This window comes from Gouania willdenowi, chromosome 11 (assembly GCF_900634775.1).
Source record: "Gouania willdenowi chromosome 11, fGouWil2.1, whole genome shotgun sequence".
Classification (NCBI taxonomy): Eukaryota; Metazoa; Chordata; class Actinopteri; order Blenniiformes; family Gobiesocidae; genus Gouania; species Gouania willdenowi.
Window position 1 is genome coordinate 10,546,390 of NC_041054.1, and position 144,179 is coordinate 10,690,568.

At 38.2% G+C, this 144,179-nt stretch overlaps 5 protein-coding genes and 4 non-coding genes across 15 annotated transcripts; 4 read left to right on the forward strand and 5 right to left on the reverse strand.

The window, feature by feature from the left end:
- Window positions 1-2,553: 2,553 nt before the first annotated feature.
- Window positions 2,554-13,935, reverse strand: mtdha (metadherin a). Of its 6 annotated transcripts, none has more exons than XM_028461609.1 (12): window positions 13,479-13,935; window positions 11,270-11,374; window positions 10,952-11,063; window positions 9,363-9,527; window positions 8,565-8,606; window positions 8,280-8,444; window positions 8,087-8,161; window positions 6,940-7,008; window positions 6,730-6,857; window positions 6,530-6,643; window positions 6,368-6,452; window positions 2,554-5,565 (listed from the first exon to the last, which is right to left on the reverse strand). In XM_028461609.1, exons 1-12 carry the CDS (start codon window positions 13,842-13,844, stop codon window positions 5,498-5,500), a joined length of 1,494 nt encoding a protein of 497 aa, XP_028317410.1. In that variant the 5' UTR covers window positions 13,845-13,935; the 3' UTR covers window positions 2,554-5,497. The 6 variants fall into 6 exon arrangements, with proteins under 6 accessions (XP_028317410.1, XP_028317408.1, XP_028317411.1 ...); XM_028461607.1 differs by having other exon boundaries at window positions 6,530-6,646; window positions 9,363-9,524; window positions 13,479-13,934; XM_028461610.1 differs by having other exon boundaries at window positions 6,530-6,646; window positions 8,574-8,606; window positions 13,479-13,934.
- A 2,352-nt stretch (window positions 13,936-16,287) lies between these two features.
- rrm2b (ribonucleotide reductase M2 b) lies at window positions 16,288-21,896 on the reverse strand. The gene is made up of 9 exons (XM_028461813.1): window positions 21,644-21,896; window positions 20,021-20,185; window positions 19,709-19,825; window positions 19,460-19,593; window positions 19,013-19,107; window positions 18,275-18,408; window positions 17,659-17,763; window positions 16,859-16,972; window positions 16,288-16,767 (listed from the first exon to the last, which is right to left on the reverse strand). The coding sequence occupies exons 1-9, from the start codon at window positions 21,713-21,715 to the stop codon at window positions 16,615-16,617; spliced, it is 1,089 nt and encodes a 362-aa protein (XP_028317614.1). The 5' UTR covers window positions 21,716-21,896; the 3' UTR covers window positions 16,288-16,614.
- An 885-nt stretch (window positions 21,897-22,781) lies between these two features.
- On the reverse strand, window positions 22,782-26,527 carry LOC114472124 (nuclear transport factor 2-like). Its single transcript, XM_028461235.1, has 5 exons — window positions 26,438-26,527; window positions 25,497-25,609; window positions 25,314-25,385; window positions 23,389-23,487; window positions 22,782-23,232 (listed from the first exon to the last, which is right to left on the reverse strand). Exons 2-5 carry the CDS (start codon window positions 25,599-25,601, stop codon window positions 23,116-23,118), a joined length of 393 nt encoding a protein of 130 aa, XP_028317036.1. The 5' UTR covers window positions 25,602-25,609; window positions 26,438-26,527; the 3' UTR covers window positions 22,782-23,115.
- pard6gb (par-6 family cell polarity regulator gamma b) lies at window positions 26,297-79,483 on the reverse strand. 2 transcript variants are annotated; one of them, XM_028461233.1, is made up of 4 exons: window positions 79,135-79,483; window positions 69,219-69,441; window positions 42,906-44,028; window positions 26,297-26,309 (listed from the first exon to the last, which is right to left on the reverse strand). In XM_028461233.1, exons 1-3 carry the CDS (start codon window positions 79,204-79,206, stop codon window positions 42,941-42,943), a joined length of 1,383 nt encoding a protein of 460 aa, XP_028317034.1. In that variant the 5' UTR covers window positions 79,207-79,483; the 3' UTR covers window positions 26,297-26,309; window positions 42,906-42,940. The 2 variants fall into 2 exon arrangements, with proteins under 2 accessions (XP_028317034.1, XP_028317033.1); XM_028461232.1 differs by lacking the exon at window positions 26,297-26,309 and having other exon boundaries at window positions 42,428-44,028.
- bloc1s4 (biogenesis of lysosomal organelles complex-1, subunit 4, cappuccino) lies at window positions 27,678-33,323 on the reverse strand. Its single transcript, XM_028461234.1, has 5 exons — window positions 32,921-33,323; window positions 31,033-31,104; window positions 30,841-30,942; window positions 28,733-28,849; window positions 27,678-28,633 (listed from the first exon to the last, which is right to left on the reverse strand). Exons 1-5 carry the CDS (start codon window positions 33,236-33,238, stop codon window positions 28,535-28,537), a joined length of 708 nt encoding a protein of 235 aa, XP_028317035.1. The 5' UTR covers window positions 33,239-33,323; the 3' UTR covers window positions 27,678-28,534.
- Window positions 34,439-34,521, forward strand: trnal-uaa (transfer RNA leucine (anticodon UAA)). Its single transcript has one exon. It is a non-coding gene; the product is annotated as a tRNA-Leu (tRNA).
- trnal-uaa (transfer RNA leucine (anticodon UAA)) lies at window positions 36,956-37,038 on the forward strand. The gene has a single exon. It is a non-coding gene; the product is annotated as a tRNA-Leu (tRNA).
- On the forward strand, window positions 37,793-37,875 carry trnal-uaa (transfer RNA leucine (anticodon UAA)). Its single transcript has one exon. It is a non-coding gene; the product is annotated as a tRNA-Leu (tRNA).
- trnal-uaa (transfer RNA leucine (anticodon UAA)) lies at window positions 38,389-38,471 on the forward strand. The gene has a single exon. It is a non-coding gene; the product is annotated as a tRNA-Leu (tRNA).
- Window positions 79,484-144,179: the final 64,696 nt, after the last annotated feature.

Consider the following 144,179-nt stretch of genomic DNA (forward strand, 5'->3'; position numbering starts at 1 on the left):
AGACATGGGTTTTAGCTGTCGCGTTCCTTGTGTCGAGCCACCCTTGAACAAGAGACAGCGTCAGAAGCGTCTCACCTGGGCTAAAGACTGAACTGCTGAGTGGTCCAAAGTTATGTTCTCTGATTAAAGTACATTTTGCTTGTCCTTTGGAAATCAAGGTCCCAGAGTCTGGAGGAAGAATTCCTGCATTTTTTTTTTCACATTCTGTCTCTCACAACTGAAGTGGACCTTTGATTAAAATTACAGACATTTGCCTGAAACTTTTTTGGCCAACTGCATGTTAAAAAAACAAGCAGGATATCTTCTTGATTGTGTATGTTCACTGTGCCACAGATTAAAAAGGAGGCAAATCCTAAGTAAATGGAGAGATCAAGGATGCAGAGAGAGAGAGAGAGAGAGAGAGAGAGAGATGAGGTGAAAGAGGCCTAGAAACGCGTCACGCTACTGCCTAAATACATTGACTGTGGCCTCAGGTGGGTCACAGGATGCTGCTGACACAGATAAGGAGCACAGCTTCCTCAGCCTGGCAACAAAACAACAAACTGGAAACAGCAAACCAGGGAACACTTAAAATCACTTGTGGGGAATTATGTTGCAAGAAATGCCTCTAAATTCAATAAACTGTGAATATAAAAGGATTGGGGATAGCAAACCAATAAGTAATGTTACTTTCTGCATGTTTCTTATCCTCCTGTTACAATTTGTGTTTCCTCAGTCTTAAAAAAAGGTACTGGGATTGATTCAAGAATACTGTATATTTAGTTTTTATGCGTAGCAATGTACGAGTGTGCATTGCCATGAATCTCACAATACTATTCGCGATTTGCATGTCATGATACGATTTATCCTAATACTAAACAATTCGATATACATCACAATATCAATAATTACAAATTTCACCTTTACAAGTTCAAAATGGTATGAAATACAATTTATGTAATTATTTAAGTGGTATGTTTCTCAAACTGTCAAATTAAATTTAAAAAAAAATTGTAACTTTCGCTTCCACAACTGATTCTGATTTTGTTCAGTTCTTAAATTCTTTAAATAATAATAATAATAATAGGTAACCACACACATCTATAAAAGTGCCCAGTATGTTTTTTGAAAATAAAATGCAATAAACTTCCAAGCTAAAATGCATTGAGGAGTGAGGTAGTTTACCAAGGTCTTGTGTGGTTCACTGACACCTAGTGACTGGGCGTTTACGTGCTATGCATATGTTAGCGCAATTAAAAAATCAATTATTTAAAAAAAATTTTTTTTATCAATACTACTAATATTACGATAGATCGCTGAATCAATATTTTCTTACACCCAGTGGAGTTTTTGGGTCCAGATGCTAAAAGATTGGTTAAAAGTGCTACCACTGAATAAAACTATACAGTTAGATCATATTATTTTAAGAGGGTAAAGATAAGTATATGAAAATTCAGATCTGAAATTTTCTGAATTTTAATTGGAAATACAGCTTTTGAGACTAACATTATGTGTGAGTTGTAATTTCAGACTATCTCTAATCTGGAGGCCATGACATTAAGGTAAACTGAGGGAAACAGAAAGAAGACGGTAAGCGAGTAAAAATACACTGGAGGAAATAATTGGAACAAATAACAAGCACTTCATTTGTTTTTCTTCTGTTCCTGTGTTCTGAGCTCATAGAGGCCACAGTTCTGATCCTAAACGCCACCCTCGCCACGTGTGGAAAATCACTTCAGAAGGAAAGAGGGAAGTTCAAATCAATTATTTTCAGGAAAAGGGACCTGAAACATCCCTGGGATCAAGAAAGGTCAAAGTCTGATTGATGTGCGGAGATGGAGGAGAGGGAGGTGCTTAGGAGAGTGATGGTCAAGTCTGAGGAGAACCTCGATGCACTGTGAACCTGCAATTTCAGGTCATGGAATTTTTATCGATCAGAGTTTCCTTTTATTGAGCTCTAAGTTCATTTTCAGACATGAGAGGCAAGTTCAGTTTACCACAGAATAATTTGCTGTGCTGTGTTTTGTTTGGGAAACAAAGCTGGGTGTAAGAACAAGGTCAGTGGTTGCCATGGTAAAAGCTAAAAGGAAAAAAGATAACGATTAGATTAAAATTAAAAAAAAGAAAATAAAAAAACATCATTTGGATTTAGCTTTCAAGAAGACACAGTGGAGATAAAAAGGACTACACAGATCTTCTCTTTAAAAATGCCATAATTTTGTGATAATTTTTGTGGCGTTGCTTGTAAGAAATTGCAGAATTTTAGAAGACTGAAGTGCGATTAAATATGACTGCAGTTGTGTGATTAAGACAAGGGAAAATAGCGTGTCCCTGCAAATACCGCAGTTTCATTAAATTTCTAAATTTGATTTTTTTTGGTTAATTTGCACAATTATGTATATATATATATATATATATATATATATATATATATGTTTTTTTCGTAGTTATTTTTATTTTCTCCTGCAGGACAATTTGAAGCTCTAAATGGCCTGATTTGGCCACCGAGTTTGGACATGTGCTATTAATTATCAGAAATGTCCTCTATAATTTCAATCACACACACACATGATGTGATAAATCATTTTTAGTTAAACTTTCATCTTTTACCAAACAAACATAGAAATGTCATCTGTATCTATTCAATAAACAAAGCCATTGACAAAAAAGCCGCATCATATGAGAGAAGTTTATAAATACAGGGTTTAAAATCCTTCAACCTGAAACATTTAGTCTACACCAGATGATCAACATCTTTGTTGCACTGTCCTGTCCTGTCCTGTCCTGTCCTTCCTCCCACAGGTTAGTCACCTGTGCACTGCATTGAAAACCACAGAAAGCTACAACAGTATATATACTGAGAGGTGCTTGAGGAACAAGTACTGACAGCAAAACAATCATATCATTTCTTCGTATGTACACGGGTACGATCATCAGAGTCATGCAAACTCAATTCTGACATTAAACCTGCAATTGGACTTAAATTATGAAAAAGACTCGTTTACTTTCTATACAGTTTAAGGCATTTGAATCAAATTCACGTACAAAACAAAACATCAAACAGTGTTTTTGTGTTTAAACCAACTTGCATGTGGAAGGGAGGCTGCTCTAAAAGCAGAGCTCTATATAATCCAATAAAAAAAGGAAGTCTGGTAGAAACAAAGGAGCAGTTACACATTTCACATTCTGCAAAAAGGGTCGTACAAACAGTTCATCGACAACAAAATGAACTCATTATTAAAAATGTTGCACAGTGCTATTACTAAGCAGGAGGAAGAAGCCCTTTCAAATTTCAACATGGCGTGTTTTTTTTTGTTTGTTTTTTCTCCTCACATTAACCTGGAATAAAAAAAGTCTCTCAAGACGTACAAAGTGCAGAGAGGAGGGACGAAGTTAGAGCCTCATTAAACATTGGAACTTACTGTTTTTATATTTTAACCCACTTTACCCCCTATAACTGCTTGTTTCCAGATGACAGCACCTCCTGGTGGTTCATATCAATTACTGCCATAATAGGAGACACTTCAAGGAGTGCTGACAACCATTTAAATCTAACCATTCATTGATTGATCTGATAAGGATATGGATAGAACTAATTATTTCAAACATTTTATCGTTGACAAAATATATTAAATCAGAATAAAAGTCGAATTTGAAGTGCAGACAAAAGTACGGTAATTATCAACAAGAAGAACCAATAAAATAAAATAGAATTGGATGGATGGTGAAGTTGAGAGTAAATGTGGCAGAAATGATAGTTTGGAGGTTTGTAATAACTGCTCTTATACTTAAATGAGGAAACAACGCAACCTGAAAGCAGTGTGTATAGAAAGTATAGATTTCAGGAACTAATAAATTAATAATGCAACAAATAAAGTGACTTGCAGAAATTAAACAAGTTGTTAGTTCAGTTATAATAAGATATTTGATGTGTGAGCAAAAAGACTAGTTACTATAATCAAAAAGATTTTTTTTTTTATAGCCAATCCACATATGTATATATTCTGTTTATTATTGTTTTTGTTGTGTAATGTCCTTTCTTGCCACATGTCTTCCCTCTTTCTATCTGTACTTTATACAGGCCCATGTATATATATATCCTTCTATGGAACTAATAAAGGTTATCATTTATCTTTATCCAGAGACGGTAACTCAAAAAAATGCTATAATTTAATTCATCAGTATTCATAAAAACCTATTATAACATGGATATATGTAAGTGTTTCTGTTCTAAATCAAAGCTGCTCACACTACCACGACTCACTGTAGGTCTTTATTATGTGGAAAGAAAAAACACTGGGTGATGAAATTGGATAAAACAAACCTCCACCTTTAAATCATTGGACTAGACTTTAAAGCAATGGTTCTCACACAGGGGTACGCGCACCCTTAGAGGTTAACAACACAGTCTAGTGCTTTCCAACAGCGCTTTGAGATGCCTTTGTTGTAATTTGCGCAATATAGATAAAGTTGAATTGAATTGAATCATAACTACTTTATTACAAGCTGCAATCCAAATCAAAGATTAGTAAATGCTTCAATTTATTCAATAAAAAAAAACTAGTGCACTTTGAAGCTTAAATCGCTTCATGGATTACTTTATGTGTACGATAAGTAACTAAGACAAAGTAGTGTAGTTTAAGTACCAAATAATTGCCACACATTGTAAGAAGTGTGTGTTGTTGGCTGAATAAAAAAAATCCCCATTTAAATATATATTAAAAAAAAATCAAGCCTCTATTGGTTTCCCTGCTGCTGATGTAGGACATTTTAAGAAAAGAAAAATCATCAAAAAACGACTATTTGATAAATATTTCAACAAAACCGACTATTTCTTTCAATACGCAAACCTTTCGCACGTCACAGAAACATTGGTAAACCGCTTTACAGGACATTTCTTTCTCCTTCTTTTTTGTTTTTAAAGTGCAAAAACATTGTTGTCCTTTCTGTCTTGAGCTGCAGATGCCGAATATGTTTTGCCCTGAAAGGAAAGTGAAGAACGCCTACAATCGCTTTAGCCTTCTTGAGTTTCTTCTTCTTCAACCTGGAGTCCAGATTAGTTTAGTCATTCATGTGAGATGAGCAGCACAGCAAACAAAAGAAAATGCAACAACCTGGTAAACAAATGTGAATGGTTCACTAATGATTCACAATAAAAAAAACTAAATTAAAACCCCTTTGATGTTTTTTGGGGTGAAAAAAGAACATTAAAAAAGAAAACGGGTGCCTTCGCTTAAACTTTGCTTTGCCTGAAACTCTGGTTGCAATGTAGCAAATAGTGCAAATCAGTTGACAGTCCATAGGACATCCTTTAATCTTTATATTAAACCAAGCAGGAGATAAATTCTGCTTGGATTATTTTTTTTTAAATTATTTTTTTTTACGTTTGTTTCCGTCACTGATAAATGTGAAAATGAATCTTACTGTAGATAGAATCTCTGTATCAGGAAGTTATTGCAAGTGACAATCATCTAACAATCATGTGCATATACAGTAAGCTCAGCCTGGACCTGTGACTTCATGTCTCCTTTCGGATCTTCTTCCTCTGGGACGACTTCACAGTTTCTGCCATCGGCTCCATTTTCTCTGAGAGACGGAAAGAAAAATCAGCAAATATTAGGAAACTTGTAATTCCAGCAAGTTCATTTTGTCTTCTTTTTTTGCTATAATATGTTATGGTTTAATTTATTTGGGCAACTTTTTTGCTTTGAAATTGACTTTGATCTCCTAACAGTCTTCCTCAGAGGTGTCTGCTGATCACTTTGATGTGAGGGAACATCTCTCTTCTCCAGAGACCATCGGGTGACAGGGGGGCGTGACCAGCCTGACAGAACTGTCAAGTTGGACACGCCCAGAAAGAACTCATTATTATCGGACTGACAATTGGCAGTCAAAAACATGACATGAGATCAAAGTCAATTTCAAAGTCAATTTCCTGAAAAAAGGCGTCTGAATAAATGAAACCTTAACATATTATAAATTTGTATTTTTCCCAACTTTGAAGTTAATCCTGAAATAATAAGCAACGAAGAATCACAAACAAAACAAAAACTGAACAAGCTGAACTGTTTTCTGCTGGTGAGGATGATTTATTTTACTACATGTTTTGAGTTTGTTAAAAAAAAAAAAAAAAAACCTTAAAGAGGTAAGAAGATGAAAACCTATTACAAATTATATGAATTTTATTAACGACTGTGTTTTTCACTCAGTCTCTGGTACAGAGGATAATTGATTAAAAGGTCAAACAAACGAAGAAGCTTTTTTATTCCATTTTGTCTAATGTTGTGTGTTACATAATGCTAAAAACTGGACTTCATAATCTTTCTCATCTTTTTAAATTAAGAAAATATACTCATGAGCTCCTCAGTTCACAGCAGGTGAAACCTACTCTGAGAGGAGGAGGAGAAGCTGGAGTTCATGGTTTTGGAGGACAGCACAGGAAGCTCTTGAGGTTTGGTTACGACCATCACCGTCTACAAACAAAGAAATGCTTTATAAACAAGCCAAACTGCTAAGAAAAAAAACAAACAATCCATTTATTATCTCCTACCTCAGCATCAGCCTCAGCCTCCTCCTCTGTTTTCTTCTTCTTTTTCCTCCTTTTTTTAGATTTAGCAGCTCCATCTGACGGATCCTCAGCTTCCTTATCATTGTCGTTCAATATCTGCTGTAACACAAAGGTGGAAAATTAGGAATAATCTTTATTATTAGATTCTCATGAAGTGTGATACAGATGTATAGGGCTGAAACCTTGTTGAGGGCTGGTTTTTCCTTCAAAGGAGGAGCTGGGGTCCCCAACATGAGGGGCTCCTCGTAGTTTCCCCAGTGCTCTGATGGAGCGTTCCAGTCGGAGCAGGGATCCACAGCAGAGATCCTATCTATAAAACAGAGAAACATACATTTGTCCAGTTTCTTTCATGGCACGCAGTGGTGGGAGGAAACAGACAATTGGCTACTTACTGAATGCTGACCATTCATCATCAGCAGGGTGGCCTGCCCACTGCAGCTCACAGGAATTTGATATTTGATCTAAAATACAAATAAAAACAGAAATAGGGAAACAAAAAACAAAAGGAACAAAAAACAATCCACTGTTAAAACACACAACAGCAGATATTAATACTAATAGAATAAAATGTCAGGAGGTTTGGGACTGGAAGGTTCATTAGCACAGGGGTTCTCAATCTTGAGGTCGCCAGAAACTGGAAGGGAGTCGCCAGATGCCTTCAAGAAACTAAGAATTTTTATTTTTTTAACAATTTGAGCCAATTTTTGCTTATTTTTACCCTTTTTCTGCAACTACACCGAACTTGTCATATTTTAACCTATTTTCCTCACTTTATTTGCCACATTTTTGCTCATAATGCATTTTTGCTACATTACTCCCATTTCTGCCACTTCTCCATCAAATTTCAGTACATTTTCTGCACATTTTCTCCACTTTCAATACATTTTTCCCACCTAATGTTGCATAAATTGACCCATTATTGTCACTTTTAACCTCTTTTCACCATTATTCATGTTTATTTTTTGCCAATGTAACCGCATTCACGATTTGTCATGCCCATTAGTTACCAGTTTAAACTAATTGCTCCTACTTTTTCTCTGCCACTTTTCAGCCAATATTGGCACTTTGAACCCCTTTTACCATTTTTTATGTCAGTTTTTGGCCACTCTAATTTGCAGCTTTTAATACATTTCTGTGGTTTTTAAAATCCCATTTCACCACATTTTCCACCATTTTTGGTCACTTTTAACGCATATTATTTCTGATTAAAACAAGGATTCACATCTTTACGATGACTATATACTAGGGTGAAAATAATATTAAACTTCCTGGATAACAGTGGATATTTTTCAGATGAATAAATAAATGTGGTTATGACAGATTCATAGGACAATGGATCATCATTTTGCTGACTTTATGGATGGGCCCCCAAACGCTGTCCCCTTTATTCCCCCTTACAGATGGCCCCGTCTACACATGATTTTTCTTGAATGTTCATATCTGTGTTCAACCACCTTCAGGTACGGTGGGGTCTCTAGGAATTTTTATTTTTGGGGTCGCGGACTTAAAGTTTGAGAAGCACTGCTTTAGTAAACCAACCTTTGGGGTCGAGTCCCAGCATGCTGAAAGATGCAGAGTTGATGTCAGTTTTCATCTGTCCATCACTCCAAGCTGCTGGAGAAAATATTTAAATATCAGACGCATTATTTCACTTCTGTGATCCACACAAACAAAACACGGTCAAACATTTTCTGCAGAATTTTTTTTATGTGTATTTCTGTTGAAATGATACCTTTGGCCTCTTGAGTCCAGGACTGGGACTTAGACTGTGGCCTGTAATGCACAGCCGCTGGCATGCTGCTCCATTTGCCCCCCTCCATCTGAGGAGGGATCTTCAAGGAACGTTCGCTCCAGCCTGGTCCGTTGGCTGTGGCTTCATCCTTCCAGTTGGAGGACACTGTGAAAGTAGAAGCACATGGAGGATGAAAACGTGTTGCAATGATCATCTTTGGATATCAAACCATAATAAATCTTATAACTGCCCATTATAAAATCTGAAAACTGATCAAAGTTTAACCTGCGTCACCTGCTGCTTCTGCCTTTCGTGGATGTTGAGACTCTGAAAGAGATTCACCAAGGCTTTGGTAAATGGAATTACTGGATTAGTAATTCCCAACATAGGGGCTGCAGCCCCTCTGGAGGGCCATTAATAAAATACACAAAATATTTCAGTATCCTGCACAATTGGGCTCTTAATTACTCAAAAACATAGAAGACATGGGTTACGTGTGTAAAAATGAATTAGAATGATTGTTTACTGTCTGTTCATGTTTGAAGTTGGTTTCTCATTGGAACGTGTCTCATCCAATAACAATACGGTACTAGGTTAAAATGTATAGGCACCCCCATTTATATGGAAAAATTTCGATGAAATGTGCAATCCAGATCTGATCTAGATTAAACTTGGTGGAGAAATTAAGAAACCAATCGTACATAACTGAGAGGCGGATTTTATAGACTGGTTGATTAATTTTTTTAATTTGGCCATTGTTGAGTGAGAGGCATTTTTTGATTTCTGAAACTAATCGAGAATCATTTTATTGATCTGGATCCACTCCACAACTTAATGGAATCTTCAGTTGTGTACAGTCTGTTTTTGGTTAAAATTTGGTAAAAATCTGTTGAGCACTTTTGACGTAATCCTGTTAAAAGTCAAACAAACTATTAAATAAACACCAGTGAATATAAATATTACCTCCTTGGTGGAGCTCATTAATGTTAAATGGTTTTAATTAACGTCCCGTACAGTTAGTATAGGTAACAAACCTGACTAATCTGATGTTTTTAACATTAAGAATTTGCTGTGGATATGTACCATGATTTCCTCTGTTCTTCTTGCTGTGTGCTGTAGCTGTTTGGGCCTCCATGTGTTGTTTGGGGGCCTCCACACTTCCAGGACTACCCAAGTCATCAGAGCCTTTGTCCTTCCTGCGCAGCTGCTTCTTTTCACGGTTACTGACTTTTGTTTCCCACATACCTGCTGGATCGCAAACACAGAACAATAAGGAACACTTGACCTACTCTTAGTCTAGACGAAGTTAATTAAAGCAGTGCACTGTGTATCAAATGAGGAGAATATAAATGATGTTAAGGTTTTTCTTTTCTTCAGACAACTTTGTTTCAGGAAATTTACTTTGATCTCCTGAAATGTTTCGACTGTCAACTGCCAGTCTTCCTCAGAGGTGTCTGCTGATCATTTTGAGTTCTTGGTACTAGTACTAATATTAATACTAAGCTAATGCTAGCTAATACTAATATTAGGCTAATGCTAATGCTAGGTTAATGATAATGTTAGGCAAATGCTATGTTAATGATATATTGATTATAATGCTAGGCTAATGCTATGTTAATGCTAATGCTATATTGATTATAATGCTAGGCTAATGCTATGTTAATGCTATATTGATTATAATGCTAGGCTAATGCTATGTTAATGTTAATGCTAATGTTAGCCTAATGATAATGTTAGGCTAACGCTATGTTAATGCTATATTGATTATAATGCTAGGCTAATGCTATGTTAATGCTAATGCTATATTGATTATAATGCCAGGGTAATGCTATGTTAATGCTAATGTTAGGCTAATACTAATGCAGTGTTCAATGATGCGGGCCAGCACCTGCATCCTCACTTTTATTTTCTTCAGGAAATGCACAAAATTCTAGTTATATATGATTCCTGAACAGAATAGGTAAAATTCCGAGACAATTTTCACTGTAGCGCTACTTTGTACATTATTGTGTTTTTTAGGTGTGCAGGAGTAGGGGGTACATGGCTTCAGGTTAAATGTCTGAAGGGGTACAGGACTGTGAAAAGTTCCGGAACCACTGTCCTATAGCCTATATCTGTGTCGGGATGATTTGCATGGAATTTCATATATTACGTAAAAAATGTTTGTCTTTGCTGTACTACTTACTGTACTTTTTTATTGTTTTCCATGTACTTCTCTTCTGTGCTAATAATTTGCTTTAAGAACATTTTACTATTATTTTGAGACTGTAAGCTTGTTTTATGTACTGCTGCCACGACACACTTGTAAAAGAGATTATTAATATCAATGTGGTTCTCCAGACTAAATAAAGGCTAATTAATTGAAAAGAATTACGGCCTGACACAATCTGACAGAACTGTCAAGTTGGCCATGCACAGAAAGAACTCATGAGGACACATCAAAGTGATCAGCAGATGCGTCTGAGGAAGACTGGCAGTCGACAGTTGAAACACGTTAAAGTAAATTTCTTGAAAAAAGTGGTGTGAATAAAAGAAAAACCATAATATATTATTCTAAAAAGAAGACCAAAAGAACTTGATGGAATTATTGGAATGTAATTTATACTTAGTGACGACTGGGAAAAATTAATGTCTATTAAAACTGAAAATGACATCCAACTATGAAATCTTGCCTTCCTCGGGTTCCTTCCTGTCATTTGTTGAAGCGTGCTGAGCTGGTTTAACCTCAGGTTTGGGTTTCTTCTTGTTCTTTTTCACCTGAGCTGTAGCCGACACCTCCTGCACCTACAGATAATCAGACACAATAAACCCATTAAACACTGCAATCTAAACTGGAACAAATCGAAGGAGTGGCAACTGGTTTTCAGTAATATATCACTTATTACAAACAAATCAGATGCTACTTTTACCACTACAAAGGGAGCTTAATTAAATGTTGTGGTTACTCAACAGAAACCAGTGATTCCAGCTTCCCTTCTTTTAAACATTACCTTCTCAGCTTTAACATGTGGTGGTGGTGGTGGTTTTGAAACAACTTCAGTTTCTTTGACTACCTCCTGAGTCAGCGACACTGGTTGTCCGTTTGATTGGATCCTCTGTAAGACAAAGAGTTTACAAGTTACCAGCTTTAATTTTAAAGCAAAAACTATCAAATGTGTTTAAAATCTGAATATAGCTAGTGTTGAATAACAACAGGCAGTATTTCCACCAGTTAATGGTTTGAAGGAAAAAATCCGGCAACATTTATACAGCAATTGTTTACTGCATTGCACACCCGGCTGTACTGTTTTATTACTTCCAATCATTTAATTTTATTACACTTTGGCCAATTGTTCTTGGCTGTTTAAACTTAAACAGAATAAAAAAACACTTTGGAAAAACTTCATGTTTTAGGGGTTTTGATGTCTGGGAACAGAATCCATCTGCGTTAACTTTGTGATCTGATGGCCATTTGAAACATTCCTACTTAATAACATTAACATTGGAAACAAATAATCAGTTAAATCGTCTAGAACAGTGGTTTTCAATGTTTCTAACATGTGCATCAGAGATCATCAGATGTGTAATATAACATTTCTATCGCCAATATTAACCAAATGTAGACAAAAAAAATTGCAAAGGCATAAATGAGCGAAATTTCATAAAGATTGGTCAATTACTAATCAATTTATTTATTCATTTTTTTTTACTGTTCATTTTTCCTATTTTCTATTTTTTTGTTTTCATCACTGAATTTAGGGTTGTGTTGTTGTTTTAACCTGTAAAGTATCTGAGTTTCGGGAAAAGTGCCTTTAAATAAAATGTATTACTTTATTATTAGTAAGATATATATATATTTTTTTTTTAATTTATTTATTTTTTTTAATTTTGCCAATGATGAGTAAGAGGGATGTTTTCAATTTTGAAACTGATCCCAGAATAACTATATTGATCCAGATCCCCTCCAATATTTAATGGAATCTTCCTAAAGCAGGGGTCACCAAACTTTCTGAAAGTGTGAACTCCTTCATATACTGTATAGTCTGAAGGGCTACCAGTTAGAAAAGCACTTCTTAAATACAAATTTAACGGTTTCACTTTAATTAGAGCCGGGTAAGATAATAAGGAAAGCTAGCAGTAGCTTAAAAAGGTATGGAATGTTGGGGTTACCACATGAAACACGTTATTTCTCCTAATGTATGCAATAGTTTCATTTTTATTACATTTCATAGAAAATCATTACGTCCTATTTTACTAGCAACTAACAACCAAACTTTTAAGTAACCGTGAAATGTAAAATTGAACAATTATATATATATATATATAAATAACTTGCTTTTTAAAAAAATATATTATCTATAACATACCACTGGCCATACACCAATTCTCTGCAAAACTTAGAAACATTTGAAAATGGTTAATCTAATACAAAAAATATTTAGTAGCAGTATTTAATTCTAAAGTACTAATTACATCTTCCATATGCATTTATCTTTGTGAGTTTGAATCCTGAGAAGTAAATCAGGTTCTAGATGGAGCTCATTGGTGACTAGAGCTCCTGAGGGCACACTCACATGGTGGGTGACCCCTGGCCTTGGTCTGAAATTAAAATGTTGTCAAAATCTGTACTTTTGACAGATAAACTCACTTCTTTCCAGAGATAATAATGTGAGGGAAGAACAGAAAACTGCCAACAGGAAAGTTAGGGTTACAAAGTTAATTGCCATGGTAACAAAATGGTTGCTAGGGTGACTTAAGACACTTATCTCAGCCTCTGGAACTAAAAAAAAAATTGACGTAGGCCATTTAGGCGAAGAAAAAAAAAAAAGAAAAAACTTTATTAAAACGATTATTTTCCAATAAATCGTTCATTGAAAGTGCTTTATGATAATAATAAATTATCCCGATAAAAAAATATATATATATATATATATATATATATATATATATATATATATATATATATATATATATATATGAGAGAGTGGTCCAGGTTTTGTTTTCAGTGACATGTCTGAATGCTACAGTCGGCCTCTCCTGTCCCTTAATGTGGGTTAAGTAAACAAACGGTTAGCTAAAGCCCTGTCATTTGTATATACAGTGAGGTTACAGCGGTAGTTGACTATAGACCCATTAGTATAAATAAACCGTGTAATGGCCTCAACAATGAACAGGTGAACTTGTTCTGACTGATTGAGATGCTGTGATTCATCATGGTACCTTTTCTGCTGCTCTCTTTTTGGTCTTCCTCCTCGCCTCCTCCACTCTCACTGTCTTACTCGTCTCCTCCGGTTCCTCGGTTGTTTTACCGGGGGTGGCCGCCATGGCCTGGCTGACCGGGACTCTCCGCTTTTTGTGTCCGTCGAGCAGCCCGCACACGGCGGCCCAGGACAGGGCGAGGAGCACCAGCAGCCCCGCCGCGGCCGCAGACAGGACGACCCACGACGGGTACAGCTCCGGGTCCACACCCAGGTCTAACCCGAACCGAGCCTTCACATACTCCTGTCCCGAAGAGAGGAGCTCCTTTAGGTGGCCGGAGAGATGCTCGGCTTTTTCCATCGCTAAACCCCGCAGGTCCCCAGCCATCTTCTGAAAACACTAGCTGTTAGCTTTCATTTCCAGTCTGCGATAAATGTGACACGTATGCTAGCGGAGGTGTGGCTACAGTCTGACTGTAGGGAACAAATACTAGCATTTAAACACACTTCACTCTAAACCAGGGGTGGGCAACACTATCACAGCGGGGGCCACAAACACGTGATTATCTGAGGGCCACATTATCAACATTAATGTCAGCATTTAGAATAATGATTGATCTGAGCATTAATACAGGGGAAAAGGGTTTTGTCTATTTATTTATTTATTTTTTTGTCTTAGTCTGTGGTATTGTTGTTTTGTGAGTTTTTAGTCATTGTGTATTTTTTTTTTTGTGTTCTTGTTATAATTGTATTTATTTTTCTGTTATTGTTTTGCATTTATGTTGTCAATTTGTACGTTTTTGGGGTCACTTTCTGTATTTTTGTTCTAGTTTTCTGCATTTTCCTGTCATTTTGTGTAATTTTGTTGAGTTTGTGTGTCTTTGGAGCTATTCTGTAATGTGTTGTTTTCGTAGTCATTTTGTTTAAGTGGTTGTTGTGTCTCTTTTGTTATTTTGTGTCTTAAGTTTTTTGTGTACCTTGTGCATTTTGCTGTAGATTTGTGATATTTAAATTATGTTGGGCTTTATATTTTTTTTCAACTTCTTGAAATACAAATTTTGGGGATTTGTTTTGGGGGGCCGCACAAAATTAGACCTTGTGCTCTAAGCAATTACTGTAAATACATCCATTTAATGGTCCATACAACAGTATAACCCAAGGCTCACACGAAATTGCTTACAATGTCAATAACCCATGTTTTTTTTTTTTTTTTTTTTTAAATTTAAATTATTTCTTTTGGATGAATCATAGTCAGTCACAGTCAACTGATATTTTACCTGTAAAACATGTCTTTTTTTTAAATGATCAACAAATTTGGCTCATCCATAAATCAAATAAAAATATCTAGTAACTAGCAAAATACTGTAATCTTATCTATAAAGCAAGGAATTTCTGTCTGTGGCTCAAATATCAAATTCAAAACAGCTTTATTGGCATGAGAAAACAGGTTTACATTGCCAAAGCAAGTGTGAGAACCATGAGCACACGAAAAGAGTGTTATAAAGTTTGTGCAAAACAATAAGATTAAAATAAAATAATAAAATAGGCTTTCACTATATGTATGTAGAACACAATTTACAATAAAGTTATACATGTTATAAAAGTTGAGGAACAGACAGAGCTGAGACTTTCAACATGGCTGCTGCTTAGTTCAATGGTGTGGACGCCCCACCCCCGCAGAACAGTTTAATGTTGGCAGGTAGTCATGGTAACTCGTAGAATCTACAGAAGTGACTGCACAAAGGGCTTTTAAAAATGACTCAAGTGGGTCTAATATCCTAAAAAAAACTAAAGATTGACCAGCAGGTGTCCTCAGTGAGCAATGTTTGTAACTAAGAACTAAGGTGAATAATTACAATCTAAAAAAATTGTGTGTAATTTAGAATTAAATTTGCTTTAGGAATTGAGGGTTTACAAGTTCAATTTAAAGAGGATTTAACTTTTATTTTGAACTAAAGATGAATTAAAGCTCCCATGTAAACCATCCATGAAAAAGCTACTTAACCTCCCACTTTTCTATAGCAAGACATACTTCCTACGGGCACTGCACTAGTTAGCAAGTAATATGAAGAACACAGATTGCAGGTGGAGCAGAAGATACCTTGGTTTTCAAAACCAACAAGTTATCATTTAATTTATTCAAAAGCTCTAAATCAGAGATGGACAATATTTATCATAGCGAGGGCCACAAAAATGTGACTGTCTGATCAGAGGGCCACATTATCAACATTCATATCAGTATTTGGAATACTGACCAATCTGAGCATTAACAGACCAAAGAACAAAGATTATTTGTTTGTTTGCTGTATTTTTGGAATAATTTGGGATGTTTTTAAAGTAATTTAGCATGTTTTTGTTGACATTTTCATTTCATATTCCACTTTTCTGTCATGTGAGAATTGGACTTCTTAAATTTCTATTTTTGGGGTATCAATTTTGGGGCATAAAATCAGAGCGTGGGCCACATTTGTCCCCAGGCTGCCAGTCGCCTTTATTTCAGATAAAGATTCAATTAACATGTAATAAACATGTTATTTCACTTAATTATTCTAATGACATAACTGTCACTTTTTTAACACATGTATAAATTGACTTTGATGTGTTTGGAGCATGTTTAACTGTAGTTTAATAAACTGAAAAGCAGCATGTAACCTCTTTAAACCAAATAACTTAAAAAAAAAAAAAAGTCAGTGTCCTCAAATTGAGAAAAAGAACAATATAATTCACTAAGGTAGCTATTTATATCAATAACCTTAAATAGAATGTGTGACATGTACTACTTGGTAGAAAATTATTCATCAATTACAAATAATTCACAAAGAAATATTATGTATCTGCAAAAAAATTTATTCCCATTAAAACAATAAAATGTTAAATTACTCCCAGGAGAAGCCAGCATCTCCAAATGCAACCTCAATAAAATATTTTGCAGAAAATCACCACAATCGTTAATTTTTCCCATTTACATAAGCTGTCCACACAGTTTACATTCCAACGTCTGCAACATATTGCATTTTTAAATAATAGACGAGACTAACTGGAAGGATTCAAACACCCCAAAAAGTGCAACGTCATTAATGACATGTTTTAGTGCCTGATTCCACTGAATTGTAACAGGGTGTCCATTAAAATGAGTTCATCATGTAACAGTGTCAGTTTCAGAAGTCTGCATCCAATGTGAATTCCACGCTCATGGAGTTTGACATAACTCCAAATTTTTGATATTCTGAAACTCTTTTCTCAAAGAAGTTGGTTTTACCCTCCAAAGAAATGGACTCCATGAAGTCGAATGGGTTTACCGCCTGATAAACCTTGAAAATTGAACAAAGAAAATTAAAGTTAGATGTCGATTTATTTACATAACATTTTTCTTCTACTGATTCTTTATGAAGAAAAGATTACCTTGGCCAGTCCGAGGTCAACGAGAAGCCGATCAGCCACAAACTCAATGTACTGCTTCATGAGAACACAGTTCATCCCAATGAGATCCACTGGTAACGCCTCAGTCAGAAATTCCTACCAAGAAACAAACAGGTATATCCAGTGCTTAATTTGTAAATCATCAGGTCCTGGAGCAAACGCCGGGTGTTGTTTTGGTACTAAGAGAGACACAAAAATGTCACAGAATACATTTTTGCTAACTAAATGGGCCAATAACAACACATGAACACAAACAACCAATCAGTGTTAAAGAAGCACTGACTATCGCCCATTACAGAGCATCCGTTTCCCACTCTCTGAGTGACAGCTGTCAAAATCTGCCGTGTTTCAGCAACAAGGACAGCGCTAATTTAGCCACCAAGGTCACTGAACTTTCAGAAAACAAAAACCCACAAATACAAAATATTTACAAACTTTTACACCCATAATATAAAGCCATAACTCATCGAATGAATCAGCAGCAGAGCAGAAAATGAAAATAAAATGTGTGCTTACTTTTTATTTGTCAAAACAAAAACAAAAAAGCCATGGAGAACTTTGTATTCTGTGTATTAGGTGTGAATTTAATTAAGCACCTAAAAGCAAAAAAAGGGTTTTATATATACATTATTTTTAATGAGGTGTTAAGTCCAATCATATAAGTGCCGGTTAAAATTAAGCTCTGGGTATATCTTAGTTTGTTGCTTTAAAACATAAACCTAAACTGCTGAGTCACTATATTTTCTGCCGTAGTGTGGGAGTTTTTACATAAAATATTAGACCTGCTCAATGCTGACGGCTTTGGTGATGATGTCTTTGACTCTGTCCTCTGATGGCTTTTTCAAAAGGTGGCTGTACAGCAAGCAGGCAAAGGTACAGTGCAGACCCTGAGAGAGAAAAAACACACACGATAACTGAGTTACAACTATTAAAGTGGTTATATATAATTCAGGTGTGGTTCTCCAAACAATACTAATGACAAATACTCTACTGCAGAGGTAGTAAACTCAAACTCTGTTTACTTCAGGGGCCAAATACAGAGTAGTTTGATCTCAAGTAGATCACATATTTCATGCAGGAGAATGAGTAATTTCAACATTATTGTGCCCTAGTTTAAAATACACGTAAGAAACGGACAATGAGCAAGCAATCAGTGACAGATATCAGTCAACAGGAATTTATGACGAATTTCTACTTAAGGAAAATGTTTTGTAATAATTTGAGGAAAATGTAAACATTTTGATTAATTTTACATTTTTACTTTCTCCTTCGTGCCGAATTGGATGCTCCAAAGGGCCGGATTTGGCCCCCGGGCCTTGAGTTTGACACGTGCTCTACTGTGACAAGCAAACAGATCATTTATTGTGTCAGTGGCAAACCTTATTTTGAGAATCCTACCTCATCTCTGCTGATCAGCTCATTGGAGTAGGTCAGGCCTGGCATCAGACCTCTCTTCTTCAGCCAGTAGATAGCAGCAAACGAGCCTGAGAAGAAGATTCCCTCCACGGCTGCAAAAGCCACAATTCGTTCCGCTGTGGGCACAAATGTCAAAACAATTAATACTGATTCTCTACTTTGTTAGTCTACACACATATTGTATTGATCAGATAATATTTATACGGCGTCATCCTCTTCTGAATAGTTGGTCTGACGGTGGCGTTGTATGCTAATATGAAACACAAGGAAGCCGCACTAATGGTGCTGTCAGAACAGAGAACATTAGTTGATAAAAAGCTACACAATAATCCGCTAAATGTCAGTGCAGCGTGAGAATGTGTCTGCTTCAAGGGCTACATTGTCAACATTCATGTTAGCATTCAGAAAAATTACCAATCTTAATACAGGAAAGAACAAAGCATTTGTCTATTTTTCAAATACATTTTTGTTGTTTGGTGCATTTTTGTTGTTGTCATTGTGGTTTTGGAGTCATTTTGTGTATTTTCGGTCTTGGTTTCCCAATTTCCGCATTTTTCGGCCATTTTGTGTGTTTTTGGAGTCGTTTTGTCTAGTTTTGAGTCCACAGTCCACAGGAGCCAAGTAAGATTTTCTTTGTACAGGGAAACACGTTTCTTTATCGTACACATGACAATAAACACTTTTAATCTCTTCCATCTGAGTTAATTAAACTCTACAAACCAAATGTGGATTGACTGTCGCTTATCCACTGGAGGGCCCAGTCTGCTTTTCGCCTCACGCACGGCATGGTATGAATGGCGTTAAATAAATATTCCCTAAAAAAAACAAAAAAAAACAAACATTCTGAACATATTCAGCTTTTTATATCCCAACAAAGCAAAAAAAACACACAATTTTATCATTTCTATCCAACAACAATATTTCTCAAATATCAGAGGTTAAATTTAGTGTTAATTTTTTAGAAAAAAATAACATCAAGCCAGTTTCAAATGTGTGTAAAACTGATGTTGCTGTGGCTAAGAAAATCAGAACACTTGCTTCCATATTTTAAAGTTAAAAAAGACACTAAGCAAAAGCACGTAACAATAAATGCACTAACATAACGTTTCAACTCCAACTGAATTCTCAAATGATTCTTTTCATTATTATTATTACTTGGTAACAAACCTCTCTTTCAGGTCTGTGATGTAGGTGTTGATGAGCATGCTGTACATCTCAGAGTGAACCGTCTCTATGAGGATCTGAAAGCTGTAGAAGGCTCGGGCTTCAGCGACTTGAACCTCTTGACTAAACCTTTGCACCTGTCAAAAAACAAACCAAAGGTTATTAGTCATTTTGGGGGTGATTTTTTCTTTTCTTTTTATGCTCCTTATCATACAAGTCCGTGACGGCAACAGTTTATGGTCTCCTTCTCACCAGGTTCTCATTGACGATACCATCACTGGCAACAAAGAAGGCGAGAACATGGGAGATGAAATGCTTTTCCTCTGGTTTCAAACAGTCCCAGTGGAACAAGTCTCTGGAGAGATCAACCTAAAACACACAAGGAGACTGTAGCATCTACCTAAATTCATTTGAAATTTCTAAATGTGAGAAGTGGACTCCTGTGTAAGTATTGAAAGAGTTTGATGTCTGTGACACAATCTCCAGGATGAACAACGATCCTGTGTTGATCAAAGGCTAAGAGAATGAAAGTGAAGTTTTGAAAACGCTGACAGTGATGCTCACCTCCTCCACGGTCCAGAAAGAGGCCTGTGCCTGTTTGTACATCTTCCAGATGTCCAGATACTGAATAGGGAAGATGACAAACCTCCCAGGGTTCTCTCGGAGTAAAGGCTCCTCTTCTCTCTCCCAACTCTTTGGTGGATTTTGGTCTTTTTTGTTTAAACCGTTCTAAAAAGAAAAATCCCCAAAACATCCAGTTTAATGCACTCTCACACACAACACTACAAACCCTTGCTTTCTTCCAATGGCAAGCCGTTTATAAAAAGTGTCACTAATACCACTAATAAGCCTTATATGCTAATAAGGGCACAGGGAAGTTACTACGAGCAACGCTTTGAGTTTTTACTCATAACCTGTACTTTTTTTAATCTATTAGAATTAGTAGCATTAGTTACGTTAATTCTGCAACTAGTTCGACTGGTCATGCCAAAATATGTTATTTCATTCATCATTAGTCTTATAATATTAATGGCAAAATTCCATATTCATAAATCAAAATTCTCAAAATCTTGACCAAATTTTCATCTTTTCCTAATTGAGTTTAGTTCTTATATGAATACTTTTAAAGTTTTTGAAAAACAAAAAAGGTGAAAGAACTGCAAACATGCAAAAAAAAGTTCGACTCGTCAGTTCAACTCCCATAATAAGCATTTTCACACTCTGGAACTGAGCATGCACGACCTGGAATGATGGACGTATCTGAATACTTTCGTAAAACCGATGGAAGAAATAGTATCAGTGATGAACCTCATCTGCTTCCACTCATTCTACAAGCTTTTAACTTTTGACTGTTATGTATTTGCTTCATTGTTGTTGGTTTATTTTTCTGACTTGTGTAGTTGTTCTAACAACTGTAAAATGTCTTAGAGATTGAATTTGTTTTTTTAAAAGCGCTTAAAAATAAAATGTATTATTATTGATGGAACAAGTGAGATTTTCGAGTTTGAAAAGGACAGTATGAGTTCTGACTTTGAAAAGGTAAATTTACGAGGTCCATGATTTTTTTTTTTTTTTAATCAACCTATTTTTTGAATTCAATTTACAATGTTGTCAATAAAAACCTGAGGCAATATGAACGTTTTCTGGGTTTCTTTTGTTTTATTTATATCTATCATGTCTGACGTTTGTTACAAACAAACCAGTGAAAATTGCTCACGAATTGCACTGTAGAAGCGATTTCCACCGGTCCAAGATGGCCGCCCTGTTGACGCACCGCTCTAGTGGGCGGCAGCAGTCGATGCGGCGTCTACGTATGTCTATGGTTATTTGCCCTTTAAAACACGTAGAACAAAGCGCATGCGCAATAGCAGCCCAAACAATGAATAAGTACAGACTTGTCTAAAAGACTTACACAGGAAGCTAAAAGCAGCTGTATTATTTATAACATACATTCCTACTGGTTTTTCCTGTGTTGTCTGTATCTAAGCGTATTTAATGAATTAGGACATTAAACTAAACCGAAAGCACTAATTTCTGCTGTTTGCTAGCAGAGGACGAACAGGTATAATGAACAAATATTTATAATTAGGGTCGGAGGTATTAATTTTATCTGTTAAAACACATGTGGTTATAAACAAAGCTAGTTTCACACTGAGCTAACAGCAGCTAACTGAACGCAGCACTCACCGGATGGGTTCGTTCGTCACAGCCCCGGGTTTGGCCGTCCATTTCTCTGGGTTTCTTTACCGTTGGGGTCATTTGATTTATTAGCAATAACAGCTAATACGGTCCATAAAGGGACGAGATAATGCTGACCCACAATTCCTAACGCGACAACATTTACAGGGAAACGCACACCCGAGCGCTTCGGTTATGGAAAAGTGGATAGGAAAGGAGATAGGATGGACGCAGCCTCTGAATGGGACTCTATAAAGGAAACAGCGCCTCTATCGGTCAACAGGAAACACTTATGAAACTTTCTTTCATAACCTGCACTGGTTAGTTATAATATTATAATCACCTGGTACCTGTTGCCCAATACAAACCCTAACCTGGCACTTCAAGTGTGTACTTCCCCTTTGCAGTTGTGCTGTGGTATCTGGACCCACAAAGAAAAAATGTGTTAAAATGCAAAATAAGATTGCATTTGTACACTTTATTCTGAGATTAAAAATGTTTTTTGATTGAATGCTATGATGTGATGCATTTGATTGTTGTCTGATCATATTATTTTTTTGTAGTTTCACAATGTCCGTTGATCATTTTAAAAGAAATATATTATTCAAATTTGGCTCATACCCCCACAGTCACATGCCAACCAAGGATCTCTGATTCGGTGTTGTTGGCATTTATTTTGACCAAGATATGCAACAGTTCACATTTTTACAGCTAGCTAGAAAACTTTACCCGTTTATAATTTGTACATATTTTGACCGAACATAATGATTTACTCAACTTTAGAGCAGGTCCAGCTGAAGACTCTACATGCCAAGTTTCACGCTGATTGGACAAAACCTCAAGCAGGAGCTTGAAAAAGTAGGTTTTCCAGTTTTTGCGCCAACACAATTATAGGCAGAAATAGTCGATAAGTGATTCAGTGCTATTCAAGAAATCTGTGGATATGAGGTTTTTGAATGTGTGACACATCCTATTTGGAAAACGCGTTGACCTTGGTTATAGCGCCACTTGCTGATGAACGTATAAGAGATTTTGCGTCCGAGGTATGCCTTATTCTTCAAATGGCATTGTGAAGAATAAAAATAAAACACCCAAAACTCATAAAACAATTGACTCATGTACAAACATGAACATGCAAAATCACAGATAATGTCAAAGTTCTTGCTGTTAGTTTAATTATCTATTCAAAAAGTTTGGGAAAGAGATATTTTACAGCATATACATACTCTGCTCATACCACGGATAGAAAACAATTCTCATTTTTCAGGGACAAACCGCCTCTACGTATTCTTAGAAAAACAAAAAAGCAGTTTTGAACAGTGTATACGTCACATGTTTTAGAAAACCAAAGCAGTGAGTGGTTTAGAAGTGAACAGGAATGTTTGGTGGCACATTTTCTATCATTTTGATAATTTCTGCTCTATTGACAGGCAAATACCATACAAAAAACCCCAAAAAAAACAACAGTACTCAATCAAAAGCTAAACTGCTATGTTGTGAACCCCCAACCGAAACACGTCGTTTGTGCATGCCCACGCACAGTTCTGGGACTTCAGCATGAACACCTGATGGAACGCCATGGGTCGATCATCATCAACCTGTTGAAGGTAAAAAATAAGCTTGTCAAATGACCTGTGGCAGTTAAAAATGACATTTTAAAATGAATCACAAACACACAGAAGCAGGGATTTAAAGTGAGACAATTGTTGCTGTTTGATGAGTGCAAAGTTTTCCTCTGAACTTTAGGGGTTTACCTGGAGCTGTCCAAACACCATGATGAGGATACAACTGTCGATTGTTGGTTGGAAGTCCTGTTTTGTGATTATGTGCTTAATACGCTTGAACGGCAGGTTCTGAGAACAGGAAACTATTTCAATGAAACATGCAAATATAATGAGCCATTACAACTAAATGAATGAGTTAAATCTGTGTATGCAACTTTGATAAATCCCATTAATTGTTAACAATATTAGAAGTTTACCACAGCCTATTTCTACATGTTACATGAAGTAGTATTTTAAGGCCTTTTAAGAAGAATCAAAAAACACTTTATTAATCCCTGAGGGGTAATTAGAACGACTTATTAAAAACAAATCATAATTATACACACACACAGAAAAAAGGAGCGACTTACACAAAGAAAATGGGCAAATGAAAGATAAGGTGCAAAATAATTAAAAATAATAATGAATACAAATAAATAAAAGTATATAAACATAGTGAACTTTTTATTATAATTATTTCTAATATTTTTGCACTTATTGTTTTGAATATGTAAATTAAGCTTTAAGAAACCAATGTTGGAGACACAGTTAGGGTTAAGGAAAGCCTGCTGGTCCACAAATGAAAAAGCAGATGAAACTAAAGCACTCGGAGAGCGCAGACCTCCGCCAAGTAGGATTATCGAATCTGTAGATATAAAACGATTTTTATTTTGAAAATTCAAGTTTTTCATATTATCCACCACAGTTTTTTTTGGTCTTTTTCGAGTTCTGTCCTTGTGGGTTACCGTAGCGCGATGTGAGCCAGCCCCCTCTTTGTTTACATGCGTTTACCCTTTGAGAAGGTTATATATGTGCCACAGGCATGTTTAATGTTTTATTCACACTATGCTGAGATGCTAAAGGAAGAGTTTATTATTTTTTTCATCGTAATGTTATAAAATATGTAGTTATCTGATTTCTTAATCAGAAATTTGAAGCTACTGTGAAGTTGCTGTTGCACTTTTGCTTAAACCTGGGTTAAAGCTTGAAATTGTTGAATGACAGAACCTCATTTCCTTTTTTATTTTGGGATTGTTCTATGCATTTTAACTCTTGAGGACAATCACAGCAATAAAGTTGCACTTTTGACAATATGTCTGCAGTCATTTTTAAGTGCATTGGGAAAAAAAAAATCGAATCGAAACTTGAATTTTACTTACCGCAAAGTAGCTCATTTCCACCCATATTGTGATTTCCAATAGGTATTTTCTCATTTTTGGTAATCCAGAACATCACCAAAATGTAATCACCATTATCAACATTTTCTGACGATTTCATCCATAATTTTTCAAGTTATCTTGCTAACAGAAAGACAAACACAGGGTAAAATATAACCTTCCGCTCTGAGTTTTGCTTCGCGGAGTTAACTATGGAGAGGGTACTTATGAGGGGGTACACATGATTTGACAAAAATGCAAAGAGGGTACACGGGACAAAAACCAGACAAGAACCAGTGATTTAAGACATTATTACTGTATACAGTATACCCATTTAACACAATTTGTAACAGTTCACCTAAAGCTAAAAAAAATTTAAAAACACCAAGCTATTTTGTAGTGTTAACAATTTTAATGCTCAAACATTTCAGATATTTAAATAAAAATCCTTTCTTTTAACAAATAGAAAAAGGACCGCTGCTGTTTTTCACTATGTTGATCAATGGTTGAAGCTACCATCCATTTGATCGGATCATTGCTTAACCAATCAATATATCAATCCAGATCAATAGATTATTACACCCCTAGTACTGCATTGGGCAAAGTATAGTAGGAAGAATCCTATTTTCATGTGTTTTTTTCATTCTAAACAGCAGACTATCATAGTCAAATAATGCATCACAGCGTGTTCTTTGCACACAACATACATCCGATGATTCATAGATTAATGAACAGCTTTGAAACTGTACAAATACTCACAACCAATTTGCCGGTGATGGCTTCTTTTCCTTGAAAAGGTGATCCTTCCCATGTTAAACAAGCGTCAGCTGACTGAAAGCAAAAGCAAAACACACACAGGATGATTTAGCATGTGCTAACATAATGGCCAAGGAAATCAGAAGCAGTTTAACAATAAATGCCAAATGAAGAAATAAAGCGTACATAGAGGTTACCCAGGCCCATTCTGTTGGTGTTGTCAAACTGGTTGTAATATTCCTGGACAAAGCCCTCGCCAATCTTCTGCCATATCTCTTTCTCACCAGCCATGAGTGAATCTAGAGATCCGTGAAAAATAAAAAACAACAACAGTTAAGAAGCACTTTGTTCCCCTGAATCAGATGGAATGCTGCGTCTATTCATACATTTCCGTATCAACAGCCACGGCCAATACTAAAATATATCACCAAGAAGGTAAAATGTATTTTCGCACTTTTCTTAGCACCCTTAATTTCTCATATTTTTCCAGTTATTGGACATTGTTGGACAACAAAGACTAGCAAATATTTTTAAATCTATTTGCACAGTATATCAAATATATAGTCAAAAACGTGTTTATAATGTTAAAAAGCCAAATTTACTCACCTACAAAGGTAACGCACAAAACCGAAGAACACAAATAATAAGGCAGTGGCTAATGCTATCCGTACGGTTGCCGTATAAATATATTGACGCAGCGCCCCTATTTGGTCAGTTTAGGTCACGTGACTAAAACTAAACCTTACTCTAACCCTAAAAATTGTTGAGATATTGGGTTATAACTTTACCCTAAACCTAAAACGCTAAGTACGTGTACTTCGGTAACCGTACCAATAGCACTACGGGTTGTCCGTACGGCAACCATCCAAATAGACGCTTTCTGCAACCGTACAATGAGACACTTTCTAGAAATAAGGCCAAATAAAAAGTTAAAAAAAACTTTGCTAGAACTCGAATAACACGGTAGGATGAGTGAAAAGCAAACTTGTGTGTGCGTGTCTACTGGTGACCGAACCTAAAAACATCAACTTCACCTTTAATTTGCACTATTTCTCCCAAATACGCCTCAAAATAAAACGTTGTATATTCATGATGTATAATAACCACTTTCTTTGAATACATGTTACCTTTTCGGACACTTTGGACAACTTTTCTGAGCGGTAGCGATGCAGCGTGGATTGAAATCAAAACCAAGTGACGAGAAATTCCCGCTCCTACACTCTTCCTGTATTCAATGACGTCACTGGAAACCGACCAATGATAAGATAGGAGAAAACTTTTGCCCTGGTTTTTGTTTTTCAGGCGTTCAAACTACTTCAGCCAAAGGTTTATCATCATGAGTGAGAAAGAAAGACGCAAAACCATAGAAAAAAGTGGAAATTTAAGAGTAAACATCTTCATAAATGAAAAAAAGCGCTTTTTATTTTATTTTTTTTAAGTAAAAGCAGACCCTGTTAACGATCAAAAACGTACTTCCAACATATCTTTAAATGCTCTTTATGAACACCTTCAGAACCAGACAGCTGCAGACTGGGAGAACCCCCACTAGAGTTTTAATATTCTAAATATTTAATATTCTATTTTATTAGTATATTTACTTAAGGGCGTAATAGGTGCTTGGGGAACGTAATATAATTCTGTTCATGTTCACAAGCACAAACAATTAAAATCATTGAATAAACATGCACCAGCTTGCTAATTTTAATACTTTCATGATAAAGTGTTCATCTCTTGAATAGAATAACAAGTCTGGATGGTCATAATACTACTGCTGACATGATTTTAGTTCTGCAGGTATACTAAAAGGAAGATGAGCAGCTGTCTGTATTACATTATGTTTTTATCATTATAGGAATAACCATAAATGGGCGATTAAAGTAGTCAATTTTACACTTTTATTTAATTATCAGGAGACTCTTTGAACAAAGGGTGTCGTTGAATAGATTATGTAAAATTGTTAACGTCAATCCATCCATTTTCTCCACAGGCAGATCTGATGGATTTACTACAGTGTTGGTAATGCTACAATAATCCGGAAAATAACTAAATGTAAAATACCAGCATCAAAGCAATCATTTACAAATAGTGTGTCTCCTGCTGTAATAGTAATATAATAATACATTAAAAAAATTATAATAAAATTAAAAAAAAATCTTCTTTTACAGGGTCTCATAACCATGTTACCATATCAGGGTAAATTTAATATACATGATTTATCCATTTGAGACTATGACCAATAATGTAAATGTATTCAGTTAAAAAAAGAAAAACACGTCATTGATGCTGCTTACATATTTCTCATTTGAAGAAACTCAAATACCCTTGTATATACAGAGCCACACGAATTTAATAAGTGAAAACACCGACTTGTGACAAAATGTGTATCAAATACATTTTATTGAATTTTAAAAAACATAAATCAAAATTATATATTAAGAAAACACATTTTTTTACAACTGGTTTTTGGCAAACAAGGGAATTAAATACTGGAAGAAGAAATAACTACGGACTAAACTTTGCTCAAAGGGTATAAGGTCCACATCGCGTCGTCTTTACGAGATGGTCACATTCTTCCAAAAATGAAATCAAAGCCTCAACCCTTTGTTTGTTCGTGACATTATTAGGAATTTAAATGTGTGCTTTGTTTTTAAAAATGCAGCTTTATGACCCCTGACAACAGGCTGTGAGGTGAACCTCCACAGAAGTCCAGTCGAAATGGAAGACAGTAAATGCAATGCTACACAGGTCATCAATATTGTTTGGGGGAGGGGGTGGGGGTGGGGATGCGTGATGAGAAATACGGGTCGGTTCAAAGTAGCGTGCAGGTCCGAACAGACGCCGTTAACAGGGATGTCACGTATAGAAACAGCTGCATACGTTTGATTCCTCCAATGTTGTGTTGTTTACACTCCATTGAATGTGCCTTCGTCAGTGTGTCCTAAATGCAAGTGAGAGGACATTTTCTGTCCGACTTCTCACAAATACACACCAACTATTGGACATTTTCACTTACACTGGTGTAGAAAACAGTTGCCAGATTAAATACCCAAACAGGCACTTTCGAGATCTCTTCGCTACAGTTGGGTGCTTGTTGCTGCCAGAGACGACACTTGAAATTAGACCTTCAGTGACTTGTTCAGAAAGGCTGCTATTGCTTTATGGAGGCCCGTGCGTCGCAGTAAAAGTTCTCCGTGTTTTGAACTCAGTTTAAATGTGGAGCTGCGTCACTGCTCTGGGTGTGCCGTGAAATAATCGTCAGTTCGGAAAACACCGGGAATCTCTTGACGCTCATGTGAGGCTGGTCTTCTAGGGCTGGTCGGTCTCTGAGATGGAAAGGACTCGTTAATACAATCTGTAACCTACTGCATCATAGATACAGAAAAAGCAGGTAGACGAACAAACGGGTGCAAATGGACACTTACTTTCAAGACATGGAAGATGTTCTTGAGAGCGACAGGTAGGGTTCGTCGCTCGCCCTCTGCTTGTGTGACGCAGTCCTCCATTGCATTGACATTAGCCCCCACCATTCTCACAAAGGCCTGCAGGCAAAGTAAAACCACATGAAGGCGATTCTTAATTCTAATTCCTCTGCTAGTGTTTATTTGTTGTCTAATCATTTTTTCATATCTTTGTTGACTATACTTTTCATTTTTAACTGAGAAGATCAAAAGCAAACAAATGCTTTAAAAAAAACCAAAAACAAATATTGACTAATAAAGGGACCACTGCCAGCCTGGGGGCCACATGTGGCCCTCACTCTAATTTTGTGCAGGCCCGGAAGTAAAAGCACAAAATTACTTAAAAAAAAAACAAAAAATTACAGAGAAATATACTAGACAACAAAAATCACACAAAACAACAACAAACACACAAAAGGACTTTAAGGGGCCTATGTTACGAATCTAGATTGGATTAATCTCCTTTAGCTGGCTTCAACTAACCAAACATTCCCTGTCAGACAGGAGCTGTCTTACGAACGTCGATCACCTATGATCACAGAACGCTAATTTAAGCCAAGTGATTTCAGCCTCGCTACGTGCGCGAGCACATGAAAGGGGTGGAGATTGTAGTGTTTGACCAATCAATGGAGAGAACTGGCAGACTGAGTGTCTTTTCATGATGACAGTGAAGAGCAACAGCAAATTACTGTAGTGCAGCGCACAGCAGGAGGCGGAGCTTTTATACTCGCTCAGATCTGATCCACTTCATAACTTGGTACTGACCAGGTTGCTGAAGTTTAGAATGATGAATAATTAAAATCCATAATTCAGACAAAGGCAACCCTGTTGTTACGGAAAAGGCAGGAATTAGAGAACTCAGGCAGGAAGTTGCTGACACTGAATGCGCAACAACGCAAGATTATTTATTATATTAATCTATTGGATGATAAATGGAACAGCGCTCTGCAGTTAAACTTTATTGCAGCACACACGTGTTTCTATTCAACTAGACCTCTATCACACACACTGGAATGAGAGCACATTGTGCATGTTCCTGCTGATAATGTCAGCCCAAGCATATTAATTAATTAATTACATCAGCTGACTGTAAATCAGTCCATTAGATATAAATCTATATCTATCCTAAAGGATGTCATCGGTAAATGAAAGGATTGCATTTATAATTAATAATCTTTTTTATGAACTCAGCTGTCAGATTTGCCCCAACCAGGATCTTCTAACAATGGGCAGGTCGTTTTTCTAAGAGATCTGATTGGTCAGGAGGCGGAGCTTTAGGACTCGCTAACATCCAAACCAGAGCAAAACCTGCTGCCGACCAGGTTAGCCGTTCAGCATTAATTGCCATAGTGATTAAGCTCCAACGAGCTTTGTAGGACAGCACACACTGATTAAATCCCGGAAGTTAGCGTGTTAAGAGGGAATCTAGATTCGTAGCATACCCATTAAAAGCAGAAAATGACAACAAAAATGCCACACAAAAAACAAACAAACAAAAAAATGACAGAAAAACACACAAAATGACTTCAGAAACAAACAATACAACAAAAAACAGACAACAGCCAAAATGCAAAAATGACAACGTATCAAGACAAAATTACACAAAAACAGTAACACACAAAAACACACAAAACGACAACAAAAATCTCGCCAAACAGCAAACGTACACAAAATGACTTTGAAAATAGAAAATGACAACAAAAAATGACAAACAAAACAGAACAAACCAAAAATGACAAAAGCCTATGATATTTACTATATTAATGTTAATAATGATCAGTCAATCACATGTTTGGCCCCCATTGTCATAGCGTTGCCCATCTCTGTCCTGATGACAAAAAAATCCTGAGTATTAATTTTGGTTCTTAAGTTGGAAAAAGGAGCAACTCAGTGTTAAAGGGCGTGACATGACAGTAAACAAACCATTTAGGAACACATTCCCAGTGTGATGTTACCACTTATAGATGCCAGTTATTAACAGCAGAAGAAGTAATTGACGTTGACTAAAAACTACATTTTCATCTCAGCTGTGTGAACCATTTTGCTCTTAGTTGCTGTAGCCAATGACTTACTTCCAATTTATCGATTCTTCTGTATATTTGTCTCATTTCATCAGACTTCTTCTGGATCTGAGGTAGGTTTTCATTCACGATCTGCGACGTGTCATTACGAATCTACAAACAACAACAAAAAACACACAGAAACATCTGTAACTCACAAAAATATGAATATACCAGAAACAGCTTGTTTGTGTAAACACTTACCATGTCGAGCATCCCAACAAACTCATCCACTCTGGTCAGCATTTCTTCCAAGCTTTTCTCCAAGCAGAGAATCTAGAGGCGGAAAAAAAATTGCAGTAAAGTATTTAAAGCTTAAATCATCTAGAAATCACATGAACGAAGGCAGTATCACAGTAATGTTAGAGTTTATGACCATTAGATTGTTCTCAACAAAAAGCAGCTGCAGCTTTACAGTTGCTCATAAAGTTACAACACAGAGATCTTTGTTTGCCAACGGAAATCACTCGCCTGAGATCACACACATTCACTTAAGCAGTGACACGCACGCGCACACACACACACACACACACACACACTTTTCTGTAAGCTGTGGGTGCAAGTTTTAGTAGTAGGCGCTGGAAAGAAAACACCAAATTACAATATATCAAGATATATTTGTGACAATATTAGTAAATCAATATTTCTTCCCAAAACTGAATATTTTTCTTAATCTATGTGTTTTATATATATATTTTAAACCATATCTGCGTTTGTCATCATAGGTTAATTGGTTAAAGCAATTTCATGTGCAGTTGAAATAAACATCAGACCGACTGACTAGTATTAACCTCTGATTCTGGATATGTCAAATAAATACATTTAATTTACACAATAATTATTAATGAATGTTATGAACGTGTTATATAATACACACCACCTTCATGTGCACTCAAAGTAGATGTCAGAGGGACTGACTGACTTGTGACTCAAATTTTTTCTCAAAATGCGCAATTCAACTTTTGTTTTTGAATAAGGAAAAAAAATCACGATAATCATTTACTATCGAATCGCAAGATGAATCGATTCGGCACCCATGTATCACGATTAAATGAAACCAGGACAAAAAGCATATCGTCCCAGCCCTAGATAGTAGTGAACTAAACCAGTGCTTTATAGTGTTTATAGTGCGTTAATGGAAGTGGAACTAGTTAAACATTTGCAGAGCATTTTGCTACAACGTTTACTACAGCTTCCCCTCAAGATTGAGTGATTTATTTAGAGTACATAATGATTTGTCCTTTGACTTGAAATGGGGAACGTTATTACGAGCAGGCGTTGCCATGGCAACAGCTGGTGTATGATAGTTCCCTAACCGTTCCCAAATATATTTACTCTATAACTAATGCTTCTACTGTTGAATGTGAATGATCGGTTTTATAGTTATTTTAATGCTATTCTCTATGTTTCCAGGATGGATTTATAACACATCATCAATTTGTAGCAGTTACCATTACAAAAACTGATTTTTTTTAATTTTTTTAAATGTTGCCTATAGCAAAACGAATGAATTATTGTCTGCAAATATGCCATTGGGCTGCTGTCAGCCCCTCCCCTATATATACAGTATATATTGTAATATAAAATTATATAATGTTAAAAAATATAAATATATATAAAACTAAACAATACGTAACAGAAAAAAGTTAAATTTAACGTTTTGTTTTTTAAAACTTTATTTTAAATATGAAAAATGATTTGATTGATTTGTATTCAAGACAATTTAATAACAATTACAGCATATTGTTAATTGCAACAACAACAAAGTATGAAGATGTTGTTGATTTGATTCCTATTAAAACACTTTTAAGAATGACTGCAAATTGTTAATATAGGCTACAAAGTTTAATTTATATCCATATATTTTTAATTATTGTCGGTTAGTGGTGTACCTTGGGATTTTTTTTAATGAAAAGGTGTACCTTGGCTCAAAAAAGGTTGGCCTATGAACTATAAACATGACAAGTGTGTACTATGGCTATAAAACCCACTTGTCAGGTTTATGTCACACAAAGTGTGAGAGGTGAGTGTAATGGAGGACTAGCTGCAGTGCAGGTCTCAAACACAGTCATGGATGAATGTGTTGGTCCACCTCTTCTCCGGCTGTGACTCTGATGTATGAAGAGTAGTCGAAGGCGGTGTGTATCAGCGCTTCCTGGTCCTGCTCCGGACGGTCCACACCGAGGGTCCCGTCCTCGGTGATGTCTTCTCGGCTTTCGTTGATCACGTTAGCCGCCGCCGCTGCTCCAAAGCTGGGACTCTGAGACACGGAGCCGCTGCTGAGTATTTCACTGACCATGGACAGACTGCTGGCACTCTGAGACACTATCCCACTGTCCCTGCTGATCTCAGCGCTGGACTCCTCCAGAGGAGACAGCAGGCCCACCCTGTCCGGACGATGGAGATCCATGTCGCCCCTTCCTCTGGTCCTCTATAGCTCTAGAGCTGTGTTTTCCTCTGTCACCTGACACAGTCACGTGAGCTGCAATGAGGACGGGAGACGATAAGGGTTAAAACTGCTCAGCAATAAGCCCTTTCACACTCTGAAACTGCGCATGTGCGACTTGTGGGGGTCATAGGTCGAGAGGGATAAAAACGTAAACAAGCTCGTTCACACTGTTGATATTTCCAATTTAACAGCGTTTGTAATGTTATTCCAGAGATCGTTAGTGTGTTAATAGTGTTCATATTATTAACATTACACATGTTCAGACTCGAGGAGGTGTCCAGGGGTTTCCGCTGATGTCATTTACGGCCGATCCGAGCACTTTTAAAAACCGATGGAAGCAGCTCAGCAGCAGTATGGAAGCTAGGGCAGTCCCATCGCTTCCACAGAGATCACCCGAGTTGACGAAAACACCAACTACAGAGGTCTCCAGTGGGCGGAATTTGGACTCTCCCCGGGAATGATGTACATATCTGAACACTTTTGTAAAACCGATGAGAGACGCAGTATCAAAGCAACTGACCTCCTCTATTTACCTTTATTGTTGGTGTTTTTATTTATTTATTTATTTATTTATTTATTTATTTATTTATTTTTTAAACTTTTGTAGTTGTTTTAAAAGTGCTTATACATAAAATGTGTTATTATTGATGGTAAAGCAAGTTTTCCGAGTGTGGAAAGGACAGTACGAGTTCTCACTTTGAAAAGGTACATTTTCAAGGTCCACCATTCACTAACCAGGTCCATGATTGTTTTTATTAAGCTACTATTTTACAAATTTGAAGGAAGTGCACAAGATGGACAGGCTGATAAGTGAAACAGCACTGTTTAGCTGATTGATGATCACTGTTGAAAAGCCAGGAAAAACAAACATTTTTAGCAAGTGTGCAGCATTAGCTTTAGCAGCTAACTCAGTATTTCTACCTTGGATACTGATACCACGTTTCTGCATTTTTTTCCCCAAGAATCAATGCTCCAATGGGGAAGAAATGATCTAAATCTCTGTCAGACTTACAGTTTACAACGTCAGCTATGGCGAGTGTATATCTCTTGACCTTTGACCTCATGTGCGAGAACTGAACCAGAGTGAGAGAGTAAAAAGGCTGATGTGCCTCGAGTCTGCTTAAAGTTTGTATAAAAATTGTATATTTCTTCTGTTTCTTAACCAGGATGGCCGAGTGGTTAAGGCGTTGGACTTAAGATCCAATGGGTGTATACCCACGTGGGTTCGAACCCCACTCCTGGTAATTTTTTGTAGTAAATGTATAATAAGGATGATCTTAATCTGGTGCTGGATTCCCACGAGATGAAATTTCTCACGGCTATGTAAACAGACCGTCAGCCTCAAATTTATCACATTTCTTCAAAACGATTTCTTAACCATGGTTAACTTTCTCTTCAGAGAAAAATCTGAGTCCTCCTCCACACAATCCTCTGTCGAAAGCCTGGTATATGGTCAACGTGACGCAGAGGTTGGCCAACTGTAGTTCTACTTCGAGGAAATGCCCCGCTATGCAATTGGCCGCCGTGCCGCTGGGGGGTTGAGGCTGTGTGTTGTTACAAATGAGCATTAAAAAGCCCTTGTTTATCTTCTAGTGACAGAAAAAAATGTTTTATGTTTTTTAAGCATCTTAAAATGTAATTTATTTATGGATCATTACTTACCTACTGTACCTAACCATGTGTATTTTGTAGGACACAAACATTAAAGCAACGGTTTCAAAACGTGCACTTTATTTTTTAATATGAACATATGCAACACGTAAACAAAGTATAAAAGTGTATCGAACGCACTGTCGACCGCTCCAGTCAACAGTCGTGCCGGGGACAAGGGGCTCCGACCCCGCTGTAGAGCGGAGAGGCAGCAGTGAGGTAACCTGGTCCACGGCCCCGGGAAGCGGGAAGTTTGTGATTTGCTGCTTTCTTACTGCAGGGTGAGCCCAAACACCTCGCTCCAATTTGATGAAACGTTACCACTTTGATGACGAATTTGATGCCTCAATGAGCTGGAGCAGCTGCGCCTCCAGGAAGCTCTGCCGTGATTGAGATGTAAACAGACACGCCCACGAAGGTGAGCATTTCACTGTCCTTCGCACAGTGCTATGTATGTATTTTCTACAGTCTATGTATGTACAGGCAAACGCCTAGCCCCCACGCTCTGTCTCGTGTTTATGAAGCAGCATGAGCTCCGTACAAAGTGGGTGGGAGGAGGGTGGGCCGTCCTATGGCCCTACGTCACTGTGCAGGGAGGAGGAAGTCAGTGTCCCGTCTACAGACACGCCCAGTCATGAATATGCATAAGTAGGCCGCATATCAGCCTGTTTGTGTAGAGTTGCCCAGAAAGTGACTTTTCAGAGGCTAAAACTCTGGAAAACAGGCGAGTTTGGGAAAATAAACCTCAAATACTATGTTTTGGGGTTCTTAGAACAAATGGAGATAGGTGAAAAATAGCATGACATGGGACCTTTAAGACACATTCTCCTCTTTGTGATTTTCACTAAGAAAGAGCTGTTCCAAAACCTCATTGACAGTAAAGTTTTTCCTAGAGGACATTTTCAAAAGAGCGATAATCCCCCCCAATGATAAACATTGAATGGGGTCAAACTGACCCCAAGGATAATATGTTAAGGTTAACAGTATGCATGGCTCAGGGTTTACATGTCCTTACCTGAATGAAAAATATAGAAATTTAACAATTCCTTTGTTCCTGTCAACTGACACAGTCACATGAGCTGCACAAAGCACAGGAGCCCATGAGGGCCAAAAAAGCCATGTGGTTAAGGCGTTGGACTTAAAATCCCATGGGTTTATACCCGCGTGGGTTTGAACCCCACTCCAGCGATAATTTGCCATAAAAGTGATGCTTTCAAATTCGCAATGTTTCTCACATTCTCTTCTACGTCACTTTCACTGTGAAAGCGCTGATCCAAAACATCATTGACAGGAAACCCTTTTCTCGAGGACATTTTCAAGAGAGAGATAATGCCCTCTCCCTTTTTTTTGTTAAAAAAAACTCAACTATAATGTAGTTTTTTGAATGATAAACATTGAATGGGGTCAAATTGACCCCAAGGATAATAGGAGGGTTAATGAGAAGGTTAACAGTATGCATGGTTCATGGTTTACCTGTTCTCACCTTAACGACCAATATAGAAACAAAACAATTCTTTTGTTCCTGTCAGCTGACACAGTCATGTAAGTCAGTGCACATAGCCTCTATGGTCAAAACTGCTCAACAGTTCGCAAGTGTGTAACGTATGGACAAAAAAGGAAATGATTATGAATGTGAATCCGGATGGCCGAGTGGTTAAGGCGTTGGACTTAAGTTCCAATGGGTTTCGAACCCCACTCCTGGTAAGTTTTTACAGTAAATCGATAACAAGGATGATCTTAATCCGGTGCTGGATTCCCGCAAGATGAAACGACTGTATGGATGTGTTAACAGACTGTCAGACTCAAACACAACATAAAAAATCAATGGTGACACAAGCAATAATTTGCCATAAAAGTGATGCCTCCCAAACAGATGCTTTCAAATTCACAGTGTTTCTCACATTCTCCTCTACGTCACTGTCACTGTGAAAGCGCTGTTCCAAAACAAGCCCCGATGGTCAAAACCGCTCCACAGTTCGCAAGTGTGTAACGTCGTATGGACAAAGAAGGAAAAACTTGCCTTTATAAATCAGGATGGCCGAGTGGTTAAGGCGTTGGACTTAAGATCCAATGGGTTTATACCCACGTGGGTTCGAACCCCACTCCTGGTATATTTTTACAGTAAAATATATAACAAGGATGATGCTGGATTCCCATGAGATGAAACGTCTGTATGGATGTGTTAACAGACTGTCAGACTCAATTATTGTACCCATCAAATTAGGGAAAAAAAGTCAATTATTATTTTCTGAATGATAAACGACGTTGAATGGGGTCAAATTGACCCCAAGGATAATAGGAGGGTTAATGTGAAGGTTAACAATGGGTTTCGAACCCCACTCCTGGTAAGTTTTTACAGTAAATCTATAACAAGGACGATCTTAATCTGGTGCTGGATTCCCGCAAGATGAAACGTCTGTACGGATGTGTTAACAGACTGTCAGACTCAAACACAACATAAAAAATCAATGGTGACACAAGCGATAATTTGCCATAAAAGTGATGCTTCCCAAACAGATGCTTTCAAATTCACAATGTTTCTCACATTCTCCTCTACGTTACTTTCACTGTGAAAGCGCTGTTCCAAAACGTCATTTTTCAAGAGAGAGATAATGCCCTCTCCCTTTTTTTGTTAAAAAAAACTCAACTATAATGTCGTTTTTTTGAATGATAAACATTGAATGGGGTCAAATTGACCCCAAGGATAATGGGAGGGTTAATGTGAAGGTTAACAGTATGCATCTTTTGTTCCTGTCAGCTGACACAGTCATGTAAGTTAGTGCACATAACCCCTATGGTCAAAACCGCTCAACAGTTCGCAAGTGTGTAACGTATGCACAAAGAAGGAAAACCCTTGTATTATACATCAGGATGGCCGAGTGGTTAAGGCGTTGGACTTAAGATCCAATGGGTTTATACCCGCGTGGGTTCGAACCCCACTCCTGGTAATTTTGACATTAAATCTATAACAAGGATGATCTTAATCTGGTGCTGGATTCCCGCAAGATGAAACGTCTGTACGGATGTGTTAACAGACTGTCGGACTCAAACACAACATAAAAAATCAATGGTGACACAAGTGATAATTTGCCATAAAAGTGATGCTTTCAAATTCCCAATGTTTCTTACATTTTCCTCTACGTCACTTTCACTGTGAAAGCGCTGTTCCCAAACGTCATTGACAGGAAACCTTTTTCTCAAGGACATTTTCAAGAGAGAGATAATGCCCTTGTCCTTGGGGTCAGGACAATAGGAGGGTTAATGTGAAGGTTAACAGTATGCATGGTTCATGGTTTACCTGTTCTCACCTTAACGACCAATATAGAAACAAAACAATTATTTTGTTCCTGTCAGCTGACACAGTCATGTAAGTTAGTGCACATAACCCCTATGGTCAAAACCACTCAACAGTTCGCAAGTGTGTAACGTATGGACAAAGAAGGAAAAACCTGCCATTTTAAATCAGGATGGCCGAGTGGTTAAGGCGTTGGACTTAAGATCCAATGGGTTTATACCCGCGTGGGTTCGAACCCCGCTCCTGGTAAGTTTTACATTAAATCTATAGCAAGGATGATCTTAATCTGGTGCTGGATTCCTATGAAACGAGACGTCTGTACGGATGTGTTAACAGACTCGGTTCAAGATACAATTCTCTCACAATTCATTTTACAAAATGGGACTGTAGAAAAATGATGACGTATATTCCTTTATTTTTTTGGGGAGAAAAACTATACTGTTTTCCTTTTATTTTTCATTGTCAAAAGAATCCTTTGATAAACTATTCAAAACAATGCAATTTAACTAAAAATAAATCTTGAATGAAATAAATAAAGGAATAATACAAATGAAGAAGAAGCCTATTCATTTAAATTAAACAATGCAAAACTGCACAATAGTTCTTTTTAAAAGTGCAACTGAAAATTTATTTTGTGCCTTAACAATTAGACTAAAAAAAAAAAACAAAAAAAAAAAACAGTAATTTCACTGTATTTACGTCAGATATTTGCTAGCTGCTATGCTAGTAGACATAGCTAATACCAGGATGGCCGAGTGGTTAAGGCGTTCGATTCAATGGGTTTCAACGTGATTCAAGGAGCTTATGACAAGGACTGCAGACAATTATTGACTACAAGAAAAGAGCCCATGTCTTGGTGAGTACAGATGCTGCTCTGGCTGACAAACTTAATGTTTTTCTATGCATGATTTGTTGGCATGCCAATTGATGCAGCCAGCAGGATCTCCAAGGCCGAAGCGGCACAATGGCCCCCACTTACTGTGTCAGAGCACGATGTGAGGAGGACATTGAAAAAGGTAAACACCAGGAAAGCTTCCGGGCCTGATGGTATTTCTTATCGCCCAGTAGCACTCACCTCAGAGGTGATGAAGTGCTTTGAGAGACTCATCAAGATGCAAATCTGCTCCTCGCTCTCTGAGTCCATGGATCCACTTCAGTTTGCATACAGACGGAATAGATCCACAGATGATGCTGTCTCCCAGGTACTGCACACCACCCTCACCCATATGGGCAGAAGGAAGAGGGGCTATGTGAGACTGCTGTTCATTGATTTAAGTTCAGCTTTCAACATCATAGTCCCCACCAACCTTCATTCCAAGCTGATTGATCTCAGACTTACCTCCTTGTGAGCTTGGATCCAGGACTTCCTGACAAACAGATCACTGGTGGTTAGAGTAGGAAGACACACTTCTAGGCCCTGCACCCTCAACGCCGGAGCACCACGGAGCTGTGTTCTTCAGTTTAGCCAGTTTAGCCATTATGAAAAGCACAAAATCCTGACAATTTCAAACTTAAAAATAAATCATTTATAAATTTATTATAATTAAAACAAATAATCAAAATATGAATTCACACGGGTAGGCATTGCCTACCTTGCCTACCCTGACTGCACGTGGAGAGTGTGCTGACAGGAAACATCACCCAGTGGTCGAGAACACGTGACCGAAGAGCCCTGCAGAGGGTACTAAAGTCAGCTGAGCGCACCATGGGTACGCTCCTCACCCTCCAGGACATCTTCACAAGGAGGAGCACAGCCAGGGCAAAGAGGATCATAAGTGATCCCCACCACCACCTGGGTAAAGAATGGTTTACGTTCCTACCCTCTGGCAGGTGCCTTCAACACATCAAGGCGTACACAGAAAGACTCAAGAAGAGCTTCTTTCCTCATGCTGTCCAGATTGTTAACTCTATCTCCTCAGTTAAAAACATATCTGCACATTACACTTTGACACCTCTGAACACTGTTTACATTTTTCTATATTTTGTAGATTCAATAATCTTTTTAAAAAAAATTTTTTTTACATTGGTATTTTACTAGACCCTGGTTACTTTGCGTACTTTACACGCTGACACTTTGCACTGTGTACAGTATTCGATTCTGTATTTTTATGTCTTGTGCATTCAAATAACTCCTTTTTTAATTTTGTATTGTGTTATTTTGCTGTATATATGTGTATTACTAAATTGAGTGCTTGTCGTTGTTGCATGGCCTTGCAGGACAGTCTTTACATTCACTAAACATGAGTATGAGACAAATACAAATCTTGAATCAAATAATGAGCCAATTTCATATCATCCAACAGCAGAAGAAACTTCACTGATCAATAACTGAAGTCCACCCCTTAAATTTTGGTCCCATTGTACTCCCTTTGCACTGAATTTGTCTGACAGTGTTTGAAATAAAGATTTAATATATGGGTAAGACAAACACCAGAAATCTACAGCTTTGCGTCCAATTTTCTTAAACACTGTTGTTATCACAAAAACCAATATGGCTGCATTTTACTGTCAACTGACACAGAGCACGGGAGCCTGTTAGTCTGGAGTGTGTAAACTTTGGATAAAGCAGGAAAAATGTGTCTTTTTTTGGATTGTTGAGCCTGGTTTAGCTTTGCTAGCCACACGCGCCTCCTTTCTTCTGACAACTTGTAAGATTGTTCTCCCTGATTTGTTATGATTTTTGGCAATCTATAAATCTCCAAATGTGTCTCACTGTTTGACCGATTGCTACCGCCAAAAACACCGCAACAGTTCACCATTTCGCCTCGAAATTTGGGATTTTCTTGTCCGCGTGCTGTTTGTAGACCTGCTGATTTATCTCCAAAATGGCGACTTCCGGGTTGATGACGCGCCACGAAAACCCTCTATGGGTTTAAACCCGCGTGAGTTTGAACCCCACTTCTGGTAAGTTTTTATATCACATTCATAAAAATTATACACTGGATTTCTCCATGAATAAACATCTGTATGGCTGTGTTAACAGACTGTGAGACAACATGTAAACTCAATGATGAATTACAAAACCAATGGCCGAATTTTTTTCCCTCCTCAAAATGTAGTTTGGCTGTTATGAAGGTTTTCATGAGTGTTATTAACAGGTGGAACATGCATTTGCACTTTAAGCCAGTAGATGGCAGCCTGAATACCTGCATTCTACTTTAGTGGAAGGTCTGACTCAAATAATGAATACCTAAATAATTAAATGTCTTTACATATAAACACTAAGATAAACTTTATAGATCAATAACTAAGATATTGACTTCTTCAATTTTGTCCTCACCTCTGTCACAAAACAATTAATGTATCTTAAGCAATTACACATTATTGTCAATATTTTGGACTGGACCAAGTTTTGTTGGCTTAATATATCCATTAACTGATATTGCATTAGTAAAGATTGGAGCCTGCCGAAAATTCCACTCGTGATTTTCGAGCACTTTGTTGTGAGTGGTTTGTAATCAGCTGAGTCAACACAGCAGACATTAACAGAAAGGTGAAAGAAGTCTGGTGCTTTTAGAAGAACAGATACAAAAAACATGTGTTACAGCGACATTGTCAGTGGCTTATAAGTCTTACCCACTTTTTCCATAAGAGAGTCACAATCAGCCTGACCAAATTGCCAAGTCCTCCCTCCTAATAAAAACTTAACATGACTTTAAAACAGAGAAGTTAAAAGCACTTCACCTTTCTTTAATGTGCTAATAACTTGGTGTGGCCAAGTAATAGTTTTACAGCTTTTTAAAGCTCAAAAACCACCTCACTCAAATTCTAGTTATTAGTGATACATTGGATAGTCATCTTACTTCTCTAATGGCAAAATACTGTCATTCTCATAAAATAAACTGAAGTATTAGCTAATATTATCTCAAGGACGACTGTGGCTAGGGATTAGCATGCTGAAACATACCAAGGCTAATTTAGCTATTGTGCAAGAATGAACAAAAGGTTTATCCTTCATCTGGAGCACTTGAAACAAAAATATCCATTGTATTTATTTATACGTCCATTATGAGGGCTAATTATAGGCACAACTTGTGATTTTACTATTGGTGGATCAGAAGTGGAAAAAAATAAAATGTGCACTTTGAATCGATAAGAAAAACATCTATTTTCTGTTTCAAATAGAGGAACTTAAAAATATCTGTATCATTACATTACAATTACATTCCTAACAACCCTATTTATGCAAAAAATTCACAAGAACTACTAGACAGCATAGCTGTAAGAGAATAATTTATTGAAACACATACAAAGATCCAAACATAATTATTAATGCATAAAAAACCTATTAAAACATAATCTAAACAGCATTTATCAGAATACAGGAAACAAGACTTCCTCTTAGAAAAAAAACATCCACAAGAAACCTCTGTTGGTCCCAGTTATAAGAACAAAATGATCTTTAGAGAAGTGGTCACATAGAAACATCAGGCTGAAGGTACATTCAGATCTCTAGGATACAGTGGACTCGGCTAAAAACAGCTTTTTGTTTGGAAGCATATAAGAAATGGACATTTTTTCATGTAAAACAAAAGAAGACTTTTTAAAAAATATGTGAAATATACACATTCTGTCTGCCACTTCCTATTCCCATTCCACAATTAGTATTTTGTCATTAAAATTCATATACATGCTCGTTTTTATCTGCTGCTGTGTTCCAGTTTAGTCTCTGAGCAGGTGGACGTGTGTGTGTGTGTGTGTGTGTGTGTGTGTAAGTATTATAGGGTGATGACGGTGCCGTCTTCCTCCACGCCTCCTCTGGGCAGAGCGAGGCTGTGTCGTGGGTCCGTTCTCAGCGAGCTGAGGATTTTGTGCAGGCTGCCGTTGCTGTGACGGAGAGCCGGGTTACTGCTGTGGTGCAGCGGCTGCTGTTGATGGCCGTGCTGGGAATGCTGGGAGTGCTGGTTTAAGTTCATGTCTCTGTGAAGCTGGTAGCTGAGACTGCTGTGTTGGTGGTGGTGATGATGGTGGTGGTGGTTGGTCCCACCATTGAGACTGGGCTGTGAGTGGAAGGAGGCGGTAGAGATCACTGATGGAGGACGTGTAGGAGGACTGGGCGGCGCTGCAGGGCCCGGGGCCGGTGTCGCCGTCTGCTGGTGGGTGCGAGACGTGCTGGAGGCCAGCGAAGCATTGGACCTTTGAGAAGGCCGCTTCAAGCTGCTCTCGATGACGATGTCAGTGTCCTCGTCACTCTCCAAGTCGTCATGGTAACCGTGAGCCCCAGAGGGCGGGGCTCCTGCCGCCATGGGCACAGACAGACTCGGGTAACCGGTTGAGCCGCTGCTGTCGGACGACTGGCCCGAGCTGCCCGAGATCCTGCTGCTGCGGACCACGTTGTTGCGCTGGTTAACTGGTTTCACCGTCACGATCAGGTTGTGGCTGTTGGCGATCATCATGTCCGTCACTTGATCCAAAGACTTCCCCGTCACCTCGATGCCGTTCACCTCCAGCACCTCGTCATTCACCGCCAGCAGACCTGTGCTCTCAGCCAGACCACCAGGCACCAGCCGGGATATGAAGATGCCCGGGACTTTCTCCAGTCCGTGGGGCGTCACCCGCACGCTGGTCCCGTCTCGGATGTAAAAGCCCAGGGGTTTGTCTGAGCCGTGGCGGTACAGTCGGACACGGCGGTGAGATTCAGGCAGTATGTCCACGTCGATGATGGAGGAGACGGGCCTGAAATCCTGAGGCATGCCGATGCGAATGTGAGGACGCTTGCGGTTGATGTCGTTGTTGCGAAGCGCGACCACGGCCTTCTTCTTACGCGTTATTGTGTTGGTTCCAAAGTTGGCGTAATCCACCTCTTCTGCAAAGAAATGGAAAGAGAGAATAGAGGTTAAAGGGTAATCAGGGAATCCACAAGCAGGAAACACTGCTAAAGAATAAAATCACCTTCTGTATGTGCTGGGTGATGATCTGTGAGAAAATTAGGTAAAACTTTACATTAGATCCTTTCCAAGTTCCTTACAATTAGCTACATTCTTTAACAAAATTCAGTAAAATGTCCTGCCTTACTGTTTAGTTAACTGTAACCAGGGTGAGACATGGTGTGTACAGCTGGTACATGTGCGCACATAGTGCTGAGTCTGCAAAACATTCCTGTTCTGACACAGGTGACCCACCCTCCTGTTACCAGCAGCTATAGGGATTTAGACTTTAGACAAGTACACACACTCACTGCAAGAAAAGCAAAACTCTGTATCAAACCCAAAAAAACACTCCCTTAAAAACCTCCCACGACTTTCACTCAAGTGGCCTCGAAGGAATACAAGAAAACAATTTGTAAAGCACCAGTTTAAAGAGGGATATGACCCATAGATGGGAATCATGAAAACAGTGGAAGTGAACAGGAGAATCCCCGAAGTAAGAGAATACAATTTCATATTTTTGGTATGAACAACCATGTACAATCAAGACCTTGAAATGTGTTATGTTGGAGAAGAAGCTACAAATCCAAACAGGAAAAAAACAAGCTTGATGGATTGTTAAAAAATTTAAAGAACTCTCCAACTTTCCATTCAGAGTGCAAAGTAAAAATCTGAACATGGTGATACTTTGTGACAGGATGTGAAGGTCCCCACATGAGAGCATCAGCTCTTCTACAACAATGGATTGTGTTTGTCTTCCTGTTAAAGACACTTTGGAAGGAAAATGCTGTAACTCTCTCTGTGTGTGTGTGTGTGTGTGTGTGTGTGTGTGTGCGTGTGAATAAAGTATCTTTTGGCTACATCTTTGAGCAGAACCAGTCGACTCCTGCCACCTCCAGCCTCAGAGGACAGTCTGCCATATGACTCCATACGCAGCGCTGACTCATCAATGTTCCTACCCTCCTCTTTTATACAACAATATTAAGTAAGCCACGCTAAAGAAAAAGATGGTATGACGGCCGTGAATGAAAAAAAAAGGCAGAAAATATAAAAGGCACTTCCATCTGATGAGGTTCAAATTTCAAAATGCTAAATTAAATTAAATTAAATAAAATAAAAAAAGGGTAGATTAATACCTTTTGGCAGATAATAAAAACTTGCAGTGGAGACCGTAAAGTGACTAAAATGGGCCAAAAGCAGACAAGAGTGGCCAAAAAATGAGGAACCAGGTGATATGTAATGGCAAAGGATAGCTTTAATGGTCAAAATATGGCAGAAAATAGTGAAAAAGAGGCAAAATGTAGGGGAAAAAAGTAACAAGTAGTATTTATTGGAAAAAGTTAGTATTTGTATAAAAAGTGGCCAAAAAATTAATAAAAAGGACAAAAATTGCAATAAAGTGTCAAAAAAGACTTGCAAAAATGGACAAAAAAATAGGGTAAAAAAAGGGGGAGTATTAATTTGCGAAAGGTAGCTAAAGTCTGCCCCTTTTTGAAAAGGGGCAAAAATGGGACAAAGGAAGTAGCAAAACGGGGAAAGGTAATAAGTAAAAAGGGGCTAAAAAGTTAACCCCCCTTTAAGGTTTTCTGGGGGAATAATTATTATAATTAAGTCAAAGAGACGCATCACTGACTTAACGGCTTCTACGTGGTGTGTCTGATAATGTAGTGGGCTGGTCTGGACACAAAATGCCAGGGTTGACTTTCTGTCCCAGTGCACCCCTGGTGGAGACCCTCAGTTCTTAGTACATCAGGCTACTGCGAGACATTTATATTCAGAGAACCAATAGTTCCTCCTTAAAATGACATCCATTTTTAGCAAAACACCAGGAGTTTGATCAAATATAAAGTGTGGTGTATTCTAAGTTCTCACTGCTAGGTGTGGCTGAACCAGATTTGATTGGATCCAGACAAGACATTTGCTAAGGGTTGGAATTCCTGATGGGAACCACATTGGAGCGAGTAAAGGTTCTCATGGCAGAACACCCCCCCTACACACCCTCACCTCAGACCAAAACCAGCACCACATCACGCTGTACGCTGCGTCAGCACGGCGGGAAAACACTTCAGCTAGGTATTTTCTGTGTCATGTCTGACAGCTGCTGCATTAAAACATCATGGGAACAATACGAGGGCGGACACGGTGCTTATTCTGTGGAAATCACTGGAGCAATTTGTCAATCAGCCGTTTCTACTCATCTAAAACCTGTAATTACAAATTCACTGTCTCACTGAAAGCTACAATTATATACATACTTTTATTCCAACTCTAAATAGGGGCAGAAAATACATTTCCAGCCAATTCCCACATGAATGTAAACTCCAGATTTTTGGAATATTCAAAAATATAAACTTTTCATACATTGGCAGAAATTAAAGGTACCGTGGATGATGTTATTTTAGCTTCAACTTCCGGGTGGATCATCTTAATTATTGGTCCTCCTAGTTGTCAATCATTCTGACGATATGTATACGTAAGGCCGAAATGAAATGGGTTTTTTTTTTTTTAAATGGATACTAATATTTATGTTTGGATATGATACAGTAATTTATCATCAAGCTTAAATTCCTGTGGAATTTAAATTTTTCATTCCTTTGTGAAACAAGTTCTAAAGAAGACTATGGAATGGAATTTTAGGATTTTTACTTATGCACTTTGACATTCCTGCCAAAAATCTAGTATGGCTGCATTGTCGTAGAGGAGCCTCAGGATACGAGGGTAAACGTGTGAGGTGACACTCCCACTGTGGAAAGTCTTTTTGTTTCAGGCTAGCACGAAAAAAGCAAATGACAACTTTTAGCGAAAAAGAAATATTAGGTGAGTGTTACTGTAAGTGAAGGGGCTGATGTCATCCACAACAAGTGGATCTTCATTATTCTTGTATAAAGAGTAAAATGGCATCGCCAATGACAAATCTTTGGCTGCCGAGCCAATTTGTCTCCGACTGCGTACTGGGCCACAGATGAAATTCCTCACACTGGCAAGAGTTTTTCCATTGCAAAGCTAAAGCGCTGGTAATGCACTTCTAAAACTGGCACAAAAGGCTAAAATAACATGTGCTGAGACTATATCGTAAAACTACCATAAGTGTTTCACGGTTAACTTGCAAGTGTCTCTTTGAAGCATACTTCACATTTACGTGTGAGAGAATTTTGGTGCATTAGAACCAATTACCTTCCTTTTACAAACTCTAGATAAAAAACACTTTTTTCTTGCAAATATTACCACTTTGGACAGCCACTCATTAAGAACACACCACCAGGTATTACAGCTTTCCAGATCAAAGCGAGTGCACTCCAACAGACAAGGCATGGTTATTGTAACAAACCCTGACAATCCCTAATCCCTGCTACACTGAGGCATGATGGGTAATCTGAACTCACTGACCAAAGACTGTCAGGTTACTGCCAAGCCTCTTCAGTAAGTACCCCTCTGAAGAAAAACCCAAAAACAGACTCTTAGTATGTTTATTAGCTGTGACCTCTGTGTTACATTTACTCTCAAAACACTGAACAAAAAGAAAGAAAAGAAAATCACAAAAAAACTAAAAAGTATTAGCCAGGGTTACACAACAGTTCTAATTATCCGACCAATCCAAGTCCAAGAAAAAGTGATGGCCAACACTCTGATCCCAGATGATCACGTTTAATGCCGGTGTGGGTTAAAATGTGCCAAAGGGCATTTAATTTGGAATCTTGCAGCATAGACTCAACGATGCACCTAATGTGACTCCAACCCTCAACCAGGTCAGGGGACGAAGGTCAGAGGTGAGAAGACAAGCTCCTAGCTGGCTGTGACATTCTTCTGGCAGTTAGGGTGCATAGCCAGGCACTTCTCTACATTCTGACACTGAAGGAATGTGGTGGTAATTGTAGTTGGAGATATCTCGCAACAGGTAGAGAGGACGTGCAGGCCTGGTTGCTTCCAGTTATCCTGTAAACACATTCACATTATTGACCAAGAATTGCCCAAATCATGAAGTGTTATAGACTGACAAAATGGTGGGAGAGGCACTGTTATGACTTTCATTTAAAACGCATGCTTCTTATAAAAGTCTCATGCTGCTGTTGAGTGTACAATGGACAATAAAAAGAGGGAAAACAGCCTTTGTTCCACTAAAGTCCTACTCCAGTTAACCAAAGCTGTGAAACGTAGGCGTTTTGAAGTCCTGCGTTTTTTCCATTTTCTCCCATAAACGTGGAAGCTTGAACAGTTTTATGGTCAACCATTAGGGCCTCGCTGCACACTTTTTCCTGGGCCATCTTACATTTTATCACGGGCTCAACACAACACATGAATTAAACACGTCCCACACTGAGAGGGTGTTTCCTTCTAATTGGGAGTAATTTCATGTTTGTGGGAAAAAGAGTGAAAGTGAATTTGGTCAAAGTGTGTACGTGTGAGTCTGAAAATTGGATGTTTACAGCTCCTGTGTAAATAAAATGTGAAATTCCCTTGGAGATTAATAAACTATCTATCGATAAGTGAAAGTAACACCTTCTGACTATGAGCATGAGTAGGCGTTTGTGATTGGCGTCACATGTGGTATTTCACGCGAGGCCTTGCAAAAGTTGGCACACAACGTTAAATATTTGTGTTGTACTAATGACAAAGGGAATACGACGAGAACAAGAGACACACAGGACCTTCGGCATCAAGAGCACGAAGAGAACAAACCATGAAGATATGTGATATCTGGATAACCACCATGTGCGCCTGTTTTGATACACTGAAAGGCTAGTGAGTAAAACTAAATGCACCAGAACAACCTGTAATAAAGTAATGAGTGCCACCAGACAAGTAGATAAAGTGCTTTTGAGATTTTTAATTGGAAAAAAAGACTATTAGCTTGTTTAATTATTAAGCAGAACTCTTGAGCTTGAGATTACTTTATAAACACTGCGCTGACAGCTTTTAAAAGCACAGCTAATGAAATGTTTACTTAGTGATATGGGTCCTTTTAGATTGTAAAACAGGATCAAATGGCAGAAAGAATCAGCCAGAACAAGGATAAAATGTTTTGTGAAAATAAAAGTAAATCACACTTTGTCTCATATCTGGTCAAAACATGGGCTGTTGATGATCCATAACTAAGTAGATGCTGAAATGCTTTGGTAAATTACTGTTCTTTTGTTTGTATAGATTGCTACATTCTTGCACATCACAGCTTACGCATTGTTGGAGGGTACTCGGGGCGTTCACACCTGATTCAATATTACCCGTTTTAGGCTTTTTTTCCGCTTGGTTGGTCTAGTCTAGAGCAGGTCAGGGAAGCAGATTCTACACCGCTTGGAAACATCTATTTCGGAGCGCTTGCAAAATTGACAGTAGCACAAGTAAAGTGAAAAAAAACACCATAACACATTAAAAAGGGCTCAAACACTTGTGACGCAATGAAGATGTGGATGTATGAAATAACTCCTTGAAATTGAGGTTTTAAAAAAAGCGAGTGAAGGAGCCACTCATTTGCTTTACCTTCGTTTGTTCACCATACTGCTTTTGGCTGCTGAAAAGAATATCCAAACTATACGACGTCGATTTGGGTTATCTTGTAATTATAAGGTTTTTCCTGTCAGTTTGGAGCAAATCCAAAAATGCATTTGTGAACGCAAACCGAGCAAACTCAAGGTGAGAATATTATCAGCTGTTCTACACCCATTCGAGCCAAGTGCAGGGCTATCCCTATGAGAAAATGACCTTTGTCACTGATCCAGGATAGTGTGTACACAGGCCAAATGCTGACCCTGCTGAGAGCTTCTCATGTCACACAGTAGCTGTGTTTCCATTACCTTTGGAAATGCACAAAATCTAAATAGCGCAATAAAAACTGGTAGTGGCAACACCTAAATTTCTAAAAAACAAAAGTTTTATGCTTTCATGAGGAGGATTTTCAGACTTTTCAATATTGAAATGTGTCTCAAAAGCACTATGGAAACACTTTTTACGCAAACGCGTCACAAAACGTGAAGTACATGGTCACATGACGTAATGTACCTGATCACATGACCACTTCTCCCCACACAGTACGTGTAAACAGAAGAGACAGACATTTCTTAGCATTATACTTATAAATTAGGCAGTGGCTATCCGTACAGTTGCCGTATCAATATACCGACATTCTATCCGTACGCAGCCCACCCACTGGCCAGTTTAGGTCACGTGACTAAGACTAACCCTAACCCTAAGACGCTACGTACATGTACCAATAGCACCGGGGGTTGTCCGCACGGCAACCGTACAAATAGACATTTTCTATAAATGATTACTGCCACAATAGACAGCAAACAACAATGAAATACAGAGTTTTATAAGGAGGTTTGGAGCGTCCGTCTTCTTGCAGCGAGGTCTCGCGGAATGAGATGCATGTGGCATTCTGGTAGTCCTGTGACCCAACACCGCCTCTAACTCACATCATGGTCTTGGTTCAAGCATTACAAGGTGCTTAGTGACAGAGGGGGCCTGAGAGGAAGTGACATGGCACACACACAGACCCTGCTTCCATTAACATTAGGTCACTGAATACTGTGGCATGCTCTACTCCTGGGCCCCACAGACTGAACACACGCACGCGCACACGCACACAGCTAAAAAGAGCTCTGCTTTTTAAACTAGCAGTCGAATGGCACAAAGAGTGAGGGTGAAACGTTTCATGACAGCACTTGGGCCTTGCAGAACCAAAGCATCCAGCCAACAATACACAGTACAGTGAGAGTGTGTTCCCACTGAAGCATTGTCCTCCTTCACGCACACTGCAGTTTTCTTCTGTCTGCACAAAAAAAAGGCACAATTTCATGAAACACAGGACACTTTGTGTTGCTGTCTTCTACTTATGGCGTGGGGTAAGAAAAATCTGTGTATTATGGCTCCTCAGAGGTTTCAGAAAACTAAAAAAAAAAAAAGAAGAAAAAAAAAATAGTTCTAGAAGCTTAAGAACTAAAACATTTAGCATTCCTGAATATCCCTGCTTCTTTACAACTGAGCACACTCATCCTAGAGCTGACCGCTTTTTGACCAAAGCTACAATGGAAAACAAAACTCAACATAAAAAAAGAGACTTATTTTAAACACGCATACATATTTCACATTCCTCCTGGAGTGGTTACGGCAGAGCCAGGGTGGAAGTTTGGAGAACTGAATAAAAGTATGTGGTTATGGTCAACAGCTGCCATGAAGGTTTGTGTAGTCGAATGGAACTTTGTGTAATTATTTTAGGTCGTGTTTGATGGTGAATAAGAATACATAGTTGGATTAAAAGATGTCATAAAAAAAAAAATAAAAAATAAAAAAAACAAACTTGTGAGTGGTAAAACTTAAAGGGTATCTTTCTTATAAAAATATTATACATGCACCTCGTGTAAGAAGCTAAATATAAGCATTGTTTGATACTATGAAATTGCAAACCTCAAATTGGTGATGCACTTTCACTACTGTTTGTACGAGTGTAAATTTTTAACAGGAGGTTTTTAAACTTCTGCTGACATGTTGACTTGTTGATAATTGCAGTCTGCATATGTAAACACTGTGAGCTACATTTAAATACTTTAAGTAGAAAGGATTACCAGAAGGTAGTTCTGAAATCTGGATCATCTTGGATTTTGTTGTTTAAATCCCTCGATTTGTTGTTAGATTAGGATTCAAAGATGTGTTAAGAATCTGTTGGTTAAAAAAGAAAAAAATCTTTGTTTTCTCAAAAAACTAATTAAAAATGAAAGACTATTGATTTAATTTGCAACTTAGTTTTATATTTAATCATCAGGACTATTTCAGTTATAGTCAATGAATGACATTAAAATTTTAGTCGATTGATCAACCTGATATGGGATGGTACTAATGTTTGTACATACACACTGAAACTTCATGGGATTAATGCGCAAGACTACATGATCACATGGTTCTCATTGGTTTAGTTTTAATTAGTTGTTGAAAATATCCATATATTTTGATATAGTTTCCTTTCACAAGTCATACTATACCTTGTTTGAGCTGGTGTGAACACACAAAGTCTATGCAAGTGAATTCGAGAGTAATTGTTTTGGTCGGCTTAGAGAATTTGATTTTAAACCCTTTGACAGCTATAGCGCAAGTAAAGAAAAAAAAACACTATAAAACATTAAAAACAACTCATATGTAGATGGAAAGCAGTGATTAGGGGCAGGCGTGTGTTGATGTTTGAGAAAGCTCACCAGAATAGCCCGGTTTTAGCAAGTTTAGGGCAGATGGTGCAGCTACGTTTCCCTGAGTGCTGCCTGCAGGTACAACGGGCTATGACACGCTGAGCAGACACGAGTGAGGCAGTCACTGCCCTTAAACCTGTTCTCTCTGCTTTTTACTGCTAAATCATATCCTTCAACACTGAACCATCTGAGTGACTTTGAAGTGCATCAAAAAGTGCGCTGTGAACACTATCCGAGCCAAATAAAGATGATAAAATGACAAGCTGTTCTAGTCCCATTCGGCCCGAGTCCGGGACTATACCGGTGTAAAAGCAGCATAAGAAGCTGGGATTGACTCCAGACCCTGATCACCATTAGCACTGAAGAAAGATGGATGGATAAATGTAAGTCTAAGACAAATAGAAAAATGATACCAGTGGATTACTACAGGAAGAAAAAGAATGGGGCCGTTAGACGAGACTCTTGGACTGTGGCAAAACCAGACAAGTCTCTGAAACTCTTCCATGCAAATGGAGGCACCCTATCCTTTCTTCCCACTGCCTTTTTCCTCCTTTAACTAGCAGTTAGTGAAGGGCAGAGGTGGGGCTGCACATCTGGGACGAGTTAAATCCAGCTGCGTGTGGAGGGACTAGGCACAGGAATAGGACTTGCTGCAGGTATGACACCTTTACCCAACCTCATCACGTACACATGCACAAAACCACTACTACATTACGCACACATGTAGGTGTGAGGTTAAACCACTAGACTGTTGGAGTTTTAAACAAGGAGAAGGACGTTTATAGACGAAGGGAGATTAATCTTAGGGTACCAGAGGAGTGGGGGTTGACGTGCTGCAGAGGAGGGAAGGAGGTGAAACATCAAAGGAGAATAAGAGCCAATGGCATACACAGCTTGTGCATTCCTTTAACTTCTCAAGAGGAACAATCTAAACTGCAAGTGTTCTCACTCAAAGTGCAGCTGAGCATCACCCACCTCCCTTCCCTCAGCTTTCTCACACTAAAATGACAAGATGCGGCTGACTTTGCTTTTTGTACAGCTGCCTCTGCTGAGCCAACCCTTAACAACATGCACCATTGATTTAAACTCCACGTCTCCACTACAGTCTGGCTCACAGATTCCAGCACAGCCCGTACCATTGCTCCTTAGAACTTTATATACTGTGGCAAACCAAATTGTTTAGGAACACATTGCAACTAGGTTTTACACAATCAGGAGTTTTGGGCCGATCACCGGTCAATGAGTTTAAAAAATGATCACCGATCCGATCATTTGAATTTAGGTTGTTTTTTAGGTACCGACCAAATTCCTTCAGTACTACATGATACAGATTCACGGCAAATCAAACGGTGCCATATTACGCACTCTGACCTTGTTGTCAGAGTATGTTTGTGTGGGTGCGTGGCCCTTTAACTCCAAATTAATACGCTGGTTGCTCGACCAGTGTGCGGAGTGAAGTAGCGTGCGTGAGTGTAGCATATCAATTATAAGCTGTATGACGTTTTTGAGTGATCGGTGAAATGCAACAGCTGCAACGTTAATTTTGCCAGAGTCCCATGTCATACTGAATGACTGCTGTGAAGCAGGGGAGTTAACCCCAAAGCTGAGGATAGCTTCTGCCCCGGAGCAAAGTTAAACTACCCTGTCTCTTCCAACCACAGTTTGAAGACGAGACACACTGGAACTACGTGAAGCATTAGGAGCAAAGACATATTTCCTTACTGTGGCATCGCAAAACCTGCTGTTGCTTAGAGTCCATATTCACAGGTGCACAGCAGAGGTGGGGCGCACACACGCACACGCCCACACACACGCCATCGCTTTAAAATGGACAGAAGTACGAAAATATGAAAGCAAAAGTAAACAAGAGCGCATCGCTTCGCTCTAGGCTCGGCTGAATAAACAAAACAAGCGTGCACACACGTACAAACACACACACACTAACAGCAGACGCTGCCCACCCCTTTAGAGCCGGTAGAGTGGGGAAGAAGTCCGGCGCTAAGCCGCTTAGCTCCAACCGATCGACATTTTTGCCGTTTGCGCATAGGTTTTCACCTTTGTGCACAAATGAGAGTGAAATAAAGCAAACAACTCTTCGGTGTAAATGAGAGAGATAAAACAATGTAATAGGACAATCTACAGAAAGTTTTATGATGACAATGACGTCATTGATCGGATCAGTGAATTAAGACATTATTACATAAAATGCAAAATATCGGTCAATCCGAAATAGCCAATCACATCAGTGTAAAGCCTAATTGCAACCCTACTGTTCCACCTACTACCACATACTTACGATACTCCAGCTATGTAGTCATTAATCACAAACAAAAAAATCTTAAAAATAAATGCAACAACACTTTCATAGAGATCACAAACTTTGATAGTTTTAAACCGCTCTTTTACACACAAGCTCATTGGCTTATTGTCCTTTTCAACTATAAAATAACACATTTGCTACCAACTGAATTTTGTAAAGTACAACAATATTTGTAAGTGCTGTTTGCATATGATTCACAAGGGCTTATCTCATGAGTAGCAAAGGATCATCAAAAATAACCAAACCAGCAAGAAGAGGTTTAACATGACACATCCAAGCAGAAGGAATGCAGTGGTTTTTGCTGAGGGTTCAGAAATATTTTCTTAACTTTAAAAAACATCAGCTGCATTTAACAAAACCACTGAGAGACTTTCCGTAATTTAAATGCAAATGTAACTAGAATAACTGGTTATTTGGAAGTTGTGGAAGTCAGAAACATAAAAGTGACATTAAATAAATGAATATTATATCTTGCTAATATCGGAGATGACCACAACTTTTTACAGTTTTTTTTTTTTATTGGTGTCATCCTTCTTTCTCTGTTCTTCAGTAACATTACAGGATTGTTGTTGTTGATGCTACACAAAATAAAACTAGTGTTGTGTATCATCAGGCCTGCACAGGTTAACTGCCCACAATAGGCTTCAAGGGTCACTGAAGATCCCTTTCTTGGCCTCCAGGTAAAGGCACCACCCATTCCCTGAAAATCTTTTGCAAGCTTGGACAAGCATCTCTCTACCCTTCAACAACCTGAAACGCTGCTTCTTCTTTTACAATAAGCAAACGGCATAACAGAAATCATCCGGTGTGGTGACACACATCCTTAATTCTTCCTGCTCCACTAGCTTTGCTCCACTGACTCCAATTGTGGTTTTCTTCATCACGGCTGAAAACTGTCCTCGTGTGGGAGTTCTTCCACACGAGCTGTCAGTCCCTATTGTTTCATGGAACCTCCAGGACACACATGAGTCAAAGTCAGGGCTCCGTCCTCCCCTCCTCCATTGTTTTCCTTCCTCTCCCATCCTGAACTGCTGAGTTGGCCTGATTCAACCAAACTCCTGGCCCACGTGTTTAGAGTAGGGGGGGAGGTTGGAGCCCAGGACTTCATAAGAATTCATATTCTACTGATCAGATGAAGTTCGTTGCCATCCTCAAGTCATTTTAAAAAGTCTGTAAGGAATCTTTAGATCTTTAGCGAGTGTGGTTGAAAACTATTACGTTTAAGTAATGTCTCATGATAATAAACTAAAGTGTATTCTTCTAGTAAGTCTCAGCATGTGCTGCTTGGGATTTACACAGCTTTTAAATAGCAGTTAAGAGGAGTTCCCTTCTGAGTCGTTGCCAGTTCTGCTGATTTGTAAGAGCCAATAAGAGGCCAACTTCAGCTGCAAATCTGGCCAATTGGACCCCCCGCAGTGCACATTATGATTGAACAACAGCCAGAATAGTCAGGGACTGTGTGACAGCTCGTCTCATTGTTTCAGCTCCGTGACCTATATAAGGACATTCTGTCCAAACTAGCTCTGGCTGCTCCTGCAGTCACTAAACAGATCACCTTACAGTCGCTCCAGTCCAAAAAACTGCATGCACTACAGAATGCTCATCTTAGAATAATCATTGTTTGGATTCAACAAATTGATCTGAGGAAAAAAAATATCTGTGCAAGCTAAAACCAAAGAAATACACTTAAAATTTTGATCTGTTGATTTATCTCAAAACCCGCAGACAAAAACCTACTTTTCCATCCATAAGGGGATGCAAGAAAAGTAAACAAGCCTGGGGAAGAATTTGACTCCCTCTCAGCAGAACAATGAAGGATTTTAAAGAAAAAACAGCAGTAGGTTGAAAATAGTTGTGATGCACAAACATGCCATCGTAATGCTGAGGGTAGTTGATCAGCACATTCAGGGACGTTACTTACAGGGAAGTTCCACTAACCGAACAGAAATAACAAACATGAAGCAGTGGCCAAAAAGAACACCGGGGGGCCTTTCAGTTCAAAGTTTACTAAGGGAATTATCCAGAGTGGATTTAGATCTGATAAACTTTTTTCTTTGTAATCATGAATCTCTGAACCAAGTCATCAAAGAGAGAATTAAGAATAAGTAAATTCACACTTCCATAGCTGGTAAGCTTGGCATATTGAAAAAGGTCTGCGAGCTACAGTGTTTTCAGAATATGTTAGTCATCTAAAGAGACATTGATCACAGATTTTCCCTGTTGTTCCTCTAGGCTAGAAATTCAAATAATGCCTTGATTATGGGCGGGGCTCCTGGAGCACTTAAGACACACCCAGTCTGTACTACAAAATCTGCAAAGAACAATCAATGCTATGCTAACTACCTGCTCAATACTCACTATACTTCTCTATTCACAATTCTCTAAATCCAACCTACTCGCCACAGATTAGAGTTGACAGGTGCTAGTTTTTAAAGAAGGGGCGGGGCCAACAGTGCTGGTTTCCTACATAAAAATAACAAATAACAAAATTTGATTTTAATAGCTGGGTTTCAACCCATAGAGGGCAGACACTCTTACATTTTTACAACAAAAAACACCAGAAGTTTTGGGGTTTAGTTAGCATTTAAGTGGCAGGCGCTCATTTTATATTGACATTTTTTATACTGCCACTTTAAATTTAAAATGCATAAATTAAAAAAAACACCAATTAACTCTTGTGGTAACCTGGCTACTGAGAGTTAGCATGAAAATAGCTGCAAACTCAAAGTAAGTGGATACCTCTGGTAGTGAGAGGGTTTGCTGTGGCTGAGTTGTCATGAAGCAAAAAGTAGTCCCTCCTTAGTAATTACAGACTCCCAAAATATCTCTTTGTAGAAGAAATACTAAACTGATGCAATACTAACTAGAAAGAAAGCTTTTTGTATGGATTAATGTATTAACTCAACAAGTATCCCTGAGGTAAAAACAACATGTTTGAAGTGGTCAAATCATCTGTATCCTATGGAAAAGGTTTAACAGTAAAATGTAAGATAATTTTGAACTTTTTTTCCCCATCAGGTTGAGTCAGAAAACCAGCAAAACCAAACAAACTGAAAAAAGCTTTTCATTTAGTTACCACTAAGACAGGCTGTGCTAAAAGGCACATGTTCTTTGGCATAAGATTACACTTGTACACACACATACTTCCACAGATGCATACAAAGAGCATGCTAAGCCTTGTGCGTTCATTGGGCTGTAATTAGGAGAAACAGCAGTATGCAGGCTCTCTCCCTGGGAACCGTCACTGCACAAAATAACCAAGCCCCCCCTCAACAAAACCCACAAATACCCACCTGGTGTCCATCGTCCCCCCCCCCCCAACCAAAAACCACCCTCTTTCTGTTTACTCCACTTGTGGCTTAGTCTAAGCTTGGCCAAGTTATTTTGCTTGACATTCTTTGAGAAAAAGTTTGGTTTATCCTGTGTGCTTGAAGGACACATCTCACCAGTCTACATGGAATGTTTGATGCATCACAGTCATTAAAAAAGAAAAAAAAGTAGATTAATTTAAAAAATAACTGCTTGGTAAAGCTGGTAATTATCCTTTGTTTCCAGTGTTTTGAATAACTCTGGATAACAGGCAGTAAAGCCTGCTGGCTTTAGTGTTCTGATCAAACTACAGACTACCGACAGTGAAAGCCAACCACACTGTTTGGTGGAATAGAGGTTAGCGATGCTGCCTTCAGCTAAAAGAGCAGAGTAAATTCTATCCAGACATTTCTGTGGGGGGTTTGCATGTTCACCCTGAAGGTGCACAGGCAAATAGGTCTGAAAACATTACATTTCTCTTACCCCAACAACCCCAAATGCATAAAAAGAATATGGATATGGCTGTTTTGTTTTTTTATTCTTTATGACCAACTATTCATTAATTTTGTCATGTAGCAATGTCATGGTTTGATATCATAAAATCTTCCAGTGAACTCACTTCATGAAAAAGTGACTGCATCAGATAAATGAAATAGTAAAGGATTTTTTATCACCCTGCAATATGAATTTTCATTATTTGGAGGAGAAAAAAATGCATTAACGTATGTTTTGCTCACAATTCATATTTTTTTTGCAAAACTGGACACGGAAAGCTTTTAATGTCCTTATACACCTGCAGAATATTTGAACGCTAAAAGTCTCAAACAAAGCAAGCCACACATCACAGACTCTCATTTTGCTTTCAAGACTAATTTTAACAGTGAGACCACAAAGCCTATGATGTATTTCAAGCTTGTTTTCCCCCCTGAAGCTCCGTGCTGCTGTTGAGGAGTGGCTAGGGCAGGGTTAGTAGCAAAGGAAGTTGTTTGTTTGTTCCTGAAGGACTTGCTATATCCATCATAGCCATCATACAATTACCAAAGCCAGTGTGTCTGCACTGAATTCAACACAAGTGTATTTTGACTAAACCACTGAAGGAGAAGGCCAAACAGAAAGCAAGCGTCCTTAGCTGTGATGGCTTTTTGTGAAACAATGTTAGCTGTGTATAAAGCTCACCACCAAAGTTGAGTCCAATGTCAGAAGGTTTTATAAATAAATCAGGAAAACTATGCAAAGCGTCACTGAAAGTGGCACCAGACTCTGTGCCTTGACACCAACACTCCTGTCCCATGTTTGGAAGCTTCCCAGTGGGAGATGGAGGTCTGCAGTTCAAAGCAGGGTCGTAAACTGAAATGAAAGCGGGGACTTAGGAAACACAAACACCAATATAGTTTTGACAAACATGACAACCCTTGAAGTTTTAATTAAAACGCTCGGCCTAGCCTGCAAGCACTCAAGAACAAAGACGTGCATTACTTGTGTACGTCGGCTGCATCTGAAGGTGCACTTGCTACAAACTCAGAGTAAAACAACACTGCACTGTAAAACATTTGCTGAATCTTTATCAACCCAAGATCCCCGTTTGGCATTTGATTCAAGTTTTACATTCAGGCTTCAGAATAACTCCTAATATTTGGTGACCTCTCTCTTTGAAGTGGTGGCATAAAGTCTTTACAGTTTGGCCTTTGGTCAACTCACTTAAATAGTGATAGAAATGTTTTTTTTTTTTTAATGTTTATGACATTTTATCTGTTTTAGCAATTTTAAGAATATATTCCTTTTTTTTAAACATGTATTTAAGGTTTGATTTATGTTTATTGAGGGACACATTTAAATGTACTCAATTTGGGTACAATGTCAAACATTTTTTTTATTATTTTTGTTTTAATGTTATTTTCCAAAAAATAAAAAAAAACATTTTTACAGAAGGTCTGAAATCAGGCATTTTCTTATTTTTTCTGCAACTTTTTCAAATGTACACATGTTGGATCATCTTCTATATTAGAAGACAAACTTAAAGTAGTCAACTATGAAATGCTGTTGCTTTCTTTTGACCACCACTAATGCCGGGTCTTTAATTAGTTGGTCACTACATGAGCAAGTGAGAAGTGTGAGGAAAACACTAAGCTTTAGTAAGAAACTGTCAGGTTTCAAATCAATTTAGGTCTTCAAAGCATTCTCTTAGCATTACCATACAGTGAGTCATTTCAAACATACAACAATAGAGGTGGATTAAAACAGAGTGACTCTGTGCTCTTTAATAATGATACATTTTGTTGCGATTAATTTACGTCATACATTTCCCTCCATTTGTACAATCCGACACCAGTTACGATAATTAATGGGTCAGGAGTACAAAGAAAGCAGGTCTTTATCGTGTGTGTGTGTGTGTGTGTCTGCTGATGCTGCCATGTTCCCTTCCTGGCAGGGGCAGGCATCTCCATCACCCTTTAACTGTGGTGAGCATTGTCTGAAGACAAACAGCGAGAAGGCCACACAGGTTTTATAGAGAAGCCCACACACACTACCAGAAAAAAAAGGTTTTATGACACAGAAACTTTCCCAGTAGGTACCAGGCTTTCTTTGGCACAGCACAGAAACAGGCGTGACGTGACACTTGCACTTGTTTCCGAAAGCCTTTAAACACCTTTTAGATGAAAGGCTTTTTCCCCTATTTAATTTTTTCCAAACTTACTGGTCATACAGACGTGATTCTGGCCTTTAATTCTATTGGCTTTGACTGAGACAGAAGGAAAGCGGTGGACTTCCTTCCCCTCCAACTGTCTTATCTCACTTAGGCCTATACTTCTTAGTATCTATTTTAGTTTTCATTCCCTCCTTGACGACTGAGTCACGTTGCAGCAGTAATATGAAAAGAATGGGGATGGTCTGAGGAGCTACCTGAAGCCAAATTCTTTAGTGCATAACTAAATGATTAGCTGGATCAGGCCTTGTCCACATGTAGCATCTGGGTATTTTTAAAAGGAGTTTTTTCTCTGCTGTTGAAAAGAAGCCCAGAAGAAGACCATCAGGAAAAATGTAGAGCTTCTAACCTATGGTAGTTTTAATCAATATGACTAGAATCAGAGAGTGACCTCTTGTTCTGAGAGACACATGGTGTACGTCAAAGTGAAGTCACCACTTTGGCTGGAGACAAAAGAAACGGGCCGCTGTAAGTAAACACAGCAAGGGGTTCCAGCAAAAATGTTGAAAACTCGGTCTTCAGAAATACAACTTTGTTCATCCTCTGTAATTAGGGCTCAAGGCTGTGTACAATAGTCATTTTGACAATCAAAACGAGTACTAGTAGTGCAAAATTAATTATGGAAATATCTCAAATCCTGACTGCTGCTCTCCAAGAATACAAATTAAAGAAAATTAAATTATGACCACCAGACATGCAGTAATTGACAGCTGCTGTCGCCTTCAGTGGATTGTGTGTGAGGCTGCTGTTTTATAGCACTCCATCTCACTAACCAAGTCCTGCACTGAGTAGCCTGAGGCCGCTTTTTGGTACCGAACACAAAGAGCTGCGTGAGACACCATATTCAAACTCTCATAATAAATAGGCGTACTACAGAGTTACAAAAGCTGAGCAATGACCAAAATAGTCCTGCCGTTATGAAGAAAGCAGGCTTTCTGCTGTGCTTGTGGCATTTAGCTACAACGGATGCAAGTCAAGTTATTAAGCCATCATCACGCAGGTTCAAACTCTAGAAAAGAATCTCTGCAGTCAGTGGCACTGATAAACTCTCAATGATCAATACTAATAACAAGATCTAAAGTAATCCTGTGTCTGAGGACCAAATCTGCTTAGTGAGGCTTGGCCAGGATAAAGAATCAATGCTAATTACCTTACAGCTAACACGGCTGAGCCCTGGCATGTTGACACATCTGCTGCACAAGCCTTTCCACTTTGGAGGTCATGTGGATAAAAGCATATAGAAACATATAGACACACACACACACACACGACAGCACCTGCTGTCAGAAGCCCTTTAGTCATAGTACGTGTGGACGGATGTGCTGATGAGAATACAGATGCTGGCAACTCAAGGAGAAAGACAATAGAACGTGATTGTTGTGATATAACAATGGCTGCTTCAAGTTAAATCTGAGCACCAAGCTCCTGTAATTAAAACACAGTATAAGAGGGCCATACTGCATTGAGTTGTAATAAGACAAACTCGTTTTTACCAAAGATCACATTTGTGGTCACACCCAAATCGACAAGGCATGACTAACCTTTGTTGTTGTTTGACGTCACTGCTCTGATACAGGATATCAAAACGCATTGTGCTCCAAGGAAGGCCTTATAAGCTGGGTTTCCATTACCCTTGGAAATGCGCAAAATTTAAATAGTTCAATAAAAACTGGTAATGGAAACACCTGAATTTCGGGGGGAAAAAATAAAAAATTGCTAAAAAGTTTTAACACTTTCGTGAGGTGGTATTCTACACATTTCAATACTGAAATGTATCACAAAAGTGCTATGGAAACCCTTTTTCCACAATTAAATGTCAACAGAATGTGACGTACCTGGTCACCTGACCATTTCTCTTTGAGAAAAGACATTTCTTAGCATTATACTTAAAATGATTAGAACCACATTAGACAGCAAACAACAGAGGAATGAGGAGCGTTATTTTGAGGTTTGGAGCATTAATCTTTCTGCAGGAAAAGTCTAATGGGATTGAGATTTCACAGGAGTCACGAGGTTCCTGGCCAAAACAACCTTCAATGAAAACATGATCAAAGTACAATTATACTTTTTTGACATTTAGAAATATTGCTTTAATTTTGCAAAAATCTGTAATGGAAACCCCGCTAGTTCCATTGGTACAGATGTTAAAAGGTGCACATTTGTTTATTTTTACCTGACAGTGAGAAATAATGAATAAATATAACAGTGATGTGGGAGGAAACATTCTAACGTCTAAAGTTAAGTTGCTTGTACTTGTCGAGTCAATGTGTAAATATAACATTAACACCCAGCAGGGCATAAACATTTTATTTTTAATCTTTAAAGTTCCTTTTCCATTGAAAGTCTGAATGTCAATGCAACTGTGAACAATTCTTTGCTATACTTTAGTGCCAGAACTGTCTTTAATTTGGCAGTATTTGATCAAAGTTTCCACAGGTGAGGACAGCTGTCGTTTAAAACCTCCCATGGTACGGCCCGTTGGGATACGAAGCTGCACAGACACGACCCTGGCTTACCTTTATTTATTTAAACTTTGCTCCCTTTGCCAAACAGAGGTCTCATCTCTTTGTTGAAAGTTTAGTCTGTGTGCAGGCCACTAGCACTCTGAACAAAAACAACAGCATTCTCCCTGAAAAGGTGAGAATGCTGTTAAAAAACTAGGAATGTGCTTCGCTTGGACCAGAGAGAACTGTGTGTGTGCACTATGGTGGAGTTAAAGCTGCTCACTTTCAGGCCAACAAAGATCATTAATCAGGACTACAGAGTAAGGCCGAACAATCATTCAGGCTCAAGTTTCAGATGTGACACCAAATAAATTGCTTAAAACAAATTGACCAGAATTTGGAGGCCAGATGATTTAAAGTAGAAACGGCAAACTCAAGACACGCTGGCCAAATCCAGCTCACCAGAGTTCCAAACTCAGCACGCAGGAGGGTTTTTGTTCTTTCTGGAAAAAAATGTCATTCAGCACAATAAAAAAATACATAATTTACCAAATATAACATTTAATTAAAATCAAGTTGATCACTCATTTGCAAAAATTAGTATGTGGAGTATTACGGTAGCTGTCATTTTCTAGCTTGAATTAGCAATGCAACATTTAGCAACCATCAGTGCAGCTTTATGACCACAAGGGCACATAAATTACGTGAAAACAGCTAAAGGCTGAGCCAGGAGTATTGAAGTAAAAGCTGTAATTCCTTCTCCCTTTGACAGGCTACAATTAATCAATCATCAGTTGACACATAACTTAGGGACACTGACCACGCCCCTTCCCATTGGACTCCCACCTTGTCTGCATACAGAGCGACTCTTTCACCAGAGATCTTTAGATGTGTCCCATTTCTCCCCATCACTTCAGCGTCCCCTCCCCCCTCCCGATTCTTCGTGCATGAGAAGGGCTGAAGTGTCTCAGTACAAAAAGTTTCCTCCGTGCAGTGACCGACCCTCCCCCTTCTCTGCCAACTTAGACTTTAGCACAGCGTTTTAAATTGTTGATGACCCTCAACTCGTTCTGCAAGACTGCACCAATGAAGAAAATTAAAGCTAGACTTTTGAAGAGAAAAAAACAAGTCACGTGTTGACATTATTCACAGCTACTAAATGTTGCATGCAAGGGAAAATGCCACATTTTAATTGGGGATCAATGAATGTTTTAGAATTTCTTCTATTGCACAGATATATGGGAATCAAGTTTAAAAAAGTACTAAATCTCAACATGTAAAAAAAAAAAAAAAGGTACACAAAATAAAAGTTTTATGATGGGCTCCCTGTTCGGGAAAATGGGATCATGTTTTATTTAGTTGAAGAAAAGCAGCTTTGGGGAAGAGAACGAACCATGATGTGCACAAAAGTTAGCAGTAAAACTCAAACATTGCTCAACTTACATTTGGTCATTTTGTGTATCATTTTTGGTTCATAGATTACAAATCAATAAGCCCTGATATGCATGTTTAATTTCAGAAGAGATGCATATTTGTAGTGGCATAATAAAGCTTGCTGTTATGTTATGACACACTGTTATTGAAAACTTTCCATCCGTTTGGGCAGTAGTACCTTTTCTTTCTCCAGCTACACACTGTCCTTTAACTGTACTCCATAAGCAGAAAACACCAGTTAGCGCTTGTAGCCTAAAGCTAGCATCTGCCATTGAAAGCCATCACGTATTGAGTGTAGAGCAAAGATGAGCCCAGACAAATCAAAAGCAGTATTGTGGCTAAATGCACAGGATATTACATAACACCCTTTACTTGGTGACTTTAACTTACTGACATCTCCAGAATTCAAATAGCCCAAAAAACATTTTTTAACAGTATATGTAAACATGTTTTATTGTAAGAGCCGGAGGTTAAATCCACTGCAAAGTGTAAACCAGTACACTTAATGAGAAGGTCTTTGTTGAAGCTGCCGCCCATGCCCACAGCCAGGGATAAGTTTCATTCATCAGTGGGATCATTGCATGACTGACAATACTGACACGTGCTGAGGTGACTTCATCATGACTGATAACTTGAGCCTAAACAGGGGAGGAACTGCGATCACACCAAATTTAAAAAGGGCAAAGCAGAGGAAGAAGAAAGACTCTTTTAGTTCTACCTTCCTTAGTTTCTTCTCAGAACTCTTTTAAGACTGTTTTTTTCACCTTTAGGGTTGTTAAAAAAAAGCCCATTTCGCCCTGAAGATTTTGAAATGATACTGTAACTACATGTTAAAAAGCACAACCACCTTGGACACTGGTTGGCTCTGTTGTCCTTTGATAGATCTGGTCTAGCTTACCAACATTTTTGTACAGCACTTTCATTGTAATAGATACTTTCATTTTGCTTTGTACAAATAAATTAACATTCATATTAAAAATGTAAAGTTTCATTAGTCTTAGGTTTGACAATTGTTTGGTCTCCTTAAGGAATCGACATTTCTAAAAGATGAAAATTTCAATGATGAAGATTTTTTTAGACTTAGACAAACTTTTATATCACTCAAATATACACAGTATACAGAATGAAATTTCACTGCACCGCTTGAAAGTAATCAGGATTTTAAATATCTATTTAATTGCAGTACTTCTAGGTAATCTTGTATAATCATTTTTAAAATAAATCAACAATAATTTTAGATTTATTAGAAAATGGCACAAAAGTCAATAAGGCTTAAATGAATTGTGTGGCCTTTTCGTCAACTTGAATAGTTTTTTTTGTGCAGTAAAATATATTGTAAAAAGCAGCCACTATTAAACAGCTACTAAACTTCAATCACAACATTTGTGCCAAGAAGAAGGAACGTGATCTGACTTTTTGCAAACAAGTTTTTATCTTAACGTTTTACTCAGTGTAAATGAGTTCACAAAAAAGGCTCTGGGACCTTGGGATGTGGAAAGGCTATGCAGGTAAATACTGGCAAGTCTTTGTAATGAAACCAAGTCCAGTTGGAGTTACAAAGTCTCTCCATCGTGACTACTGGGTGACTTAAATCTTTAATTTTTTCCTCTTTAATCTAGGGTGGTTCTGCTGATCATGTCCCAGCCTCACAAACAGCCTGGCACTGACTGACACGGTCATTACCACTCAAACTTTCTCACTGCCTGTGTGCCATCTCCCCACAGACATGAGGTGCTCACACGGTCGCACACAAACACACGTCTCTTTGTGTGGCGACTGACAAAAGGCTGCAGTGAAGCTTAGGATGCTCAGACTGCTCAGCATCAGTCACAACAGGGTACATTCCTCTAACGCACATCACCGTGTCAGTGCAGTGTTTAAGCAATCACAGCGCTAAATAAAAACCTGTCCTACAGCAGCACAATCCAGAGCTGTCTGTCACTCAGCACGGATCACTCGGTCCCTGTGGTGTATTAGGGGATTTCTCTTATCTTGTGTGTTAAGGGGTTTGGCTGCAAGTGAGAGCAAAATAAAGAAGGAATGCGACACGGGTCAAAGAAACATAAGATCGGTTTACACTTCAGAGCGTAGACTTAGGATTGACACACAGTGTGACAAAAGCACGAATTGTCTGTAAAACTTCTTGCAAAGCACTTTTTGTTGTGAACAAGCACCATCTGCAATTTGAGCTACAGTAGCTCATCTGTTAGATCAGACCTTCTTCACCAGGTGCATCAATAAGCTTCCGCTACCATTGACTCTGATGTCAGGTCAGCAGATTTTACCCTCAGTGAATCACTTTTAGAGAAAGAAAACTCCTGTCTCAGAGTTGCTTGTACACTTTAATGTCTATACATCAAAGTGTGTGACCTCAGCCATACTGAAACAAATCATTTGTTCTACTGTGCATTGATTGTGTTGCAAATGGCAATCAGTGTTCAATAGTCTGTCGTTAAACCACATTGCTGTCATTCTATGGAGGTAAAATTCCGCACAAACACACAAAACATGTTTCACTCACGCCCAACGATTTACAAACAAACTGGTTTGATGTGATTTGCAAATACAAAACACAACATTTACAAACTAATGTATTTTTTTTGCAAATAAGAAACATACCTATCTAACAAACAACATGTTTTACACATAGAAACATGACTTCTATTACCAAAAAATATCTAAACTATAAATGGCTTGTGATCATTTTTAACGTCAGGCAGCATTGCCACACCTTAGTGGTTGAAAATCCTCTGCTTTTCAAATCAAGTATCAAGAACTAAAACCTAGGAGAAACACCATCTGCATTCACAGAGCCAAAAAAAAAAAAAAAAAATCATCAAATCTCATTTCATTTTCATGCTGTGATTTACTCTAGTTAACATTTTTTTTCTCATTTTGAAATAACGTCAACAGATTAAAAGGTTTCTTTAAAGGGAAATACCTTCAGTTTCCATTTCAATTCAATTACTAGAAACTTCTCTGTCATGGTTAAAAAAAAATCAAGTAGTGCAGCTTTAACAGAGGGGTATGGCTGAATTTGAACCATAAATCATTTCCCCCACTCTGATAAACCCTCCCAGTCTCCTCCTCTCACGGAAGTGCACGAAATTGCACACGAGAGCTGAACGTGCACTACCGGTAAAACATGTCGCCACGCAAAAGGATTCACACAAAATATAGGAACATTAGATTACCTGTCTAGAAGAAAAACAGCCACTTGCGCGTCCAAAGTTAGTCCAAGACTGACAACAAGTTTACACCGTTAACGCACTTCACTATATATAACGGAAGCCAATGAGGAGGCTCCTTCGTGGGCTCTGCTCACACCTCCTTTCTCTAAATCCTGTGATTGGAGCTGGAGGGGGTAACCGCCAAGACTTTGTCATCCGGGGTTTTATTACCTAAAATAATTATTTAAAAGATACAAACAGCACGCAGACGTACGATATACTATATGATGCCAATAAGAATTTTTTTTTTTAAATAAAAAAAAAAATAAATCGAGTATTTTAATTGATTGTGGTAGAATTAGACTCAAATGCAATATTAAGGAATTTTTTTTTTCTTGTATATTTCTACAAAGTCTGAAAGTTTTTCCATTGGGAAAGCAAAGTTCAAATAAAAAAACAGCAACAAAATGACACAAAACGTGTACAAATGGCAGCTCTGAATTCTAAGTAAAGCAAGAATAACAAAAGAAAATAATTAACATCTGATCGTGTAGAATTATTCCATGTATAACTTTGAACATAAATTGTGGCATGTCAGGCGTTAACTTAAACTTTGCACAATTTAAAGTCATAGAAATGAGATAGCTGCTAATACAGCAAGAATTACTGACTATGACTTTTATTTTGAAAGGACCAGATCACAGGTGGGTCTATGAGGTGGGTTTGAGCTCTTAAAACAGGGACTTAAACTGAAGCCATTTGGTTCAAAAACTGCATCAAGACAATAGTGAGGAACACTTTGGCCATTGAGTCAATGGAAAATAATTAAAACGAGCGCCTTGAGTGAGTGTACACGTTCTCATGTTCATTCCATAAACCAAGTAAAGGACATTCCAGGAGGGATTGAGTGTATGAATAGACGTGAATGGTTATAGATTAATTTGTATGCTGGCAGTCTGACAACAGCCACTTCACCCAGTTGTTGTATCAATGAGCAAAGGAGATTGAGACGGAGTTGGAAAGAGAAGAAGCAGGACTTCTCTCAGGCTAGCGGGAGTGTTGTGCGTGTGTGTGTGTGTGTGAACAAATAGACTCTTGCATGCACGCACACACACCAGCACCATCGGAGGGAGCTCAGCTCAGTGAGGAGTCTCTCTTTTCATGCAGATCTTTTGTCTCTCAGTAATGTCTGGTATGCCGGGATACAGGCTTTTGCTCAATGACCTGATTTCTATGGGGCTGCCAAGGCCGGGCGTGCATCTGTGCATGTGTGTTTGTGTACAAGTGTGTTCATCTGCCTGCGAGGCCTTCCTCTCGATAAGGCAAAGGATTTATAAAGGCAGACAAACACAGACTGAGACTGATCTAGCCAATAATAAAGCAGGAAATACAGACATCAACACACACAGGGCTCTGTATGCAGTAAACAAAGGCAAGGATAATCAGAGGAACTATTTCTATTGGATTCTGCACCATGATATCAGTGGTATGAATTATTGTTCTACTGGTTTCACTCATTTCTGAATCTGAATGTTTTACGACATGGAGTAAGCGCTGACCACCTTTCCGCTCACCTTGTCTCTGAATGAAGATCCTGAGCAGAGGATGAGCCGTGGAAACCGCTTTGCAGAAGTTGTCGTCATTGTTGATGGGCAGCAGGTCGCCGTGGATGTCAGCGTAGCCGATCATCACCTCCATATTGGCGATGCGGTGAATGTGCAGAATGAGTTTGTAAAACTCCTCAAACTTTCCAGGCTTGGCGCGGTCCACGGAGAACCGGCGAAACTCAGCCTCATACTGAGGAGGAGACAGGAAGAAATAAAAAGATACACAACGGTCAGAGAGAGAATCAAACAGGAAGGAGAAATATCCAGGCTGTAACTGCAAAGATTGTGCAATTGACAAAGACTAGCAGTTGACAGACGAAACATGTCAGGAGATAAAAATTTCCTGACATGCGTTGTCTGAATAAACGAAACCTCAACTAAACATACTGTTAAAAAAGAAGACAAATATGAATAATGGTTTCTGTAACGCGCTCTGAGTCCCCTCGAAAAAAGCGCTAAATCCAAGCCATTATTATTATTATTATGTAAATCTAGTGAAACTTCAAAGGAACCATCAAAGGCGATCAGCAGAACTCCTCTGACGAAGACTGGCAGTTGACAGTCGAAACATGTCGGGAGATAAAAAATTTAAAATGTCCTGAAAAACCTCATCTGAATAAAGAAAAGCTCAACATACTGCACAGATTGTGTGTTCTGGCCTTAACACAATAATGTATGGAGAAGAAGTTTCTACTCTAGAAAGCACAAAAGTTACCATCGGATTATTAAATCCAACAGGAGATTCAGGAATTATAACCTTTTTCTCTGAAAATCCCATACCCACAACGAATAACGTTCTTCAAAGCTTCTACATGATCTACATGGCAATTTTTCTTAGATTGAAGTAGGACCCTTAGTGGATACAGTTGATGTGAAATTTTGAAAATATATATGATACCGAGTGACAATAAATCAGCTATCTATAAAGCAAGGAATCTTTGTCTGTCTGTGTGTTTGTGGCTCAAATATCTCTGGTGTTCAGGGACAGACAGAGCTTATACTTTCAACATGGCTGTAGCTTGGTTCAAAGCTGTGCAACGTCGCATTTGTTTAGACTGCAATGATATAGTTAATGAATAATTTCATAAAACTGTCCACAGCGACTGGAGCAGAGCCACGTGTGCACCCAGAGCCAATCACAGTGGCGAGCGGAGCAGAGCCACCGCGCTGTGTGCTCGCGTGTGCTATCTTCACCCTGGCAATGGTGGAAGACGGGGACACCAATGGAGTGTGAATGAAACAGAAAACGTCTGCACAGCGGCGCATGTGTGTGTATACACTGCACAGTGCCTCGCTTTGTGCGTGCGTTTGTGCTGCAGGGGGTAGTTGTTCAACACCCGGAAGAACTGCAGCAAAAAAAACACACACCTCAAAACACACCCTCACACCACATAAGGTATATATAAAAAAGTATACTAAATGAGTAAAATAAAACAAAAAACTAAACAATATTTATACAAAAAATACACCAAACGACAACAAAAATGTACAAAAATAAACAAAAAGATTCCAGAAACACACAAAATGACTCCAAAAATACAATACAGAAAAATACACCAAACAACAACAAAAACATGAAAATGAGTAAAAAAAAAAAAAACACACAAAATGAAATATTTATACAAAAAATACACAAAATTACAGATGCAGATACACACAAAATGACTCCAGAATCACACTACAATGGCAACAAAAAACATTATTATACAAAAAATGCACATAAAGACATCAGAAAGATACAGAAATACATGACTTCAAAAAAAATAAAAATAAACTGCAGAGAAACGACAAAAATATAAAAATTAATAAAAGAAAAAAAAACTCAACAATATTCAAAAATTCTATATATGGACAAAGATGCGTTCATTAGCATATAAATTTACTTGAGTGAGTTTTTTTTTTTTTGTCTCCCACAGTAGCCCAAGAACAACTTTGTCATGCACCGTGGAGGAAGCTGCAGGTCTTACCAAATGGGTTATAGCAGTGGCTAAACCCGTTTCACTTTTTTTTTTATTACAATAAACCTACGGTAATAGTTTGTATATATATATATACACACAAAAACTATTACCGTGTATATACAGTATATATACGTATATATATATACATTTTTTTTTTGCCCTCGCATTTGTTTACTGTAAAGTTGAAGTGTTGAAGTTTTGAATAACATTTTGAGGAATAACTGACAATTGCTTGCTCATTTTAAGAGGTCTTTCATATTTTGTAACACACTATTGATATAGTTGTTCAATGTTTACAAACACAAAAGTGTAATTTATCCGATTACTCGATGAAAAAAAAAAATCGACAGAATACATGATTACAAAAATATTCCATTGCTGCAGCACGGAACGTGAGTGTCTCCAAGTGTTTCTCACGGCATGACTTCATGTTGGTGTGTTGCTTTTTCCCAATTTATTCATTTAAATATATAAAAACAATAGTGATCACTCTACACATTTCACAACAAACCTTCAAACACAACCTCATTTGGCCATCAATGAAAAAGCTACTGAACCTCCCACTTTTCTATAGCTATACGTACTTCCTACGGGCACTGCACTAGTGTTTTAAATACAGAATTATGTATAAAATGGCTTTACACATGGCTGCTTCCCATTAAGAACAAACGGCAAAACTACACTTCACACAATGCACCATTTCCTTAAAGCGACAGGCCACGTCAATCAACGAAAGTGCGTCATACCCTGACCAAAATGCCTGAAGGTATAAAATCATTGTTACAAGTCATTTTAATGTGTGTTTTTTTTAATAAAAAGGGTGCACATATTTTTTTTTTATTGGCAATAAAAAAAAAATATGTCTTGTCATTTTGTTACTGATATTTACTTTATTATATCAAGCAGATGATATTTGTCAATAACTGCTGCACATAAAGGACAACCTCTACAATTTCTAGCTTTTCACAACAAGAGCACAAGAAAGACTCCTGAATATTAACAATACATTACATCTTCCAGTGTCATGACGAGCAAATTAACAACAAAGAAAAAAGTGCATCAGCCCATTCAAACAAGAGGGCAGATTTTCCTCGATCCATACATTGATGGTGCTCAATTATGTTAAAATCTTAAACATAGATAAATATAAATATAAAAAGTTTGCGTCATAAGTCCAACGCTGCCCCAGAACTCTTAATCTTTAATTTTCTACTGAATGTAAACATAATAATAATAAACTTTATCTATATATCACTTTTCAAAACACGTTACAAAGTGCTTTCCAAAGGCAGCTATACATTACACAATAAAAAAATGTAAAGTTTTGGTCAGAGAATAAAACAGTTTAAAAAACATAAACAAAAGAACAAGTTAAAAGTTCCTAAAAATCAGGGAAGGCAAAGAAGTGATTTGAAAATTCTGACGGTAAGCAGACCTGATCTCCTCGGGCATATCCATGCTAAGGTCAAATTAAACGCACTTCAGGATCCAAATCATAACTAATTAACAATCAAATCAGCTGCATTTTGCTAAAGCATATTGCTGTACAACAGAAGGTCTCAGGAGAGTTACTTTTTTGCGCACAAAAAACTACTACGTTCTCTGCACCAATGAGAAATTGGTTGAGGGGATCACACTGGGGTCAACAGACAACACGCTAGGGCACAGGAGAGAAACTAGAGAACATGCCTCAATAAACCCAAGAGACAGAAAATAACTGTCACAGCAGCGTCTGAATCAAAGACTGGTCATTTGCAGGATAACTTGCTGTTTGTTACAGTAATCAGTGCACAGAGAAGAAGAGTGGAGCGATGTGTGGGGAGAGGCAGGAGGAGGAGGGGGAGGAAAAGGAGGGCGAGGGGGGAGCGGTGTAAAACTGCTGACATAGCGGTGGTAAGCTGACTGGAGGGAAGAAGAAGAGGACGAAAAAGAAGAGCGGGTGGGGGATACATTAAGCAGCTCTGTAATTAGAAGAAGATGACATGTGAATTTAAGAGGGGGCGTGTTCAGAGGCTGGGGGGGGGGTTACAGGGGCGTGTTTGGCTGAAGGCAGCAGATGAAGCAGCAATTTTCAGCTTTTTTGTAAACAGGTTTGCAGACATTCCCAGCATCAGTTAAAGTGTGTAGACTACAAACTATATAACTACAAACTATAAATAACTTTGTAAAGCTTTATTTCCACAACAATAATTACACTCCTGGGTAACAGCGGGTGCAGTTTTTGCGTTGACTGTTTACGTTGTCCTTTTTGACTGAAGCTGCACTTCCGAATGTGAACAATCTGTGTCTAAAAGAATGACTCGATCCACGACTGTAAGCAAGTCAGGACAAGATCTGATTAATCACGGGATGCAATACTAAACCTGAACCTAAGAATACACCACATCACTGGATGACATCACTGCTGCTCTAGGCCAATCAGAGCAGAGGGATGTCCGACAGGCTGAAACATGTCGGGAGGCCCAACTGACTGGAGAAAATGGAAGATAACTGACATTAGTTTTCAGAACAGCACAAGCATTTCAACAGGTTCTCCTACAGATTAAATGAGCACTCATATATGCACGATCATGACTCGCACACACGAGGATGCGATGATTAGGTTTTTTTAATAGGTTTATGAAGAGGTGGATGATTCACAACAAGGTCCTCCTCCTCCCACCCAGCTCCCACTCATTCCTGTTCACTATCTGTGTCTTTGATAACAGCTTAAAGCGAGTGAAACCAGCTTCTGCCTGAGGCTCCATGACAGCCCGCCGTGCACCTTTAGCGTTACTCCTGATAAGGTTATCACTGGCCCAGCTTGCCCTGAGAAAACCAAACGAGAACCTGTGAGAACCAGACACGCAGCGCCAATCATGAACAGACGCACACAGATTTCCCCCCAGGACAACCCGAGTCTTACGTTCAGACAGGACGAGGCATAGCTAGCCTAAACATGCTAGCTGAAAACCAAAAGCATCTCATCTCAGCCTATTAATTTTCTACTTCAAAGTCATTTTGTGATCTAGGTCAGTGTTTCTCAAATGGGGGGTACGTGTACCCCGAGGGGTCAACAAAAACACACAAAATAGGAGAAAAATATACTGAATAAGGAAAAGAACAAACAAACAACAACAAAATACATAAAATGACACCAAAAACACATGCAGTGAGTGAAAAATACTTACCAGCAACACACACTAAAGAGAAAAATAACACAAGATCACGACAAAATACACAAAAATAACAGAAACATACAAAACGACATGAGAAACCACCACACGACACCAAAAACACACAGAGAGAGAATAATTTAAATAATACCAACAAAAACAAAAACACAGATAATAAGAGGAAAAATATACTCAATTATAAAAATGACAAACAACAACAAAATACACAAAATAACACCAAAACACAAAATACTGTTTCATTTAACTAATTTACGAAAAGAAATTCTTTCAAATGTGCCTTATCACTCCTTTGTTCCATCATTGTGCTCTTTTGTTGTTTTTTCACAGAATTGTAGTCGGACAAAGGGGGGTACTTGGATTCAAAAGTTAAAAAAAAGGGGGTACTTGAGCAAAAAACATTTGAGAACCACTGATCTAGGTCACAGTGTGGGTATGACAGTGAATAGAGATTTAGTTGTTTTTGTTCTGCTATAAATCAATAGAATGTTTTTTTTTTTGAAGGAATCAATAAAAACATGTTATTGTTGAGAAAGATGTCCAGAGGCTGATGACGTTAGACTGGTCAGTACAAGTCAGCAGTGGTAGTGATGAACTGGTTTTCTCTTTTGCAAGCAGCATCAAGCAAACTGGTTTTTATATGGTTCTTAAAGCTGATATCTGGAGTTTCTGAGAGGACGTCTCGATGTCCCGCCCTCAACAGCTCCACTTCCTCTGCCAATCTACCTGAATCCACGCCTCTACTTGTTTGCACACGGAAAGTGGAAAGATTCAAAGGACCCAACCGGATACGTCCTGTGTGCAGCGTGCCATTCTTAAGGGAAAACCACACAGCTACAGCTTTGCCTGAGTAAAAATGTTGGTGACACTAATAAACAAGTGGGTCAAATGACAATAATATTCTATAGTACTTTATTAATCAGTCATGTTCACTTTTTTAGCTGAAAAGGGAAGATAGGTAGGATTCTGCAGGCCTCTACAAACCATAAAACAGTACTGCTTATTATTATTATAGGGTCGTTTTCAGGAAATCACGCAATTGGGTATGTAAATTTTTGTGGATGGCTTTATCCTTAATTTATTTGAACCAATACAACATGGAAAAGAGCTAAAAGTTACATTTTCAAACTATAGAGTCCTGCCAAATTTCATGAAATTCTGCAGTCGGGAAAGACCTGAAAAAAGCCAAGTAACGTGTCAGAAGAATAATAACAAGAAACATCCGTACAGAAACACCACATTTGGCCTTAAATATACCCTGACAATATCACACATTGACTCACAGTTTTCCCCTTTAAACACACACCGTCCAGGGTGTGTTCTAACTCTTAACCTTAATGAGACCTTTGGTAAAAGCTTGAGCACGTGATGTGGTTAAACCCGTAAAGTGATGGTGGATGGGATAGGTTTCACTCTTCTTTTGAATTGTAGCGTTACCACATTAGCCTACCATGTAAACACTCATAATGTCATGTTGTTTTTGTTGAGGCTCTTTAGCATTGCTGCAAACCTAGAGCTGTCAAACTGCTGTACAGATTAGCATCTTCTTTATTGAGAAAACACATGCAGACACTATTGACAACTGTGTGTAACCACATCTGTACAAATGTCACTTCAATTAAAGCAACAACTAAAGCATTTACTTAGTTTTCTGCCATGGGTTTAAGCTGCTGCTACTGTTTTCATTATACGTATGTATTTTAATATTATATATCCTGAAGGATCATTCTATCCTTTTCCCACAGGTTTTGTGTAGAGTTACATGTCAGATTTCAGGTTACTGGTCAAGTTAGATTGTAATTCACCATATTGTATTTCTTCTAAGTTTACAGGTATTTTTTCCTCCCATTGTTGTTCACACATGCTATTGTAGAAATAAACAATTAATTTTCTGTACAAAATATGCTGATAAACCTCAAGGAAAGTGTTGCTCTCTTAAATTGTTGATTAAGTCAAAGAATATTTTTTTACAGAAAATTAAAGTATTATTTGATTAATATTATTATTATTTATTTAATAATACTCTAAATTTTTTATTTTTTTTTTTTAAACGTCTTTAATTCCAATTTCGGAAATAATTTTGTTTCCAAACCTCTACTTAGGATCATTAAAAGTGTTGAATCATGGCCTAAAGGTTGAGTAAAGAAAATACTTGCAGCTAACCGTTTTGTTAAAATTATTTGGCAATTAGTATTAGTTGGTTGCCCAACACTGTTTAATATTTAAGTGAATTTTCTGCTTGTATGTTATAGTGATAGACCGATACATCGGCCGGCCAATATTATCGGCCAGTTTTTGCGTTTTTTACGTGTATCGGCATTGGCCGATGTGGGCTGCTGCGTTCGCCAATCTGTATTATTTACAGAGAGCTACCTCACCTTTGTTAATTTCAATCAATGCTCTTTTTTTAAAAAAAATGTTTAAAAATTGAGACTCGTACCATTTGTTATCATCATTGTGTAATTTTTAGGATGTAAATTGAGGGAGGAAAAGTAGTATCGGCTCCAAATATCGGCAGTCCGGATAGGTCATCGGCTAAGGCTGATGGGGAAAAAAAAAATAAAAAATAAAAAATAAAAAAAAATCGGTATCTACATCGGCCTTAAAACAATCCATATCGGTTGATCCCTATTAAGTTATATAAAAATATCTATAAAAAAAACTAAAACAAGTTCTTATCTGTAAAAAGTCCCTTTATTCTTTGCTTCAAGTTGAAAAATTCAATTGGAGCCTCAGACTCCCAAAATGTTTTTAATATATTTTTAAAGGGAACCAAAAAGAAAAACCAAAAACAAACTCATCTGTGCACTCCATTTAAGATCGCCTCTCCATTGCTTTCCCCAAGATCACAAAGCTCAGCTTTAACAAGGAATAAATCATCTGTTTGTGGTTAAAATCTTTGACTTCTCCAATGCCCAAAACTAATATAAATCTGTTCTTCAATGAAAGCAAATGTTCAGTAGACGAGCACTTACTGTAGAAAAATGCATGACAGAGCAATTTCCCTGGTTGAGAGCTTGAAAAATTAGTGGTTGCAGTTACATAAGACTGAAATTGGTGAAAAAACTTCATGGTTTACTTAATGTCTGCAGGTTAAAAAACAACGGCTGAAAGAGCAAGAAGGCTGAAACTACGCTGCTCACGGAACACAAAGCAGATGAAAACTCCAATTTAAATGGAATACTTGAAATAAAATAGCTTTAAACTAATTTCTGCTTTGACTGCAAAAAAAGGCCAAATGTGCACAATACTGCATCAATCAGCATAATCCTGCCAAGATGTGCTGTTTAATGTCATCAAAAAGGCAAAAAAGATGGTTTCCATAAGGATAGTCAAAAATAGGATTTCCTTTTATTTTTCTTTAAAAATCAGAATATATTTTGACACCTGTTCAGAGTTTGCATGATGGTTATTCAGCCTAATTTCTCCATTAAATTTGTTTTTCACAGAAATTAACATAAAGGGTACGGAACAGCTCTATTATGTGACATTTTTATAACTTATATAAAGGGAGTAAAAACAAACAAACAATGCTGAATTTTGATTCATGAAGTTTCGATTCGATTACAACCCGAGTTTCGATGATTGATCATCCATTTACCATCAGTCAGCTGTTAAATAAGTGTTGAGTAACACCTGACAGCACCTTTAATATTTTATAGTGTAAATGAAATATCCAAGAACTCACCTGGTTTGTATTACAATTTGAAAAACCTATGGTAAACAATAGATCTATAGATGTTTAAGAATCGTTTCATATTCAATAACAACATTTTATTTTTGTTTTTCCCCCCAACCACCAATAATGGATCTTATAGGCCAACATGAAAAAATAAAAACTGACAGGAAATGGTCTTCATGGCCAATGAGGGAGAAAAATAAATAAATCTTAAAATATATGGATGTAGATTTGTGTCTTTATTATTCAATAAAGTAAAAATAAATAATAATAAAACCTTTTCAATCATAAAAACTTCAATAAAAAAATGTAATGACGTCATCAAAAATACAAAAAAACAAAAAACATTTCAATAAAATAAAAACTCTAAAAAGTTTACTTCAATCAAAAACAAAATATTTTCAACCAAAGAAAAACTTTTTTCTTGGATTTGTATTTGAGATATTATGGGTAGTGCATTTGTGAATAGAAAAAAAAGAAGAAAAAAACATTTTAATGAAAAAAACCAGAAGATTTTTTTTTTTGCATTTCAACACGTTTTTCCTTTGATTGAAAATAATTATTTTTAATTTAAATAAACTTTTTTTTATTGAAGTGAGTTTTTATTATTGAATAATAAAGACACAAATCTACCTCCATAAAAACAAAGCCTGATAATGAAAGACTGTAGTTTTAAATTATGGTTAATAAAATAAATACTCATTAAGTTCGTTCTTTAATAACAAACATGCAGTAAATAAAAGTGTCCTCTGGTTGAAAATATGTGATATTTGAGTGTCTTTAGTGGGTTACATAATGGGAACCAGTGGCAGACTGAGGTTCACTTTATGTGTGGAGGTGGTACAAACTGTAAAGTAGTTTTAAAACCAGTTTATAATGTGTTAATGTGTGAATAATGTGATTTAGTTTGAGGGAAAAGTAAAGTAATGTGAATCCCAACAGGAATCAGCAGCACATCCTGTGTAAAAACGTGTTGGATGCTAAACAGACTCAGCAGCAGCATGTGGACCTTTATTTTATCATTAATATATTATTTTAGCCTCTTTAGCACCGTGTGTCTGGGAGCTCACCTTGCTCTTCACCTCCACGGCGTTGCACTCGGGGCTTCTGAGCGGCTGGGACTTGTTAAAGCTCCGGTTCATCTCGGTTCGTTTGAAAGTCTTTCCAGTTCCAATGAAAAAGTTGAGCCGCCTTAGCTCGCAGAAAGAGGGACTCCGGTCCCCGCGTTTCACGACGACAAACCCCCCTTTTGTCCGCTCTCCGGGAGAAGCAGTGCTTTTCCTTCGGTCTGTCTCACCTCCTGAAGTAAACGTTTAGAGGAGAAGTCGGGCTGATATGAAGGTTTAGTAACGGGAGGAAGAGCAGTGAGCAGCCCTGCCGAGGCGCGCCGTCCTGGGACTGTGTGTGGAAGTTTATCTAATGACATCAGCCCTGCTAAAAAATAGGATCCTGTGAGGCGTTCAGGGCCTGCTCGGAATATACAGGTTTATCAGCATCAGGCAGGGAAAAATTTTTTTTTTTTTAAAAAGGATCAAGTGTGGATCAAACCACAAGTCAATATCTGAGATGTAAATGTTTTAAAAAAAAAAAAAAAAAACTTTTGCTGTTTATTTCTTTTGTTTGTGGAAACCACATTTTTTTTTAATCTATTAACTGTAGCTGCAAAAAAGAAGAACAAAAACAAGAAGAGCAATAAAACGTTTAATTTTGTAATTTTTTTAACAACAATACATGTAAAAATAGAAAGCACACAATTATATATATATGAATTCTAAAACTTTCCCTCATCTCTAAGGGAATAGTGATATTACTACCAGCCTTTTTTCTCCCTCTTTAATATTTTAGTAAATATGGGTTAAATGAAGCTACTTAGGTAATGTAAAACAACATTATACATTTTTTTAAATCCTGGTTTAAATTCACTATATTAGTACTTCTAATAACAATACTGTGACGACTGCTAATTACTACTTCTACTTCATCTAATGACAAACTAAAAGAATCAGGGTTATAATTAGTAAAGCTGCGCTAAAGTCGGTACGTATTTGATAAGTCTGATGATTAGAAACAGCAAAGATCCAATTAAACACAATATAACAGTCTTCTTTGACGTGTTTGAAAGAGATTTCCTTAACGGGGGTAATAATTCCGATGTCCTGAATGCATCATTCTACACAGGACTTCTGATTCACCGGATGACGTAGTACTTTACGTTTTCCTCAGCATCCAGTCACAAGAACAGGTTGTTCATCAAAAACAGAACAAAACAAAAAAACAGGCTGTTCAAGGCTATCACGAAGAGATTCAAGCAGTCTTGATAATGATATTTATCACCATTATGTTTTATGTCCTAATGACCTCATGCCGACACTGATTTATTATACAGCTTTCCTATGAAGAATGTGACATTATCTGTAGATAACGTTAAAAATTAGAGCCTGATTGATATGGGATTTTTAGGGCCAATGCCGATGCCAATACCAATATTTTTTTAAAGCCGATATTCATTTTCATTTTTCATTTCATTTTATTTATTCTTTTTTTCATGGTAATGCAACATAAATTGGTACAACAATCCAGCAAACACAACAATAATACATTCCATGAAAAGAAGAACAGGAGTAGGATGAAGAAAAAAATCTTATAAACTCCTCCCCCATTCTTAACAAAAACATTACAAATTAGATGCCCTCAACGATGCCAAAAGATAACAATAGCCCAGAACAGATGTAATCAACTTTCGATTTTAACAATTTTCACTTTTTTTTTTTATTATTTTTTTTAATTTTATTTCTCAATTATTATAAATGATTTTGCTAAAACAACAGTTGTTGTAAATTTAACAATTTTCACATTCATCTTTATACAAGTTAAGTATGTGCTGTTTATACTTATATTTGAATTGAAGAATATTTGAACAACATTTTAGATCATTTTCTAGAGAGTTCCATTGTATCACACCAGATACTGAGACACACATTTTTTTGAGGGTATTTCCTGCAAAAGGTTGTTTTAAGTCATTATTTCTTCTGCTTGTCTCACTGTTTACAGTAAAAAGGGTTTGAAGTCCATGCGGTAACAGACAGTGTTTTGCTCTATGAACAACTAATAAAGTTTTTAAAGCAACCAAGACCATCAGTTTGAGTAGTCCTGACCTCAGAAACAGTCCTGTGGTATGCTCTCTTGGAGCAACTCCATTAATTATTCTTATAGCCCTTTTTTGCAAAAGAAATAAGGGCGTTAAATTAGTAATATAAGAATTACCCCATATCTCCAAACAATACATTAAATATGGCAAAATAAAGGAGCAATATAGAATTCTCATTGCCTTGTAATTCAACATAAACTTTACTTTACTCAAAACGGCCATGTTTTTACAAATTTTATTTCTTGCGTAAGCTATGTGCGACTTCCACTTAAATTTTTCATCAATGAGAAGTCCTAAAAACCTAAATTCTGACACTCTCTATTCGATGTAACTGTTGATATCCAGAGGTAATGAGTACATCATATGTAAAATACTCAAGTACAAGTAAAAGGTTGCTCAATTAAATAGTACTCAAAGTAAAAGTTACTTGTACCTTCACCTCCCACATTTTTTATTTATTTTTTGGTAATAAATCCACGGTTCCCTTGCATACAGTAAAAAATCGGCCTGATTAATCGGTCATGCTCTATTAAAAAAATGTCTTGAGCTGAGTGGTGGTGGCCCAGGGGCCTACCACCACAGTGAACACACAAGATGAGTAAAAAAAAAAAAAAAAAAAAACACATAAAATGACAGGAAAATACACAAAAACAGCAGAAATACACAAAAACAGCAGAAATACACAAAAACAGCAGAAATACACAAAAACTGCAAAAATACACATATTAATTATTTAAAAAAACTTTCAAACCTCCAGAACAGTATACAAAAGTACACAAAATGACACCATAAAACACACGACGACAACAAAAAATAACCAAGAATGTATTAACAGTGAATAACAACTCAAAGACAAAAAAAAAAAAAGAGTAGTCAAGCCTACTGCGCCGCCTACTGGCCAATATGTGATATTGACTATATAATATTCACCATATGATATCTAAATATTAGGTTACATTAACTTCGGTAAAATATTAATATCTAACCTTTTATTGATGTTTGAAGAAGACTAGGAAAGTCTGAAGATTTTATTCAGCATCATTTCAACATCTAAACTTTATATCTAACAAAATTACAAGGATCAAATTATCAACGTTGTTATTCTAGTCTTCATAGTAATACATATTTTCAATTTTTATTTCATGTTTATTTCAATTTGAATATATTAGTTTCTTCTTCTCTCCACTTGAATGTTAACAGTTGAAATTTATTTTTAATAAAACAGATGAAATATGAGATAAGTTAAGTTATATACTGCTAAATATTGAATACAATTACTGCTGTTGGGGTTTCAGTTTCCATGCGGAAATAACAGCATTTATATGCACTTTTATTATTATTTTTTCTTATATATTAATATATGTATGAATATTTAATAGTTGTAGTTCTACTCATGACCAGCAGAGCGCAGCACACAGCCACAAAAGAAACAATCCTAGAGGGGAAAAGTGCTGCGTCAGCAAAACAAATACTAAACGTGCATGTATATAATCCATAGCGACTGCCAACACTCGTAAGAATAAAGCTCATATTTATAAACAGAATACACTTTATTTAAAAAATATTACTCAAAGCTGAATTTGACTGAATGCATGAGTAAAAATTAGATTTTATCATTATCATCATTGTTGAGAGCATGTAAACTCCACACAGAATGTAAATATAGACAATAATGGCTTACAGCAGTGATTCTCCACTGGTGGGTCGGGACCCAAAAGTGGGTCGCGGACAACTGGTCAAAAATAAACACTGAATGTCTTTCACATTGGACTTGTCTTTTATTTTTTTTTATTGTTGCATAGGAAAATATATAGATTTCTGTTTTAAAATGTTCAATATTTGAAAAACTAAATTTGTCTGGTTGAATTCTAAAAAAAAAAAAAAAAAACTGGGGTCGCGATTTAATGACGTGGCAAAATGTGGGTCCCAGGGTGAGACCAGTTGAGAACCCCTGGCTTACACCATTCTCACAAATATGTATAGAGAAAACTTGTGTCCCTCACACATGTTCATACACCTCTCTTCTAATTTAGTGTCCGTCAGGAAGGAAAAGTGTTGCTTTGTAAGCAATCTCAGTCAGTTTCCTACCAGCTATTATAGGGGTCATCCCAGCAAAGACATCCAATACTAAGGTCTGTCATCTTTTGGATCTGACATTAACTCTCATCTGGGATGGACATGCCTGAATCACCTTAAAGAGTCATCCAGAAAGCTTCCTCATCAGACTCCCAAAGATGGACTCTCCCTGTGCCTGTGCCTGTAGGACAGCAACAAAACCGGGAACTTTTGGGCTGATTCACTTTCTCGTTCTGCTTTTTTAGAGTTCATGACCACAGGAGAAGGTTGGAATATAGATAAACCAGTAAATCCCCGTAATTTACTGACCAGTAGAGTTTCTGTGGAAGTATACTAGACACATACACCCACGGCCCTTAAGGAGTTATTGATTAAAGCTGCTGGCGATGATCCCTATCACCTCTTTAAACACAGACCCAGACATCGTGTAGGCTTCAAAGATCAATAAATCTAAATTATTTCTTCTGCAACATGGGGTCATTTACTCACAAACAAATGTTGAAGGTTGAAATTGCATGAATATTTTTGACTCTATCAAAAATATTGGGTTTGTTGACAAATGTTCATCTGACTTGAACTTCTGAAATGTATCTCACGTTGCATTGTGGGATTGGGAATCCTGTAGAAGTGTAAAACTTTCGTGACAGATTTTGGCAAGGACACGCTAAACCTGTGCTAACACACAAGAAGTAGCAGGGTATCTTTTCTTTTTCGTAGTTTCGCCGCAACTCACATGAAATGCCTCACGTAATTGCGCAAAATTTACAAGGTTAGGCATCAATGTGTGAAGTTACATTTGTGATTATTAAGAAGTGTTTTTGCTTCATTCTTATGGTGATTTTTTTTGTGTTTCTTTACCAGATAAGGAAGACTGGGTTTCAGTTGACAACATTTTTGGTCTGGTTTGTTTATGCTGTTCCCCATAATATGATGTCACTTGGTGAGACATTAAATTTCATCCATATTCTGGTATTTTCATGGAAAGCCACAAAAAATGAGCATCGCATTAGTTCAGGCAGGCATGGAAATCAAGCTAGCCCAGCCCCATCAGTTGACAGTAGCTCTTAACAACTGACGGCATCCTCCCCCTAATTCACTTCATCATCCAGCTGATCATGCTCCATGCTTCCCATTGGTTAGAGTTAGTCATAGAGCTGTATTTAAACCACTGAAACACACATACTTCCGCACACTTCGTCCGAAAACGCCTCGCAACTCACCCACACCCCAGCTGCTCCTTTTCTGTCTAGTTAAAGTGCCTCCTGTTGCTATGTATCTGTCTGTGCTTCTGTTCCAGGGGTCCTGCTGACCGCTCTCTCTGCTTATTTTCTAAATATGAAATTCTTGTTAATGATGCCAAAGATGCACATGAATGTTTGATGGCGTTTTTATATACTTCTGCAAAAGAAAAGAATGAAATGTGGTATAGTGTGGTCAGTGTTACTGACAGTGTTAAGTTTGTGACAGAGTATTTGAAGAGTACAAAAAGTATTGAAAATGACCAAAATGAGAATGAACATGATGACATAAAACCAGCTGACAATGCATCTAATGTGTCTTTCAAATCATCAAAATCAAATCACTCTACCTCATCCTCAACTTTAAAAGCCCAAACAGTGACCAAAAAACCAGCCTTATTTTCCAAAGAAACTGCTTTAGAAGAAAAACACAAACTTTAACAAATGGCAATGCAGTGCAAACAAGATTGGGAGGGGCAGCAGGAGGAAATAAGAAAAAATATTGAAACGCTGAAATTGGAGGCTGAAATTAAAGCTGCAGATGCCGAACTAGCAGTCTGAGAGTAATACAGTGATAGAATGAACTCATACCTTTCAAGAGCAAGGAAAAGCATCATGACTCCTACCACTGAACTGAAACCTGCACAAGCTGAAATAACTCCTGCAAACAAGAACGTTTGCTCCTACTGTCCAGCCAGACAATCAAGAGACACTTACCTGCACAATTACCTGTACAACTACCAGAGCAAAATAACAGTTTGCTGGTTCAATTTCTTCAAAAGCAAAATTACATTTCAGATCTGCTAATACAACAACATCACAACATCAGCGCAGCTTCCAGCCAGAGATATCCCAATTTTTGACGATCCACTCAAGTTCACAGTATTCGTCCAAGCATTTAAAGATTGTGTGGAAGACAAATGTGCTACCAAAGGTGATTTCAGTCTCACAAACGCATACGCACAAAATACTTACCTGGTCAACCATCAAAGCTGAAAACTTGTCTCTTTTACAAGACTATGCATTATTTATCCGTGGTTGCAACACTGCGATGGCTGATCTCACAAACCTTAATGAACTGAACATGTCATCAAATATGAAAACTATCATTTCAAAACTCCCCTATAAAATTAAGGAACAATTCAGGTACATTTGCATGTGATATTCAAGAAACTTGCCACCACAGACCAAACTTTAATGACATTGTGAACTTTGTTGGATGACAACTGAATAAACTCTGACCCAATTTTCTGTGATCTTCAAACTCAAAATCCAGACCGTGTCAAACCTGTCAGACAACCAGAACTATTCAAAACAAGGCAGAGACATGAGAACTATTCAGTCAATGTGCGACAGACAAACAACTTTCCAATCAACAGTGAAAGACCCAAAAGTGCAAATACATTCAAATATTTATTTTGTGAAAAAACTCATTCATTGAATTATTGCCAACAGTTTTCTGAAAAATCACATTGTGCCAAAATCAGTTTTCTTAGAGACAAATGTGCTTGCTTTAAGTGTTTAAAACTTGGACATTTCTCAAACCAATGCAATAAACCAATGGCATGTCAAAAATGCAAATTAAGCCATCCCACTGCTCTACATTCTGTTACTAAAGCTGACCAATCTGTCAGTACAAATGCCATTCAACCCTGTACGTCTGAACCGACACAAGTAAATGCACTGATTCAATCAAATGTGAGCCATACTGTGCCCGGTGGAAAACTCAATTCTCCCTGCAACAGTAAAGTCCAAAAAAAGGAAACTAACTTGTTCAAACTTATGCGTTTTTGCATAATGGTTCAACTTCTACATTTTGCACGAAGAATCGAATGAAAAAACTGAATCTTACTGGAAAGAAATCCAAGATCAGTCTGCTTACAATGAGTTCAATCACAACTACTGCATACATTTTGAATGATTTGGAAATCACAAGTCTAGATGGCTTACCTGTTGTTTACACACAAAAACAAATGCCTGTAAACACAGCCAACGTCATTACAAAAGAAGAAATAAATCAATACCTACCTGTGTCAAGTTGACTTACCTGAGATCCATGCTGAAGTGGATCTGCTGATAGGCACAGATACCTCAAAGTTTCATGAACCCTGGAAGGTTGTGATTAGCCAAGATGAAGAACCTTACTCCACAAGGACCCTGTTAGGATGGGTTGTAAGTGGCTCTAGTGAAAGCTGTTATGACAAGTTGGATGTACCGTAAATCTACCGTAAATCGCACATCAGTACTCACTTTGGAAAAACAGTATAAACATGATTTCAAAGATTTTAACAAAGATGAAAAAGAAGAGTTTTCTCAAGATGGCAAAAAGATTCTGCAAATTATGGACGAATCTGTGAAGTTTGAAAACGGGCACTACAGTTTAAGGTTGCCATTCAAAAATCCAAACATTAATCTCTTGAACAACCGATGTGTTGCTCAACAGCGCCTCGGTGGTCTGAAAAAAAAAAATGGAAAGAAATACAAAGGGAATACACAGCATTCATGGAAGAAGTGTTGAACAATGGTTTTGCAGAATTAGTATCTGAAAGTGAATTAGGAACTATGTGTTGTTTTTGATTGTGGAGCAAAGTTTAAAGGAACTTCTTTGAACGACGAACTTTACCAAGGTCCAAATCTGACAAGTACATTGTCTGGAGTATTAAGATTCAGACAAGAACCACTTGCATTCATGTTGGATATCAAATCAATGTTTTATCAGGTCAGAGTCGCTGACGAGCACAAGGATTTCCTCAGGTTTCTATGGTGGCCTGATGGAGACTTAACCAAAGAAGCTGCCGGACGCACAGAGTGACTGTGCACCTGTTTGGAGCAGTTTTATCACCGAGTTGCTCCTGTTATGCTTTGAGGAGAACTGCAGAAGATCATTGTCGAGAGTTTGCAAGTGAAGTTGTTCAAACAGTAAATAAAAATGTCTATGTTGACGACTGTTTAAAAATTTCACCCTCAGTTGGCAAAGAAATACAAATTGCTCATGATCTCAGTGATTTGTGTCACAAAGGCGGATTTCATCTCACACAGCAGTAATCGAACAGTACTTCAAGCAATACCAGAGCAAGATCATTCAAAACATGTTACGGTGATTGATTTGGACAAAGACCAACTCCCAACTGAAACAGCCTTGGGGCTACAGTGATGCATGGAAAAAGATCATTTAATCATCACAATGGATGAGAAGATAAAACTACTTACCCGAAGTGTATTGCTCTCTGTGATTGCTTCAGTCTATGATCCTCTTGGTTATTTAGCTTCAGCAACACTTCAAGCTAAACTCCTTCTGCAAGAGCTCTGCCGGAGAAATCATGGCTGGGATGAAAGGATTCCACAGCAGTTAAAGCAACGATGAATCAACTGGCTAGCAGAGTTGAAAAACTTATCTGCTTTTCAAGCAGACAGATGGATTTAACCTTCAAATTTTGGACCACCTGTCAAAGCGCAACTTCACCATTTTGCAGATGCCAGCAACAATGGCTATGGCACACAAGCTATTTGTGGCTGAAAAATCAAACCAGACAAGTACACGTGTCTTTCCTGCTTGGCAAATCCAGAGTGACACCGCTAAAACCAGCCACAATTCCTCGTCTAGAGCTGACTGCGGCTGTCCTAGCAACACAAGTGGACAAACTGATCAAGGCAGAGTTGCAACTTCCATGTGCTGAATCTTACTTTTGGTCTGACAGTTGCACAGTTCTCACTTGCTTTTCAAGGTGTTTCAATTCACAAACTATTGAACACAAATTTGTGGTTAACCAGACCTGATTTCTTGTGGAATGTGCAGCAAACGTGGCAGAAAAATCAAATCAACTTTGAAGAAGATTCAGAAACCGATGAACCTGAAATAAAAGCAGAAATTTTCACTTGTTCAACTCGAATGGATGTTTATCCAATCGACAAACTCCTCATTGACGTTTCAGATTGGAACAGCAACATCCAAAAAAAATCTCTCACAAGACAATAATCCAGCGTATGTTGAACAAGAATTACAAAAGGTCAAAAGCTGCAAGAAAAATGCAAAAGTCCCTACTAAAGACTTGAACAAAGCAGAATTTGCCATCTTACGTTTTTGACAAGAACAAAAGTTTCCATATGCAATAAAGGTGCTGTCTAATGGAAAAAGTATCAAACAAAACAGTCACATTTACAGAATGAACCCGGTTCTACAGGATGGTTTGCTAAGAGTTGTTGGTCGATTGGCATGAACTGCAATGCCTGAAAAAAGTAAACACCCAATCATTTTGGCAAAAGATCAACATGTTTCAAGTTTAATAATCAAACATGTTCATGAACAAGTAAAACACACGTGAAGAAATCACGTCCTCTCCAAATTGAGAGAAAAGTTCTGAATAACTCGTGCAAATGCTACAACAAGAAAGATCCTGTCCACATGTGTCTTCTGCAAAATAAATGTGGGGGTCAATTACTTTGGACCGATTGAAGCGATATGGAGTCATATTCTCATGCATAGTCAGTGGAGCTGTCCACATCGAGGTGGCACATTCACTGGACACAGACTCATGTATCAGTGCAATTCATCATTTTATGTGCAGAAAAGGACTGGTCTCACACTTTTGCTCAGCCAGTGGCACAAATTTCAACTGAAAGGGAATTAAAGAAAATGATTATAGATTTGAACCACAACAAAATTGAGAAAACACTTTTGTATAATGACATTAAATGGACATTTAATCCACCCTAGCTTCACACCATGGAGGTGCTTGGGAGAGTATGATTAGACTGATTCGAAAAGTGCTATGTTCTGTATTTCATCAGCAGACACTAGATGATGAAACTTCACTCACAGAAGTAATTCTTACTGACAGACCTATAACCACAATATCTGATGATCCTAATGACTTGGAGCCATTGACTCCTAATCATCTACTTGCGCCACAACACCGCACAATGGAGTTACTTTATACCCAGGACTCATCGGTGTGTGTGTGTGTGTGGTTTTAATCCAGGGAAATACATCTGAACTCATGTAGTCCTTTGATGATAATGTGAGCAGTGACGATTACAGTGAGATGAAGAGATCCTGGCCGTGATCAATCGTCTGAGCGCACAGAAAAACATCCGGAGCTGGTTACAGGGGAGTGTTTAGACCTCAGGAGAGACAGCCTGAAGCAGAGACGGCCTCGGTCCAACCCTTGGCTCTGTTCTGGTCTGCTCACTCACTGATTAAAGAGAGGAACCCCCCCCACACACGCACACACACACACAGCATTCAGGTCATAATATTCAGACGTCTCGGTTATTCTTCAGCTTTCCTTTTAGATCACACTGAGTCACGTCGTCTGACTCGTCTGCTCAGTGGAGAAAATGAAGTCAGTCAAATGCAGGCAGTGTGTAGGTTTCAAAATGGAAAAGGAATCCCTTCATCACTTCCTCTATCTTTTTCCCCTGCAGCTCACTTATCTGAAAGTCAACAGCATGTGTGTATGTGTGTGTTAAAGTAAAGGAGGCGGAAGTAAAAAAAGCTTTGTGGGAGTTAGTGGAGGAGGTCCTGCAAAGTGAACACAGGCAGAGATTCCAGCCCAGAGACATTCAACTCTGCTATAGAAGCCATTATCTGCACCAGACTCACCACAGATACAGTATCTATCTACTACACTCCAACGTCTATTTTAAAAAAACACGTAACAAAGATGAAAAAAAATAATAATCTAAAGATGAGTCGTCTACATACACTCCAGCAGAACTGTGGTCAAATTAAATAATTTGTGACTTTTGATCTTATGTGGCAATGTTAGTTACACCATGAGAATAAGGTGATAGAATTGACCTATATGGCATTGGATGGGTTTTTTTTTTTGTTTGACAGTGTGACAACTAAAGGTAAATATTAAAGAAACACAATTACAATTTCTAATGTTAAAATGGGACCCTAAATTTTACAAATGGCCTTTGACAGAGGCAGTATGTGCTCATGCTAAGGGCTACATCTACCCAGTGGAATGGAGCTTGAGGAGTGACTGAATGTGTGTCATAATGGAATGTTTGCAATAAAAGGGGGAAAAAATATGAAAATAAGCAAAAAAGACTTTGAGTCCAAGAGTTCAACTGTGTGATAAGTTATATAGATTAGTGGGATGCTATTTATAGCTTTGTTAGTAGAATAATGTAGGAATTGAATTGTTAATAATGAAGCAGCAAGGATTCTGTGTGCAAACACTCAGCTACAGTAAATATGGAGGAAGGCTTCATTGGCAATGAGCCACACTTGGTCCAAAACAGGAGGAGCCAAATCAATTACAACCCAAACACAGTGACATCACTGGGAGGTGGAGACACGTCGCCTGTTGATTAGCCACACCCACTTTCTTACTTTTTGTAAGGTATAGTAATGCTGCCATTTCTGCCAATCAGAAATGACAGAATGACAGAAATAATGTAATATCTCCTGCGCCAAGCAGTGTCAAAACAATCATGGCGCCCGCCACGGAGAAGTCGTTCGGAGCTCTGCTCTGTTTTAAAAGACCTGGCTATAGCGTTGAAATCACAACAAGAAGAGGCTTTAAAACTGTACTGCACTACATGTCATTTTCCTCTGCTCCTTGGCCAGGAGAGACAAGCAAGAAGACTGGAAACACACGGGCACATTGAGAAATGAGAATTCAACTTTAAATTGCCTGACGATTAGTTAAAAACAACAACAACAACAACAACAAAGAACAGAAATACTTAGTTAACTAAAAATGATGGTCTATAACATCAAGCAACCAACGTGCACACAGACCTCCATCATAGATGTGCCACCACCTGAGGGTGCCAAAGTCAAAGCATTCTGAGGGCACGCACACGCTCTCAAGCACGTACACACGCCTGCCTTCAGTCATAGACTGAGGACACACACACACACACACACGAACCAGGGTTGGGGTCAATTATAATTGTAATTGCATAATTCATAATTCATTACAATTACGTCATAATTATAATTGTAGTCTGTAATCTGTTGCCGTCGTAATCGTAATTAAATTGTAACTGAGTTTAGGTAATTGACTTTGTAATTGCAAGTGCCATGAAAATTCTATAAAAACTGGCACTTATAATTTAACGCAAAACTGGGGGACCATGTTCCAACTCTATGTACAGTTACGCATATGTACCAAAAATATTGAAATCTATATTTTTATTGATTAGGAAGCCTAACAAGGTAACCGATAGATAGGAAATAAATGAGATGTTATGTTTGTTTTTAGTGTACTCTACAGCTGATTTAGGACCAGTTATCATAAGAGACGCTAACACAAGAGGAAAGTTAACTTTTATTAGGTTATTTATTTCTGGCTAAGTAATTGTGATTAACTGAACTTTAGTAATTGAGAACATAATTGTAATTGACTTTCTGAGGATAAAAAAGATTTGTATTTTAATTGTAACTGGTCACTGTAATCGTCATTGAATTGTAATTGAACATGGATAATTGAAAACGTAATTGTAAATGAAAAATGTGATTGACACACACGCACGCACGCACACACACACACACACACACACACACACACACACACACACACACACACACACACACACACACACACACACACACACACACACACTTCTCTTGTGATGGAGCCACTCCTGCTTCATTTCTTCTCACTCCAGAATGAAAACATCAGCCATCTGGTCCAGGGGTGAGAGGTCAAATCACAGGCTGGTAATGAGGATGGCGTCGCAAGAGGGATGGTAGGAGGGGAGTGTTTGTGTGAGCCTGTGTGTGTGTGTGTGTGTGTGTGTCTTCGTGAGCATGTCTGCTTCCTGAGTGGGCATTAAACATTAACGAGTCAGCTCTGTGAGTCTATTGGGGAAGGAAACACAGTGCACAGAGTCTCCTTGGTGAGAGATAAGAGTGGGTGCACGCAAACGCTTCCATAAACACAGGCAAACACACACACACACACACACACACACGGAGACCACGCTGTAACACTTTCCTACTCAGTTACTCTGAACTCAAAAAGCTTCCCCTCTTCTTTATTGACTCGGCCATCCCATCATTAAGTGTATCAATAGCAGCGTTCGATTAGAAAGAAATGGGTTGAGCTGTGACAAAAGCATGTGTTTCCATCATTACCAGTCACATATTTGCTCATGGACAGATTTTGTTCTGCAGCTCAAACTATTTGACTATTAATCTGACATGTGCACTCTTAACTCCTCCTTAGCAGAGGTGTAAAGAATACTGATATATCATACTCAAAGAGAAGTACTTTTACTTGATTCAAATTGTGCTCAAGTACAAGAAAGTCATACATGAAATACTCAATTACAAGTAAAAAGTAGCTCAATTAAATAGTACTTAAGGTCAAAGTTACTAGTTACTTTCACCCTCCATGTTTATTATTAGTAATAAATCTTGCAATGATTCCCCTGCCTACAGTAAACATCTCATGTATAAACTTAAAAAGGAAGATTTGTTTATTTTCCACAAAAGCTTCTGTATGAAATAAAAGGTTTATCAAAATATGCAACTCTTTTTTAAATAACAGATTACCAGTAAATTCAATTCAAAATAAAACAATTGTCATGCTCTAATATACATTTATAAACTTTAAAGCTGAGAAAATAACCAGCATTCAATGCTGTTTTGGCGCGGTGCGTTACGTTTAATCTGATTGGTTGGCTATGATGTGATGCATGTCATTGTTGTCTGGTAATTATTTTGTAGTTTCACAATGTCCATTGATCATTTTAAAACTAAAAAATAATAACTTACTCAGTAGTGGTTGGGTGTAGAAATGTAATGAATTACTTCACTTCTTTGAAAACATACTTAAATACAAGTACAATTACTGATTTAGAAAAAGTACAAGTACTCAATTACAGTAGCGTGAATACTTGTAATTCAGTACTTTCACTTCTGCTCCTCGGAGATGTGGGACTATTGGTGCAGTTGCCATGGCAATGCAGCAGATTGTGTGATTTGTGCAAAACCAAAGTAAAGTGCTACCAGTAACCTTTGGATATGCATTATACTTTATAGGTCCATACATATAGGCTTTTAGTCATTTCTTTCACTTTTGATCTGAAAAATGTAAACGTCGACTGGTTTTGCTCAGGGAGAACATGCAAACACCACGGTTGCTACTGTGATCTCACGGCTTTGATCGTCACGCCACAGAGAACACATTCCTGGCTCGCAGATGGGAAACATGATTGAGTTTAAAAGGAGTCTATCACTAAAGTGATTTGGGTTTTTGAGCCACTTGAGTAATTGAATCACTCCCCCGGAGGATAATGTTAATAGCACACAAGCTCCGCCCACTCCCAGTCCTCACTCATTCATACCTAGAAAAGCACTGAAGTGGGGGTAACATATGTGAGAGATAAGTGGCTGTGTTGGAGCCTCTCTCTCTATCTATGTGTGTGTGTGTGTGTGTGATATATTGATTAGACCTTCTCTCCAAAGTTCAAGCACAAACCTTTCACACAAGCGATAACTGAGATTTGTGCTTCTCTCTTGCCTTGAAGGCTGAATGTGTACAGTTTGTCTCAGAGTGCTCAGGATGGTTAGGGGTGAATTTAGAGACACTGGTGAGAAAATTAAAGCATCACTTTTTCTGATGGACCTCCAGATATTTTATAACTTCTATTTTCTGACTGTATGGCATAGGCAGCCTTAAGGAGAAGACAGTCTAGACTGGGGAATGATCTCCGCCCTCAGACAGATTCCTTGTTTGAATATTTGTATGAGAGTCTGTGGGTGTGTGTCACAGCACAACCACAGAAAACCTTGTAGAAGATTATCATATAAACAGAGAACAACAGGAAGTAAAAATGTGAATTAGTATTTAGTTATCCAGGGGTGGACTGGCCATTTGGCCTAGCGGGCATCATCACAGTGGGCCATCGACCCAAATTGGGCCGGTCCGCTATGTTTTTGCTTTTTTTTGACAAGTGAGTGGAGGCAGACATGGTAACAGGTGGCCAAAAATGGTCCAAAAGTGCCAAAAACAAGAAAATAAAAGAGTGAAAAGTGACTAAAATGGGCCAAACAGAGGAACCAAAGAGGCAAAATGTAGGGAAAAGGGTTACAAGTCTGGACAGAAAATGCTAGGGTGGGATTATTGTCCCAGTCCACCCTTGCTAATATTGTAACACCCACACAGAAAAGGCCAGTGATACAAGCAGTTTGTTTACTTTTGAGGTCAGAGCACATAAGTCCAGTTTTAGAGTCTTTACACTGGCTCCCAGTCAGCCCCAGAATAGACTTTAAAGTTCTGCTGTTGGTGTATAATTCTGTGAATAGGTTTGGGTCAGTGAGATGAACCCAGCAGATCTCTCAGATCTATGGACACAGGTCAGATAGTGGAGCCCAGAGTTCACAGCAAACATCAACACCAGCAATATAATATATATATATACAGTATATAAAATAATACAACTATATTATGATAATACAAACTTGTACAAAACAATGTGTTCCTTTGCACCTTTTAAACGTGTAAGTCAAATGAATAAATTTTGCCTTGCCCTGCCTTTTGCAATGTACTGTATGTCTTTGTGTACAAAGTTCTTTTTGACACGTTCACACCTTCTGTTTCCATATAATATGTAGATTTTTAGCAACTCAACTCCACTCGAGAACAAGTGCAGCTGTAAAAAAAAAAAAAGCGACGTACATAACTACTAACCATAAAAACATGCAGCATAAAAACAAACATAAAGAAACCCCAAAAGCACTTAAACAACTACAACAACAATAGTAAAGCGAAGAAAAAGAAACCAAGCCAAGGATGAAAAATGGGCTTTAAGATGACTTTTATACTTGACAGTTGAGGGATGTTTGAATGCAGAAAAATAAAAAGGGGAAAAGAAGAAGATATGCACAGTTTTGTTCTCATAGTCAAACGTTTACATCTTTATTGTTTAGTGTCATAGTTACACTGTTTGTTACTTGGAAGCTTCTAAATATGTGGAGTTTCTGGAAGTTGTCATGACAGAACCAAAAACGATGCATGGAGGAGGAGAGACAGGCTGTCTGGACCCGCGTCCTCCTTCCTACGAGAGCAATAAAGAGTGTTTATGTGCACAGTCCGCACGCAGGCACGTCCTACACCACTGCAGATTGAAAGAAAACAACATCAATCTCAAACAGGCCTCAAGGCCTTTAAATAACTGGCAGGCTGTTTAGCTTTTTGCTCACTGCTTGATTTGGACACACTCGCACATAAGCGCACACACAGTTTTGGCTTCGCATGTATACAAATTAATACTTAAACAGGCAGGAAGTCTCCCTCTATGTCCTGACTCATGAATTTAATCTCACTCGTCCCTCACAATATCATCCTGTCTTCTCCCACCTACTCTTTCGCAAATGTATTAAATCGTCCCTACGTTCCTAAAATCATGGTCGGAGTGAAAACACACACACACACACACACACACACACACACACACACACACACACACACACACACACACACACACACACACACACAAAGGGAGAGGAGTAGCTGGTTGACTCTGAATACAAGAATTAGTCAAGCCTTTATTTGCCTCTCACTCCTCTTTGTTGGAAGTGGGCTCGTGTGTGTGTGTGTGTGTTTGCGTGTGTGTGTGTGTGTGTGGGAGTGTGTGTACGGGGTGGGAGGAGAGCATGTGTGTGTTTGCACACGCACTTTCTCACAGAGGTAACAGGAATATTGATTTGACATTTTCTATTGAAATGATTCCTAAATGTGGCGTGAAAACATTCAGTCAGACACTTTTTTTTTTAAATGATGGTCCTTGTTTTGATTCTAACGTTTGATTGTCCCCTGGGCCAAACCAATTCCTCTGGGAACTGGACTTACGCTATTGTAAGGAATTGAAAACTATCTCTAAGAGTGACAGGCAAAGTAGACTCAACACCTGATTATTTCATCACCTTGATTTGGCTCGGGTTGCGATCACAGCAAACTTTTTGAATCACTCCAAACAGCAAAGAAAATCTATCGCGCCTCATCTATTGGTCAAAGAGGTCGGAAGTGACCGCCCTTTCCTTGCTATCAGTGTCCCTTTATAGCTCACACTACCTGATATTATCATAAGAAGCTGTCCAACATTAACAACAGGCAATATGACGAGTGATCCAGCACTTTTTTCTTCCCACCCACAATGTCATGTGCGCTTTGTTTGATCCGAGCAAAGCGTCATTGTGTTCATTTTGCCCCTGAATCGAGATTCTGCTTCTTACCTCCATTGATTTACAAGCACTCCTGCACTCTGCTCACTGGCGATGAGGTGTCTACTTATTTGATGTCTATGGGTTGATCAAGGCAGTAAATTATCAGTTAATTCTATTGGCAGAATGGCCAATACTTAATTTTAATGTCTATATTAGCCTGATATTATCGTGCATCACAATCAAAGTCAGATTTGCTTGCCTGATCCGGTCTAGACTTCATTTGCTTGTTCACACAGGCCGAAAGGACGCAGACTTTTAGCATAAACAAATCCTAGAGCGGTTTGCTCTAGGATTCTGGATTCTGAGCAGTTATAAAAGAAAAAAAATTATAAAGAAAATCTGTTTGCAAACAGTTTTAATGTATTCATTTATTTGTTTTTGTTAAGTTGGCAAACAGTCTTTACGCTTTACAACGCACTACCCAATGCTAATTAGCATTACTTATTGTTTCTCACAGTCTGCTTCACAACAACAGGAAGAGCCAACATCTAAGAGGAAAGTATGAGTACATGATGTGAGTGTGAGCATCTTTATTTGTTATAATTGGTCAAACTTTATAAATACCTGCTTGATTAAATGCAGTTGAAGCGACTGGGGTTGGGGTGGAGAACTAGACAGCTGCTTCCTACACAGATATCACATTTCCGGCCCCCTGCAAAAGTGTTAGCCACAACTCTCACAAACCCTCCTAAAGTACCTCCCCTCTCCCCCTGCAGCAGCACCCCAGGAGGACTGAAGTACACATCCCCCCCCCAATCTTCCTCCTGCTCTTCTCTCCTTTTTTTGCTCCCGGGTAAAAATCTGGACTTTTTGTTCAGTATTGCTCGGCCTTAACTCAGGGCATGCTTTGAAGAGAGCGTAGGAAACAGACGATGCTACTACACAGATCAATGTTGAAGGTTAAAGGAACATCTGGGCATGCTTTCTCTGTATCTACAAGCAGAAAGAAATCATTACAGCTGATGGCTGCGGTGCTGCCCTACAACTGGAGAGCAAGCAAACAGCTCCCGGGTGTCTCATTCTCCGGCTCAAAACAAAAGAAGACAAAGCAGTTTGAACAGGAAACAGCTGACAGAGGAATTTCATGGGTTTAGGGCTGAGACAGGGTCACTCCTCAAACTTTCATTGGAAAAAAACCCAAAACAAAACAGGCAATTATAAGGCATTGTATCCCAGTATTTGTTATTGCTAATGACAAAATGTTAGCTGATATGTTTACAGTATTGGTCAAAGTTTTTAAAGTCAATAATGCAGAGGAGTGAATTTAAAGTGCGGAAGAGCTGCTGCTGCTGCTGCTGCTGATGAGGCTTTTTTTCTGCTTACAGCAAAATGTAAACCACCAACTGTGATTGTGCAGTGAGTTGTACCACAACTCCAATATGAATAGATCAACGGAATAAAATAAAGGACACATGAATATTTACATTTTTTAGCATTCGGGGCCACATCTGGAGTTGCACAGCAGCTGTGGAAGTTTGTGGAGTGCAAACGCACGTGCACACGTTCCCATTCCTTTACCTGCCTTCGCTGCAGATGTGGAGATGGATGAGCCTTTTGTCGGGCATCTCTGTCACCCAGTAATGCAGTCCGCTGGGTCAACAGGTAAGACAGCCCATATGGTGGAGGGCTGCGTCTACCCCCACAAACACGTGTGCACACCCCCACACACACACACACACTGGGCTGCAGACTCTGCAGAAAACATCTTTTTTTAAAAGCTGAAACATAATGCAGACCAGTAACAACCCCCCCCCCACACACACACACACATGCACAAACACACATTTCAATGTTACGAGGTGTTGCTGTTGGAAGACAGACGAGGTAGGATTTGCTACAATCCAACAGCTCAGCTCAGCCCGTCTAGACTCAACATTTTTCCTGCTCTAATATCTTGCTCCAGCACCTGTTCCTGCCCCGTTTCTTTCAGTAGCCTAAACCATTCTCGGCTATAACATTTCCTTTGAAAGTCCAATTTTTACTTCATGAGTGGATATTTTGTGGCAGCAGCAGATAACTGCAGCTGAGAAGTTACAGGAGCTCCTAAAAGGTCCCTGCCGGCTGGGTTTATTTGCTTCAAAGCCCCTCAGGAAACAGTCCTCATTGTTCTAAAGGTTTACCCCCCCCCCCCGGATAGGCTCTAGAGCAAACTCCCCATAAAAGGAACTGTTAATGTACTCTGACCCGAGGAGGGATTATTATTCCGACGGTCTCAGGAGGAGGATTCCGCTCACGGCTGACTGGGTACCAAACACTTTGGTACAAGGTGCAGATGTAGCATCAGCTATCAAAGAAAGCTAGCTTGGTGTTCTGGCTCAGCTTGTGACACAGTGTGTGAGCCACTAAACAAGAGAAACTATGCTAAACATGTACAAAAGAACAGGCACTGGCTTTTGCACAGAATTACTTATATCAAATGTGTGTATTAAGGGTGTAAGAAAAAAAATGATTTAGCGATATATTGCAATATTTCATCGCGCGATTATCATATCGATCCAAAAAATGTCCAAATCTATTTTTTTATCATGTTTTTTAACAAAAAAAACAAACGATAATTGCGCTAACATATGCATAGCATGTAAATGCCAGTTAACCACATCAAGACCTTGTTGAACTACCTCACTTCTAGCTTTAGCTTTATTTTCATAAAACATAATGGGCACTTTTATAGATTAAAAAAAAAAAAAAAAAAAACATGAACAGTAACACTTTTTGTTTATTAGCATGCAAATTAGTAACATATTTACTTATTAATGCCTTATTCTGCATGGCCTTATTATACAACCAGTAAGCCATTATCTAAGAGTTTTCCCTCAATAACCTCAGAATTATTACTTGTTAGTATTAAGTATGGAAATTTTTGTATATGAATTACGATCTCAACATGCTAGGGTTAGGGTTCGGAACCCTAACCCTAATCTTGTTTGGACTGCAAGACTGCCATTAAGTGTATAATAAGGCAATACTAAGAACAAGGCATTAATAAGTACTTATTAAGGCATTAATAAGTACTTATTAAGGCATCAATAAGCACTTAATGATGACTAATTAAGACCTAATATGTTACTAATGCTAATAAGCAACTAATTAATGGTCAATAGGTGTTCTCTAAACTAAAGTGTTACCAAATAAGGATATATATATATATATATAAAATAATTTAAGAATTTAACAGAATCAGAATCTGTCTCATAAGCACAAGTTAAACCTTTTTGAAAAATGTAATCTGACAGTTCGATAAACACACCACTTTCTTTTGATATTTGTACTTGAATTACAGTTAGTTACTATTTACTTCTTCACGCAAGTTTGAAATGAATGAAATAAATTGTATTTCATACCATTTTGTACTTGTAAAGGTGAAATCTGGAATTATTGATATTGCAATATATCGCAATGTATATGGTATTGTTTAGTAGCGAGACATATTGGGACGTATCGTATCGCAACATGCAAATCGTAATCAGTCTGCTCGCTTCTTGATCGGCCACATCCCAAATCTCAACATGAGTCAGGAGTTGTTGGCTTTCCTTACACACACATGCAGTTTCGGTCGTCAATATTGAACTTTTAACATTTAACATGCAACTCGTGAATTGTATCGTACTGTCAGATTCGTGGCAATGCACTCCGCTAGTGTGCATGTTTCCCATCAGGCAGAGAAACAGACCTCATATTTGTCACTTCGGACTTCACTGAGAGATGAAGTACTTGTATTTAGTCAGCGTGATTTTGTTGTTGTTTGTGTGAGCTTGTCAGTGTTACTCTCGCTTTCCCTTTTGTGCAGTTTTGTGTTGCCACAATAGCATCTCAATAAAATGCTGACACACTGGAGCTACCCTTTCAGGAGGAAGTGGTCACCTGCTCTGGTTACATGTGTCTCGTGTGTGTGTGTGTGTGTGTGGCAGTGATTAGGAGAGACCCAGTTGAAGGTAAAAAGACAGACGTGCATGTGCCCTCCCTTTGGTCCCGTCCTCTGTTTGCTCTCTGGTGGCACGGCAGTGATGGATGACAGGTTGCAGAGGTGAAGGTGGAGGAGTGAGTGATCAACTGCCAGTCCTTTGTGTGACACTGTGTGTGTGTGTGTGTGTGTGTGTGTGCGTGTGTGTGTGTGTTTCAAAGTTGTCTGACAGGATGCTTGAATACACAGTAAGCGGTATGCAGTATAAAACCTTTAATGATGAAATGACTCACTAATTACAGTGATAAGGAGGTAATGACTTGCTCTGTCACACACGCACACACACACACACACACACACACACACACACACACACACACACACACACACACACACACACACCTTAAATAAAATCAGGCCAAAAACATTTTTAATCCCAGTTTTCCTCCCGCAGATGTGACGTCATTTAAAATGAATTTATGGAAACCAGTCAGAGGTCTGTGGGTTTATGCGCTCTCATGTCACCATCACTTACAATAGAAATAAAAATCTGTGCACATTACACTTCAATTAGCCGTTTAATACGCTCCCATTAAAAGACTCCTATTTCAACTGCTGAATGATAACAATTTGAAAAGCGAGTTAGGATTTTATAGGCTCTGCTCAGTGAATCCAGCAGCCGAAGGAGGCTGAGGAGGCCTGGTTCCAATGCAGTAAACCTTGGAAAATCCAACAAAGCAGATATTAGAGCACTAGGAGCAGGGCCTGCCTGTGGGATAGATGGCATAGGTAGACGCTAAGGGAGCCATCCATTCAGTATACGCCACACATGGGGGAAAAAGTCTATTCTTCTTATATTTTATCTTATAGTATTCTTATATATAAAGTACCGGTAGTTGGTGCTATTTGTTAATATGAAAGAACAAGGACACATTAATAAAATGCAAAGCCATAAAGATAATAAAAAACCACAAAAACCTTTACACGCCCACTACTGATTAGACTTTACCTGCTCTCTGGGAGGATAGGCAAGTTTTTTTTTTTGGACTTGTGATGTCATTATTTTGTGCAATAATCCTAATCTCTGTGTCAATACTGGTAATAATACTGGTAAAATATTATATTTTCACCAGTGCCTTATTCATTTTGCATATACAATTTAGTCAATACCGCTTGTTTACAGTTTGTATTTTGTTTTTTAAATTTTGTTGAAGCCATTCACCTCAAATATATATATTTTAAAATATAGTTTAGCATTTATCTATGTTAAGTGTATTTAAAAAAGGAGCAAGCGGGTCTGAAAATTTATGATTTTCTTTATTTGTAGGACAACTTTTTTGATTGGGTTATTGTTTCATATTATTAGGCAAATGCTTCCCACTATAACTTAAAATTCATCTTTTTTGATTCTGAACATTGAGAAAACCTGAGACATGAACCTATGTTTATGGCATTAATCAATCAATTTTTTATTTGTATAGCGCCAAATCATAACCAATGGTATCTCAAGACACTTTACAGTAGAGCAGTCTTAAGGACGGACTCTTCATTTTATGGATACACACATATGCATATATACAGTACGTATATACACATACATATGTATCCCACACCCAACATGAATTCATCATGGCGGCAAGGAAAACCTTCTGTTAAGCAGCAGGAACCTTGTGTGGATCCCATTCCTATGATGAACAACCATCCACGTTATGCTGTGTTGGGTGTGTGCATGTATGCAGTTATTGGTTTTAACCTGTTATTACCTTAGGGTTGGTTTAATCATGCAGCTTTTTAAACGTGTCCCCATTTTACAGTGTGAAAACATTGTGGCATGAAAAGTGCAACATAAATGTTAATTTCAATTAATAATGTATAAAAAAAATAAATAAAAAAAAATAGCACAAAATAATCAAGAACGAGTTGCACAAATGGAGAAAAAACAGCACTCACATGTAACAGCTACTTTTCTGCGTGGCGTAATCAGTGATGTGATCATCTTCACGCTGATGAGTGCTTTATGATAATTAACTTAATGTTTAGATCAGTAAAACAATGCGATTAAAAATGTGCATTTATCCCTTGCATCAGCACCCATGTCGACGCAAGTTTATTTTATTTTAATTGATTACAAAATACGTGTAATTTAGCTGTTGAAGAAGATTATTAGTACCTTGAGCAGCACTGCATATAGGTTGTGAAATCTGTGCCGTATTTTTGACTCCTTATTGACTTTATGCATGTTATTAATAGGAAGGCGTGCAAACCGTATGACATGCATTGTACCTCACATCCTGTGTGTGTCTGCATGTGATCACACAATATATGTCAAACCACCACATTGTGTCCCACACACACACACACACACACACACACACACACACACACACACACACACACACACGCACACACACACACACACACACACAGATAGTAAGCAGCTGTGTAAGCAGCATGGAAAACAAGCCTCACCACAACGAGGCCTCGTGTTCAACAAGGCACAAAAAGGCTTTTTCAAAAGGGCAAACAAACCATAAAGACACCCTGCCTTCCTTTTCCCGTCTCTGATTGATCCCTGCATGTTGTGCTGCTTCAGATCACAAACTGTCCTAAAAGCAACGTCCTCTAACATTGCTAAATGATGATGTCTGTCATTCTTCATGCCTTTTTCTTAGAAAACAAGAATCCGTCGATTTGTCATTTCCTGAGGTGTGAACTGATGCTTTGTTTTGCATGCCTGTGTGACTTATTGCAATACACGTACAAGCTTCCGTGTGTGTGTAAAAAAACCCAAACTGTGATCAATTGATGAGAGCCTGGAGGCTGTATCTATCCCCACCTCCATCTTCAGGAAATGAAATCTTCCTGTGCTTATTATCACACATAGACACACAAAGGAGACTAAAACAAAACTAAAAGACTGAGTGAAGTTGTGAACATGAGAGGAAATGGCCCGATTAACTGACTACCTCTCGCTGTAATCGCTGTACTTTTTTTTTTGTTTGTCAAATCAACCAACGATGCCAGTTTGGCTTGAATAAGAGCATTTTCTACACATTTAGTTGGAAATTCTGTATAATCAATATGTCGTGTCACTCCGAGCACTCCCATCCAATTATGCTGCTATTTGAGCTCAGTGTATATTAATTTAGATGTGGTCTGAGGCAGTAAAATAAGATATTGAAATAGATGATTATATCAGGATTCGCAGATTCCAGTGTGAATGGGTTAGTGCAATCATTCTCTGGGTGGGAAAATTAGATTTGACTTGAAATGAAGACACAAAGACGGAGGAAACTGGCCTGTTTTTTTAAGGCAAAGCGTTGGAAGCCCGTTTCCCCCACTAAAAAAAAATAAAAATCGCTACGGCATGAGATAGAAAGTCATAATTATGAGAAAGAAAGTCATATAAACTGAGCATTTGCTGCAGTCTACTGACACTGACTGTTACCATTCTTAATTACACTTTGAATAATAATTAAATCAAATATTTTGGATGTTTATTCAGTTTTATTTAACACATGGTACATAGTGTAGAAAATATTGAAAGTACCAGAAGAAAAATAAAATTTATTATGTCACATTTTTGTATCTTTCTTTCATTCTTTGCAAATTTACATATTTTTTTGTCTAATGTTTATGAATTTTTATTTCATAATTGTTACTTTAATAACTTCATTTAATTTATTTATTTCATTTTCTTTGTTTTTTTAAGTGGGACAGTGTGTATAAATGTACAGCCGAAGTTGCAAATACATCGGATTTAGCTAAACGCTAATTTCCATCAGTAGTCCCTTGGTTTTATTCCATAATTATGACTTTTTATCTCATAATTATGACTTTCCATTGTGATTTAAACATTTTTTTACTGGCGAAAATGGGCTTCCATACAAAGCAAAGCAGAAGTGTCGTATATTTTATCACATGGGAGCTTATATATTACAACTAGATACAGGTCTGTAGAAGAGGAATCCACCAAAGGCAGACCTGCATTGCTGTCCTGTGCTCAAGAAGCATCAGATGGTTCCTCAGATTAAGCCTACATGCAGCTTTTATGAGAATCCATCTCAGGGTCCATGACCATTGTTGTTTTTGCTCATAAATTAAAACTTGGGAGTGATGAATCCATCTTGACCTGCGCACGCATACAGCATCAGAAGTGAAATCTCCACAGGCTGAACTAAACAATTCAGCATTTGTATTATTGTTGTCAAAAAACAAGATAAGGATGAGAACCAGTGGAGTCTGCTTGGTTATTGGTGTGGGCTCTGCTTTTGTTGGATTTCTGCAAACAGGTGTTAAAATAATCAAATTCTAGGTTAAAATATCTCATCATGAAGAATATCGAAATGCTAACAGACTTACAAACCACTCACACTCCCTTTAACTCCTACGGGCAATCCAAGGACACCAATTAATCCACATTTGTGTTTTTGGATGGTGGGAAAACTGGAGTACCCAGAAAAACTCAAGCAAGCACAGGGTAAACATGCAAACTCCACACAGAAAGGAGCTCTGGGTGATTTCATAATAAAACATAAAATAGGAAATGAAACCAAATGCTTTGTATTCTTTGAATGCTTTATGCTCATTAAGCACATTTGTTTTTCTCAATGGATTTTTATTATCATTTGTCACTATTTGGGGGGTGGGACATGTTTTGCATCTTTTTTTCCTGTCCATAAGCAATGGGTTACATAGTGCACTAAGTTAACTTTTGTCTCTTTGGTGATAGGTTGTGTGTTCAAGTCCTGTCGGGGCTCTTTTTCAGTTTGGTGCATTGCCCCCCGAGTAGTGAAAGGTTTTCATTACAGTTTTCCCAAATTCATTCTAAACAATAGACCCTTTGATTGTTTGTAAACATTGTGACAGATTTTGTTGGGCGGGGCGGGGCTTAGCCTGGAGGCAAAACCACAATTGACTCTGTTTTTTCTAAGTACGAGTGTCTGCTGAAATCCTAAAAAACTTTAAGTCTACTAACGTTATTCCTCCTATTCTGGCACCCAAACACACAACAAGACGACATTTTAAAGCTGTAACACTACTAACCTCCACAGTCTTTAGCCAGCAGCGTTTCCTGTTTTTGCCTCCAGCCATGTGACGCGTGACGTGGGCCATTAAGGGGTCTATACAATTCTTAATATAATTCATATAAATAATATAAATTGATTCTAACATATTACCGTTAGTTTCATGTCACAGATGATAGTTCTACATCAGATGTGTAGCATAAGTTTTCAGTGAAATGGTCCCAAACTTTTGAGACTTTAGGTTGGTTCTTTTTTTTGTTGCGCAATTAACCTTCACAATGTAAATGGTGAAGCAACACTGTTTGCGGTTGGCGCAAATCTCGAGAAGGACTATATATTTAATTCTAGTTTATAGTTTTTCGTTTTATCCGTATCTGCTGGTGATGTATTCCTTTCTGTGTCCTCACATCCTGTCTTGTCAGTGCGCTTGTGCTATAAGAAGAAGGAAGAGTGATTAGGCTCCCTCCTGTTTTCACTTAGGTGTGCCTCATCTCATGATTGTCCTCCCTCACTATTTGAAGAAGTGCTTAGACACTGTGGCTCCTGTGACATCTTTCCTTCTTGATTGGTCTGTATCTTCCTTATGTGTTTCATTCAGTCAGTATGTTTTACTTTGTGCCTTTGGTCTTCCTTATTCTATACTTTGATGCATTTAGTTTAATTACTCCTGCTTCTCCTCTCCTCACCTTCTGACAATTAAAACAAGCGAATGAGGCAAAAAGGTTGTCTATTCAGACCAGAGGAAACTTGTGATTCTTTCTGTTTTAGTGTACGTTGATGTTTACACAATGACTTTTCCCCCTCGGCTATTGTCACACAACCATTGTGTTGACCCTTGTTAGCCACCATACTGATTTACGTGTGCTTGATACTTCTCTCATGTTGTGGAAAGTGGATGATACTCTAACTCATCATCTACTCATCATGGGATGAGTAGATGATGAGGTAACAAGAGGACAACCGAGTTAAGTGTGTTAACTTAAGTGAATGGGATGTGTAGGGATTGATTCCTGTGTCCAAGAAAACAGATCACATTGAATATGATAGAATTGAATTGAGATAGATTTAATTATGATAATAATATTACTAATTCAACTTTTGTTTCTCTTATTCAATAAACAAATTGGGAAATAAACACACGCACACAAATTTTGAATATTTTGTTACCGTTAGAGTGACTGCCCTCTATGGGTTCAAACCAGGCTATTGCGATGACATTTTGATTTTATGTCTGATTCTGATTGTCTTGTTTGTACTTGTGTCAGAATTGTGGGAACACAAAAAATCACAAAGTAAACTATAATTTGACGAAAACACAGAGAGACACCAGGAAACTAACATCAACGCAGGCCGAAGCAGTTTGAACTGAGAGACCCGTGGTACGTAATGAGATCCTATCCCGATCTGTTAGGTTCTGCTGTACAATCAGCAGCAGAAACACAAGACCAAAACTGTCTCTTTGGATATGTGTGTATTTATATCTTGAATACAGCCTCACGAACTGACACAGTCATGAATGGAAGCAGCTGGTTTGAAAGCAGTGTCAGACTATGCAATTACACTAGGCCACTAGGGGCCCCCAGAGCTGAATTATCAGCCTCATCTCAGGATGAAAATTACCTGTCTTTGTTTTCAATAGGCCTAAAAAAATGTAGGATGTAAGAATGAAATAAAACTATATCATGAGCTGTGGCTAGATTTGTCGTCGGCCGACAGGTAATATGGGAATTATTGTCTGGTACCCATCATTAAACAATTTGTGGGCCATTGGATAAGAAGAAGAAGAAGAAGAAGAAGAAGAAGAAGAAGAAGAAGAAGAAGAAGAAGAAGAAGAAGAAGAAGAAGAAGAAGAAGAAGAAGGAGGAGGAGGAGGAGGAGGAGGAGAAGAAGAAGAAGAAGAAGAAGAAGAAGAAGAAATTGAAGCAATTGAAGACCCCATCTGAAATTACTAAGTTCCACAACAATGAGGCAGATAATTGGACTGCTGGTAACCTTTAATTTTTTTTTAGTTAATAAACGTTTTCCCCTAATCACACATGGAGTAACAAATAAACCTGTTTAAGGAGTTAAAAGAAGCAGACAAACGAATATTTTAGAATCTCCAAGCATTATTCATGGTTTTTTTTACGACGGCTACGAAACCGGAAATAGATCTGGGGTCCGCTGTGGGAGACTTCCGCCGTAGTGACGGTGTCACGGTCTGAATTTACCTCCGTACTGAGATTATAATCCTAACCTTAACCGTAACCCTAACATAATCCAATAAACAAATAAAACACGTGTATGTTCACTTTGAAAACAAAAATAAACAAAAATTAATTATATTGGGGGTTTTTTTGTAGCAAAAATTAATTTTTCGGTAGTGCGCATGTGCGCGCATGCGCGTGTGCATGACACCTGTGTCGCATGCCGAAGCAGAACGACGTACAACGTGGGAACATCTACTTTCTCGCGGTATAGGTGAATAAATTAAAATGCTTTTATTGTATTTTTGAAATGAAATGTGGTACAATTGATAGGAACACGCCATACATTAGTGTAAACTGGGGTACGTATAATTTACGTATGGGGAAAAAAAACAACTAAATGAGCTGTAGGTAATAAAAAACTTTTATATTTATTCACATCACAGAGATGTACTAACTCTTTTTCTGAAAATAAATTGCCATCTGAGGTGTATAGCAACTCTTCTCCGGTTATTTTGAGTGACGTCACTGTGTTTATATATATACACGCCCTCTGTCACGTGGTGAGCGCTCATTCGTTCAGATCTGACCTTTTCTTCTTTTTGGTTATTATTATTATTAATGACAAATAATAACTACAGTCACAACATCTACAATGAATGGTCAAAACACATACTCAACATTGATTATTATGAACTAAACAGAAAATAAAAAACTAAAACCAAAATAAACCAAAACACACATTAAAAATAATTTGAGAAATCTTAACAACAGATTTAGATTGCTCAAACTTAACATTATTTGAAAAATATATTCAACTTATTAAAAAAAATGGCACCATTTTTCAATATCTAAATTTATGAATAAAAAAATGTATTTATTTTTTAAATTAACTTTTATTTTTTATTTTTGTCAAATGAGTTTATTATTACATTTAATAACCAAGAAATAAACATTGTTTAAATAAAGTAAAGCTAACTGTGGAATTAAAGTGCTGTACAATAAGAGTCCTTGCACCACTCTTACAACATTTGCTGGAATTGCATTTATTTTGTTTTAGAGAACAAACCAAACCCAATTTAATCATAAATTAAATCTGTACTAAACAAATGTCCTCTCTCCGATCTGACAACTTGCTTAAAGATGACTGTGGAACTGACGATGATTCCGTAGCCGACGCAAAACCCGTGCTTGGATCTACGCCCCACCAAAGAGCTGATTCTACTCAGGTGCGTGTGACAAAATAACAGGACATAATCTATTACACATAGACACACAAGCACAGCAACACACACCCATACTGTGCTTAATAATATGAAATGACGTACATGCAGATCAAAAAATGGATTTCATGTAAATTGTAAATTAAGGGTTAAGACTGGGTGAGGATTATGATTCTTCCTGCTCTTTTTCAACCTAATTTTTATACTAATTTATGATGACTTGTCCATTGGATCCGTTGTTTTTTTTCTTAATAGTCAGTCTGAAATAAACATTAAAATGAAAAACAAATAAAATTTAAAAAAAAAAAACAAATAAAATGAATAGTTTTTGTTTATCTAAAAATATATATATTTTAACAGTCTTGATTAAAACCTGAACTAAATTTAAAAAAATTGCTTTTGAAATGTGTATGCAAAAAAGTAAACTTATGAAACTAATAACTGCACTAGGGCTGAACAATTATGGAAAATAATCTAATTGCGATTTTTTTCCTTCAATATTGCGATTGCGATTTAAAGTTTAAATAACTCTAAAATATAAATATTAAAGCACAGATTACAACAATAAACCAAACAAATCTGTGGCTTTACCTCTTCAACATATCTAACTAACTTCACGTTTCATGAAACATGTAAACATGTGGTCTGCACTTCTTAAACACTCTGAACATAACAGGACAGTACAAGAAACAAAAAATAAAAAAATATTACATTAGAAAATTTTGTTTTATATTGTGATAATATCACAAATGCAATTAATCGTTCAGCCTTAAACTGCAGATGAAAAATAGCCGTTTGGCTAATTCTGGTATATTTTCAGTATTGATTTTAATGTATATTGTCTCTGTTAAATAAATCAATAAATAATGTTATGGTGTAAGAGTTCTACAGTTCTAAAAAAAAAATGGCAATAATGTAAAGATTTTTTTTTTATTGGTAATTTTGTTTTTTAGCTGTAGATCAAAAGGACATCAAAGCTGCTTGTTTATGGCCCTTGCACTAACAAACTTAAGTTTGACACCTCCGTCAGATTCACAGTGATGATTAAATATTGATTAAAAATGGGTATAATTGCACAAAAAACATAAAAAAACATGAACATATTGGTTTTCCTTCTGCGTCATGTTGCATTAGCTCACTCTGGCTCCTGGGAGCTCCAGCAAATCACATCCCGCATGGATACGTCTCAGATACTATTAACAGTGTCACCTCTTGTCATCCTGTGTCGTCATACCGTCACCCTAACGCTCCCTGTGCGTCACCTGTTAATGTGACAGCTCTGCAGCACAGCTGGGTGCCGTGTGTCAGCATGGAGAGGAGGAGACAAGGTAGAAAACTCTGTCCTCCTCTTTGTTTCTCCTCTCCATCCCACCCCCCCCACCCCCCACCAACTGTGTCCATCTGTTCCTCTCTCAGCAGAGCGGGGTGAGAAGGTGGTGAGACATGCACACGCAGGCACACAAACACTTACACGGCCTGTAAACATGTACTGTCTGCTGACACACGTACAGGTGGTGCACACACTCAGGATCATTTAGAAACCTGGGGATTATTTTCTTCCTATAAAATCTATATCGTAAAGTTCAGTTTGGACATATTGGCCTTTTGAAACATCGAAAAACAAAGCAGACATTGTCACAAGAGTGGATCAGTTAGTGCAGAGGTTTCCAAACAGTGGTACGTGTACCCCTGGGGGTACAGAAGCACATTGAAGAGGGTACTTGGACAGATTTCATTAATTTGAAAATAATCGGGAAATGTTCTTAGTTCCTTTGTAGACTATTTTTTGGACAAATTCACCACAAACTAGCAATGAAATAGCTCAATAAAATACCGGTATACTGTATTTTCTTGTGATTTATTGAAACAGGATTATTTTATGCTATAGAGGCCATTTTATCACACTTCTGACAACAGGAGACAATAAGTAGCTATTTACTTACTATTGAAGTAATCACATTAAAGTTGCATTGTATTATTTTTTTTTAATAAATTCCACTTTAAATAACACTCATTGTTTTAAATTTTAGGGAACCAATGTTTGAGACACAAATCATGTGAAATTATGGAGAGGGTACTTATGATACGAAGAGGGGGTACACATGATTGGGAACCACTGAGATATTGGAAAATAAATCGATTGATTGTTAGCTGATGTATGCAGGATTATTATTTAAATGTTCAACTCATTTAAATGTGAATGATTGGGGTTAGCCACAGGGAAGCACCAGCTTTAACAAAATACACTAATATTTGAATATATAGATCTGTTTAGTATTTGATTTTTTATTGTATTGAATTCACAGGTGTGCTTCCACATGGTTTATTCTACACTATTTAAGATGACTCGGCTATGCTCGAGTGAGCACAATATCGAGATGTTTAACTCTGGAAACAAAGTGTTTGATGGAAAGATATTATCTGTTAACATATATACAATATTTCCTTTTTTTTAAAAAAAATAATGGACAGAATGTCGTCACCATCATAACAAAAGTGCCTAAGTGTTTTTTGGCCATTTTGAAATTTAATGCCTATTTTTATATTGTAAAAACCTTAGATTTTAAAATGAAATTAAATTAAAAAAAAGAAAATTAGATAAAATGGAAAGAGTTGGCCATAAAATCTCAAAATGGCCAAAAAAAAGATGCAAATTTTGAGACCTAAGTGGGCTGTGAATCCTTAAGAATGTGAGCTTAGTGATATAAGACTGGGTTGTTCACATTTTTCCTTTTTTCTTTCTTAAATTTTTCAATTTTCTTTTATTCTTTTTAGTTATTTTTCATTTTTTGTTCACATTTTATTTGTTCTTAGAAGGTTGTGAGCTGATTAGCATATAGCATGTAGCGCCACCTAGCACCTTTTTAAGCTAAAACTTGCACATTTGTAGAATAATTAGTTTACATGTCTGGGAGAACGCCTGTGTTTTTCTAATAAACAACATATCCTGCCATCATGAATCAAACGGAGGCAGATTTCAAACTCCTGTTATTGTGAATTCAACCGAAATCTTAATTTATGGACGAAAAAGCAAAAATATAGTTTAAATTCAACTCGAACTGTCAAATAATTTCAGTCAAATTCAACTTGTATTTGATACAAAGGCATTTAGTGTGCCCAGATGTTTTAGTGTCATACAATGAATTCTGAATGAATAAAAAACTGAATTAATACCAATTATTGAGGTTGTACATTAGGAATACCTTGTTTGAAAATGAAGTCATCACAACAACATCTCGCCCAGCCCGATACTTTTTGTTTATGTAACTTCGAGAGAAACGACAACACAAGCTGGATTTGGTAACCTCACAGCGGTGGGAATTTCACCCTTGAGAATGATGTTACCATGGTGATAAGGTCGAGGCCTTTGGCTTCTGGCCTTTGACCTTTGCTGCTCTGGTTGGGGCCATGTGCCATCAGCGCTGTGGCATCGGCTCACTTTCAGATGTTGCAGGAAGAGTGTGTGTGCATCAGTGCTTTCACGTGTGTGTGTGTGTGTGTGTGTGTGTTAATTCGCACAATCACAAAAGCACGTAGACGACAAAGGTATGAAAAAAGCGAAAAAGGCCAGTATTTGATCAATCGTTAGCTGATTTAATCTCTGAGCCAACAGCCACCAGAGGAAGAATCATGGTCTCATTTCCTTTGCACAATATTGTTTTTTCCCTCTGGCGTGTGATACTTATGGAGTCTCTATATACGACCAGAGGATCTGCATGTAAAGCAGTAGCAAATGATCAACACTTCCCCTAAAATGAAACAGAATCAGAAAAAGGGAAACATCTATCTAGACCAGTGGTTTTCCCTTTCTGTTATTTCTGAATCGAAGTACCCCCTTTTGCTTGGAAAGCTATTAAAAAAACAACTATAGAGCATAATGATGGAATGAATGAGTGATAACACATTTTTAAAGAATCTCATTTTGTAAATAAGTGGAAAGAAACAGTATTTAATGCAGTGGTTCCCAACCTTTTTTTGGATCGTGACCCCATTTTGATATCAAGAATTTCTGGCGACCCCAGACATTTTTTACAAGAATTAGTTTCCGATCATGTTTGAGCTCAGATTTCTTGTTTACTGCCTTTTAGTAGAAATGCAGTTTTTTTAAGATTGCGTGTTGCTTTAAATAAAAAAAAAAAAAAAAAAATCTATTTAAATTTTTTTTTATTTTTTAATGGTGACCCCACATAGGGTTGAAAAACACTGATTTAGTGGCTCCTGAATAGTTCAATTCCTTAGTTTTTTATCATTTCCAGTCATCTCACACCTGGGGTGGGACTAAGACTGACACTTTGTTAATTTTCCACTCAAGTACCCCCTGTAGTGCCATTGCGTACCCCTAGGGGTACACGTTCCCCCATTTGAGAAACACTGATCTAGAAAACAACATGCAATAATAGAGTTCTGGATTGAATTTAACTTCACAGTTGTATAAATGTTTAATGATGGCAATCGTTTGTTTCAGATCTTGGTTTATTTCATTTTGACAAATTATTGCCTAGAATTCTTTACTAACTTAATGCTGTGATATCAGTTTGTGTAAGAGAAAGATCCCTCAGATATGGACACATCTCACGCTGTTACACCCTCAGCCTCCAGCTTTATGGATCCAGTGCAGCATTAAATTTGACAGCAAATTGTCATTTAGTTTTAGTCATAGCATTTTGACTAAAATACAATGTAGTTTTCGTCTAAATTTAGTCATAAGGACTATTTCAGTTATTGTCTATTTTTAGTCAATGAAATGACATTAATATTTTAGTCAAATATACAGGATAAGAGTTATGGAGGTAGATTTGTGTCTTTATTATTCAATTTAAAAAAAAAAACTTTTCAATCAAAAAAATATTTTCAATCAAAGAAAAAAACATGTTCAAGCGCATAAAAAAATATCGGAGCCCCAAATAATTGCATTTGAACCCTTTTTCTCTGTGATTGAATTATTATTTTTTTAATTGAAGTAAACACTTTTGTATTTAGAGCTTCAAAACCTTTTTCACTTCAATTTTCACACACAATTTTTTGGGGCTCAAATTTATTTTGCGTATGAACACTTTTTTTGTTTGATTGAAAATGGATTTTTTTTTTTTCTTTGATTGAAATGTTTTATTTTTTTTGATTGAATAATAAAGACACAAATGTACTACCCATAATATGGCCCAAATACCAAAAAGATGACTTAAAAAAAAGTGTTCAAATGCAATTATTTGGGTCTCAAATATTTTTTTGCATTTGAACACTTTTTTTCATTGATTGAAAATGTTTATTTTTGATCGAAAAGTTTTTTTATTTTTGATTGAAAATGTTTTTTTTAATTTTTTTTTATTGAATAATAGACATGTTTTTGTTTGTTTTAAAAAAAAAGCATAGAAAATTACAACAAAAATGTTTGTTATTGCAAATTTATAGAGAGAAATGTGTATTTTATTTATGCAAAAAAATGGATTTGAAATTTAAAAAAAATATTTTCAAACAAAAAAAATATTTGCATACAAAACTATCATTACTATTTTTTTGCATTTCAACTTCAACCTTTCGGGCGGGGCCTCCTCCAAACGAACCAAAACTTGAGGAAACGTAAACAAAATTTATAGTTTCATGAAAGCTAATTTTATATTTGTAAACAAAATAGCATTACAAAAATAAATTGTAATGATAGTTTTGTTTGTAAACCTTTTTTTTTTATTTCAAATCCATTTTTTGTTTGATTGCTTAAAAAAGACACAAATGTCTCTCCATACCAATGAACACTAATCCAGTATCCGATTCAAAGCCAAGTATGTGGCAACGAGTCATTTGTTGCCATAAATACGTCCACCTTTGATCCCTGGCACAGATACCTTTGAACCTTGAACCTTCAAAGGCACAGGTACCTTTGAAGCTTTGTCAGCTGGCAACTAAATCAAACACTATTATCATTGTTACTGTTTTCATGATAAAACATGTATTTAAGCTATTTGAAGTAATTTTAAGAGGAAATTTGAAGTTCAGATTAATATTCTGCCCTTATGTGTTTTACATTGCTATAACTAAACGTAGCCAACGTGTATATCAGGGCTTTTGTTGTGAAAGGGTAGAAGCTGTTTCTGTGTGTTTAACCTAACAATGGATGTTTCTTTCTTCATTTGCAATTTATCTCTTTATTGCACAGGAAGTTGGTATCAGGAAGTTGCAACTCTCGGAACAAGATTATTATGTCCAAGGCGGACTTAAGTGCACCAACTGAAGAAATGCAGACGCGTTCATTCATCTTTATTAGGGCTCACTGTTGGCTTGAAAAAGCACAGATCATCAGTGCATACAGCAATAGGAAACTCCAAGGAAGTGGTCAGGACTGGGGCACGCAATCCAATTCCTTGCACGTTATAAATAAAATGACACCAATGAATACAATTCAAAATATAAAAAAAATCTACTCTAAGTATAGCTACATTTATGGACTCTAAAACTGAGAAAATAAGCATTCAATGCTATTTTAGCGCAGGGTATTACGTTTAATCTGATTGGTCGACTATGACGTGGTGCATTTCATTGTTGTCTGGTCATTTCATTTTTTTTTGTAGTTTCACAATGTTTGTTGATCATTTTAAAACAAAAAAAAATATATTTACTCGGTGTAGAAATGTAATGAATTACTTCTTTTAAAACATATTTAAGTACAAGTAAAAATACTGATTGAGAAATATACAAGTACAAGTACCCATAAAAGCAACTCAGTTACAGTAACGTGGGTACCTGTAATCTGTTACTTTCACCTCTGCCTATAGAGACTATTACTATTAATACACTACTACAGACTTGTATCAGAATGATTAGAATTCTGATAACTGTTAAAATGCGCAGGACAAAAAGTCTGTTTCAGACAGTATCTGTGGTTGTGTGCAGAAAGCTACATAGTATAATAATTGATGGTAGGTAATGACAGCCTGGACTTTTACTCTCTAGTTCATTCTTTGTTTGCTTGCTTGGATCTTGGGTGAGAGGAAATATATTGTTTTTCAGTGTTTGGATACCTTTAATTGTGCATCTTTTGGTAAACGGTCTCTGGCTGCTGCTGGTTTTGATGTCGCACACACACACACACACACACACACACACACACACACACACACACAGACGCATGCTTTGAAACGAGGCCTGCCCAAGCACACAATGAGTGCACATCACTCGGCCTCTCCTGTTGATGCACTAACTGGGAGTGTGTGCGTATAATGAGTGTGAAAAATCTCATTAATGCAGTGCGGCTGCTGGGCTGCGGCTGCCGCTAAGTCCCGTGTATTGTCACTTTCCTTCAGGGCCCCTGAGTGCTATAGCTATAGCTAACCAGCAGCATCGCCATGGAGACCCAGGCAGCTATGCCACCCCAATCATTTTCAACACACACACACACACACCCTTTTAGTCCTCGATGACAAAGCTTGACAAACCACATGTGACTCGGAGGGCTTAGCACCGGGGAATTGACAGAGTTCTTCATCCCCATTTCACACACTGTTCAAACTGTAGATTAGCAGCCATATTGATTTTTAATGATCCCGGATAGAGAAGGAACCTTTTCTGCAGTGGAGATGAAGAGACATGGACGAACTCGGTCACTCCTTTTATTTCTGTCGTGAAATAGATATCCTCGTAATTTCAGTATTCAAAGACAGATGATGATACCTCATGTTAATCAGAAACACTCCTGGTTATAAACATGCAGATAGGAGATTCATTGCAGCTTGGAAAATTATGATTCAAAAATTCACAATTATAGAAGATTTTTTAAGTTGCACCTCTGTCACATAATTGTTTTATAGTTGGTTGACTTTCATTTTTCTGATATTTGTCCGACTGTTTTATAATACAAACTCTCCTTGCTTCAAAGTCTGTGTCTAAATGAAGTTCCCTTGCATTTTATATGGTTCTTTTGCAGCTTTTCTATGAACTACTTTAATGTGTGAATAAAAACAAGAAAATACAGTTTTACTGGCTTTCTGTTTGACGATTTTTCCTTTGAAAATAAATTGACGAGAAATGTTTGATTTCTTAAAGTTTTTGACCTAAAGAAAAAAGATAATAAACAAACTTCACGGTGTAAAACATCAAAATTCCAAATGTATTTAAAAATGTGTGCTAAAAAATGTGACAGGACCGCTCCTAAAAGTTATAACCAAGTCGATCAAGAATCAGTAATGCTGATAAATATTTTTAATGGACTAAAACCTCAACAGATTTAGTCAAATCGTAACACAGTAGGGAACTGAAATGAGACTTAAACTGTATTTATCCTGATGATAGACTAAACACTAAGGAAGGAAAATGGAAATAAAGTTGCTGTTGGAAAAATAAACATGCATTTATTTAACTTTAACTCTGGACATACTTACCTTTTCAACTAAATGGGAATCTAGAAAAATAAAACCAAACCATAACAATCTGGTGTGCATTCTGTTTAATCTGATCCCAACCCCTTGTGATATCATTCGCACCCATGACGATACATCTTGTGACTTTTACAATATTGCAACACCTTGTTGGATAATAGTAGATTAAATCCAAACTCTTTTTATTCTGTGATTAGCAACTATAACATGAAAAAGATCCTCATTCTCGAGAAATCTCTCCTACAGTTGCACAACAACAAAGCCTTAGCCAGCGCTGTGCCAAATCCATCCCCGGCTACACATATGGAGGTGATTTCATAGATCAAAGTGTCGCCACAGCTAATTAATCTATATCAGTGTTAATTAATCAACTTAACCTCAGGGTTTACAGACCACCCCCTAATCAGAGCGTGGCTGTGTGTTTCAGAGTGTGTGTGTGTGTGTATGTAAATGTTAGTAATGTGCACTCATGTAATATCTATAAAATTAAGCCCGTGTCACCCAGTTTGACCTTAAAGTTTGTCAGGCAAAGAGCGAGAGATGGAGCAAAAGAAAAAAAATAAAATGAGATGATTGAAGTAGACGTACAGAATGTAAATATGTTCGGATGAAGCCTTGGAGTGATTTGCGGAGGGAAGAAGTAGATCAAGAAATGATTAACCTCGGAGACATTTCACTAATTGATTCTGTCCTGCTTTGAATGATGTGAATAACCTCGGCGGCGGAGACGGTCAGCAGAACTCATGTAAAATGTATGTCGCCCTACATTACTGCACGCAGAGCTGGAGCTGCCACTGCTTAATATAATGACACGCGTAATCTTCATCCCGTTCGCACCCTGGAGGCGCGCAGTTTTGTTGCCAACGTGGGAGCTGCTGCTAACCATTTAGCCCTTCGCTAGAGCTGAATAAACTAACAGTCTTATTGACACAGGTGGTAGCCCCTTAAACCATGTTTGTATGTAATTACGAGTGTTTATATTGGTATTAATGATACACTAACATAGAATTTAGAGCTAAGTCAAGTTTCCAGATGTGTACATCTGTGAAAATGCGGATGAGGGGATTTGGCAGCACAGAGTAGCAACGGAAATAACTACAGGTACAATTTCCTGATTTGCAAGAATGTGACTAAAATATTTTAAGCAGGAAGAGAGGTTTATAGCAACAGTTTTTGTGTTATTTTTTTTTTCTGGCATTGGAGAACATGACCATTATTTAGATTCAATAAAATTTGAAGTGACTGCTGTCAGCGGCTGTTAAGTGCAGCAAAGAATCTGCTGAAGCATTCCTGTGGTTTAACACTCTGCCTTCAAAAACAAGTTGACTAAAGTCCTGGAAAACCCCCCCTTTTCCTCCCATCCTCTGCTTATTCCTCCCTTGTGTGCAGTCAGAATATTAGAAGGAAACACACTGTACAGACATTTTAAAGCACACGAGTCAGTATAGTTGTGAGGAATCGGATACAGCTTTAATGAACGATTTATTTTTATTCCAGCCGTGACTTTCAACACTGGGTCTCTCTGCGCTTCTTTGAGGTGTGTTTTATTTATTTCATATTTACCGGGCACTCTAAATGTTTTTCACAGTGTGTGAAAATAACACTGGAAATTCCAATCATGTATGAAATTTGACCTTCTTTCATTCCTGTTTCATATTTTATTGAATATGTCATATTCAAACAACAATAGAAAGGACAACTCCAGCTAACGTTCTCTCTCCGTTATCTTTTATTACTAACATAGACCCGTGCATGCAATGGGAAGTCTGTGACCACTTAAAATGAAATGGTCACCAGTTAAACCTTGACATCTGGTAGCACTGGTTAACATAAAGAAAATGCTTCCATTTGACACCCTGAGAATAATTACTCTGATAGAACAACATTCATTGACATGACCCATGCACACAGACCCACTGAATTAACTATGTATGATGGGCAGAACTCAGGCATGCACTCGTATGAACCCTTTGATGTTTGTTAATACAGGAACATAAAGGTCGTACCTTGCTAGCTAGTAATGCTACATAAACACAATCCCCTGAAATTTGGTTTTGATCACTTTTAAGCAAAAAATGTTTTTTTCTGTATGCCATTCATGTAAGAATTATAACTTCAGGTATTGGAAACCAACGTCAAGCTGAGATTTGATGATAGCTGTCGGAGTAAAAACAAGCACTGAAACAAGTCACTCAGAGCTCCGAGGTCTCACCAGCTGATCTCAGTCAGTCACAAAGACGTGTGAATGATGTAATGCCACTCTGGTATAGAGAATACAACTATGCCTGAGTGAAAGTCCTTTTTTTTGTCCTCGTCAGAATCCCAACAATGCTCGCATGAAAGCTGATGCCGGGTTTTAAAGCGATCAGGGCCAACTGTGTCACTCACAACAAGACAGCTTCCATCAAAAGCAGCAAACCTCCGCCTGCCGCAGGGTTGGCATAGAAGTGGAAAATGTCACACTGTAGGCCTCAATGATGAAAATAGATTTATTTTGGAAAAATGTGGTGCAATCGGAGTCTGTGTCGCTCCATCGCTGAACCAACGATGAGGAAATATTTACTGACAAATGAAGCGTTTGCTGGAACGATCTTGTAGATCAGTGTTTCTCAAATGGGGGTACGCGATAGAGAGAGAGAGAGATCGATCGATCTGAGTTCAATCATGATAAAAAATTTATTCTAGAAAGAAATGTCCTTGGGGTCCCCAGAAATTCTTTATATTAAAATGGGGTCACGATTAAAATACAAACAAATTGGGAACCACTGCTCCAATAATTTACAAAATGAGCTTCTCTCAAATGTCTGTTATCACTCGTTCATTCCATCATTATCCTCTATAGTTGTTTTTAAATAGTTTTCCAAGCAAAATGTTGTAGTTGGACAATGGGGATACTTGGATTACGAAATAAGAGAAATGGGGTAGTTGAGCCAAAGAAGTTTGAGAACCACTGTTGTAGATTATTTTGATATAAATTTTCATGCATGTTTTGCATGGTGTGCAGAAAGTAAAAAATTGGTGATTATTTTTTTCTTCACATTTAGGAGAGAGGCTTTGCTCACCGTTCCCTTGCTGGCAGCTCTTAGTTTGGGATGGTTTCACTCCTGGTCAGACGTGCTTTTCTAATTTGATTTAACGCTATTACATATTTAGAATCTGCTGCATGCCTGCTTGAGGAGATTTGAAGCTGCCTTGCACCTTCAGATTAGTGGCATTACATTACCATTACACAGACAGTGGATTTCCTCATGTGTCTCTAAGTGGCAATGATAAAAGCCATTTGAGAAAAAATGTGCACTGCTATGCTGAAATCAATCGACTGATTTCCATTTTTGGCAAATACACAACTGAGCTGATATTCATTCAGGTCAGGCCAGAGCATTTTCCTGCATGCAATGAATTCATTTGGAGATGTGTGGATGTATATCGAGGGTTTTGTGTTTTCTCACAAACTTGCTTGTAATACACACAGAAAATCCATTCTTATGTTGTGTTGCTGCTGTTCTGAGATTGACGGCATAGTTTATAGCTTGGTCTCCCGCAACAAGTTTTCAAGATGAGTGGCTGTGGGAGTCGGTGAAGCACACAAAAGTTTAATGCCTGTAAAGTGGACGGAAAGTTGGAGGAAGGGAGACAGAGCTTGTTTAGAGCAGAGCTGAGGTTAGAGGTCATCATCTGGATAGTTTTAGGTATTTGGGAACGTCCCCTTCAGCACTGATTGAGGTCGCGCCATGTGGCCCCCAAACCTGTGACCCCTAATCCCTTCTGCAGTGATCTGCCTGTTAGCACAGAGTTATTCTCCATGCATACGCAGAAAATCCTATCGCAAATAACCAAGGAGCTCACAATAGATGGCTGAGCAGATTTAATTTGATTGGATTTATCTAGCTTTTTGGGATGAAGATGTGCCGTGGCATTTATTTAAGCAGTCTTGACAAGGAACTCTCTCAGAAAGACAGACGGCAGGTAAACCCAATTTTCTTGAGTGGTTGAGAAAATGAAAAATTTCTCTTGCAATTATTCATGAAAATGTACATCAAAGGTTCACTGAAATATATGCGTCTAAAGCCTGGGAGCAACGTCAGAAAGGTTCATTTGTAAAAAATCTTTCTTTTAAGGCAAATAAGAATGAAGTACTTTTTATTTTTTCAAGCATGCAAGGGTAATAGAACAAGAAACAAATCATCTATACACATGATGTCAAACATACAGTAGATCTTAAAATACAGAAAATATAGTTTGACCAACGCAGGTCATTATTCATCATTTAAATTTGAACAAATTTATAAAAAACAAGAAGTGGTCAAATTTCATTGTCCTGGATTCTTCTTTGCTGCGGACAATGACTGATTGAACCGCGGTGTCGCTTTATCCAATATAGTTTTATGTGCTCCCACTGTGTTAATAACATGAAGTTTATGGAGTGCGCTCTGTAATTAAATAATGCAAGACGACTTTGAACTCAGTGATTTCTTTCCCGACGCTCTGCTCCACGGTCCTAATGGGATGCAGATGGCAGCCAGAGGTTGGCCGACAGGCGGTCTGCACCACAGACAGGGACCAGCGGGGAGTGTCCTGTAACTTGTTTGCCACATTACTGTGCCCCAGATGCCATGTCTGCAACCACAGAGTGTGTGAGGAAAGTGAGTGTGCCTGGGACAAAGGAACGCGTCAAACATTCAAAGCGAGGAAAATTGGAAAACCTGCCTTCATCAAATTTTTCATGTATGTAACTCATCCTCTCCAGACTTCCTGGTTTCTCAAAACCGGCATGGCCTGAAGCAAGACTGGACCAATGAATCATGTATTTTGCAGCAGAAACCTCCCTCAATGTTAATTCTAAAAAGTTGCCTTTACATTATCAAGACCATTAACGCTTTGATTAGATTTTGATGGCATAAAGGCTGAACCATACTCGGGTGGATCCTGCGCACAACAGACTCTGCGCGGACTGTCCGCTCTCCTCAGAGCTTACATACACGAGCGCACCACCGCATAGTAGTTTCGATTAAAATCCCACATTTCCCTTGGGACTTGTTTTGAAGGTGTCGCTACTTTCGTAGCTCGTCTGCCAGCCTTTCCTCTAAGCTCATGTTCATCTCTCCTGCTTTGTTTCACCAGATGGGTGAAATGCAGGTTAGTGTTACATTCAATGCATGTTGATACAATGCCGAGCAGTGTTTTGTGTGACACCAACTACATGGAGAAGTCATCGCGGTAGTAAAAACTGAGCATTGCATTTAATTGGGCGGACTCGGATGGACACCGGCAAAGCATGATTGTGGCTCCAGGCATGGCTTCATGTGAATATACAACGAATACACTAAGTTCTGCTGACAGGGCAAAGTAGCTAAAGAGCAACTCCAAAGCCACAGGTGCAGCTGAAGCTAAAGATCCTACACAAAGCTTCTCGGATGAGGAATCCATGGAATCTAGTGACTATCTTGCAATATCTCAGGTGGCAGAGCTTAAGGAGAAAGTTCTTACACAGCTCAAGAAGGGAAATGACCTTTTAAATGTGAAGGACCAGATCTCATTCCTTGGACACCGTTTTGGCTTTGCCGGCTGCTTTTGACCAGGAAACGCAGGGTTTTGCAAAAACATGGCCCAACTGGGCCGGGCATTAACAGAACTTTCTGCTCAGGATACTTGAAATTGTCTTGAAACTGTTTGAAATAAATAAACTAAATTGAGCATCAAAAAAAGACAAAAAAAACACAGACTGTTGGAAAAGCACAAAAATATCCTGATATCCTATTTTAAAAGGGATTAAAAAAAGAAGAGGCAAAAACATCTATTCTAACTAATAACAGTAGGTAGCGATTTTTGTAATTTTTTTATATATCTATCTATATATACTTTTTAACCTGCATTTAGTCTTTAACATCATAAAAGTAATAACAATACTTATGCTTTTTGATTGAATAATTTGTGATTTTTCACTAGTGCACAGTCAGCTGGTTGGTGTTCGTAGCCTAAACTACGATCATGGCTTGTTGTCCAGTTAGGATAGCGAATGGCAATAATCAACCATTATTATTGGAGCCACAAGTTTAATGTAATATAAGATCCAGCTTTAAGGAGTTTGCCAGATTATTAGTAATGTCTATTTAATTATTTTACATCTTTAAAGGAGTTCATCAACCAGCTTGAACAGTCCTAAATGACTGAAGTGCTAAATGAATTGGTTGGTTCTACAAAAAACATCAATAACATTCCTCTATTACCTTAAATCTCTAATTGCGATATAGAGAAACAGCAGGATATAAATCTGTTGTGCTGACCTGACTCTGTGACTTGTGATAAGCACACAGTGGGACAGTGTGGAGTGTGGGCCACTGGGAGAGGTGTGGAGAGAAAAAAAAAACCTTTTGATTCATCATATAAATCCTTCTCTGAATGCTTCAGAGGGCTGATGAGATGTGGCGTTTGAAAAGATTGGTGGGTCAGAGAGCCTTTGAACTTTGACCCTCGATCCGTAGCTCCTGACAAAGGCCGGAGACAAAGACGGAGAGCAAACGTTGCCCCTCCTGAGCTGCACAGTGTGAGCATTGACAAGAAGAAATCTGGGGTGTGATGATTTACAGAGCTTTGGAAAAGATTGACTGTTGTTATTAAATTATAATTTATACTCTTAACATTAAGCTGCAAACTGAGGGGACTGTGAAAAACATAGCGTGGAAAGTCTGCATAATAAATCTTTTGGATGGACAAAGAGGAGTTATTGAGAGAGTGCAGGGCGACGGATGAGAGCCATTGGGAGTTGGCAGCTCCCCTGTTTGATTAGCCATTAGCCTCGGGTGATGGGAGTCACAGTCAGAGAGTCACTCCCTTTGATTACAGCAAAAGAAACACGGAAGAAAATACAGCCTCCCCAGCTAATACATATCACCTCAGGGGGCTGATTTGGCTTGCTGCTTTTTCACCCCTTCGCATGATGTAATCAGAGGTGCAGCCATTGTGAAAAACAACAACAAAATATAATCACCATAAGTGGAGTCGTAATTTGAAAGGGAAAGGGTTGAGAGTTGTTGGCACGAGTGTGTAAAACTTCCAAAAGACTCACAGATGCCTTTATACAACGGAAACCACCTTCATACAGCAGAAACAAACAAACGTAAACCAACGTCAACAGTACGAAAAAGTCCAGATGTAAACACAATATTTCTAACACCAACAATGCCATTTACACTCAGTAAGTGGATTTTTATATGCATGTAACCAGGTTAGTTCAGCTTGAATCGGACAATCTGTAGCTGGATTAACACACCCATGTGCAATTTAAAATCAAGTTAATAGTGCAAGTAGTCGTAATAGCTTGATTCGGATCCAACAAGCCGTTCTCCACATGCACCACTTTTTTGCCAGCGACCGTCCCAAGAAAGAAGGAAATTGATGGTGGGTGAGAAGCAGAAGACGCACTTTTGGATGGACGAGGAAACAAATTTCATTCTTCTACAGTTAAAGGAGCTGAACATCTTAGACACAGGAACTTCGTCAATACACACTGCTTTGTAAAGGAGTCGGACGGAGTTTTACACGACTTGGGGTCTCTCTCTTGGGTGTACACTCAGGCAAGACAAGAGGTCCTTAATCGACTCGGGAGCAGAGCCCGATAGCTGTGTGCATATAAACACTAATTGTGATGCTGCGTTCAACACCTTCAGCTTTAGTCAGCATCGTCCAAGTGCCTCCTGTCTGCTGATGTGTCCTTGAACATTCCACTAACTGACTGTAAGCCTCAGGCTGCTGGCTCTAATCTGCCTGCGAGGGAGCTGGAGACCAAGTTTCTCCTCCCAATCAATACATGTAATGTGATCAAAACTATCACTGAGCCATGTTAATGTCTCACGTTACATGCAGAGCAGACTCCGGTTCAAGAATAATGCTTACAAAACTAAAAGACACTTCTGTTTTTTGCCCTTCGTGTGTGAATATAGCAGTGAACGTAACAGCTGGCAGTTCATGCCCCCTGCTATTTTCTTTCCAGCACACCCCTAATTTCTTTCCTCCTCCCCCTGCTCTTCTTTCATGGTTGACTTGCAGCAGCTTTTGTCTAGAGGCAGAGGGACCCCTCCATTAGAGGGTGGTGTTGTTGGGGCCCAGTGAGGGTCGGTGCCAGGGCCTGACTGGAGGAGGTTTACACCTGTCCACACCTTCCTCAGATGATCAGACAACACTTGATCATGTGAAGAGCATCTAACATCTGCCAGTGTAGCTCTGTGACCTTTTTCCTGCACTCCTTTAGTGATACACTAATGCATGTTTTTTTTTTTAATTATACAGATCACTTTAAACATTTAAATTTCTTTAAACGTATTTCTACGTTTTATTATTTTACCTAAACCTAGCGACAGACTCCGAACGATGAGCATTCAAAGCATAAGCTTTCATTTCCAGTAATGTTTGTCCTCATAAATCACAGTAGCAGACTCTTTATTCCTTTTCTTTCGAGGTGAAATGGGTGAAATAGGTCGACTTTTACAGCATATTCACAGAGACAAAACATTGTCTGTTTACATCCTGCAACACTTTCAAACCTGTAAAGAAGTAGAAAGAGAGAAAGGTAATGTTACAGCATGTCTTTTTATTTACAGTATGTGAACTTTCACAGTAATTGCACTGTTGATCAGAGTTGCCTCGGTTTGTAATCGACCAATCTTTATGGAATTACCCAATCAAGTTTCATCCACATCACATCCGGAAAGCTCATTTCATCTCAAATTTTAAAAACATTTTGGATGACCATACATTTGAACCTACTGGATATAAATCTCTTCCAAGCCTTTAAAGTGTGAATGATCATGATACAATGATCAGGATCAATGATCCATATTCTACAATTCCACAGTTTTATTTAGCAAACGCTTTTGTCCAAAGCGACATACAGATAACTGCCAATATCTGACAAAGAGGATATTTGGCCCTGGGCAGAAGTTTGCGTTCTTTGAGGGCTCTTGTTTTCAATTTTTTATTTTTTTTTATAGTACTGAACAATTTTCAGATTTTCCAGCCTTCAAATACATTGTATGATAGCAAGTCTATGGGCTGTCAATTAGAACTTCTTTTTTTTTTTTTTAAATTAAAGACAATGCAATCTTAGTTTATAAATGTGTGTTTATAAAAAACTTTATAGAAACGACTTTCTTAATTTTTTAGGATGTATCATGTCTCATTGGTGAAACTTTGTTATGCTTTGCCTGTAGTTAAGTCACTGTCTCCTTATTCTCTGTGTAAACTATAGGTGGCGGTTGTGTGGAAACAACCAGAGGAAAACACTAACTACAAATGAGTCAAAAGTGAGTTGCGTGTGGGGAGTGGAGTGGGGAGGGATCTAGACAGAGGAAATGGTTGAGCGTTTGTTGCCCGGCTGCTGTTGGGAATGGTAAGAGTCAAATGAGACCATAAAAATGCCGGTCTCAACAGGCCGCGGCAGGGTGCACTTGTAAATGTGAGCAGCCAGGTACACACGCACACACTCGCACACACGCACAGATGTACCAACACAAACCAGCAACACAGATTGCATGCAAATAAGATGACATATCACCCACTTAAATAAGCCTGCTTTCCTCCCACAGCAGGCCGGCCACGTGCTTTGTCCCCACAGTATTCTGGCTAATTCTGCCATTGACAGCCAGCTCTGCACACTCATCCATTACTAGATGGTGGAAATTGATTAGTGCGCAGAAGACAGCCCCCCATAATGAAGTTAGAGCCCCAATCAGCTTATTTTAAATCATGTGGCGTATGTGTGTTTATGTATGCGTGTGAGCTCTGTCTACACATGATTGAAGGTAGAGAGGCCTTCAGGTAAAACCTTTCTTCACATCACTTCCTCAGCAAAGGTCGGTGTGTCCATCGCCACTGTTTTCAGCCTATCAGCTGGCACCCCACACACGATTAATGAGCTCACAGGGGACGTGACACGACTGCTGCGACACACACCCGCCACTCCCCCCTCCCACACACACACACACACACACAAAAATCAGCATCCAGCTGCTAGCGTCTAATTGTCACGTAAGTGGTAAATCATTGTAAAATGGCAGACAGTGGGGAATTCAGCATTTTACAGGCACTCACACAAAGAAGCCCACACAAGGCAGCCTCACTGCAGCAATACAAGAAACAACCCCACGCCTGCTTCAAGTCAGCTATCCAGGGTCGAATTTTAAGGTCTCTTTCAGGTTGGAACAGATGTGGGAAACTAGTGGCCCGGTGCCCACATGCGGCCGCTGCGTTAATTTTATACTGTCCTTTAAGTAAAAGCAGCAAATGACTTGCGCGTCTGGCTGCCGCTGCTCACCGGAGCTTTTTAAGGTTTTATGATTCGTAACCATATTGACCGTGGTCTTTTTTTATCGCTAAACTGGACATCTGATTTTCTGTCTTCGGCTGTTGCATACCATCTGTGCTGTCACGGTTCCATATTTGTGTGACTACTCGCAAATGTCAGTCTCCCTGTTCAGCTCACCATCCAGCTCCACGTCATTGTCTCCTTGCTGAGCTTCACCATGCTGGTCAGCATGGATCCATCTATGCTCCGTTCTCACTTGGATCGCCCTGTCGTCCCTCCATTCACCCATGGAAGGACTCCTCCAGTACTCGGCAGCAGAGATTCTCAGGCTTTGCTCCCAGCTGTTCGAACCCCCACCTGATGCGCTTAACCTCCGTCCTGACGGCGCCCTCCTGCTTCGCCGGAGATACGTTCACCGTGGGTCTTGCCGGGGTTTTCACGTCGGCACCTCCAAAGGGATTACTTCCTTTTGGTCCTCTACTCGCTGCCCTCCCAGACGCACCGGTCGGTCCGTCAACCATGGAGTGTTAGCCAGGTTGGCTAGGACACCTGCCGCTCTGCTCAGCTCAAATCAGCTGTCATCACCCCCATTCTGAAAAAACCTGGTTCAGACCCCAATGATTTCCCACCTTCCCTTCATTTCAAAGATTTTAGAAAAAATTGTCACTTCTCAACTCCACTCCCACCTCTCCAAAAACAGCCTCTATGAACAATTCCAATCCGGGTTCCGTCCCCTCCACAGCCCTGAAACTGCACTCCTCAAAGTCACCAATGACCTCCTCATGGCAGGAGACTCCAGTTTAATCTCCATCCTCATCCTCCTTCAGTTCGGCCTTCGAAACAATTTCTCACCCTATCCTCCTCGATAGACTCTCCTCCATTGGCGTCACTCACACCATCCTCCACGGGTTCCACACTTACCTCTCAGGCTGCACTCACTTCATCCAACTCAAAACCTTGACTTCCCAGCCCTCCCCGTCACTTCTGGTGTTCCCCAGGGCTCTGTCCTGGGCCCCCTTCTCGTTATTATTTATCTCCTTCCACTCTGCAATATCTTCAGGAAGTTTGGCATTCATTTTCACTGCTTCGTGGATGACACCCAGCTCTATCTGTCCAGTAAACCTGACTCAACTCCCCCCCTTCTCCCTTACCCACTACCGTTCAGAAATGTAAAACTGGTTCATCTCCAACTTTCTCAAACATACAGTAATTGCAGTAAGAGAGAACTTTTCCTCATTGGTACCAAATCCATCCTCTCCAAAACTAACTCTTTCACCCTCACCATTGACAGCTCCACCATGTCCCCCTCCCCTCAGGTCAAGAGTCGAGGTGTCATCCTCGACAGCTCCCCATCATTTCACTCCCTCATCATTAACATAACCCAGAACTCTACAGCCTGTATCATCGCCAGAACCCACTCCTCTGACCACATCTCCCCTGTCCTCCAGCAGCTCCTCTGGTTCCCCATCAAATTCAGAATACATTTCCAAATCCTCCTGTACACTTTCAAGGCCATCCACAACCGTGCCCCCTTTACCTGTCGGACTTCCTTCATATCGTCACTCCCTCTCGCTTCCTCAGGTCTTCATCCACCATCCACCTCACTATACCCACTGCCCACCTCAGTACCATGGGGAGCAGAGCTTTCAGTTGCTCTGCTCCCAAACTCTGGAAGTCCCTCCCCCCAGACATCAGAAACATCGACTCCTTACCCCTCTTCAAATCCAGACTCAAAACCCATCTCTTAAGTTCCGATCATCCCTATTTCACCTACATTGCTTGTCTTCTGTCTTCTTTGTACTATACTGTTTTTAATGTATTGCACTGTTTTTACTGTAAAGTGTCCTTGGGCTTTTAAATAAAATGAATTATTATTATTATTGTTAAGTGCAAAAAAAAAATTATTTTTAAATACAGCTTTTGGTATTTCCTTCTTGGCTGACCTGTTGAACTTTGATTTTTCTTTTAATGTAAAGTGCATTACACATAAAATGTATTATTATTTATCATCATCAAAACAACAACAAAATACACAAGACAACAACAAAATGAACACAAAAAAGAGACAAAAACTGTGGTTAGAATGTCTCCTTGGTTTTTGACACAAGCTGTTCGTCTGCTTCTTGGGCAAAATCAAGAAGTTGTCAGACACCCCTTTAAGAATAATCCGTAGATTAAAAAAAAAAAAAGAAAAAAAGAATCTGTACAAACACCCAATAAGATTGGTGATAATACTTCTAAATCTGTGCGTCATCACAGTTAAAGCAAAATATCGGAAAGTTTGGAAATTTGGATTGATATCACTTGATAAAGTGGGTTCATTTGAGACCATTGGTGGATTAAAAGCACAAATACATTTCAATGTTTTCTATGAGTTTGAGTAACAATTCACTTTTTAGTAATATGCATTTCTCTGATCTGCATTAGAAAGCATGTTTCCCTAACACAGAGAAAAGTAAACAATTATAATTAATGTATTTATTTCTTGCTGCTTGTCTGTGTACAGTAGATCCAGGCTGTTGGTTTCCAGGTTTCCATAGCAACAGAGTCATAATTTACCATAACCAAGTGGCTAGTATGCCTATAAGCACTCTGTGATCTCTGACCTCACACTCAGGCTGAAACATTTCCATTTCATTGTCTGATCATTTTTCTCCCCCCCTTTCACCCATTCCGACGCTCCGTGACTCTCGTTAAACGCATGTAATTGCCTAATTCAACATGCATTAGAAATGTAGTGTTTAAGTAATCATCCCAGATCCGATTGGGATAACATTTCAATTACCTTGTGGGTGCGTTATTTTTACCTCAGTGTACATAACAGTTTAATAATCATCGCAGCTTGACGGCTCCAGCTGTTGTTAATGGAAAAACATGCATTCTTGTATTTATAGTCATTTAAATTCATATCTCATTTTATAGTGTGTTTTGTGATAGATTGGTTTTATTTTGTGAAAGAAAGGGACAACTGTTTACCACACAGCTTGTATATTAGTCATTGTTGCATGAAAGCTGTGATGGATATTTGTATTATTAAACTGAGTAAGATATGAGTACAACTACAGCTTCACCTGTGATTGTCTAAAAACTTAATTTTTGGGTGGTTTTGGAGTCAAACTGACTTCTGTTACACAAAAAAGGATTGTCTGTTGAATCTGCTCCTAATGTTATCTGCCATTTAAGTAATAAACCATTAGAAAACCTCTGGCTACTTACCGGCCGACAGTTCTTGGTGCTCTAAGTGCTCAGTGTCCTGCTTATGTCTGCGTTCCGGCCTCACTCTGTAGTCCTAAAGTTACTTTGTAGACGTCAGCCATGATGTAAGAAACATCAGCGGGAGAAAACCGCTATTAAAGTGTCAAATGTTTAAAGAACCTTCATCTCACAATTACTAACGAACAATGAATGAATGACGGAAGGAATGAATGAATGTACGCTCCACAGTCAGCTTTGAAAATGACTCAGGATGGAGGCTTTTGTTCTGATGGTGTTTCATTTTTATTAAGTCATTTTTTGAAAATCATTAGGTTTTTCTTCACTTGTGTTTTGTCGTGGCGAATCCCAGAGCAGGCGTTCTGCGATCTGCCCGTAGACGATAAAGTTGTGGCTCGCAGAGGCCAAAATGACAAGGACTTATTGTGCCTTTATCATTTTCCCTTTAAATACAGAAAAAGTATTTTTTTAACACCTGCATTAACCCTCTATACTTCATATGGTTCATGCTTTTATACATGTTCCAAAAGTCAGTTCCTCAAATTTGCAGATTTAGTTGTATTTAAGGCCAAGAATAAATTATTACCTGAAAACATTCAAAAGCTCTTTATATAGTGGGAAGGTGCTTAAAGCTTTTGTATATCAGTGTATGGAATAAGATTCTGGAACAGTTTGCCAATGGAACTTAAAAGAGTGTACAGTATCAAGAAATTTAAAAGAAAAATTGTTTACGTTGAATGACAATTTTGAAAGTGTGTAATTAGTTTTTTTGTGTGTGTATTTAATCAAAAGCATATAAAGATATGACAAAATTAATTTATCAACTGCATCAATGGCTGGAAAACAGGATGCTGAAAATGGCTTATTTTTAATTGTAGTGTAGGAAAAGGGGTGGGACTAACACGTTTATACTCCCCTCCCTTTCGAACACAAAGTATGTGTATACAGTAATATATGTAACTATTTTGTTTTGGGGTTTTTTTCCAGAGGGGAGCCATCTGCATCAAATCTTTTGTTTATTGTAATATTGTTTTTTGTATTATTGCATTTGTTCGAAATAAAACAGTATATCATGATACACACAGACGTTATGAAAATTCTCCCATATTTGTCAAAGATGGATGAGACTGAAGTCAATATCTATTCAATATCCACTCACTCGGTCACGGGTGACTTGGATGAGTTTGATTGATATTTGTGACATTGATCCAGTTTAAAAAAAATTCCTCTTGGCATTTAGTCTGGTCCCAGCAGCTTGATCGGCGTGATTTTAAAATGAGAGAAAACACCAAGACATAATCCCTTTATAATCAAACTCGTACAATACCTTAAGATGCCAGTAGCAAAGTTGTAATTATTTCTTCTAAATAGTGTAGACTGACGATGATGGGTAAATTCCATCACTTTGATCGATACTTTTCCTAATTTCGTCCTTTCTTTCTTTTTTTTTGCATGCATTCATGAATTACATTTGACAGCTCGGAAATTTCGGACAGTCGCGGTAAATTAGTCAAAGAGCAAGAATAAGTCATTTTTGTATTTTCTGTTTACAGAGAGTCATGAAGAATTAATGTAAGTGATGTTTAATCTACAAAACATTAAAATGAGCTTTATTATGGAGACGGAGTAGGGAATGGGATGAAAATATGCAAATGTGTCCTTGCTCACTGGGAGCTCTTCGAGTTTCAGTTTTTACATAATGAGTATAAATGAATTACACAGTTGTACTTAAGATTAACCACAGATTGGTTCTAGAAATCACTCTATATTTGTCGAGTACAATTTGTCATGAGTTCAAGTTGATTCATTACATTCTTAACCTATAGACCCAAACAACAAATTAGATATTGCTCGTTTAAACAAAGACTTTCTTTAAGTTTTAATGTTTTTTTTTTTAGTTATTCTGAATTTTAGAGAGTAGCATGTGTTGCGCAAAAAAAACCATGCAGCATCGAGACACACAGCAGTTAGTGGGTTCAACCACGTATTTATATTTAGCCCAGGGAAACCACAAAGCCTTGTTTCTTAACCGTTGTGTCTTCCTTCACATGCAACATGGAAAGAAACTTTGCTCGAAACATCTCGGTGCTGAATATCTGTTTCTGCAGCAGTTCCTCTTGCTCTCTGTCATCTTCCTTTCTCATTTAAACCACTTTCTTCACTCAACGGACTCTTTATTCCACAACTTTCATCTTGGTGTGACTTTCATTGTTTGTCTCTTCTGTCCTCGCTTCCTTTTTTGTCCCCCTCGTTCTTCTGCAGCTGTGTCTGATTTGAGCGTCTATGGAAGTTTGAACAGTGTTTTTTGTGTCATAGTCTAAGAAAAAAGAAAATATAACTGTGTCGGGTTTGGGCCAGACTTAGAAACAGCGGGTCCTAATATGAGAGCACCCTTAGTATTATTTTTCTTAGGCTTATCATACAAAATAATTTATACTTAAATTATTATTATAGGCAGGATGACACACCGAGTTCTTGATATAATTTGATACACAATATTGTGTTTGAGATATTTACTATATGTTGTTTTGAGAAGAGGGAAAATTATATATATTGTCATTTATTAAATTCAACTAAATATAAATACTAAATAAAATTAGAATTTTCCTTTTTAAAGCACAACAAGTGCCACTGACAATTCATGCAAGTCTTAAACTACACAACACAGCTAATATATCATCATTAACTTTATGAGATTATTTAAAAATAAAGTCTACACAGTCTACAACATGTTAAAGCTGCACTCCCTGAATCTTGAAACTTGACAGAGGGGCATGGCTGAATCCCGCCCCCCACTCTGATAATCCCTCCCAGTCTCCTCCTCTGAAGTGCACAAAGTCGTGCACGAGTGCTGAACGTGCACACGCAAAGGTTGACAGTCTGAAGTTGCATCCAAGCATCTCCTAGTTTGTAGTTTGTTTGCCGAAAATAAATGTCATTGTCACGGGTACAAGTTAGCACCGTGCACTCGCTTCACTATATATCGCAGCAGCCAATGAGGAGGCTCCTTCGTGGGCTCTGCTCACCCCTCCTTTCTTGAAATCCTATGATGCTGCAGGGGGTGACCACCAAGACTTTGTCTTCCGGATTTCATTGTCAGTGGTTGCTAAACTTTGTGAGTGCAACCCACCAAAAATGTAACAATATAGCCTGAGCAATGCTAGCCTTGAATTTTACCAATGATTGCACATTTAGATCCTACTCGCATAACCTGCCCTAACAGGCTCACTTTAACACTCAAACTAATACTAGCTTTGCCAAGGACAGGTTTGCTTTGCTTTTGCGTCTTCTCTTTGGGAACCATTGCATCAGGCAAAATCACGCAAAATGAATGTTGAGTATGAGGGTTGTCTTCATTGTAATGTACATTTGTTTACAAGGAGCTACAGAGTTATCCACCAAAATAGTGAACGAATTGAACTCTTGTGACAGCGATCACAAAACTATTTGAACAGCTGAAAAAAATAACATTGGCTGTTGATGGAAGGCCAAAGAGGTTTGAAAAAAAATGTTATCACTTAGTAAATCAAAGCTTACTCCTCACGTAACTCATAATGTTTCAGAAAAGATGAGAGATGAAGAACGGCAGGCAGTAATGGGGGAGGGCAGGAGGAATGCACATTCAGTGATCCCATGATTTGCTCGGAGACAAGTCCTCTATAGCCCTTTTCAACACAGGCACAATGAGGACTCTATCGAGGGGCTAACCAGCCATGTCAAACCACTGCCTGTTTGATTAAAGGGCAAGAAAGAGGCTTTATCTGCTAATGATTGGAAGGGGAACAAAACTTATTCTGTTTTGATTGGTAGGAATGGAAAGAGGATGTTTCACTGCAGATTTTCTGTCATAGATGAGAAGAAAAATGTCAATGCTTGACCTTGAGTTTGGGTGACGGCACTGCCTGGCTTACACTGGCAGAGGTCAGTGAAGCCCAGCAAAGTCAATATCATGTACAGAAATGTGTTTGGGAATTTAGGGTTAAAAAAAAACATTGTTTTACACTCATGACACACAGCAATAGAAGACGTACACATAAGCACAAATCCTGTCATGTGACGAACAGTACTCATAAGCTGTGTTCGAAATCGCATCCTAACCTACTACACACTACTGTCTATTATACACTATAAGTATGGTTAGGATGATGACTGTTCCCACTGAAGTGTAGTTTCAAGTTTCCCAAGATGCATTTCAAACTACAACGACTAAAAACCCTGAAGCACACTGAGGCTAAATATCTCTGTTGATTCTCCATCTCTGAAAGTTCTGAAAGCATTTTAAGCGAGAAAGTGACCAAGTAGAATATCAACATGTGGTCATTTGATCCATAAAACCTGGGGAAACACATTTCATGCCGACATTTTGGAGATTTTCGGAGACCCGCCATTGTGCAACTGATCTCGTTAACTTCAAAACAAATGCCCTATTTACAGTGTTAAAAACTAATGGAAGACTATAATAATCGCTTTTCTTCTGAATGGGAATATTTGCCTTTTCGGTCGAAGCCGGTCCCAGGATGATTATATGTCCCGCTCGCAGTGCATCTCGGGGCGTTTAAGTATGACTAATGTGCCCACTTAAAAATTGTCCGGATATAGTATACATCCAGGTATTTCTCGTATACTCAAGCTTTCCATACTATAATTGGAACGCAAGACATACTCATTTTGACGTCAGACTTCGTATGAGTAGTACGTTAGTATGGAATTTCGAACACAGCCATGGGCTTTAGTTTTTCATGACTCCAGCCTAAATAACCTGCGTAGAAAAGACTAGGGGCGATTACTTCACACGATGACATAGCATATGTTCTTAAGCCTTAACGTGCCTTGAATTTGTTATCTACTGTGAGGGATAAAAACACTACATCCTGCAACATGTTGGGGCGTAACCTTATTCCTAATGCACCAGTCCTTTCTCCTGTAATTGCTCACACACAGAAACGGCTTTTAAAGCCTTTTATCCATCTTCATCAGGTGACATTTTGCCTCCCACGTCTAGTTCGTCTGTGTTCCAACTGAAACCTCTCACAGACGCACATACACACACACACACACACACACACACACACACACACCTGGATGTACATTTGTCATTAATGTGCTTTTAATTGCAAGCCCTCAGATCCTAATGAGAGTCTTAATTAGTGTCTCATTGGGATGGGTGCTCTGAAAGGTCAAACATGTAGATGGCTGACATTGGCAAATATTCACAGTTTTTCTGCTGTAGGTTTCTAATTGGAGTGATCAGCACCTTGACCTTTGACAGTTAAGATATTATCATGTAAACATTTTCCTACTGTTCCTGTCACATGTTTCTTAAAAATACCACAAATATCCTACAGAAACTGGTCCATACACTCTGTGTTCCTACAGATGTGTACTACTGATATTACTTTTATGAATGGTTCAAGTTTTATAGTTTCTTATGTTTGTGATCAATGCTTGTGTAATTTAGGGCAATTTTGTGGTGTTATTTTAGAGAAATTGTATTGATTTTAAAAGACTGGGGTCTCTTTTCATCATGATAAAGAAATAATAAAGAAACTGTAGTCGTGTGATAAAAGCAGGAGAGCCCCTGCAAATACTGTTGCATTTCATTGATAGCTCAGTTCCCATGTCTTCTATCTTTTACATCGGAATTATTATTTTACACAGTGATTCATGTTTTTTGTGTATATTATTTTGTCCTGCAGGCCTATTTGGATGCTAAAGGACCAGATTTGGCACCAGCGCCCTGAGTTTGACGCATGCTGTGTAGAATAAGCAGGTACATACTGTACATTTTTCATTGCTGAAAAACACATTTTCTCCAAAAGGATAAAGTCAAAGATTCTTACTAGTTATGGCTGCAACAGCCTAGCTAAGGCGAAGGCATCAAATCAGATATTCATGAACTTGGCCCTTTTTCCTTTTTGTTTTTGCAGGTAGCGGTTGATTCTTAATTCCAGTAAACGTTTCGCACACAGCATGTGTTTTGTTGTTTTCCAGTGTTTGTTTTTAACCACTCCCTCTTGGGCTTGTCCTCCAACCATTTGGCAACAGCACTGACGTGTGTTGTTGTCAGTCAGGTGAGGCCGACTGAAACTGCGTGAGTCACTTTATTAATGCCGACTCATGTATTGAATTGGATTATTGTTTCACGCTCCTGTAGGCTTTGTTTTACATGATGAAGCTGAACTAGGCACCAGAGTCAAATGGATCGCTCAGTGGCCAACTTGAGAAAACACTCTCCAACAAAGATGACAGTTTAGAGACAGACTTGTGCTAATCATTTGGTAGATTTTATACTTATCTTTGATTCAACTCATAGTGATTTAATGATATTGAATAAGAACACCCACGTTAAACCTGCTCTACCAGCGGATCATGGGAAAAAAACGTTATGTTTGTCCTCCTCTTGTTGTCAGTCAAACTAAATTACTCACGCTGTAATGCACCTGATGATGCCAGCTCAAATTAAGTCTTTTCAGTGTATTCACACGCACTAACCACTAACCTTTGCTTTAGTTTAATTATCACTTGTAAGTTGCACAGGAATAAATGTTTTAGTAGTTTATACACATGATGTTAATAGTGCAATTGGGTCCCAATTTGAATGGTTTTGTGAATTAGTGACAGAAAATTAAGATTAGAGGTGTGTGACTGGAGTGGGTTAGTGTTTGAAGAAGAAACTGAAGTATACTTAGACCGCATCGATTCCATTCTTCACATGAGGAGGCCGTTTAACCTGTGAGAGGAGTCAAACTCTAATTCATCCATCTGTCGCTGCCAAGTAATGACCTCCAGCCTCCTCATTCCTCCCACAAACTGTTCAGTGAATTCTGAACTCACTCACTCATTAGGTGATTGCATACTTACCTGGATGTGGATGCATCTTTTTGTTTTTACAGCATGAGTCTCTGTGCAGGCTGTACTCTCGTTTTTTTCACTTTTTAAAGTGCAGACATCCAATCATACACAAGGAAATACACCCACTTAAAGGAACATGCAACATGCCGGCTCTACGCAGGGGCAAGAGGGGGCAGCGCCCCCTCAAATAAATGTCTTGCCCCCCTCAATCAAAGATTATGATTCCTCACTCCATGCTCAGATTTCACGAGAGACGCATGTATTACACGCTGCTCCTGCACGTTTTTACACGTGCAGTAACAAGAAGGTCCTTTTCAGGACCGAAACGTCACGTTACCAGCTAGCCTTTTCTTCCTTTTGGCTGTTTTACTCCTGTTATGGATATACAGGTATATGAGGGTGGGTGGATGGTAGTCTCCTACCGTCGGGGATGTGACAAACACCGTCACGGCCCCATCGGGCCGCCGCCACACTCCTCAGACCACTTCTATAACAGCCGTAAGTGGTGCACCTATGCGTCCGTCACACGGACCGGGGGCCGCCGCGCTACACACGGCTACAGAGAGCCAGGCTTTCAGCCACACATTCTTGTCCTCTGACATTTTAGCACTTTTTATCTTTCAATTTCTCTGGAATATTTTTTATCATATTAAAAAAAAAATCCTTCTTTAGTGAGTCATGCAGGTAAGTTTTTCACTTAAAGCTGCAGTGTGTAGAATCGTGAGGCACTCCACGCACCCCCCTCCCCTCCTGAAAAACTCACCAGTATTCTTGGGAACGCTTGCGTGCACACGCACCACTGTGGAACAGATGTAACAAATGTAGGGACTTTGTCTTTGTCTGATGTTTTAGAGACATGAAAGCACGTATCACTCACTTCTGTGAGGACAGTAAGAGGCTCAGAGCTACTCCACACACACAAACAGCCGATCCCATCTGATTATAGCAGACAGACACACACTGCAAATGAAATGGGTCTGTTCTGTCTTTACCTTAGATAATGTTTCTCTTAGTTTTACAAGCTATTTATCCCGTCTGTTATCACTATCTCTCTCTGGATCGCGCGCAGTCCGCCACACACACCGAGTGAGTCTTTTCCTTCACGTGCTACAGCCATGAAAGGAAATAATAAAACTTCGGTTCTCTCTGTGATTCAATCCACTGTAGAAACAACTCCCGTATCGCTCCACAAAAAGTTGAAACATGACGGTGTTGACTGGAAAAGGCTGTGACCGGGGCTGAGGTTCGGAGCTGACCAATCACAGCCCTAGATGACTACGGGTAGTCAGGATTTTTGGGAGACGCACATAACGTGCGCCTACCTACATGCATCTACGACAAGGGATTTTACGCAGAACCTTAAATCAGGCTTTATGACGAGTAGCTCGAGCAGCCAATAGTAATGCTTAAAACAGCTCACGGACTCACCCTGTTGAAAGAAAGATCTCTGATTGGCTGAAGTCCAACGTCACGCTCCTGTATTTTTAAAGCTCATTTACAGAGTCAGGAAAAGGAGAAGAAATTCACTTAGATTATGGAATTTTGACCAAATAACACAAAAAAAATACATATTGCAGCTTTAAGGAAATGGAATCAAATCATCTTTTATGCCACATGAATGCAATTTGCATATATTCATTTATTTTTTTATTTTTTTTGCAGCTGTGGGGAGAGAGACATGGTTGAACATTAGTGTTTCTGGCTATAGGCAGACCATGCAATTGCCTAGAGCCCCATGAGCCACTAGGGGCCCCCAAAGCTGAGTTGACTACCTCAACTGAGGAGAATGAACTTTACTAGTCGTTATCTCTAATATGTTTAGAAATAAATGTAGGATTTAAGAATAAAATAAACTGTTATTGTCATTTTGCCGCCTAGTGTTTTTGAGATGTAACAATCAAAATTGTTGGACCCTAAAGTTACTGCTTTTTATGCGCAGCCAGCAGGTACTATGGGTAAGATTGACAGTTACCCGTTATTCAGTGGTTTGTGGACAATTTTTGGGGTTAGGAATCTCTTCATGTAGTTTGGAAAACTGTAGATTTTTTATAGGGCCCCCCACGAAGCTAGAAACCGCCCTGGGCTCGACATTACTTTTGGAGAGAGAGAGAAACAGATCCTGAAATGAATAAAGAAAAACTTCCAATAATTTTCTATTTCAAGGAATAATAATAATAACAATATTCAAGGGAATAACAACATTGTAGAAATATGATAAAAAGAGCACGTTTAGCTTTTGGCCTGACATTAGTTCTCACATGTGGTGCCTTTAAAGGCCACTGGACATCAGACCGCTGTGATGGTCATAGCAGATGTATAAACACACTGTGGATGTCCTGCGGAGCGCTGAGAGTTGGAAAGTCACATGGCATCTGTGCACACAAAGCTTGTGCAGAAAGTTGAAAAAACAGATTTAAGCATTAACCTGAAAAAGTTCTCCTGATAGTACAATTAAATTTCAGCCTTGATTGGATTGCAAAGTTTTAATCTCCCATGACTGCTGAACTTATCAGCTGCTAAAGAAGATAGCACCGTCTCAACAAAGTATCCTGCTTAAGAAGCAATTATGGTATGAGGTGATATTGCCTCCTTTTACCTTCACTATGTGAGAAATGTTGATTTAATCTTTAATCATTAATCAAACATGCAAGAAGAGCTAGTTGTAATAACCACGAGGGGTTTCAAACACAAATCCTGGCAACGTGTGCTGGCTCAATCAATGAGGATTCATGCACCAAAAATGATTGGCTGACCACAGCCAAGAAATTCATTCAAGTAGACCAGTGTTTCACAAATGGGGGTACGCGATGGCACTACAAGGGGTACTTGAGAGAGAGAGCGTGGAAAATTAACAAATAAACTGTCAGTCTTGGTACCACCCCAGTCGGATATGACCAAAACTGATAAAAACTATAGACATAAATCTATTCAGGACCCACTACATCAGGGTTTTTCAACCTTGGGGTTGCATGGAATTAAATGGGGTCGCCTGAAATTTCAGAAAAATTGAAATAGATTTTTTTTTAAATGTTTCCTGTATCTCTATACTTTGTGAATCTAGTTAAACTAAAATGCAGTACAAAAAAATACATCTGAGCTCAAACATGATCAAAAACTAATACTAGAAAAAAATGTCTTTGGCGTTGCCAGAAATTCTTGAAATCAAAATGGGGTCATGATCTAAATAGTGTTTATTTGCAATTATTTACAAAATGAGTGACTCAATCATTCCATCATTATGCTCTATATTTGTTTTTAAATTGTTTTTTAAGCAAAATGTTGTCGTTGGACAAAAGAGGTATTTGGATTCAAAAATAAAAAAAAAAGTTTTCCAGAATGGCCGCCTGGACTCCTGCTGAGACTATTTAATAAGAGCCTTAGAATAAATGTATATAATGAAAAGAGTGGATGGACGGAAGCATAAACATGCAGACTTTCACACGGACCTCGGTAAACGCGATAAACGGAACAGGCTTCACCGGACAGCAGGCGCTAGGTCCCGGGGGCGGAGTAAATGCAGCCCCGTACTGCATTCACAGGCTGTAATATCACCAAGTTTATCATTGTACCAGTTGTTAGAGCTACTGTCTTTACCAGGGAGCAACTATTCATTCCTGGTGATTGTTTTCCAGTTTTTTACTGGGCTTTATTTACCAGTGATTAGTTCCTATCTCTCTTCTGCTCCGCGGTCCAAACTGAAATCCTGTGTTATTGTCCAGCCGCTGCTTCAAAACTACAATCAAAATAAAAGTGAAAACAGTCTCATGTGTGGTGTTCTGTATTATAGCCGACAATAAAAGGTTTGTTGTTTGTTTTTTCCCGATAGACGTGATACGTCACGTTCTCCCCCTGTCCAATCAGAGCCTTCCCAACCCCCAGACCTAAAGCGGAATTGAATAAAGCCAAATAAACCGATTTCCATGTAAACCTCATTTCGGGAATTACTATCTCAATGTAAACACAAAGCAGAACACTTTAATTCCAAATGATTTAAAACAGAATAACTAATTCCGAATTAAATAACATAATGTAATCGTGGCCAGTGTTAAAGTCATAGAAAAAGCTCACTTTTCTTCATGACATGGTTGAGTGGTTTCAGGAGACCATGTGGCTCTGCAGCTCCTGGTTAGTGGCTGTTTCTTTTGAATGAAGCCATGGGGTGCGATATTTTACAAGCTGTGCCGGCAGAGAAAGTTTTTTTTTTTCCTTTTTTTTTTTTTTTTTTTTTGTGAGGAACAGGCAGGTCCATTTGCATCTGAAACAACCTCGCCCTGCCTCTTTCCCTGCCTCTCGCCGTGCCTCTGTGGCCCCGGGCTAATGCTCTCTTTTCCATCAGGAACAAGCCTGTGCACCTGTGGATCACACACACACACACACACACACACACACACACACACACACACACACACACAAGGCCCAGCAGAACTAGCAGCTCAGACTTGGTGGGCCTAATGATGCACGACTGGCCATCTGTGAGCCTCTACCTCGGCTCGCTGTAAAGACACAGATCACACAATTTCTCTGTTTTTAAAAATCCCTGTGTAATCCTCTGAGAGGAGGAAGACAACTTTCAAAAGCACTTCTTAAGATCATATCGAATCATATCATTTAAATGATTTATCTTAAGACTACAAAAGCCACTTCTTTAGAGTATCATCTTGAGTGTGCAGGAAAAAGAATTAAGCATCACCTTTAAAGCTGCTGTCTGAAGTTTCTCTCGATGTCCCGCCCTCAACATCTCTACTTCCTCCCCTGCCTCTGCCAATCTTCCAGAAGCTACACCTCTACGTTTGTGCATGCGCATCGCAAAACACAACAAAGTCACATAACTACAAAAACTACACATTCATTGTTAGAGTGCCATGACTTTTGATCAAAACATGTTTATTATCTGTCCATGAGAAATGTCGCCAAAATCCTGGTCCGTTTGGAATCCTTTTAAAAGCAGCAAGTCCCTCCACCTTTGAAAAGCAGCACCAACATAAATCCTATTGCGTTCATAAAGACGTTTATCCACAGGCTTTGTACCCGGATTTTTTTTTTTTTTGTCTTTTAGTAGAAGCTTTATATGTTGGCAATTGTGGAGTGGGTAACTTTGGAGTTTCTGAGCGCTCCTCCATGACGCTTTGCTGCTCAGAGTGATACCAAATTTGAGAAGCGTGGCCTCACATAGTTTAGACTAGTTAGATATTTTTTTGCATTTCAAAAGAATCATACTTAAACATAGATTTCTTAGAAACTCCGGATATCAGCTTTAAGTATTTGAGTATATTAACATTGGTCCGACGCACTCTAAAATCTAGTGATTGAAGCACCTGGATCATACCAGCGAAATGTAATTATTTCATTACCTATCAAATTATAAACATGTAGTTTTATTATAAGGTGCTAACAATAAATATGCCTAGAACCCTGTAGACCCAAGAATAGTCCCCAAAGTAGTGAGTCCAAACACACAAAATTAAAGCAAAAATACACAAAACGATGACAGAAACCACACAAAATTACAGAAAAATACAAAAAATTACGTGATACAACAACAAAATACAAGGAATGAAAGAATTTTTTTTTTTTTTAAAAAACCCACTAAAAACAACAACAAAAACACGAAATGAGAAAACAATAATACACAAAGACAACATAAACACACAAAACAAGCACAAAATAATACAAAGGTGTCAGAAAAACAAAACTTTTTTTTGTTATAATGCTTGGAATTATTCTAAATTGTTACATTAATGTTGATAATGTGGCCCTTGGATCAGACAATTACATTATGTGGCCCCTGCTGTGATAAAGGTTGTCCATATCTGCCCTAGAACATTTTAAATAAACAATGTGAATGCACTGAAACATAAAAAGAGACATTTTTGTCCACTTATGAGAGTTTTGCAGAGATAGTTCCAAATTCCTTTCATTACATTATGCAGCTTAAACTGAATAAATGTTGCTTAATTTGGTTAGTCTAAGTGAGCTATAGAAAGGTGGATAGATAGTGCTGTTTTTTTTTAAATGTTCTAATTGTTATCTTGGGGAGGAGGGAAATGCTGTCGTTGTGGCTTTGTGTTGTTGGTGTGCTGTAAACTGACGTCTGTCTCCTTCAGTGCTCGTGAACCTGACAGTAACTTGCCTTCACCTGTCGGGCCCCGTGGGAGGTGGAGAATGTCTCTCCTTACGGGCCATCGATTGAAAATGTTTTAAGTAGCGTATTTTCACTTGTATATGGGTCACTTTGCATAAAATTTACGATGTTCACTAAAAGATCCACAGTTAAGTCCCTTCAGGCTATAAGTCACATACAAACAGTCTGGATGTGAGGCCAATGCACAGAGATATTGTTGCTGCTTTAAAAAAAAAAAGGGCTGAACAACTTTGGAAAATAATCTAATTGCAAA

Bases quoted from the DNA above. Each gene is read 5' to 3' on its own strand.
- bloc1s4 (XM_028461234.1), bottom strand. From the start codon at position 33,238: ATGGATCTCCATCGTCCGGACAGGGTGGGCCTGCTGTCTCCTCTGGAG. The intron at 30,943-31,032 runs GTAAGTGTTTAC...TGTTGTTTGTAG, and splicing joins TTGTTGGGATGCTCGACATG to ATTCGTAATGACACGTCGCA. The intron at 28,634-28,732 runs GTAAGTGTCCAT...TTTCCATCTCAG, and splicing joins ACATCTTCCATGTCTTGAAA to AGACCGACCAGCCCTAGAAG.
- LOC114472124 (XM_028461235.1), bottom strand. From the start codon at position 25,601: ATGGCTGGTGAGAAAGAGATATGGCAGAAGATTGGCGAGGGCTTTGTC. The intron at 25,386-25,496 runs GTACGCTTTATT...TTTTGCTTTCAG, and splicing joins TGGGCCTGGGTAACCTCTAT to TCAGCTGACGCTTGTTTAAC. The intron at 23,488-25,313 runs GTGAGTATTTGT...TCCTGTTCTCAG, and splicing joins CCATCACCGGCAAATTGGTT to AACCTGCCGTTCAAGCGTAT.
- pard6gb (XM_028461233.1), bottom strand. From the start codon at position 79,206: ATGAACCGGAGCTTTAACAAGTCCCAGCCGCTCAGAAGCCCCGAGTGC. The intron at 69,442-79,134 runs GTGAGCTCCCAG...TCTCCTCCTCAG, and splicing joins CCGTGGAGGTGAAGAGCAAG to TATGAGGCTGAGTTTCGCCG. The intron at 44,029-69,218 runs GTGAGCGGAAAG...ATTTCTTTGCAG, and splicing joins GATCTTCATTCAGAGACAAG to AAGAGGTGGATTACGCCAAC.
- mtdha (XM_028461606.1), bottom strand. From the start codon at position 13,844: ATGGCTGGGGACCTGCGGGGTTTAGCGATGGAAAAAGCCGAGCATCTC. The intron at 11,375-13,478 runs GTACCATGATGA...TTTGTCTTACAG, and splicing joins AAAAGAGAGCAGCAGAAAAG to AGGATCCAATCAAACGGACA. The intron at 8,162-8,279 runs GTATCATTTCAA...TATTTTCTCCAG, and splicing joins CTGGACTCAAGAGGCCAAAG to CAGCTTGGAGTGATGGACAG.
- rrm2b (XM_028461813.1), bottom strand. From the start codon at position 21,715: ATGACCCCAACGGTAAAGAAACCCAGAGAAATGGACGGCCAAACCCGG. The intron at 19,826-20,020 runs GTGAGCATCACT...TGTGTGTTTTAG, and splicing joins CTTTCTGGACCGTGGAGGAG to GTTGATCTCTCCAGAGACTT. The intron at 16,973-17,658 runs GTCTAATATTTT...GTTTCTTGGTAG, and splicing joins AAGCCGTCAGCATTGAGCAG to GAATTTCTGACTGAGGCGTT.